The following is a 121,896-nucleotide window of genomic DNA, read 5'->3' on the forward strand; positions in this document are numbered from 1 at the left end:
TGGGAGGAATCCATTCTGAGTACAAATATTATTCAACAAAAGAAAATGGAAAATGAAATGAGGAAGGATTCAGCAGGGGGATAATTTCTCAGAGCTACAGGTGCATCTCAGTGAATTAGAATTTCACAGAAAAGTTTCTTTCTTTTAGTAATTCAGTTTGTAAATTGAAAGTCATGTTTTGCATAGATTCAATGCACACAGTGTATTTTACCTCTGCACCACCACAGCACCCGCTTCTGACTCTTTTCTGACTATCAGAACAACAGTCTATTGTCCCTGGAAGAACAGCGTCCATGAGGTTAAGCCTGGTACTGCATGAACCAGAGAAACTGTGTGTGTTGGGGGAACCCAAGTTTGACTCTGGTTCCTTGTGGTGCCTTCCTCCAGCTCTGTCGAGTAGCGAAGCCACTTCTTGACAGTTGAGGAAGGCACCGGTTTGGGATGGTTAGAAAGCTGATAAAAAATATTCGAAAAGTTTTGAAACATATTGAAGTATTAAGTAATGTACTGGTTATAGGTCTGAGAACAAACACACAAACCGTATGGTTCCACTTGTACACTCACAGTTAAATTAATAAGGACATGCCAATGAATCATGAATATTTATGTTAATGTTGTCTATTTATGTTAACATTTGTCTATCAAGCTGCAGCATAGACACAAAACGCTGTAGTTATTTAACAATAAACACAGTTAAGATAAAAGAAATATCAAAAGTGCTCAGAGTAAAATACAAATCAGAAGCAGGTTGCACCAAGTCAGCAGCAAAGAGGCTGAGTGCTTGAAATGAACTACCAGTGTAAAAAGAGGGGCTGAACCGCTCCACTGCTTGTAGTGGCTTTTAGATGTTTTTGTGTCAACACAATATGCAAGGTCAGTAATGACTTTTACAGACAAGTAATAAAATGCACAGAAAAGAATCACAATCCTGCATAATTTAAAATGTGATAAACCCCTGTCCAATAATAGAATTTTTCCTTAATCAAAAATCAACCTTTTTGATCATAGTTCAACATTGTACTACCATCTTTGGCTATCTGGGCTGAGACTGTAGAAAACACTTTTCCTTCTTGTTGTTTTATTTTCTTTATGTTAACTAAATCTTTATGTAAAATGCTCATTTATTTACTGACGGTAGACCACAGTATTCTGAATTTTAATAAAAGTGTAACCTGCTTCCCAGGTTTTTCTTTCTGATTATTAATGTTTAAAAATCTAGAAAAAAACAATAAAATCAAATAAATAAATAATAATAATAAAAATTACAATAATAATGTTATTCAATACAATATAATTAAAAAACACACATGGTTTCATAGTGGTTTGCATTGAAAAGGGTCAAATATTATTTTTATTTTTTTTGCATGATTTTCTTCACGCACGTGTGAATTCTCCCCAGGGACTCGAGTTTTCTCCCACAGTCTAAACGCACGTGCGTTAGCTTAATTGGCCGCTCTAAATTGTCCCGAGGCGTTAGCGTGTGCACGCGCTGCTGTCTGTCCTCGTGTGTCTCTGCATCATCTAACCGCGATAAATGTTTTTCCCTGAGCCTAGTAACTCAGAGTTACTGGTGTTATTTATGAAGGCACAGTGGCTTGAAATGGCTATTGAGAAAAAATATAAAATGAGGGCGGATAAAAATAAGGTTTGCTGAAAGTGCGGCGCCAACAACGACTGTGGAGTGAGAGCTGGGTGGCTCACAATATGGAGACAGTTTAAGGGTGAGTGCAGTTCTGTCTCTGTCGTCTGTTCGCTGCACGTTGGCAACAGGAGAAAGCAGAGCATATCTGAAGCCCGTTCTGGTGCTTCATTTGGACCTGGATACATATTGTGAAAAAAAGAGCAGCAGCCTTTTTTTATTTATTTATTTTTGGAAGCTTAACATGCTCGAGCTCGTTGATTTTGCTTTTTATTCGACAACCTCTGCGTTCAGTGCAACATCTGGAAAAGTGGCCAATATGTGCAGGGGTGTGAATGGCAATTTCTTTTTCCCTTGGAGAGGCGGGTGCCACGTTTGTAGGGGGGTCTGGCGGCAGATGGTGCGGGTGTGAGATTAGAGTAGGAATTGACACATGGCGGGAGGCTGAGCTGGTGTGAAGCCACAGTGGAGGAGAGCAGAGTTCAGAGATCTTCTCTATGGGGATGCATCACCAGCTCTGTAGTTTCTTTCAACTTTAGGGGAAACATATTAAATGCAACAACTATTTTTTAAATAGTGTGTTGATTTAAAATACAGAGTGAACACACTCTGTAGACAGTATGATTTTTTTAAAAAATGTTTAATTTTCCCCGCCGGCCTGAGCTGTGCCTGGGGTTTATATATAACAAAATGAATAACTAAGTAATCACTGGCCAGGACTACTTTGCATATGGCTGTGTTGTGGGAATAAAGTTCTTTATATTACTGCTGCCAAAAAACGGGATGATACTGCTGCCGGAGTTCATTAATAACAATTGTGGCCCATAATTTTTCAAAAAATATGATGTGTGCTTTTATGTGCAGGGCCATATCAGAACAACTCTATTTTCACTGGCGCAATTAAGGACAAGATGGTTGCTCAAGGGCATAAACATGGCTCTTTGATTCATCTCCCTGGTGCTAAATCACAAGGCTTTTGACCCTGTGTAATACCCACTGCTGACCCAGCAGAAAAAAAGACTAATTACAGAGCTGCAAAAAACTGTTGTGATACACTGGAGGCCAGGAAATAATTTTTAATAATAATAATAATGATAATAATGGTAATATGTTGTTGGTTTTTTACTTCTCTTCCTATAAACAGCCAGGAAAGACTAAAACATAAATTTAATCTTTACGCCTCTGATCAAACATGTTTAATGTTCTCATGATTTAGATATGTAGTAACCAGTATAGGCAGAAGAGGGCGACAGAGACTAAAAATTAAAAATAATGCATAGTTTAAAAAAAATTGTTTTGTCCAACAGAGGGAGGCAGAGGATTATGGGGGAAAACACCAGCATTTCTGCAATAGTCTAAACGGGTCTGATTCTAGGCTGGCTGGCTCTGTATACTTTATCCCTGAAGTTTTTTTTCTTTAGTTACCTTAGGTTCTGTTATTCTTGAATGTCCATGTCGAGCTTTCTTTAGTGATTATAGTTTATTTTTATTTAACCCTTCTAGTTATTCCTTATTTCAGCCTCCCTGTAGTGTTTCTAGTAATGTTTATTTCTTAGTTATTTTCATCACCCCAGGTTCAGTTATTCTTACATGTCTGAGTTTAGGTTTACCTTTCTTTAGTAGTTCTAGTTATTTCTTAAGTCCTTCTAGCTTTCCCCAGTAGTGTTTCTAGTTTTCTTATTTTGTCACTTTAGGTTTAGTTAGCCTTTTGTCTGATTCTATGTCCATCCTTCTTTAGCGATTCTAGTTAGGTTATTTTTTTGTTTAGTCCTTCTAGTCACCCTAGCTCTACGTCCCTTAGGTCTTATTATTGTTAGATCAGCCTTCTTCCTGTTTAGATTTATATTTTTTTCCCTCATGTCTTTTTGTCTTCTAGTTTATCAGGTTTTCTTTAGTATTGGTGTTTCTTTAGTATTAGAAGTATTTTCAGCTCCCTGGTGTTTCCCCTCTTTGTTTTCTGCAGTATATTTTCTTAGCCTCCCTGTTCCACCATCTCCCCTCCAGCTTCTGTGCCAACTACTCACACCTGCAGTCAGTTATCTCATCTAGTTAGGCCCATTGTTCCATTTACTACCTCCCAGTACTTAAGCTCCTCTATCTCAGTCACAACTCACCAGTCTGTCTTGTTACCCTGCTCGTCACTATACTTCTTTCTACCCATGTAACACTTCCTGGATGACCTGTTGTTCCCTGTTGTCTTTAGTTTGCTTTGTTTTTCTCTTTGGATTTCCCTGGATCATTAAATTTTTTGTCATTTGAATTTCTTTATTAAAACATCCACAACATTCAACTTCTTCTGCCTGCTGCTACTGGGTCCCAATCTACACACATCATGACAGCTTCATAACTAATTGTTTAGTTTGAAGTTACCACTTAGCTCGCTAACTAAATAGTTTAGGGCTAAATATTTAGTTTGTAAACTATTTAGCTAGCTGATTAAATATTTATGTAATTTTCAAATATTTATATTATTTTTTCTGCTATGACAGGCTAAATAACCAAAATTATTGCTCTTAATTTATTTCACTGTGTAACTTTGCAAGCAGCACCCCACATTATGATCAGAGTCAGTTTCAGCATCACTTTCCCAACAGACTACTTGCATGTTTGTGTGTTTCCCATACATGGTCAGTGTTTGTCTCATTTGACAAGAATGCTTTGTTTCACATGTTCTCCGTGTCCCTTATATGACCTGTGCCAAATTGCAGTGCAGATTGTTTCTATTCTTTTGAGCAGTCTTTTGTTTGTTTCCTTGTCTGGTCTTTTCTTCTGGTTCCCCAAAGACAAGATTTGTGGCGTACATGGCGGTCACTGCACTGAGCAGAGGAACTCTGCAGCTCATTTTATTACCCAACTCTGCTCCAAACATCTCCACAAGTTTTTCCTTGACAAACAAGTTATTTCAAATAGAATTTAGAAAATTAATTGGTTGCACTCGGTTTTATTTAGGGGGATCAGAGTTGGGGTGTGAATAAAAATGCACTTGACACTTGAAAATATGACAGGTCACACTTTTACAAAGTCGTGCATGATACAAAACCAGGACTGGGTTTTTTAACTCAAACATTGCCAAGCGAATTAACGATCTGCTGCTTGATGGTTTTCCAAGTCAGTCATGAAATGAGTAAAAGTGCCAGAGGCAGGCAATTGATCTTAGTCAAAGGGTTTTTTTTCTCGGGGATCAACATGAGAAGCTATGTTTGAGCCCATAAATGACACAAATGACAAAAATAATGAGTAAAAATGATTGTTATCCCAGGAGAGATGGCTGCCTGGTAGCTCAAGTGCATAATTGGGAGTTTGCAGCAGGGATCAGAGGTCGGTCAAAGCCATGGGTTTTAAACAGACCATGTTGGAATGGACTGAAAGAAGAATTTTGTTGTAAGGCTGATGCAGAGATTTTTAGGCGGTGTGTGATATCTGCTAAGAGTTTAAATGAGATGGAGAGAGAGAAAGGATACCATTCCTTCTCATAATTTCTTAGGCTGTGTGTTTTTTTTTACAAAGACCTGAAAAGCTTTAATAGTAACATTTATTATTCTTTGAAAATAATCCATGAAACATTTCTGACAATCTGCTCTATGTCTAACCACATGTCCAGGTTTACAGGTTGCAGCTAAAATGGTTTTAAGGAAATTGCTAGATATTCTGAAGGGATCTTAGTTCTCCAGAGAATGTTTAAATCATTCATTGTCTGTGTTACCTCAGTTATTCTTGGTTTTAATCAGACCTGCCTTGTTTCTGTTCTGCTTTAGTTCATTCTAAAACAGAACAGAGTTGTCTTAGTTAAAAATATGTATTCCTTGTGTTTAGTTATTCTTTATTTCACATTTCCATTGACATTATCGCAAAAATTTGAATTCCGAAAATAAATTTTGTTTAATGGAAACACGTCAATTTTGGAAGAAATTTCTGTTTTTGGATAAAATGTTTTTGTGTAAGAATGTGGTGGTTTTTCAGCTGTATCAAAATTGGTGTATTTCACAGAACTGCATTGGAAACACTTTTTTTGCATTACACAAGTCGTTTGATCAACCGACAGATGTTAGCACTGGCAGAAACCATGAAGAAGGTGACAGGAAGTGGTTGGAGAATGGTGGCATGGCAGGTTTTTCAATGACACGTTTTAGTGAAAACACTTATTTTAATTGTGTTTCTGATTTAATGGAAACACCTGAATTGTCAAATTATGTTTTGTCGACATTAGTGAAATATCGACAACATTTTCCAATTGTAATGGAAACACAGCTTTTGATCATTTACAGTAGTTGTTCCTCTTATGTTTTAAATAAAAACAGTTTGATCATGTTGTGCATTTTTGTTTCAAGTATTTACTGTATTATCGCAATACAGTGACACAAGGTTAGCATACATTGACATTGACATATGGAGAGAATCTGGTAAAAGTCCCAAGCCTAATCTTGACCTAAACAAACATGGAGAAAAGCAGATGACCTAGTAATTATTCAAAACTAATGATGTCTTTTCAGTCTTGTGACATGTTCTCATTATGTGCACTGGAGAGAGAAATAAGAAGACACAAACTGTTAGATGGGTGATATTCTAAGCAGGAAAGAAAAGGGGGCAGAGGTGGTGGGGGGGTTGACTTCATCAGGGCTTGGTGTGAGCACCAAGAGGCCAGACAGAAACTCGATTACTGGGAAATGGAAGTCTGTTGTTGTGTGACTCTGACAGTGTGTAGTGATGGGTGGGGGGGGTGAGGGGAGGCATGACTCCAAGATGATACCATCAAAGTCCTCCTTTATTTTGCCTGATGAGGAAGCGACGTCCCATCTCCCTGAGCTGCCAGAGGCCATGCTGATCTCATCTGGCTGTCAGACGCAATGATGGGAAGGCTTCTTGCTTCCCCCAGAGCCACAAGTAAATGAACGAATTAGTGAATGGACTCTGCATCAGGTCTCACAATGAAACTGGATTGAGTACATTAGCATTTTTTCAGTTAAACTGACTGGATATATCCTGCGCTTTGATAAGACGTGCTATCTTTGATGAATCCAAGTTGCGCTACGCCGCTTGGTGCTGGAAATTCAAAGCACTGTTATGAGACACTCCTCAGTGCATCTGGGGGTTGGTTTAGGGTGTTCTCCCCTCTTGTGCTCCACCCTTGATCCTCAGAGACACAATAGAAATGGCAAAACATAAAAGAAAGCAACTGCTTTGGAGTATTTTTAGAGGCAGATGCAAATCATTGCATTTATAAAAATGTATATAAAAAAAAGCTTGCTACATATTTGTTAAAACTGTCACCATGTTGTGACAGTTTGCTTTGAGACAGATATGAAAAAATCAGTCTCCTCCACCTCCTCTCTGAGCTACTATTGCCACCTGAAGAAATGCACCGCTCCCAACCAAAAACAACCAAACAGAGCCAGTAGGAGGGGCTTAGTGCTGTGAATCAATGTCATGTACTTGCTTCAAATTGTGCTAGAGGCAGAGAAACAACTTAATGTTACATGAAAACTGTTTAGCCACCATCATAGTCCAGTTAACACCAGGAGAAGGTAGAGCAGCTCAATCCTTTCACAGATGTTCTGTCTCATGCCATACTATCACAGCATAGTGACAGTTTCAACAAATATGTAAAAAAATATTTTTTATAAACGTTACATACTGCAGCTTTAAATAATTCAAACCTAAAATAACTAGATAATTTTTGTTTAGTTGTACATAAACTAAATAGCAAAGACATTGTAAGTTGCATTGGAATAAGCCATTTGGTCAAGACTTTTTCAGGGTAAGCTATATTCTTAAACTGATCTGAAAGTGTCATTTTTCATCATCAACAACAGCCTTATTGTGTTACATGAGGTTAAAGAATGCATGCATGTCGACATGCATGCATGCCTGCATGCATTACAGAATCATGATGTCATCAGAGCATCCATCTATCCATTATCTTACACCCTTGTCTCTAGTGGAGTCGGGAGGGATGCTGGTCCAGCAGGAGAGAGGCGGGGTCACCCCGGACAGGTCACCAGTCCATCGCAGGTCATCAGAGCATATTTCAGTTTTCAACAAGTTGTACACATGTTGAAAACTTTCTTTCATAGAAAAAGTTTTCTCTGCTCATTTGGTTTTTAAATGAGTAGAAAAGGAGTAGCTTCCTGACCCTTTACAATCCAAAATCCTCATCACTTTCAAACACTTCAGAGTTGATGAGAACTAAGCTATGTTCACTTGAAATCTTTTATTAAACAGAATGTTTTGTTGTACAATGTGGTTTGAGAATAACAGCCATGTAGGGGATGTTTAAATTGTGGGATTTCACGCCGACGGCAGGTCACAGATGCCTGGGTTGTAAACAGACTGCGCCCTGTTGAAGCTAGCAGCAGAGTCTGACACCCTTAAACGCTCCGAAGAGCAACACCGCCTGGTGAAATAAATCCAAACCTTGACTACTCCACTGCAGTCAGACAGTGCCTAATGAGATGCAGCCGAAATACTAATTGACTTCCCTGGATACCACGTTGCATACATCGCCATGGTAACTGAACCAGCCATAGCTTTTCATACTGAAACGAAATAAAATCCTTTTTTATCCATATCTCCATTTTTTCCAAGTCTAAATAAAACATTTCCTTTCCGTAATCATCCCAATCTGTTAACTGCTAATCTTATTAAAGAAATAATGAGGTTTAATAAATGTAAGACATGATTAAACAGATTATATCTGCTTGAGGAATTAGTTATAATGGCTCCAGCGTATGAGGCATGGAGAGTGAAGCGCTGTGGATAGAGGCCGTTAAAGGAGATGCTGTTAGTGCAGGGAGGAGGAGGAAGCGCCTGAATCCCCGCTGACACCAACACGGCCCGTTCTGTTCCCTGTCACAGTGACATAAAGCAGTCCTGAGTCACTGCTGAATCGCCTCCTGAATCCCTCTGCTTGGCTGACACCCTGACCCCCGCTACCCCACAACCCCCACCCCCTCCACACATCAGATCATGTATCCTAATCAGATGGATAACAAGATCCAGAATGTCTCCTCCTGGGGAACAGACACTTAGGCAATAAACTGGAGAGCAACATGTTAATTGCACAGAAACATGGTGAAAGCAGTGCAACGTTTCTGCAGGTTTCACCAACTCAAATTTAAGACGTTATGAGACCTTTTTAAGACCATTATGTATACAATTTAAGATCATATGATTATCATAGTTAACCAAAAATAACAAAATAACAAAAACTGAAATTGAGAAAATATTTTTAAGTTGCATTAATCAAAATCTTAATTAATAGTTAACAGAAACTATTTGGAATTATATTGTGCGTTTATAATACTATTTGCAACATGCTAAAAATATAGATACAATATCCTTTGTTTTTGTGTATATGAATCTTTTGAAATGATGTGCAATAGATTTTTTCCCCAACACAAGCAGCTGTCGGCACGATACCGAACTCCATTCTCCTCCTGGCGGCTCTTAAGCCAGTCCACAAAATGGTTACAACTAAAGTCCAGCCAACTGAGAAGACATTTGCACTTACCCAAAAAGCTACATATCTAGCTGGCAAGGGCATTGTAGTGTTTTCAACGTAGCTGTTGGTGACACCGAGTTAAACCACAAATGAAGACCCTGGAGTTCAGTTGCAGCTTGTTTAATTGTCTTCATGAACATGTGGTGAAAACTGAAATGACAGAAAATATACTCTATCTCAACATGTAGAGAGATATATGCCCAAATTAAGTGGTTCAAGTTCGCTAAAATAACATTACAGGAAAATCAACAATAACATCCAACTAAACAGTATAAACTGCCATATGATGTAACTTACGGCGTTCCTGCATGATAATTCAGAGTGGATGGCATCGGATAACATTTCCATGCTGCCTCTTGCATGTGAACCTTTGTTTTTAGCAAAAACGGAATACCGGAAGTACGTAACCGGAACCGGAAGTAGGTAACCGGAACCGGAAGTAGAATTTACCGATAAAGCATTCTTTATAAAAACTTATATAAAGCATAAATTGTTTGTCTAAACAACTTGCAATCATTTTAATTACAATGAAATACTTTTAGAATTATTTATTCAACCTTATGAACTTACTTATTTATAGGAATGTCTTAAGGACAACACACTCCCCGCCTGGCCACTACACTAATGAGGCCACTATACTAAACAATCCATTAAACATTCAGTCCTTTGGCATGAGAAGGATAACTTCTGTAACTGGTCGCATGAATGTCTTTACACAACCTTGACTCCATCCCTTTACCTCGATCTTTCTTACTCGACTGTCTTTGCCTGGGAATGTTGCATTAACCTTTGCCATGGGCCAGCTGTTGCGTGTAACTTGCGCGTCCTTTAGCAGAACTAGGTCACCAACTTGAAGGTTTCTACATGATACAGTCCATTTCTGTCTTTGTTGCAAAGTGGGCAAATACTCATGCCTCCAGCGTGTCCAAAACTGGTTGGAAAGAGCTTGAACTTGTCTCCATTGTTTGGTGTAAAGGTCTTTATCCAAGAAGTCTCCGGGTGGAGGTTGAAGGCAAGATTTCTGTGTAATGAGCATCGATGGGGATAGAACAAAGGGGTTCTCTGGATCCGACGACACTGGGACAAGTGGCCTTGCGTTTATGATGGCTGTTATTTCGGCCATGAGTGTGCATAGCACCTCATGAGTCAACTGTATCTTATTTCGCAGCAACATGGAGTCCAGGATTCTGCGGGCAACTCCGATCATGCGCTCCCAAGAACCTCCCATGTGAGACGCATGTGGAGGATTGAACTCCCAGCTGCAACCTTGCTCTGTTAGATACTTCTGCATTGATTTGTCCATTCCTAGTTCCTTGGAAGCCCCAACAAAATTGGTGCCCCGATCTGACAACAACTGTTTGGCGGGACCTCTTAGAGCAAAGAAGCGACGGAGGGCATTTACGCAGCTGGAGGTGTCTAGAGATTCGATTACCTCAATATGGACAGCCCTTGAACTCATGCAGGTAAACATAATGGCCCATCTCTTACTTTCAGCTAGTCCGCCCCTGGTGCGTCTGGCAGTAATAGTCCAGGGCCCGAAAACGTCGAGGCCAACATAAGTAAAAGGAGAACAAGTCTTTAGGCGTTCAGGTGGTAGAGCCGCCATGAGTTGTTGTTCTACTTTCCCACGCAATTTGCGGCAGGTTACACATTTGTGGATCACTGAGTTGACAAGTGTTTTGCACCCTAAAAGCCACAGTCCTGCAGCCCTGATGGCTCCTTCCGTCAGATGACGGCCTTGATGTTCCACTAGCTCGTGGTGATGACGAGTGAGCAGGAGAGAGATGTGACTGTGTTTAGGGAGAATTAATGGACTTTTTTCCAAGTTCTCAATTCCTGAGTGTTTGAGTCGGCCACCGACAGAGATGAGACCATCCTGCAGGATTGGACTGAGCTTTTGTAGAGGGCTCTGCTTTGAGATTGGCTTACCAGCATTAAGGGCAGAAAGTTCTTTTTCAAAGTGAGCCTTTTGTGTCTCTTTGAGGATGACAGTTTTTGCCTGAGCTATCTCCTCTGGAGTTCGCGGGAGGTGACATTTGTGCCAGCCTTTGCATTTGCTGTTTGGATTAGTCCCATTGAAAGATTTTGCGATGTGGATAAGGTTTGCTATAGCTCTGACTAAGGACTTGAAAGTAGAAAAGCGCTCGAAACGTTCACTGTTGAGTACTCGGAGGTGAGTAACATAAGTTCTGATTTCTGGCCTAATCTCTGAATCTTTGTCAGGTTCGATTAAATCAAAGATTTCACTCACGTGTGGTATCTCTGCAGGAGGATGGCGGATGAAGGATGGTCCGGTGAACCAAGTTGACCTTTTTAGCTGAGCTGCTGACAATGACCTCGACGCATGGTCTGCTGGGTTTTCCTCTGTACGCACATAGTGCCATTGTTCTGGCTTTGACGACTGGCGAATGCGCTGTGTTCTGTTGTGGACATATGTATAGAATCTTCTAGAGTCGTTGCAGATGTAGCCTAGCACCACCTTACTGTCGGTATAAAAGTGTATTGCATCAAAATGTAAGTCCAACTCGTCCTGAATGAGGTCAGCCATTTCCACTGCCAAGACTGCTGCACAGAGTTCAAGTCTTGGTATGGTTGGTTCTGACAGGGGAGTTAGCTTTGCCTTGCCCATTATGAATCCAACCTCAACCTTGCCATCTGCTTGGGTTGCCTTTAAATAGCTTACGGCCCCTATGGCCTTGGTTGATGCGTCTGAGAATAAACACAGTTCTTTATGCGTCGCTTGACTGAGAGAAGTAGATGTGAAAGTTCTAGGGACATGTAGTTCCTTTAGGTCCTGAAGGGAATTCTTCCATGTTTCCCAGTTACTTTGTTTGTCCTCTGGAAGGGGTGTGTCCCAATCTGAACATTCAGAAGTGAGTTCTCTGAGCAGAGCTCTTCCTTGGATTGTGACTGGTGCCAATAGGCCCAGGGGATCAAAGACACTGTTGACGGATGAGAGAACACCACGTCGGGTAAATGGTCTGTTTGTGTCGGCTACTGAGTAAGTGAATGTGTCAGTTGTCATTTCCCAAATAAGACCAAGGCTTCGCTGGGACTGTATTTCTTCCCCACTTAAATTTAAGTCTTTAACGACTGCTGCACAGTCTTCTGGGCAGAAGGCCTGCATAACTGCCTGTGAGTTAGAAACAAACTTATGCAGGCGCAAATTAGATTCAGCGAGTGAAGCTTGTGTTCTTTGAAGCAAGTCTATTGCCTCAGCTGAAGAAGGAAGAGAAACCAAGCCATCATCTACGTAAAAGTGCCTCTCCACAAACTTGACAGTATCAGCACCGTATTCCTTTGCACCTACTCTGATGGCCTTGCGAAGTCCGTAAACAGCAACAGCAGGAGATGGTGAGTTGCCAAATACATGGACTTTCATGCGATAATCGATAACTTCCTTGTTTAAATCATTGTCTTTATGCCAAAGAAAACGGAGGAAGTTACGGTGGTCCTCACGCACCATAAAACAGTGAAACATTTGCTGTATATCTGCCATGATTGCAATGCTGTCAGTCCGGAAGCGGAGAAGAACACCAAGGAGTGTGTTATTTAGATCAGGGCCAGTAAGGAGGACATTGTTAAGTGAGACACCCTGGTACTGAGCACTAGAGTCGAAAACAACTCTGATCTGATCTGGCTTTTGTGGGTGATAAACTCCGAATGTCGGAAGATACCAACATTCCTCATCCTTTTTCAGTGGGGGTGCCAACTCAGCATGACCATTAGAAAAGATCTTTCCCATGAAGGCCACATATTGGTCTTGCATTCTTGGTTTCCTGTTTAGGTTGCGTTTTAAGGATGAGAATCTTGTGAGTGCTTGTTCTCTGTTGTTTGGCAGCCGCTGGCGAGGTTCTTTAAACGGAAGTGGGGCGACCCAACTGTTGTCCTCGTCTCTGTACATAGCATTGTCCATTATTTTGATAAACATGGCGTCCTGTATTGAAGGAGCTGGTTTATTGTCATTTTCCGTCCGGTTAAAAACGGTTTGTCCCAAGGCTTGCTCAGGTGCTTTACTCAGTCTATTCGTGTGTGGCATTTCTTTGAGTTGCAGAAGACTGTTGCATGGCTCAAAAACTGTTGGGCGACCATTTTCTAAGACAACCGTTTTTAGAGTGCTGACGGTCGGCCTATGAAGATTACCCAGACAAACCTCCCCTACTACAACCCATCCTAGATCTAAACGCTGGGCAAATGGAGCATTATGAGGGCCATTAACCCTCTGCCTGACCTTGTGCACCCGTAAAACATCTCGCCCAAGTAACAAGAGTATTTCAGCCTTAGGGTCTAGTTCTGGGAGGTACTTTGCTACGGATTGAAGATGTGGCTGGTGAAGTACTGCGCTAGGGGTTGGGATTTCACTTCTGTTGTTGGGAATGTCCTGACACTCAATGAGCGGGGGTAGAGGAATAACTACCGACCCATCTAGTGACTCAATCTGGAAACCTTGAGCCGTTTTGCCCCATGTTTCTACCACACCAGAACATGTTCTGAGATTGTAGGAGAAAGGTTCAGTTTTAATGTCAAAAAGTTCAAAAAACTCTGGCCTGGCTAGGGAACGATTGCTCTGATCATCTAATATTACATAAGCTTTGACTGCTCTGTTCTTGCAACCTAAAGGGTACACCCACGCAAGACATATCTTAGAACATGAACGACCCCACTGACCTGGTCCGCACACATCTGTGCAGCTTGTTATGACATCAACTGTGTCAGGACTGTTTTCTCCCTCCCCGCCATTCTCTTGTGCCAGTGAGGGAGCCTTGTTGATCTGGGCTGGAGAACCAGGATGCATGATTGTATCGTGGCTTGTGCTATCACATTCAGAACATGTTACTGCAGATTTACAGTCCTTTGCAAGATGAGTGACTGAAGAGCAGCATTTAAAGCATATTCCTTTCTCTTTGAGGAAGGCCTTCCTTTCAGTGAGTGGTTTGTTCCGAAACGTCCTGCATTTTTTGAGTGGGTGTGGCTTATTATGCAGTGGGCAGTTCCTGTTAAAGTCGTTGTTGGGGACAGAGATATTGGTTTTGTGTACAGTAATAGGTTTACTAGAGAAAAAGTTCTTTGAATTCTTTTCTGGTCTTGAGTGTGTTTGGTCGTATTGTTGGTGGAAACTTGGATCATTGCGTCTCTTAGCCTCTTTGCACACAAATTGGCAGAAATACTTAAAGGGTGGGAAACAGCCTCGATTTTCCTCTTTATATTGAGATCCATGTGACATCCACCTTTCCTGAAGACCGTGTGGGAGCTTTTCAACAATAGGCCTAATTCCGCGAGAAGTGTCCAGATATTGTAGGCCAGGGAGGTAGCCATCTTCCTTGGCGCTTTCAATCTCTTGTAGTAGATCCCCTAGTTCACGCAGTTTGATGTTATCTTTGACCGTTATTCTTGGAAAACTGTCCAATCGTTGGAAGAGTGACTTTTCGATTATTTCAGGAGCCGCATAACATTCGTTTAGTCTCTCCCATGCTTTATGTAGAGCCAATGTAGGGTTGTTGACATGTACTGAGCGTATGCGTTTTACCTGATCACTCGACTCTTTCCCTAACCATTTTGTCATGAGATCTAGCTGTTGAATGGGACTTAGGTGAGCATCCGCTGTTGCACTACAAAATGAAGAGTACCATGCTCCATAATTCTCTGGCCTATCATCAAACTGGTAAAGGCCCGAAGTGATCAGATCTCGTCTTGCTATGTATTGTGCAAATGGCTCAACTGGGTATGAAATGCTGGCTGGGGTGTTGCGGTGAGGCGTGAACGGTGAGCAAGTTGGGTTGAAGTGAGCGTTTTGTTTCATATCACTTATAGTCTGACTGGGCATATTTAGGGCAGCAACATTGTCCTTAGTGAGCTTTTGTTCAGAGCTGATGGGTTGTGGCTCTACACTGTGTTCAACGTGAGGATGCCATGATACAAATGTATCGAGTGAGCTTACTCGTGGGCGAGAGGTGGTTGGTGCTTTTTCAGGACATGGAGATTGTATTATGCCCATTTGAGATTGTACGTATTCACTTGTACGTTCTAATATTGACTTTTCTGACAGAGCTTTTCTCCTGTCGGGCTCCTCTTGTGTTGCTTCAGCTTCCTCCAGCACTTGGGCTTCAGCCACAGCAGCATCAGCTTCCTTTTGTAATGTTATCACTTCCAATGTTGCCTCTATTTTAGCTTTTTCCAATTCGCTTTGTGCTCTTTCAACTTTTAACTGTGCTTCTTTGGTTGCATAAGATGCTCTCACCTTAGCAGCTTCTGCTTTAGCTCGAGCGTAAGTAGCACTTACTGCTGATCCAGAAGAACGGCTGCATGCAGAGTTGTTGCTGGATGCCATTTTGATCGTGGAGAATAATCAATTGCCGCCTTTTCACTGTAGTGTTTTCAACGTAGCTGTTGGTGACACCGAGTTAAACCACAAATGAAGACCCTGGAGTTCAGTTGCAGCTTGTTTAATTGTCTTCATGAACATGTGGTGAAAACTGAAATGACAGAAAATATACTCTATTTCAACATGTAGAGAGATATATGCCCAAATTAAGTGGTTCAAGTTCGCTAAAATAACATTACAGGAAAATCAACAATAACATCCAACTAAACAGTATAAACTGCCATATGATGTAACTTACGGCGTTCCTGCATGATAATTCAGAGTGGATGGCATCGGATAACATTTCCATGCTGCCTCTTGCATGTGAACCTTTGTTTTTAGCAAAAACGGAATACCGGAAGTACGTAACCGGAACCGGAAGTAGGTAACCGGAACCGGAAGTAGAATTTACCGATAAAGCATTCTTTATAAAAACTTATATAAAGCATAAATTGTTTGTCTAAACAACTTGCAATCATTTTAATTACAATGAAATACTTTTAGAATTATTTATTCAACCTTATGAACTTACTTATTTATAGGAATGTCTTAAGGACAACACAGGCATATTAGCAGCTAGTTAGCGGTAGCTGCAACTGCCGCGAGTCACAGAACATAATGCAGGTTTGCACACAGTTCAAAACCCCCCAAACGACTATTTAATATACAAGATTAAATAGTCCTGGCATGACAACATTTAAGACCTGTGATGTTTTTAAAGCCATCTTACTTTTTTTAATGAATAAGACATTTTAAGGCCTTAATTCTTACATTTAAAGATGCACGGACACCCTGTAGGGATTTGGCCCAGGCTTCACTAAGCTGGGCAGTTTACAACCTGCATATCATTTCCTCTGCTGAGGAAGAATGTTGTAAACTTGAGTCTTTATGGTTCTCTAATATTTCAAACTGACAGTTTGGGATTTCTGCATGTATCCAGGCCCCATGGCTCTATAAAACAGCTTGTTTTAGAGTGTTAATATTTTAATGCAGGGCAGCGCACTGTGCCCATCCATTGTTTAGATACATTAGATTAATAACAGCAGAAACTGGGCTGCCAGCATCATGTTTTAGTGGCTTTAAGTGCTTAATGTGAGACAGACTCCATTGTCACACTGGATTCTGTTCTCATGTTGTGAAATGAATACTGTTGTAACAAATATTCAGACACTTTGATCCAAAGTGTCTTAGATGTCAGGAACAAATTGGGACCAGTGTGGTTTACAGTATTTGACCAAAGGACAGTTTGACATGACATGGATGATAGGAATAATACCAGACTTCAAATTGTCTAATTATTACTCAGAATATAGTTTCTAACTGTACTAGAAAGTCAAACAAGTCAAGAAAATCATTAAAGCTTAAGGAAATAAACTTTGACTACAATTGTCTTACTGGATATTCAGATTTAATAGCTCTACAGCAGAGACCAAAACCTGCAGTTTCCCTTATCTCTGTGCAATAGCCAGTCAGTGCTATGGAAAATGAATGCCACTCCTGGATTGGCTTTGCAAATGCCAGCCAATAGCACATCGAGCCTATAGCTGCGTCAGGTTCCAAAGCGGCATTTTCTAGTAAATATTTTAGATTTATTCAATGAAGAATTTTATGCGAATAATTTGGAGTTACTGTTCACAGGAAAATACGTAAACAAGTGACTTAGCAAATATGCAAGGGTACGCAGATATTATTAAGCTGTTACTATTTTATTACAGTGTAAAATATAACGTTAATATTTCTGTGAAATAATTATACTTACCAAAATAATTCAATGCAAAACAAGAAAATGTTTTATTCTATAAAAAATTCAAATCAAGTGTAAGTTTGTGAAACATTTCTACAGCAGAAAAATGTCAATAGTATGAATTCCTTTAAAACTTTAACATAAGAAATTAATTCTAGAATCTGACATAAGATTCTTCAAGAGTTTTCAAGTTTCAGCCTAGAAAGGCTTTTCTGTCAGTTATTGAGAAGGTTATGAATAATGTTGGATATATGTATCCAAATAAACATTTGGATAAATATAAATTTTATAAAGCTAATGTTTTAAACAGTAATACTTATCTTTTGAGACGTACTTGTGTCATTTTCCAAACAACTTTTAGTAAATCAAAGTCCTCTTTAAGTGTAAATTTACCAGTCAACATAGAAATTACACAGGATTTCTATGTTATTTCCAAGGCTGTCCATGGCAAGTGTGCCATATATAACTGTATATATAACTGATTTGATACATGCAGCATAAAGTATTTAGTCAAACAAAGTGCAAAGTGGATTAATTTCTTCTACCCCTGCTGAACCTTCAGTGGGTGTCACAAATCAAAAGAGTGGAAGAAACTCCATCTGTCTTCCAGTAACTAAATTAATAACATTAGCTAAATGCCTCTTGTCAATCTTTAGAAGGTCATGATAAAATAGAGCTCAGCTTGTCATGTTCCGTGTAGGATTTGATTTGAGGCTTCCGAGTGTTGGTTGCTAAATAGCTGAAGACGAAAATGTGGCAGAGATCGATATGTATTCATACCAAATTCTTTGGTTTTTTTGTTTTTAATTATCTAACCAAACAATAAGGGGTGCAACTGCATAAACTTGTGATTTATCACTCCACCTAATGCTTCACATTAATGAGAACGTGAGAAGACAATGAAGCAAATGAAAGGGATTATTTCCATTGATTGCAGGTGTGTTTCTCTTTAATTCGCCTTAGGGCTAAAGACTTGGTTAGATGGGGTTGTAGATTTAAGCTTATTGATCTGTTGTTGGGCCCTGCTTTAAAGCCACTTCGCTGGTTATTACCTGTCCTCCCATTCCCCTGGGTGCAGCGTTTGCCCCTGCTACCAAGCATGCTGCCCCCCCCACCCCCCCCACCCCCACACACACACACACACGCCCCCATTTCAGATGGCTCCATAGGAGATTTAATTGAAACAGACAAAATAACACCGCTGTTATCCCGTGGGCTTGATTCTATTAGCATCTTACGTGGGGCTTAGGGAACGCAGCCGCAAGCGAAGGGGGTAACACGGACAAAACCATCCATATCTTTGGAACTCCTCTGGGGGATGATCGCATTGCCTACAGGGCTGAGATGGAATCTTTCCCCCATTCCACCAGAGCTGATGAAAGACATCCTGCTTATCAGGGTCCCGATGATGTTTGTCCAAAACATCTGTTTACACAGAAATGAATTCACATCCAAACACGGATGGCTGTAGATGGATTTGAGCTTCCACTCGTCTTCGAAGAGACATCGACCTTTTTGCCCTGGTACGAGCGGACAGGCAATTATTTGCATGATCACACAGTTATTGTGTTGCGTCCAACCACTGAGAAATTTAATTATCTCATGGCAAATTCTTTCGTAGAAGACAAGTAGCGAGCCAGGCCCGTCCTCATTTCCCGCAGTGGTTCATGTCCATCACTGTGTCTATGTGATTGGATTTTTACTCCGTAAGGATTCATGTGTGAAAAACGACGCCTGTTTGCTTGCTTTGACTAATGCACCACATATTAATTATAAGTGGCCACCTTCTGCTGCGTTGTCTGATTCACAGAAATAATGGTTGATAGAATTGGAGTATGGATTCTGCTGAGCAGTGGAATCAATTGTCTCACCTGAGCAGTCACATAAACAATAGGCTTCAACAGACAGTAATGCTGCTGCACGCCTGTAAGACCCACATACGCATCATTCAGTGACAGCACTCCACTTTATCAAGAGGGCCGCACTCATATTACTGAAGGAACAAGAGAGTAGAACCTTATTCCCCATTTCCTCCTTTGTTAAATGATTGACGGCCGCCTGGTACCATTCTAACTCAAATCTCATTGCAGCAATATTTGGATTGCTATGGAAACGGCTTTTCACCCAGACATGATGGTGTCTCCCAGCTTTTATTGGGTAACAGGATGCTCCTATACAGTCGCTCTCATAAAGAGGAAATGATTCCACGAAGACATACGATGAAGCTCCACCAACAGAGCAAAGCACGGTCCCTGGGGAACGAGTGCCTACGCAAAGAGCAACCTGCCACGGTAAAAAAAAAAACCTTCTCCCAGCCGGCTGCTGATATTAATTACCAATTGAAAGATGTGCCTCCAGCATTTCCTAAGTATGGCTGGGAGGGGAAGCTACCGATGTTCACACACACGCATGTACACCCCCACACACACCCCGACATGTCTTCTGGTAGAAAAATGGGAGATGCTCTTGCTTTATTCTCAGCTCCTTGCAGCACGTGTTCTGGTAAGAAGTGGGAGAAAGCCTTCTTGTAATAAATCACAGCTCCCTCCAGATAACACGCCATGCGCTCACTCTACCTCTGTGTCAACTCCCATAATGCTTCTGTGCAGTGTAGCCTACAGCGTGCAGAAAATCACAAATAACTCTGAATAATTTCCTTCCCGACTTGTTTTTGCAGGAAACCTTTCTGCAATAACTGTATTGCTTTTGACAAAAAATGTAACCAAATTCATTCCTAGCCTATGAATATATCACCAATTCACAACATGCCATCTGAAAGCCCTTTACAATACAAACAGATCCCATTTTAATACAGGGATACAGTGGTGGGCACTCTTCTGCTAATAGTGGAGCAAAGTTTTTGTTTAGCGCTTTAGTGTTTTGGCTAACTTTAAAAATGCTTAGTTGACTTAGTTTCCCCTAAATTAATTCTTCTAGATAAATTTTAAAGCTCAAATTTACTTGGCTGTTTTGTGAGCTTTTAATTGAAAAAGGTTTGACATCTCTGTTGAAGTTATTGACTGTTGAATGTTGACTGATGTTTACATTCATGCTCTTATTTTAAAGTGAGTGAAGACTGTTCAGTTTCCTCTCCAGTTTCTTTTTTCTCCCCAATAACTTTATTTTAATCAAGACATACAGGAACAAAATGGATACTAAAAGTCAATGTAAATACAATATCTAAGGGCTTAGTAGAACATGTAAAATATAATGTCAGCATTAATTTAGTTCTCCAGGTATATCTACCTTTTAAGGGTAGATATAATGTGAATTGAAGTTAGCACTTTAGCATTAGCTCTTAGAAATTATTTGTTTGTGAATACAGCAGATGTGTGCGCAACTTGACTGCATCAAGAGCCGGTTGGCCTTTGAACTCTCACTGGTTGCCATAGTTACCCACACTTATTTAGTTGTTTTAGCAATGTTGTCAACAATACAACTGTTTATCACAGCGTGATAAAATAAGTTATTCTACCAAATTAACATTAGTGGATGAGATGCAAATTAATAACCCATAAGCAGCTTTAGTGTTTTGGCTATCGGTGCCCACCACTGGAGAAATATATAATCAAATCAGCTAAATTATGTTGATGGAATACCATGCAAATACATACATTTTGTTGCATTCAGGTTATTAAGGAAATACAGTTAAAAAAGTAGTGCAGCATAAAATTTAGTGATTGTTTTTGCAATATACCATAATGCACAATATTATTTGTCTCCAATCTTAGATGGTTAGAGCCTCATTTGTTTTGGTTCTGTATTTCCTTTAATTAAATACAGACATGTTTCAGTTTTGGACTTAATCAGACTTTCAGTTTGACATATGACACTATTTAGGACACAGAGGACATATTTTCAAAATGTTTTACTTAATGATTTTAGCAGTCTCACCTTGCTGTACATAGTTGGCAGCCCTAAGGTCTGCACTATTTAGATTGAATGAAAAGAAAACCTGTCTTGTACCGAATAACATCCTTGGAAAACCCAACAAAATCAGTTTTATATTGACCTTGCATTGTGATTTATCAGTAAACCTAACAAATTTACAATCAGAAATGTTTGTACTGGGAGCAGACTAAAGTATTTTCATTGCAAGTTGCAATAAATCTATTAAATTTAGCCATATTTAAAGTGCCTCCACCTCTGTGTGTGTTTCCAGGGCTAAAAGTGCGGCATGCTCACCCACCACTAACTAAAGGTAGTCTTTGATAATGCATGCAATTAAAAATAAAATGTTCCGTCCATTTGGTGGGTCTGGGTTGAGCTGTGTGCTTCTTTTCATTTCTGCTTAACCAATTCATATTGACCTTGCAAGCAAAGCCACTTACTGAATGCTCTCCAGTTTATTTTTTTTGTTCTGAATTTCAATAAATCCTAAGTAATTTAATTATACATCTCCTTTTGCAGTGGCTTCTGGGGACCACTGCTGACTTAAGTGGCCCATATTGCAAATAATGAAACCACCAACTGAGCTACAAGAGGATGGGGGGGAGGAGCAGCTGAAGGAGTTTCGGGGCCCACTGCTGCGACACAAGGTACAAAAACCTTGTTCATGCCCCACTGTGTGGAAAGAAAAGCACATGTTGGCTGTTCTCTTTGTGTAGGTGTGAAATGACAGTACAAATGAAACCTAACTTATTGAATCATTGCCTTAGTATTCCCTTAATGCAAACACCGCAACAAGAGAAAACAAATGATCCAAACTGGAATGAATGAACAGGTTAAATCTTTTGTGAAGGCGTTGAATTCCACTTTAAATAAATAAAACACTGGTCAGCATTGTTATGAGCTCCTGACAACATAATCCATCTTCATTTTTGATGAAAGCCTATAGGCTGTCTCAAATAGAGCAGGCGAGGCAGCACACAGGCTGCATATTTACTTCCAGCTCATTTATTCTCATTATGCAGCTCTGAGGACGTCAATGAGGGGATTTCTGCCCCACAGTGATATTCACAGTGATATTTGAAGATGCAGTAGGAGAGAGAGGGAGAGCAGGGAGAGAGATAGTAGGGGTGGGGGTGATGCATCAGACGGAAGAGGAGCAACGGGGGGTGCATGCCGTCATGCTCTGCCCATGAACTTTGACACCTTTGACAGTGGTACCCTCTGTTTTCAGTCCCCTTGTTGACGGCACCAGCTCATTCTTTTCCCCCTTGTTCAGTCTCCGTTGGAAATGTCACCACCCCCCTCACATAATGAGACCCTGCCCAGTCTAGCTGAGACAGATTCACAAATTTGAAACTTTGTTTTACCTCTGTGCAGTAATTAGGGTTTCCAGCACTCTCAATACTTGAGAAATGCTCCTGAGTCAGTGTGAGGTATCACTGTAGATATTCTAAAAACAAAGCTGTCCTTGTCCATTTAATGGTACTAGACTTTTTCAAACTCAGATATTTTTTCTGATTGATTTAGGAGCTGCTTTTCCACTAACTATAAAAGAGTGCAAATTAAGATTGAAAAAGTAAATTTGTTTAAGGGAAACAGAACAATTTCAGAAAAATTCGTTTTTTGATAAAATGTGCATGTGCTAGGATGAGGTGGTTTCTCAGCCTTATTGAAATTGGTTTATTTTGCAAAACTGCAATGGAAACTCTTTTGACAGAATTACTGAATTACTAGGGGGACAGTTAGTTCCCCTCGTAATTGGTCGCAGTACAGGAAGTGTGGCCTAAAACTTCTGTTGTTCTAAGCCAAGAATCTGCTGACGGTAATGACCAGAGCGTTGTGGAGAGCCTGTGTCTTGTCAGTGTGTGGCGTACCGTTGGCACTCTCCAACTCTGTTGACATTTTTCAGGGTCACTGAGTGAAAGAGATCACTTGGATTGGCTGTGCACTATAACAAATTGGTGCAATAGAAGTGATGTGGCTGATATATACACAAACTTCCAAAACTTCTTGTACATTGCAATTTTCTTCTCCACAAAACAGGAACACAACAATAAGGAATTTAAATAACAGCTAATAACTGATTCATTGTCAAAGTATTTTATTTTATCAACAGTAGACTGACTCTAGAAAGGGGAAGAAAAGGCTTTGTTCCCTTAATCTTTTAATGATTAAGGGAAGAAAATGATCCAAAACAACTAAGATCCTTGTGAAGAATAATTCATGATCTTGTTCAATCTTGAATTAACTGTGATTTACTTGTTTATTGTTCACAATCTCTAAATACTCCCAGGTTTGGCATGTAGGATTAATACATCACTTAAATGAACCTTAAGTAAACCCATCTGACAACATGGAGCTGACTAATTGATCTTTAGAAAGAATACATCGGGCCCCAAATTAAAGACATTCAAGAACAGGTGAGGGAGGAAGTCACTGACACCTGTCGATCTGGAAAGGGTTACAAAGCCATTTCTAAAACTTTGAGATTCCTGTGAACCACACTAAAACATTATCCACAACTGCAGAACACATGGAATGGAGGAGAACTTTTGTAGAAGTGACTGACCAACTAAAACATTCTCCAGGACTGCACCGACGACTCATCGTGGAGGTCACAGAAAAGCTGGAACAACCTCTAAAGTACTGCGAGCCTCATGGTTCTGTCAAGAGCAGTGTTCAGTATTTAATACTAATGCCTCATTTCATAAAAAATTAAGTTCAATTTTATTAGACCACAACACATTCCCCTCAAAAGTCACAGGAGATTTTAGCTAGGATATAGCTCTGTCAAGAAAAAGGCTTCTACATGCAACCCTACTCCACTGCTTAGAGACATGGACAACAGATGACATTGTTAGTACATTAAATACTAATGGATAAATATGCAGGTTTAGTTATGTACCATATTTCCTCTAATTGTTGTTGGATGCCTCGATAATAGTATTGGGTGGTTTGCTATTTTATCCTGACTGATACCTTTGCTCAATGTATCCCTTGATTTGTGATCTTGTCAATAATTTCTTGCTTATGATAAGATGACCCCTTAAACTAATTCATTAGTTGTTTTTGCAATTGTAAGACACTGATCAATTTGAGTGAGAATGATTAATTTATGATAAATAAAACTAGCTGAGCCTAAAACTGATGGTGTTTTCCATAGATTGAAAATTATTCCCACACACAAATCTATGAAAGTATCCATGTGTTTTACAGATGATGCCACAGTGTTGTGAGAACTTAAAGACACAACTGAGAACTAGGACTAAGGGCTATAATAATGAAACAGGAGCAATGGGAAGGGTACACTTGTAAATACATGAGTAATTACAGAACATAAGCAAACTCAATAGATATTGACAGAAATGTTCACCATAAACAGTCTGAATTGGTTGCCTTGAGGTGTCGTTAGGTTTGCCTTTCAACTGCAACAAACCCCAACGCTTCTCACATTTTCATTTAAATTTGGTTCAATGTTTTCAAATCATAGCCTGTGTGTGACATGTGCTTTTTAATGCTGCTTTAAGCCTTTATATGCAAACAAAGACAGAATATTATGGTGACAGCAGGAAAATAGGAACCAGCCTAATCAGTTTACATATAAGTACACCTCTTTTAACCAGCCCTCCTACAGGTTAGCTGAGAACAAGACCTTAAGCCACTGTATCTCATTTAACACTTACAGCCGAGCCAGATTCACACTGAGTGTAGGAAAGAAGCAGATGTTCCACCAAATCTAATTAGATTTGATAAGAGCACCCGCTGCAGCACGGTGCACCTCGCAGAGGTATCGTATTCCATTCGTTGCTCTGTCTAACCATTGTGTAATCCACTCAGTGCAATTATGATGACCTAAATCAAGTTATTTGGATTCAGTTCAATCTGTTCATTTCCTTTCTTTGGGAACAGAGAGCTCTCAAGGCTTTTCTTTTTGGTAACACCCAGATGAAGATGATTCCAAGGGAGGAAGAAAACTGGGACGTTTCCAGTTAGCTTTTAACCAGAGCCCTGTTGTAGATTTACACCTTCTGAGACTATAGAGTGTACATATTAAATATGGTTTCCTGCCACGGAAGCATAACCCATTCATTTCAGACATTGGATCCATTACCACTGACCGCATAATTGTGCAATTTAACATTTAAAAAATAAATTAACTTAAAGGAAATACGCTGATTTTGAAAAACTAATTTTTTCATAAAGTTTTGGTGCTAGGATGAGGTGACTTTTTTGACTGTATCAAAATTGGTTTATTTTGTAAAGTTGCAATGGTAACACTTTAATCACATCACAAAGTCACATGATCAACAACCAGATTTTGCCCCTGGCACAAAATATGAAGAAGAAGAAAAAAGGAAGTAGTTTGAATTTTTTAATGACTTGATGTGTGAACAAACCTATTCACTTGCAATTTTAGTTGTATTTCTTATTTAATGGAATTGCAAAATTTTGTGTTTTGACATTAGTGTAATAAAGACAAAGTTTTGTGCACATTTGAAATGAAAACTGTTTTTATAAAAAGATAAATAAAGCTGTCTTTCTTGACTTAAAATAACATAAATACTTGGTTTAAAAAATAAAATAGGCTTACTGGTTTTGCATTAAAGTCAAGCTTTTGTTGTTTGGGTGGTAGGGAAACTCCTGCATTAGTCCTTTATACTTGAAGCTGCCTGTTGGAACTTTACCAAGTTGGACTGTGCTGCGGTACCACCACCGGTCATTACATCATCCACTCGAGGTTATGCACCAGCGTTGACTTATCTTGAATTTTCAAAACACATTTCTTCTCAATGTGGCCAAATATCCCAGTTCAAGTCTTGTCTGACCATCACCTTTAATTTTCCTGAAGGCTTTTGGTTTGTCCAAGTTGACAGATGGACATTCATGGTAAGCTGTAGGGTGCCAACTTTGGAACAGTGGCTTCTTTCTTGGACATTTCTGTAAATGTAAAACTGGGTTCTGTGTGATAACCATTGTGATCCTGGGTTAACCTGGTTTCTGGACTGTTATTAAACATTTTAACCATTTTCCTTATGCATTAGATTCTTGAAACCTAATGCATAAGGTTAGACTATGGGTTTTCCAACAGGACAATGAACCCAAAGAAATATCTTATAATATCTTATAGTAAAATATTCATTATATAATCTATCTCAAAGCCCTGATGGAAGCCATATTGTAAATTTGTGGACTATGCTAAAAGACATTCACTGCTCTCCCAATTCTGTCATAAAAATTAATGAAATGTGCAGTCAGACCAATACAAGAAACTTGAAGAAGTTAACTAAAGAGAGGTTTCATTTTCAACTTTTTATGGCGTATGCATCCATATGTACACATTTGAGCCTCTTCTGGCCCTATGTGAATTAGCACAAAATTAGCCTTAGCACTTAGCCACAGGATAATCAATTCTTTTATCAGTTGAAACCTTTTTCCATTTCCAAGCTCAAATCAGGAGACTTCCTGTCTTACATATATATCTCAAACGCCCCGATGAGTCAAAGATGACCGATAGCAAGCTCCTCAACATTCCTGGCACCAGCCAGGAAGCTCTTCCCATCTTGTCATTTCCCAGGTTGAAGATCGGCCCCATCTCTGCGTCTGAGCCTGAGGTTATTGGATAAATTGATTTCTTGCTGACCTTTCCTGCTCGCTCCGCTGATGCAAAGAGTTCCTAATGATCCCGAACTGTCAGAGGTGCTGAAATCACAGATCCCAACAGACACCATTAGAGTGCAATACTGGGACTGGCTGTGTGATCAAAGCAGTGGAGTTCCCTTGATATACACCAGGTTGACAGCACAAGAGCACCTGTTAATGTGCCGCAATCCGTCACTTGCAAAAAGCGAGACCACAGAGGTGAGGCAGATGATACAACTTTGTGCTAAGGTTTTAGACTTTAAAGTTTTAGATGTTTGATGACTTTTTCTTGCCCATTACCTAGTAAAACAAAAGAACAGTCCTATGAGTTAAAATGTACATTTTGCTCAACTTTTTTTTTATCACGTCTTACTGAAATGTTTTGTTGCATTTATGTTTTACAGAATGAAATCACTTTTAGACAGTAAGGTGACATTGTCAAAGGAACTGACATCTGAACGGGGATCAGTTCTAGTTCTGATTTTCGGTTTCTTCAGATTTTGAGATGTGAAACATTTTGAAAGGACAAAAAATGTCCGATTTTTGTTTTTCTACAGCTACCAATTTCCAAACAGACTTTATCCTCGCATTTTAGAAAATGTATGGGGACAAAAAAATCTATTAAAAATGTTTATTCAGGGAATATCTTAAGAGAGACTTAAGATAAAAAGAAGATGGCTTTTAATCAAAAACATGAAAATGTACTTAAATACTGTAACAAACAGAACAGTATTTAAGTACATGTCAGTTTCATGTATTATCTGACAAGATCAAGCCTGGCTTTATTTTATTTGGTTTTTATTTGACACATCAGGTTTAGAAAATGGATGGATAGTGTGTATTTATTATTTTTATGTTGTCTTGGTCAAACATATGAAAACCTTGCAAAATACATTCAATGGCACAATGTGGAAAAAGTTGCAGGGGTATAAATACTTTTATAAAGCACTATAATCAAAACCCATCATGTGGACATGTTAGTGTTACAGGAGCTGCTGTGACTCTAGTTTGAAACACGGAAATTCGTTAAATTCTGTGCAGGGAAACGCATTAAACTGCCTACTGATGTAGGAAATTGAAACGTTTTTGACTCTTCTCCATGTTTGAACAACATCCTCACCAGCAGAGTTTAGTCCCCGTCCCTCCTCTCCGCCTCCACCCTTTTTAACCTGCTCTCTGTGAAGCCTGGGAATAATGTCAGTCACAGTTGTTGGGGGGTCTGGACAGAAAGAGGTGGGGGCGCTTTAACCCGGTCACAACGCGGGGAAGTTGTGTTACTGCGTTGCCATGGGGTTTTGTGAAACCTATTGACTGCGATAGGGTCCCTGCTTTTCTTCTGAGTCTGTCTTTGTTGAAGGAGGAGGAAGAGAAGAGACCCCTATTACTTTTTTTCTTCCCCCACCAAGTCTGGCGGTGGCGCGTGAGGAGGCAAGAGGAGAGGAGGAGGAGAAACGAAAGGAGCAGCAGCATCCAGGAAAGGTGGAGAGGGAGGAGGAGGAGAAACGGAGCTGCTCCGGTTAAAACCAACAGCGAAACGAAGAGGCTCTACGTTTTTACCGGTTACACCTCCAACCTCTTTCTTCCGGCGGTGGATGCAAATCAACTTTGGAAAGAAGAGCTGCGGCATGAGTTGCACCTGAGGGTGAGTTTCTGGCTCTGTCTAAAATTCTCCTAGTTGAGAGTTGCTGGTTTTATAGCATGTGAACGTCGCTGGTTTGAACACGGAGGTATTTGGCATCACCACTAGAGTGGGCGAAGCACCTGCGTTTGTTTCATACTGGCAGGTGTCGGCTGTGTTCATGTTTTTTAAAAAAGGGGGAAACTGAGATAGTGAGTCGTGTTTTGGGTTAGGGTCTCTGGACTCCTTTTTAATATTTTCATGACTTGAGTGTAAAAGTGTGTAAAAAGTAGCGGGGAAGCTAGGTTAAGGTATATTTGATCATTTTCCCCGATAAGTAAAATGACAGTAACAATAAAACTCTAAAGCTGATTTTGAATTTTATATATTTTAGAAAAAAAATGTATGATTGGTATTTTTCTGACGTAAATGTATTTCATTTAATTTTTTTATGACAAGTAATGACCAGAAATCATCCCATGTTCTATTCCTCTAGAGTGATTTGAATTTCGTCTCTTTACTGAGATTCAGATCATTCGGCTAAGCAGGAGAAGAGTCGGCGGTTCTCTTCTCATAAACGGCTTCAGTGTTTCTAGACACAGTGGTTCATATCTGCCATCTTCATATTTATACTCTTGGGTGTATTTTTTCACAGTAGAAATGAACAGTATGAGGTTGCAAATCAAGAAGCAAGTTCTTCATTTGTTATTTGTTATTCTTCATTTGTTAATGATATAAATATTAAGACCATACTTAGAAATAATTTAAAAATAAAAAATAAATTAAATTCCACTTTATGTTGTCATTGTACCCCTGGTTCATTTATACTCTGGGTCACTTGTTACTTTGTAGTTTGGCAGATAAAATAATAAGTTCTTGCAGGAAGTATTCACCTTTTTGGTTATTTTATCCTTCTTACTGTTTTTCTGAATCAATAATGATAAAAAATAAAAATAAAAAATTGGCTTCTTTGACAAAAAATGCTGGTTTTTTTACCCCCCTTCAAGTCCGTATTAAGAAGACGTACTTTTGGTCATTTCAGTTTTTCTCCATTGATCTTTGCAAAGCTGTTCAGGTTCTGACAGGCTGCATGGAAATATTCTTTGAACAGCCCTATTAAAGTTTTGCCACAAATTCTATATTGAATTGAGGTGTCGGCTTTGACTAGGCCACTCCAGAACATTCACCTTATTGTCTTGAAACTATTTCTGTGTAGCTTTAGCTGGATGCTTCAGGTCGTTGTCTTGCTAGATAATAAATGTTCTTATGGGTGAATGGACCTTCCAGACACAATCACTCACTACACTCAGGTGAGCTCCAGGCGACCTGTGTTAATTGGGGTAAGTCACTTTAAAGGGGAATAATATTTTTCAGGCACTCATTTTTGGTTATATATTTATTTAATTGTCCTTATTTAGTAGAAATCAGTTTTACTATGACAATAAAGAATGTTTTTTGTCTTTTATTTTGTTCAAAAAAAGCCCAAATTGTTGATCATGATTAATTTATAAAGCAATAAAAGGAATAAAACATCCAACGGGGTGAGTACTTTCTATTGGGACTACACCTTTATCCCTTGATTCAATCCATTTAGATTTATACACCAACGCCAAGTCCCACACCTCTATTTTTATTGAAATTAGTAAAATCAATGTCATGTCTGTGCTTGAAAACATGATAGTGACAAAATAACACAATATTTCATCATTCGAAGGTTTCAGTCAACGATCAATTCTGTTCATATTTCTGCAGTATCTCCTCTGTATTTTGCTGTGAGTGATGTATTGTCCCAAAATTAGTCTTAAAATGCTGCTCTAACATAGGTGAACTCATGCCAATGTTGGCATGTTTTCTTTTTGTTTTGACATAAGTTGTTGAGAATGTGGCTAGTAACAGATTTATTGGTGTTCCTAGTTAAACATGTGGGAGCAAACCTTCCAGAAAAAAATGACTGTTACTCTACAAACTTAGTGCTCCACTTTGAAGGCTGATTAAAGCTGGCTGCAGAAAATGAAACTGCAAAGTCTGTATGCCATGCAACTGGCAAACTTAAGGACAGTACAGCAGCAGCAGGTAGCAGAGGTCAGGATTTGTTAGAGTGTCCACTACAGAGCATTAAAAAAAAAATCCTATATTGGAAGTCTGGCTTGATACTGTGGATCATTAACAGAACATTAGTATGAACTGAATCATAGTAAGGCTGTGTGGATGCAGTATAGAATTTGCAGGCTCTTTGTAAACAGTAATGGTCTGCAAAAACACAGCTAGGTGATTAGTACAGATGAATAAATATGACACAATTTATATAAATATACAAAGTGCAATGTTTACCTGTTAAACTAGTTAGAACAATCTGGAGAAAATCTGGTTACTTAATGTACATAAACACAAATGAATAAAAATACCAAAATAACTGTACAAAAATGATATGCTTGTTACACAAAAATGAATGTGACTAAAACCTACTTACATAAGAATTAATGGCCACACCTAACCTTTTCTGTTGTTTTATGCCCTCATAAGGAGTACACCACTGTGCTCTCCCTCTGACTATACTTTACTGTGATTGTCTAGGTTTCTCTTGTGTTGCTACAGTGTTTTTAACTTGATGAAATGATTCTGACCTGATGCTGGAGAAGTGTTAGTTTTGGTTCAGCGGTGAGTAAATATCAAGTCAGATTTGAATAACACAAATACAATATTTGAAGAATTGCATTTATTTATTTTAATCATTTATAATTTTTTATTAATTTTTTTATCTATATATTTTTTATTATTATTTTTGTTAATTTTTTATTAAATTTTTTTGTTAATTGAAGAGAGATGTTTGCTTTTCATTTACATGAGCAAGTCAGTAAATAGAAATGGTTTGGTCACTGCCCATAACACAGGCGTGTTCACTATTCACTCATATGATGAGAACTCACCAACACTGCAGGACGGATGAGATTAGGGCTGTTGTAAACGAATATTTTAGTAATCGAGTAATCTATCAATTATTCTTACAATTAATCGAGTAATCGGATAAAATAAGATAAAATAAAACATTGGTAAATCTAACATAACAGCAGCATTACTATTGCATATCAACGTCAGTCCAATTTTTTAAAATTTGAGCTAATAATAACTTTTCTGTAGTTTAGAAAATTAACCTGTAACAATAATAGCTCACTTTCATAGTTAAACTGCAGAAAAGTTGTACAAGAATCTGAAATTATATTCAGTGTAATAATAAAGAGGCAGGCTCACAAATACGCTTATAAAAAATGTCTATACTCCAGCTTTTGGTTTATGTATTTATCTTCATTGAGTTTAACAGATTAATTCTCACCTTGCCCAAACACTTATAGCTTTTGTGTTCATGTTAGCGACGGGATTTAACCCCTCGGTTCGTCACACACAGAAACTCGTCTACCAGCTACGTGCCGCCATGATGAGCTCCGCCACCCATTTGTTGAGACCAGGATGATATGAAATACATTTTCCTGTTCGTCCGTAAAGCTACACTCACGTTAATTATCTTATGCTCAGCCGCCCGCAGTGTTCAGTCTATCCGCTCACCTGTATAAATACATCTGCAGCTCTCTTCCCCACCGTTCGCTCTGAACCAGCCACCAGGCAGCAGCTCCAGGAGGAGAAAGGCTGCCGTACTCCAGGCATCACGCCATTATCATGAATCAATAAAATCTTCCCAAGCTGAACTTGAAAACTGGACGTTATGCTGCTAACACTTAGCTTTCGTTAACAACTCAGATGGAAGTGAGAGCGCTGTGCAACGCAAGTAATAACCCGGCTGGAACACGGTGCATTAAATAATAAAATATAACTTAACGAAACTTCAAGGCAGATAAATTTTCCTCAAGGAATTTTAATAATCCAGGTATTCGAATCACTCGAGGAATCGTTTCAGCCCTAGATGAGACATCTCTCTATCAGCAGTAAGAGCGTGCTTTTAGACCGGCCTGAGATAAGACACAATGTTGATATTCACTGCTTTGTGGTTAATCTGCACTGGATAGTGGTGTCCAGGTTTGCACACATGTAGTACAATTCCAGCAGATTTTCTGCTGTGCTGTAAATTTATCACAAATTTCATAGTGTGATACAAAATACCCTCAAAAGTCAAAATATGTTTACAGGCAAACTCAACCCTCCCTGCCCCCTAAGATGTTCCCATGATTAAATTACCTGAGCTCTCCTGAATCCCACTGCACACTTGAGGAAACAGCTCATCATTACAGGCGTCAACGACTGAGCGTAAACACGCCTGCCAACAGATTACGATGAGTGATGAGAGTTAAATCTGCATGATTAAAATCGCATTAGAGTGACATTTAAATCAGAGACCTGGTAGCGCTTATCAGTGGATTCTGTAATCGATGGGATGTGGATGGAAAACTTGTTAGCTATTTCTGTTGGGCTTTAACAAACACCCCCTCTTTCTCATATGGTTGATGGAGAGATTCCCCTTGTTATGAATATTAATAAGGTATGGAAATGCATGTATGGAGCTAAGTGTTTTGTTTCCTCGCTGCTGTTTTTCGGTGTCTCTGTGCAGTCATCTGCCTTTGAGGGAATCCCAGAAAACAGCAATTCTCTGTAGTTTACTCCTAATTCGGTATTTGTATTCTCTTTGATGCTTTTCTCGGTTTGCTTCAAAAGCAACTTTCAACTTGGCCTATATTGTCACAGAAGAAAGCAAAAAATCTCCTAGTAAACATGCCACCAAAAGAAAACTTCAGCTGGTGCTTTGGGTGCCTGGTGATGTTAAACACTAAGACCATGTGAAGTGGAGGACACCGTGAGTTCTTTTAATTGTCTTCCTTTTATGAGATGTCCGATTCAAACCAGCGGGTGGGGGGTGCCCAAAAGCACATAGGTCCTCCAAAGTTCATTATCACCCATCAGGTGAGCAGAGGAAGCCTAAATTTAATTTTTAGGCCAAAGACAACAACCTCTAATAGCACTTGTTATCACACGTGGACACCTGCCTCCCCCCTCTGAATTCAGGCCAGCAGCGCTTTGTGTCCAGAAGTAGGTCGAATGCTTCTCACCAAAGCACATTTGAACCAGAGCCAGTAATTGGACAAGCAATGTGTCGAGCATCTCTCAGCCCGTTCCATGTCAGGCAGTGCCACTTAATATGCAGCTCCAACCTGCCGCATTTCATGGACCCTTTTTCATCCCTTTTAATCATCCGTTTAATCATTTGGATTTCAACACAGCAGCAAACAGAACATCCGTTGTGGCCGAAGTCATACAGATTCTCAATCAGAATTCAGCTGACTGAGAGTTCCAACTTTAAGGGGACACCTGGACTTTCTCCTGCCCCTCACGTAGATGTTTAAGGAGTAAAATATACAAAACCAGTTGTCTTTTTAGAGACTGTAAGAGTGCCACGTCATAACACTCAAAGGGAACAAAGAATCTGTTCCTCAACAGCTACTTTGTACCTTCTAGGTTCAGCCCTTCTCCAACACACCAATCAGGTCTCTGCTGCACCTAACAACATCTGGAGGAGGTAATTCAGCCATTAAATTCATCTGTAAATGCAGCTATATTATGTGCTTTGTGTGTATTTCATTCCTATAAAATACATTCAAGTTTGTAACTGTAATGTGGCCGAATGTGACCAAATGGTTCTTGTCGACTGAAGTTGCAGACCCCAATTTAAAAGCATTCCATCGTAGCTGTGGGACTATCTAAGGGTGGTTGGCCGGCTGGAAGTGGAACCTACATCCCACTGTCTCAAGTGTTTTGTAACCTGTAACAGGTTTACTTCCAGGGTTGCCCTAGAAGTACACTCATCAGCTCTTCTGCTTCTATTGTAGAAAGAACTCCCACAATGTAGAAGTGTATTTTTACAGGACCCTGTTGTATATCTGCTTGCCCAGGTGTATGCTTGCCTTGCAGCGTCAGTGTTTAAGCCGATGGAGCGCGTTCTCTTTTACTGTCCCGGTTGCAGCATGTGGGGCTCGAGAGTTGGAAGCAAGAAAGAAACAAAGTGCTCTTTGTTGGTAGCCACAGGCAGCACAGGCAGACCTGATATGGAACACAGGAGACCCAAAGATGCACTCCGCCTCAGTCGAATTGAGAAATAAACACGTTCTCTGGTTGAATATTTGAAAGGTCTGCTGCTTTACTGTCTTCATACTGCAACAGATACATTTCTTATCAGCCGCAGGAATGTAATTTCAGGTTGTAATCCAGCTTGTCGGATAAAATCTGGAGTATCAGATGGGTTTTAGAGATTAGAGAATCCTCTCTTCCAACAGTGAGCGTCAACTTACCTGCACTATCAGACTAATTGTCTATCTAAGCAGCCACCCTATCAGGAGTGCTGGTGCTGTCTGTGAGGGAAGTCAACCTCGAAGGTGAGGCATGTATGTCTTGAAAGCATAGTGCCTAGCAATTGCCCGGGCCCTAATTCATGTTCAGCTCAGGCTCCAGCGCTAGAAGCAATTACAAGGAGGACCGGTGCTCCTGGTGCTGCAGGCGGAGTAGGGGGTTGCCGCACCTCAACCGTACTGGAGCCCTCCTCTTTCATGTCTGTCATCGATGACAGCTGGAAGGGGCACGATTTTACACAGCGTGTTTGGTTACATGAAATATTCATCCCGTTGCCTACTCTCTGGCAATATACATATATTAATTCACCAGATTTATTTTTAGCGTACCTGTGAGTGGTCCAGAGAGGAGCCGGATTCCTTCCACTAAAGAAAAAGATAAGAAGTGCTGATTACTAGAATCAAGGTTTATTTCTTATTTAACAGGTCAGTGCATCATCAAGGGAAAATGTAGCTGGCGTGATCTACGGCTCGGCGCTGTGGGTTAATTAACCTGGAGAGTCAGGACAGAAGGACAAACCTGTGGTGTGGTCAATGTTATCTGGTACGCTCAGCGCTTCTCCTAGCAGCTCAAGGGAGGAAGGAGCCAGGAGCCTGAGCTGACGGAGTGTTATGCATGCATCCCTGCACCTCTTAGGGTGTAGCTCTGCTTGTCATTGTTCTCTATTTTTGCTATCAGAGGTTGTTTTCTTGGAACATTTTTTACTGGTATTTTCTGCCAACTATTGAAGACATTTGGAACAATCAGCAGCTCAAATACGACAAGATGGTTTTGTTCTATAAATTTAATGTCTACAGCAATGATTCCCGAACTTTTTTTAGTGTACATGAATATCAACCAACAGTATATTCTTGTGCTCTTTTTTGAATTCAGTACAACTCAGATGGTTTTCAAGAAATATTAAAAATTAAATTGGGATAATTTGGTAAGTTCTTAATTTTCTCTTAAATTTTAAACCAACTGTATTAAAGAGCCTGCAACACATTTTTCTGTTTTATTTGCTAATTTCAGTTTCTATAAGTAATGGTAATAAATTGCATTCAGTTCAACTATATATTAACAAATTAGGCAACATTTTCAATTTAAAAAAACATTTTTGCTGCTAAATTATTGAATACATAGAAATATGATCTCAATAGTAGATATATTTATTGTTTTTAATCTGTTATTTGACCGTTGATGGCTCTATTATACTCACCTCCTGTAAGTAGAACTTGAACATAGCAATAGTCTTTTGCATCATCTTATCAGATTGTTTTGTGAAGCAAAATTTAACCCCCAGTAGGCCAAGAGAAGTGACTTTGTTGTATATTGCTGTTTCTTGTGGATGATGCTTGTGCACCACATTTACCGGTGTAAGAAAATCACCTGAATACAAAGATTCCTGGCGTAAGCTTTGTATGTAAACAAAAAAGCAATTAAATGCATAATTTTTTTAATGCATTAAAATTAATCAATCATAATTAACAAGTAAAAGTACTGGCCCTACTGATAATACTTGAAAACACTCAAAGTAGAAGCCAAGAAGATAAGAAACTCAGAACTAGAACCACCAACAGAAAAATCCAATCAGTAGATCTCCACTTCCAGTCATCCCATGTTGTTTGCCATTTCTTTGTGCTTAAATATCTCAAAACCAAAAAGAAGATAAAAAAGCAACAAAGAGAGTGCCTTGTTCTGATTATGTCCTAGTGACTGTGTTCCACTTGTTGTGTTCTAATCCCAGCCTCCAGGCTGCTTTTCAGAAGCGTTTCCCCTCCTTTGTGGCATTCACTGTGAAGGCTGTGATATGTGGTGCTATTTTGCTTCATCTGGCTTTGAAATTGTAGTCTTTATGTTTAATTAATCATCTGAGATTAGGCTTACATGAAAACCATAAGCAATAATGAGGACCAATGAAAGGAGCTTTTATGAGTGGGTAACCGCAATCCCATGATGAACTGCTGTCAGCTTCAAGCTCATTCTCCAAACTGGCTGTCCTGGTTTTGGCTAGTCAGCACAGAATTATAATACCTCTATTGGGCCAGTGTACATATCCTCTGCCTTCCCTGTTCATATATTAAAACATCGACACATGCATGAGATTCTCAAAGGAACAACAAGCTTGACATTTATACCTTAAAGAGGGAAGAGTTATTATCCTATAGTCGGTGTGTAACATGGGTGATTTCCATTTCTATTGAAGGCTTGGTTTGGAATAATTCATTCATCCAGAGGTGAAATGAGCAAAGATCACAAGCACAAAAGTGACAAATGCAGAGAATGGAACAGAGGAGCATGCTATCTCCGGCTTTGTGTCCAATGAAGGGTATTGTGCATGGCTGCATGGATAAGGTTACTGAAGGACCCTTGGGAGATCAAAGTGAAGGGCGCCAAGAGGAGCATTTTGACAGGCAGGGGACACAGAGGACAGCACAGTGAAGAAATGCAACATACCCAGTGCTGCAGAGCTGGGACATTTGCTAGTAAATGTGTCAAAATTGCTTCTTTCAATGCAACAACATCCACACATAGTTGTTATTTCAATAAATGGCCCAGGAAAATACAGGGGCAGATGACTGAGACCGACAAAAACAATGATGCAGACTTTAGTCAGTTTGACTGATGTTCCAGCAAGCATGCACTTTATTCTGATGAATAGCTTTTTCTAACCATGTGCCTGCAACCTGAAGTTACTTAATCAGTCCTGGTCAGAGGAGAGTCCAAGATCAAGTTGATTTTTATTTATTTATTTATTTTTACCATTCTCAATCAACTCTTATTCTCAAAATGTCATACCTTCTTCGCAGAAACCTGAAGGAAATAAAGACAAGACATTTTTTGCATATCCTTTACAGGCACATTAAGAAGCTGTTTGCCTAAGTCTGCCAGGGGAGATTTGTACCTAAACCACACCTCAAGATGGAATCCTGACTGACTGATTGACTTTATCAAGTAATAAAATCAGCAGCTTGTACTTTCTGATCAAGTCTAGTTATAGCTATAAATATCTGGACATCAAAGGTATATGCAACACTTGGAATTTTTTGTGCTTCCAGAACAAAATCACTAAAGTGTTACCATACTGATCTGTAATTGGTGTGTATGAGATAATCTCTGTCTGGACATAGGCGATGACGATGAGTTGTAGACCTGGGAATGTCATAATGGCAGTAATTCTCCGTGTTCCCCTGGGATCTCATTACGTCGTGTCGGGGGCCTGTTGGGTCCTGGAAGTGGACTGTTCACCTCCGTGTATGTTGATGTGGTGTGAACCTATGAGGCCAGTGTCTGATGTGCATACAAAGAGGCTGTTTACAGGCCCATCGCGCCTCAGAGTCAAGCACAGAGAGAGCAGATCAAGCATGATTAAAGCCCTGAAACAAAGAGGTAGAGTTGAGTGGTCAATTTGTTAAGTGGGCAAACACATGAACAGAATAATCTATGAGCATAATCACGGTGTTCTCACATCCTCTAAAGCTCTTAAAGTTATGCATCTAAAATCAAGGCCTTAAAATTGCTTTAGAAATGCAAGTTGGCCTTAAGATTGATAAAGTCTTAAACTTTTTGTTGTGGCAGGACTACTTAATCAAGTTATTGTAGTTTTTTTCACAGTAATCTTGTCAAACTTTTTTGCATCTATCACAGGGAAATGCAAAGTTATTACCAGATGGCTGGACGTCCTGCCTTGTCTAACCCACATGATGCTAACTGTACAGTGCTAACTTATATGATGCTACATTCACAGAAAGCTTGGCACTGTGGTGCCTATTGCTGTCAAACAGACACAAAACAGATCCTTCTACTACTAACGTAAAGAATGTGGCAAAACCTTTAGTTAATCTCACACTTATTTATGTTTTTTAAAATATATACAATACATACTTTTTTGCACATTTCAGTTGTAATATAGGGCTTATATTACATAAGGTCATAATGGTCTTCAAAAGTTTAAAATTTGAGTTGGTGAAAACAGCAGAAACCCCAATAATGTTACATATTTTATTTAAACCACAAGATAAGAGATAATACATAAACTTTTCTTTTCATGCAAACATATATTAAATACTCCACATTTGTACTGATTCTGGACCTTGTGTGTCGTTTTGCAACAAGAACAATTTCAATATTCTTCTCCATTCGCTTATTTTGAGAACTTTTCTCAGAACAAACTTCCCAGCAGCTTGTGAAGGTTATTTATCTCTGAAAGTCTTTGCAGTTGTCCTTCAGGGTCCTGCACAGTGAGCCAGATCTCAGCATGAATATTTCTTAATGTTCTCACCCCCAGACACAGCAAATGTTAGCGTAAAAGAATCTTGCCAAGCTGGTGCAGATCCAAATCAATTCATTGGCTTGAGGAAAGCTCCCATCTTCATTCTTTTTTCTTTTTCTTTTTTTTTTTTAACAAGCATGAACCACAGAGCTCCTTGACCTCATTATTATCACAGCTCCAGAAATCAAGACTTCTTGTTTTTACAGCTCTCTATTAAATTGGAATATTTAAATGGTTTACAGTGGAATTTTAACAAAAATTGGAGGGTCGCCTGTTAGTAAAGTTGCATGGCTGGGTGCCTGTTTGTGGGACCGCTGGTGTGTTTGGGGGGTTAAAAAAAATAGCTTGGTGCTAAATTACTTCACAGTTTAGTCACTAATGGACTCATTTAGAGACACAGCAGGTCAGTGGTAGGAATGTAAGTTTAATTGCTGGAGCTAATCAGTCTCATGTAGCCTTTGCTAAGCGCAGCTCCAGCACCAGAGTGAAGTGCTCACTATGAAATCTGAACCATATCAGTATTAATTGTAAAAAAGATTCATCATCTTACAGTAGAGCTTAATATACTGTACATTTAGTTCTTTTTGAAATATGACACAGACGTCGAACTTTTCCACATGTTGTCACAACTACAAACTGAATTGTCTTTTATTGGGATTTTTTGTACATGTGAAGTGGAAGAAAGAGTCCAGTCATTTTAATTTTTTTTTTTTTTTCTTGAATGAAGAAGAATCTGAAAAGTTTATATTTGGAATCCACCTATTCTTGGAATTACTGCTGCATGCATTCTTTGCTAAATAATTCAAGCTTAGTGGCATTAGAAAGAGAGCATCTGTGAACATCAGTTTTGTGATGTGAACATCACTGTATGCCTGGACTTTGATTAAGCCTCGTCAACATGGATCTCGGGCTGTTTAGGAACCTCTGACCTGGTGCCATATCTATTATGTCTTTTCCCTGGATTGCCCTGTATTTAACTGCATTCATCTTCCTATGAATTCTGATAAGCTTCCTTATACATGGTTAGAAGAAGAAGAAACATCTCCTTTTTTGGTTTTGTTGGCTTTAGTTGCCTTTGAGAGAGCTCAGACAGGAACCTGGGTAGTGAGAGAGGGGGAAGACATGCAGCAAAGGTCATCAGGCTGAGAATCGAACCTGCGACAGCCGCGTCGAGGACTAAGGCCTCCTTACGTGGGTTGTGCTTTACCTTTGCACCACCACAGCAACCCACTAATCATAATTTAATTGAAAACTGAATAGCAACATTTTCATTTCAAAATCCTTTTTTTACTGCTAAATTATTGAATAAATAGATATAAAAGCTCAACAACAAAGATATTGTCTGATATTGTTATTCACCCATCAGATTGGTTACTATTGTATTGCTGACATTAGCGTTGGGGCCATCTGTGCTGCTGCAGTATGTTTAGCATAGAGATGCTATTTTAGGCTTAAGAAGTTTCACTAAAATGGCTAACTCATTTTAGCACAACTTGAACACAATAGTGTTTTCGAGTGTCCGATCAGATTGTTTTTTGAAGCAAAAATCTAACTCCCGGTTGGCCAGGAGAAGCAGCTTTGTCCATTGCTTTTGCTTGCTGATGTCGCTTAGAAACACATGAATACAAAGGTCCCAGCTCTGGATTTTTGTATGTAAAAAAAAAATAAATTATGTTAAAATTTTTAACACATTGAAATCAATGTAATTGATGAATTAAAATGAATACATTACACGTCCAGCCCTAAATGTAGCATAACTTGATGTAAAAAAATAAAAAATCTAATAGGTTTGAATATTTCACAAGGCACTATGAGAAAATAGTTTTTGTCCCAGTGTAATTTTAGCTTTAAATTTCTTCTATCAAAGCTTTTAAGGTTCCTCTTTATGAAGCATTCACGCTTCGTTCAGCTACAGAAATACAGCTGCGGGCTGTTTCCATCACCCATGAACCCATGAGAGAGATAACATTGTGTCTGTGAGCTCTGAGTGGAGGGCGAACTGTGAATATTTCAAGCAGAAAGCAAAACACTGAATATCTATAATGACCTGCTTCAGTAAACTGAACAAAAGGCTCGGAATGAAAATATTGGCGACAGTTTTGTGTCATAAAAGCAGAACCTGATTAAGTGCCACTTGCTAATTAGCTGTGAGGGAAACCTGTGTGTACCTCTGGAGGGTGGACGGTTTGTTTCAAATAAATCATGTTGTTCTTAAAGGAAACATGTACGTTTATAGATAGAATAACACCCTGCAGCTATGGAATTAGTGCTTTTGTTTGTCTGCATTCATCAGTGAAGAGCTGTATTAGTCTACCGTGGCTAAGACAGAAAAAAAAACAACCAGGAAAAGAAAAGAGCAAATGGTAGAGCATTTCGCTGAGTGCCCCGCCCATATGAAGAGGCTTAAAGGCTTAAACCAGAGGCTTTGGGAAACAAAAGCAGATCAATAGTTGTGATCCGATCAAAATCCTGCTTTGATATCTTGGAATCACACTCAACAGTCTTCGCATGTAGTGCAACTCTGACTCGTTTCTCCATTGCCTGCCAGCCACACTCCAAGGCGAGTGTGTCATCTGTCACCGGTAAAACTTTGAGGCGCTCGTCTAGTCTTAGAATGCACCTTCTTCACCAGGGCTTTTCCAGACAGTGTTGTCTTAAGCGCTGGAATTTGCATTTAAATTGACTTTCACACATCGCCACTTATTTTCTCGAGACCGAGAGTTTTATCATTGACTCGGCTCCTAATTCTCTTGGATCTGCTACAAGTGTGATAACCAAGACAGGATTAATATTCGGGGAAATTGCAGTCCCAGGTTTGTTTCATGGTCTGCTGTAGATATTCTCCAACCGCCCCACTACCAGTGTGTGACAAACTCCACAAAAACTAGAGATTATGTTCACGTCATTCACACACAAGGAATTTCTTCAGGAATTATTCCACCTTTGAAATTTTTGTGGACCTTGTAAAATGTTACATTTTTTCCCAGTTTTTCAAAAAGTCATTTTTCCTTCTTAACTTATACCAAAGTTTCTCCATATTGTCAATCTAACCGTTACCCATTCTTTGTCATTAGTGTCAATCTTAAGCCTTCTTAAGACAGCTTAAGATTGCCCAGTCTCCACACGTTTTAAATGCTTACATTTGGATTTGGACTGTTCTAAAATATCTAATCAGGTTCTTCCTAGTTAATTCTCTGCATGTTGGTGATTATGTGATGCTTTGACATATTGTACCCGTAGAGAACCTATGCATGCACAGAGAGAACATGCAAACTCCATGCAGAAAGGAAATAAATTTGAGCCCAGGGCCTTCTTGTTGCAAAATAACTGCTCCACCATGCTACCCTAAAATAATCTTTCAAGTGTAACATTGTGAAAAGATTATTTGCAAGATTGCTTGCATTTTTAATATCTTCAGAACATTTTAGTCAACCTTGTTGATCATAATAGAGCTGTTAGGGTAGGGTAAGGGATAGGGTTAGGGTTACCCTACCCTAACCACATTCTCCCATCAATTATTTCTGATAATTAAATATTTATGATTATTAATGAGCTCATCAGCTTCTTTGCACCAGTAATACCTTTATATTTTTACATTTTTTTATAGTTTTTCAATATTTTCTCTGAATACTCTGGTAGCCAAGCAACATTTTGTTTTCGAAATTCACTGTTGTCTTTGTGCAATGACAGTAAAGTAAGTCTAAGCACATTTAAAACTGTAGTCTAATTCTCATGGTATTGTAACGTATGGGTTGTGTTCAGTGGTGGAGAGGAGACTCATCAGTACAGTGAAAAACTCCCAATCACTGTCTTAAAGAGACACTACATAATTATTACGGCTGTTACAGTATGACATTTTTATGATTCATTTTAAACTTCCTTATCCAGTGTTACTTGTTTAACTGGCAAGTGCCACACATTTAAAGTTAGTGATAGTATGAATATGCTGGTAAAAGCGTTAAATAGAGGAGCCATGTTGTGATGATTTCCTGCAGGCAGGGTTCTTGAAAGAGCGGGAGTTTTGAAAGAGTCTGAGGCCCAATTTCAAGGCATTGAATTACAATGTAAATTTTCTTTTAAGTCATATGTGATATATATAGCATTTTTATAATAACTGAAGGTAACATATTTACTAGAATATTCTACAAAATCCCACTATACCTGAAAAATATATTATTTTGTGTGGAGATTCCACCATATTTTCCCTAGTGTTAGTATTTAATTTAAATGTTTTCACATAATATAGTTAGAATTTTTCACACAATATATTCATAACTTCACATTTTTGTGGTGGTTATTGCATTAGGCTGTTTACTATTATGGGTGCGTTTAGTAAACACCTTATGTTTATTTGGATCGTTAACTGTTTTGTTTTGCTAAGTTTGAAGGACTGGCTTTGGGAGAGGACTGGTTGTAAGGCAAACCAGGAAGTGGAACAAACCATCAGGCTACTGGAAGCAGGGGACTTGATGATGAACAATCTCCCTCTCTCTGCTAATAGCACAACCGGTAAAATATTTTTGGTGTTAGGTTGTTTTGTTTTTACAGTTGTGTTGTAGTCAAAATGTCTTGGTTTGAATTAGTTATTTATGTTTATGCATTGTTTGTCTTTGTCTCATCTCCCACCCTTCCTCGTTTGTGTAGGCTAGCCTTTGTGTATAAATTCCCCTGTGTGTTCATGGTGTGAGATCAGTTTTTGGTTTGTTCTCCTGAGTTAGGTCTGCCTTAGATCAGTGGTCCCCAACCCCCGGGCCGCGGACCGGTACCGGGCCGCGCAAGAAATAATTAAATATTTCCTGTTATGCATTGAGCCTGGAGGATCTTTTATTTTGAAAATCCTTTAACCGGATTCTGTCGGTTACGTCTTGCGCGGCAACATTGAGCCCACAAGCAGCATCGGTTTCGGTCTCCTCACGCGCGCGTAGGAAGGAGACTTAACCGGTCCGCGGTACTAAAAATTTTGGGGACCACTGCCTTAGATGATTTATTTTGGGCCCATTTTGCTATATTCTTGAGATTGTTAAGAATTTTGAGAAAAATAAATAGAAGATATTTTTTTATATATGCCTTTGTCCTTGGGCCTTACTGGTTGGACCGTAACATTCTGCCCCATAAAAAAAATGGCAAATTTGACCTCAACTTTTTGAAACATTTTTAATTTTAGGCTGCATTAATCACAAACAAATATAGCAACATCCTGGAGGAATTGATTTATTTCTGTCCACTGCACAGCTATGCACCACATAATGTTGATCTAACATGAAACATACCCGTAAAATACACTGAAGTCATGCTGTAGTAATTTGCTAATATGTGAAAAAGTTCTGGCAGTATGAATACTTTCGTAAGACTCTGTAAAACAGAAGAGTCCAAGCCAAGAAACAAATCTACAGCTCTTTTGAGTCATGTCAATGTGACCTCTGTGATTAATCCACCTCGTAGAAATAGAGGAGCAAGAGTCACTCGTCTCTGCGGGGGGTCATGATAATTTAGGGGGCCGCGGTGCTTCTGGGCTGACAGTTTGACGTGGAGATCACCCCAGAAATCCTGTTTAATTGACACCATTACCCCCGAGGTGTGTCGGCTTTCTGACACGTGTGTGAGCTCACACATGTTTTTCTCTTGCCGTAAATAGTAAATCCATGCTTCATGTTTTTAAAGCATTGTACACCTCAGTAATCCTCTCTTTAACAGCTGCTAGTCCCAGCTGAGCCACAGTAGATGTCTTGTGTCAGCGGGGAATGGGGGGAGGTTTGCAATGACCCTTTTTATGATTGACTCAGAGACCAATATACTTTCACTAGACAGTCCGCAGGTCGTTTCCTCCCTCTGGGTTTGTTCTCCTAGCCCTGACGTTGAACCTGCGCATTAAAGTCCCCTTGCACTGTAACTCACCCGCTGTTTAAACATTTGGACCGCATACCCCAAGCCCCAAGCCATCCTCTGTCGGCTGTTCACGGGCATCGCCCAGCCACAGATGGCTCTCCTTCTTCCTGAGATGTGCTGGCAGAGGAGGCGTGAAGAGTGTGAAGGTTACTAGGTCTTTCTCTCTGGTTCCCTCTTCAATTGCTGTCGTTAACACCCGGAGACCTTTTGATACTTGAGCCACTCATATCCTCATCACTTGCGGTGTGAGGAGATTTTATTTTGGGCCAAAAGTTTGCCGAGAGCACCACTGTTAACCCCCCAGTTCTGTGTCTGCCGGTGAAGGGCAGACTCTTTGTCACTACATCAAAGAACAGAAATGACAAGAGAGCATTTAGAGTTCACTATTTTGCTACAGAGGATGCTCTTTTCCTCCTCCTTCCACAAACTTGAGGTAAACAATCAGAGGGTAAAACAATGTGTGTAGGAGTTTGTCCAAAAGAGTGATGCTTGTAAATTGACAGGGGAGGTTTTTCTAGCGTTGACGACAATCAATGCTTGATGTGCTGGATCAGGAGGATGACGATGCTGCTGTTATAGCAAAGAAGGAAGAATCTACATCTGAAATGGCTCATCTAAAATGCACCATGTGTCTGCTTACAATCCTCAGTATACGACCAAAAGTAGTCCCCTGCAGTCTTTTCACATTTACAATCCAAAACTTTGGGATTTATTGGGTAAACCATCAAATATTAGTGTGTAATCGCAACGTGGAAGAGAACTTCCACTCTGTTCAAAAACACTTCACTTATCCCATAGGAAAATGAAAATTCATTACTCATATCATCCAAGTCCAAAGAGTTGTTGTGGATGGTGAAGCTGTGGACAGCAATAGGCCTGCTGTCACAATAACACGTTTTGCTGGACAATAAATTGTCCAAGAAATTATTACAATAATATTGTCGTTTTGAGACCATTCTCAATATCAAGATGTTTGGTATATTTTCACCCTCACAAAGGCGAAGTAACTTTAATTTTATACAGGACACTCCACACTGGAAGACATTTTGAATTTCCAAAATAAAACAAGAAAGCCAAAAACAGAAACCAGACCACACATAAAATGGATTATGTAAACAAAATTGCCTTTTCAAAAAATATTAATCATCAAAACGGAAGTTGTCAATCTCATTTTCATTTATTATGGCATTCATTGATTAATTGCTATTTGCAACAGGCTTTGGCAGGAATGGTCTCCAGTAGCAGTCTGAGGCTTCTGACTAAAGACTGTTGCTGTTTGTCATTTTGGAAAGCTTAAGCTTAATCCGGTAGGATTGAGAGTACTTGTGAATATTTGTCACACTTCACCACAGATTTATAATTGTATTTAAGTTTGAACATTGACTAGGCCATCCTAACAAGCTACAGCAACTCTGGCAGGCAGGGAAAGACCTGGGGTACAGAGTTGGAGCAAGGCTGCCACTACCTGAGACCTACACCAATGGAACCACTCAAATGTTCGAGGAAAGGCCTCCACACCCTAACATATCTGGATACATTATTATTGAGAGTGGATCGTACTTTTTCAAGATGTAAACAAGAAACCATATTATTCAGCCAGCACTTAAAACAGGGTTTTTGAGGCAGACTTCCGCTCTATAAGAATGACACGTTTAGCCACAACCATCCCAAATAAATAATGGCAGCACCAGAACTGATGTCCAAGGGTAGCTTTAGGGTGTCCACACATGCTACAAACACTTGAAAGATTTGGGAATATTTTACTTAACCATGCTTTAGAATAGTGCAGGCGATGTACCACTTTAAACTGGATTAACTGCAGCCTAGCGTTAATAGAGTAGTCCTTTATTCCTATCAGAATGTGATCCCAAAGTGCAGTGGTAATTGTAACTCCTAGATCTTTGAACCATACACCCGTGAGACCGACTTTTCAGATCACTCAGTTTCACCTTCAGAATGCCCTAGCAGTCCACTTCCTGCTTTCGGAGCTGCCTCTGGTCCACTTGCATCTACATACATCTTTGAACTGAACCGAGACCTGGGATTTTAGGTGGAGTAGAGTTCGATTGCACATTCTCACCAAACGAACCGGACTTTCTGGACAAACAAACTGGAGTTTGATTAAAACGGACCAGATGGGGCTGGTGTGAAAGCACCTTATCATTTTTCTTCCATTTCACTATTTTGTTTAGGTCTATCACATAAAATCTCAACACAATAGAATAAGGTTTGCAGTTTTAATTTGATCAAATGTAAAACAAAAGAAGAAAAGCTCAGAGTAAGGCTACTTTTCAAGTCGCTGTTTTTTTGTAACTCAATCTCAGTTAATTACTCATTAATGATATTTGCCTGTAAACTGCACACACTGTAGCTGAGACCAAATAAGTCTCTAACTGTGGCGCTGTACTACAGATGGCAGAACAGCTGCCATCGAATTAGTAAATTAGGGGAAAAAAAGGATCAAATAATCTAGCAGGCCTAGACTCATCTGCATCGTTTTCTGATGGCCCTTGAGAATCGCAGCAGATATTCATCTAGTGTGGAGGCTGTATGAGCACCGGAGGAACATATTGCTACTAAGATTGTGTTGGTATTGCCAGTGGAGTCACGTCTGTCTTCCTCTTTTTTTTATTTGTTTTCTGAAAGCTGTGAAATGGGGACCAGTACTGATCAAGCCAACCATAAGCTAGCTCCATGCGGGGGACTCCATTACGGTGCTCAGAGCCCATAGTGGCTCCAAAAGGAACCAGAGGGGGGGATTTGATTTGTTTTGGTCAATAAGTTGTGAAAATGGCTGGAAATGCCCCCCTCCTCCTCCTTTTTCTCTACACAGTGGCTGATTTATAATCCTGCCTGTCTCCAGTTTCCTGCCGCTGTGTTAAAGTGGGAGGTGGGGCTATTAAACGGATGGTGTAGCATTGCATCTCTGTCACTGACAGCACGGAGCCCCCAGGTTGAGGGATGACGCTAGCCACTATTTGTGTAGAGCTTTTCTTCTTTTTCAGTGCAAACTGTTTTAAGTCGAACATTAGAGCCTTTAGATAAAAGAGACAGCAGCATACAGAAGCACAGGATTGATCAAAGCAGCGTGAGCTTCAGTGGATCAAAGGAACATTGTTTCCCAGACTCCCTTGCATTACCACTATTATTTCTGTAAACTGTTTTAGTAGGGGTGCACTGATTGTAGTTTTCTGGCCGATCTCTGATTATCAATCTTTAAAAAGCCTGACTGCCGATTCTGATTTTGGCCAATTTCTTTCATCTTAAATGTTGTTAACTATAGCAAGAAAGTCTTTCAGTTGGCAACAGTGAGGTGAGTATTGTTAAATGCAAATGTGCACATATGACCTAGTGGGCGGGAACAATCAAACTTTTCTCATGGGAGAGCAGAGACGACGATTATAATGATGATGATTTTTAGGCCTTTGCTGAGGTAGATAAGATCGGAGGATAAGATCAGCTTCAGATGTAAACATTGGCCAACACTAATCTCCTGGAATTAAGGAAATTGACTGATCGATAAATCGGTGCACTCCTAGTTTTTACTGTTGCTAAAAACTATCAGTCATTCATGGGTCACCAATTTGGGGTTTACCACATTTTGTTATGCTTGATTTGAGTATGGCCTACTTTCTGATGTGCTAAATACTTAGCTCATCCAAATGAAGTATTATGCTTGCTAACTAAATAGTTAGTTTCAAAGTAAATATTCACCTTGGTAAATGCGTAGCTTGCTACATAAATATTTACCGTAGTTGTAAAAAAAATATTTAGCACGGTGACTAAATATTTTATTTGATATTTAGCTTGCTAACTAAATATTTGCTTAGTTAGCAAATATTTAACTAATATTTTAGCTTTATACTTATAAAGCTAAATATTTGGCTTTATAACAATATTTAGCTTTCTCAGCTAAATATTTTTAAGTTAGTTATCTAGCTTGCTAACTAGATTTTTTGCGTGAAACTGAAAATCAAAAAATTAAATGAATGAGTAACATGGAGAAAATACGATTTTGGCTAAATAACCCAAATTGATGTTGATTTTTGATTGTGTAACTTTACAAATGGTGCCCCAGAGTGGAGCATCTTCAGATCCAACCTATAAAAATCCCAAATTCAAATGACATCATATTTCTTGTTTGTAATTTTTGTTAGCCATTTTGTCTTTGACATAGAGTTGGTGAAATTTGCTGTTATTTTTCTGGTTTAATTTTGTCCTCACGTTACCACCTCAAAGAAAAGCCCAGTTCTAAGCAGTGTGGTTCCAGTTGTAACTTTGTATAGGCAGATCTGGTATTATCTTCCATGTTGGGCAAATCCTCTTCCGTCTAGTCAGAGCCAAAATGCAGAGCACAGCAACTTCACAGCCATCATCATTAGAGCTGTGGGGCTTTGGACCCCTATGGCCGTCCCTGCACTGCTGCTGCAGCACATTCAGGAAACCCATACAAGACTCCAGGGTGTGAACACATGAACTGATTCAGATGGATGAATTCATAACTTCCATTTCTTGCTTTATAGCAGAGTTCAAAACACAAGAACCTCTGTAGCAAAGAGCCACAATGAGCACATTAGCTGTGCTGTCCTCTGTGTACCCTACTGAAACCATTAAAGGAGGCTAATTGGAAAGTTTGCCCCCATTTGTCTTCACTCTGAAGGCAGGAAGAGACGGTGCTGTTTACAAGTTGCAATATTGAGAGTGGGGACAGTCCCAGTGGTGACTGCCAGTGGTGACAGTTTTGGGTGGGGGAGGGCCTTGTAGAATCAATGCTGTTGGAATAAGCCGTCCCCAGACTCCTAATTTTCTTCTACAATTTCAAATAACCCAGAAAAGACTTTGCTCAGTGGATGCTTGCAGGTCAAGTGGCAAATCTGTATGCAGATTATAGCAGAAGAGAGATTTATTATGCACATTTATCAAGAAAGGGGCAAACCCCGTATTTGAAAATCAATACAAGATTATAACAAGGCTCATTAATCACGTTTATTTATTTTCACAGTCCTGGTAAAAAGCTCTCAGTGGTCATCTTTTACGAATTACATGTTGTTTTTAGTGGGCCAGTATGGATTTCTAGCCACCCAAATGAACTCGTTTAGAGCCTGGAGTCATTGTTCTCTGCTTTGCCTGTGGTTTCGGGCACCATTTCCCCTCCTCCTCCACATGTACTCTTTCCCAATCAATACATTTTCACAGTACTATAACTTCATGTGCCCCTGAGAGCTTGTGGTAAATTCACCAGCATACTACAGGTTGGAATTAAATCAGTGCATTTCCTCGTTGTCCTGTCTTCTGTTAGCCTTGTTACTTGATGTCAGGGCTATATACTGGACACTTTGTTGAAGTTACACACATTTATTTTTGTGCCATTTACCCAGCATTTTTCTACAGATGGTTCACAATTTATGTTTTCACCTCAGAGTCTGATTGGGGGATGGTGGAGTTGCAAAGTTTAACACTACTGATTCTCATTAGTTCAGTGACTGTGCTCAGCTCTTACCTGATGACAATCAATACTCATACTGCATCAAATCAATTCCCCTTATGGAGTGGAGGCTGGGGACCACAGTACTAATTTGTGTGTTGGAATCTACCCAAAATCTAATTTCTGATCATGAGTTTCAGCCAAAATAAAAGACAATCAGTTTTTCAAGTCATTAGATGATATTGTTGTGAATTATTCATAGTGTTCATGTTGCAGTCTTTTTAATGTGCAAAGATGTGGTATGCTGCTTTTCTGTCTCACGTGTACGCCGACACCAATCTGTCTTTGCTCAGACAAATTGCTTCACCAATAATGGGAATCTAATTTAGTTTTCTTCTGATCTATGGAGGCTTGGAAATGTCAAATCAAAACAGGGGTTATTTGGGAGTGAAATAGTACAAAATTTTATAGGATCAAATTAATACAAAACTAGAAAAATATTAAATATAAATAAGTCACCATGAGCCACAGCATTGTTTTTCAAATATGTTATCTAATTATTCAAATCCAACTTGTGGACACAAAAACTCCCTGCTCTCAAAACCAGGCATTACTACATATGGATTAGACGCAGCCTGATTAATACAGCTGTTTAATACAGAAAAGCATTTAATGCTTTATCTTCTGACTGTCAAAAACCTCTAGTGGTCTCTACAGATGGTATTATTATATTAAATCAATAAATAGTCTCCTCAAACGTTCTTTTCATTTCTATCCATGGTAATCTTCTGCAGCAGTCATTCGTTTTTTCTCAGTATTTGAGCAAAATAAAGCACAGTTTGGCCAGGCCAAGTTTATTAATAAAAACATATTCTTTAACACTGTGATGGACTGGCAACCTGTGCAGGGTGACCCCGCCTCTCGCCCAAAATGTCTTGCTGGAGGTAGCCACCAGCATCCGTCCTGACCTCACTAAGGACCAGGGTGTAAGAAAATGGATGGATGTTCTTAAACATTTTATCTAACAGAAATCCTTTGTCCGTTTGCAAGCCGTTTGCTTGGCTTGTTTGACACGATCAAACAAGCCAGTTAGCTTCACATTGTACTTTCTTGGAATTAGACTATAATTTGTAACTAAAGCCACAGGGGGTGGACAGAGCACAGGCCAAGAAAAACTAACTTCAAAAGCTCTGCTTGCTGCATTTTTGTTGTGGACATTTGTGTTATTACAACTTCAATACAATTTTGAATGTTAAGAGCGACTCATGCAACGCAAGGTTTGCAAGGTGACATTTGAAATTTTGGAAGTGCATTTGAAAAAGCCACAGCAAAAAGGCAAAAAAACGTCAGATCAGCAAAATGACTACATTCAGTAGGAATGTTGGTAACTTTAAATGGCTCATTTTTACCATAATTTTGGCTCGTGAAACCAAAAAGACAAATATTTCCTGTACTTGGTTCGTATTGAGGCTGGTCTGTATTCATACCGGAAGCAAACTGCACCAGAATTTGTTTGGAAGCGGACCGAGGCCAATTCCAAAAGTGGTCTGGGTCTGATTGTTCACTTGAGTGTGTTCACACTGGCACAAAAGGTCTGGACTAGGGTGGAAATAAACTGGCAGGTGTGAATAGACCCGAATGAAATAAATTCTAAAGGTGTATAGGCTAAATTAATATTTTAACTTCCCCTCCAGCCAGCATGTGTACCGTTTGATTATTTTTAAGACAAAATAACTTGTTTTGAGGACATTAACATTAAGTTTATAGGGTTAAAGTGGAATGGCAGACCGTGTCCTCAGAACACCATGTGATGTAATTTCATTCCAATTGAAACAAAGGAAAAGGTAATTTTATTTATATAGCACACTTTCAGCAACAAGGCAATACAAAGTGCTTAGCAAGTGAGACTGAATGTGAGTAGAAAAGTAAAACTTTCAGCTCCTTCTGTTCACTATTGCTGTTTTACAAACCCACTGTGTGGCTAGCTGATTTGAAAATAGTGTAATTAAAAAAAAAAAAAAAATTATTGTGTCTAGTGTGCGTAGTACTACAGAGAGGTATTCATTTCTAGGTTGGGTGCCGGTTTGATAGGCCTCCTATAGACCACCTTTCTCCTGACTCCTTCCTCCTTCACCATGGAAATCATCATGTCATTAACTAACGTTGAAGCTGAAGACTTTGCTCTCCCTCAGTCTTCCACGGATGACATAGCCAATTTCTGGCTACTTCTGACTGTATATTTTTTAAGAGTTCCTGACTTTTACAATAGAAAATATGCAATTATTTTGTGCAACAAGCCTGAAAACAATTGAAAAATAAATGTGCTATGTTATTAAAAACAGACTGAAACATGCTGTCCAAGAAGATAGTCTTTATCCTTTGATAGTAGCACATTCATTAATACTCCATACTGATCCAATTCTTATCCTTGTCATGATTTAGTTTTTCAAAATGTAAAACAAAAAACACATCACTATAACCTCCCACCACTTCCAGCCTGATTGTCCACGATCACAATGTTTCTCCATCCTCTGAATTTCAATCAGTCCTCTCAATAAGCTCGTTTGGGATTAGCAGCTGCTCACTTGATGGCCGCCTACAAGTGCTGATTGACTATCAGAGCTGTGCACTGAGGTGTACCCACGCTAAGGTACAGCTCACCCGCCATTGTTCCATCATCGGCCACAGCTGAGCAACATGCATTATGGATGAAACTCGCCCTCTGCATGCAACACGTGAACCGTCGAAAAGCTCAAAGATGAAAGCGAGAGACGTCAGACAGCGGAGAGTCTGCCTCGCGCTGATCGCGGTTCCTGCTGCGACCGCAGCATGAGGTGGAATCACAGATCAATCACAAGGCTTCGTTAATGGACTGAACAGCACTGACGGATTCTGCTCGGCCCGTTACCAGCTTCACATAAGAACATCATTGCTCAATCTTTTAAGCTCTTCTGTCTCTGCAAGACCTTCAATCTGTTTTTGTCTGAACAAAGACGGACAGCCAAATGATGTGTAAATATGAAGGCGCAGCAGCCTGTTTGAGTTGGCTTTTATCAGATGAAGGATGTAGAGAGGAATGTAGGGTTAAAAGGAGTGAAAATTGCAGAGAAACTAGTCAAAGTTGAAATAATTTTAGTGCTTCCTGTTTTAGAGGTGACGAAGCGTCTGTTTACGAAACATTTTGTTACATAATTGTTGAAGACTATTTTGTTTTCTTGGAAAATCTACTGTTAAATGTTCTCTCCATGCTCTCCCCAGTCCAAAACAGAGCAATTCCTAAACCTCCCTTTAATAGAGTCTTTCAGGGAGGCACAGGAAGAGGAACAAATGGCTCTATTCAGCAGCGTCCAAAATGCTAATGCCTCCAGCCCTTTATAACGTTTACACGTTTATAAGGGTTCCCATGTCACGACATGGCATGGTCCACTCCTAATGGTGGCTGTGGCCGGGGACAGCACGAAAACGGGCAGGCGCGACAGAATATGAGAAATATGACGAGATGGGAGGTTTCCCCTGGAGACAGAGCATCTGAATCTGCTTTTCCTCATCAAAGGTTCTGACTGCAAAAGTACAAAACCTTACCAAGTACTTTGGTCCAGTTTCTAGTTTCTAGTGAAAACATATGAGTACACATGAACTTTTGAGTAAGACGTAGGGGCTTGTTTTTGGTCAGAAAGATAAAAAGTACAACTTCCTCTGGCAGATTAGTTCACTTATAACAGGACAATTTTCCCTTGTCACAAGTGAACAAATATGCCAGTAGCAGTAGTTCTTTTTCATCATTACTAAGAAATTATTGACTTAAAACATTCACTTACTGTATGTGTTTCTTAAAGTTGCTTCTAAGTTAGTTTTGTCCTATTTCAAGTATACTAAAATGTTTCCACTAGAACACTGACCAAAAATTTGGTGTGTGAGAAATTAGAGGGTTTTTTTTTCTCTTTGTTGTTTCTTCAGTCACTGAAGTTTGTGTTTTGAACACTTTCTTAGCCCCGGTGTTTGATCTAACACCACTGAGTGTTCTTCTTCTAATTTTCTGGTTTTACCAGAAAATTAGGCAGCAATGTGACTGATAACAGTTTCAGTTGGGCGTACCATTATAGCAAATTCCAGTAACGCAATAAGTTCCTAAATTGAAGAAGTTTTCTGGAGTCAAACACATGAAGGGCCAGGCAGAGGTTAGTGATTGCTTGGGAAAGTAATTATGCCTTATCTGTATGGCTGCTGGAAGGCAGTTTATAGACCTGTGGCTCCAGCCTCTGCAAGGCTGTTTTTGAATTGAGACTACGTCAAATGCTCCGAAGCCGTCGAACAGTTCCAGTGCGGTATCGACCTGTTGGAATGATTGGATCAGAGTCCATCAAAGTTTTCTGCTAACTTCTAATTCCATTTATGATACCACAGAGTTTATTCCCTGATTCAAAGCGTGCTCAGGTGTTTGGATTGACGTTAGTGAACTGCTTTAGGTAATACTACTGATGTTTGAGTTAAGACTATGCCATAAACAAAGGTGAAACAGAGAGAAAGCAATGGGGGGATGACTGGTGATGACTGCTATCAGTGTCATTTTTAATAAGTCTCCAGTCCTCCATATGTGGACTATACTATGACAGAAAGTTTGTTGCAGTTTATTTTTACATGTTTGACCAAGGTAGTTCAACCCATTGTTTTAGTCAGTCTCAATTTATTTATTATTCATTTTACATTGGTAAATACATTTATAAATAAGTACATTTATGTCTGCGTTGAAAAAAAGGAACGTCTTAAGTCAATTAAGCTGTTTTTCTGTATTGCATCGGAATCAGGCAATAATAAACCTCCGATATCTGTATCGATATCAGAAGTCAAAAAAGGGGAGTGATGCATCCTTAGTCATGTATTATCACATTAGGAAGTTTTTCAGACAAAACACATCAGGCTTTTTTAAAGATCGGACAAAAAACTGCAATAATGCACTGCTGATTACAATTGCACACCTTAATTTATTGGAATTTTATGTGCTAGACGAACACAAAGTACATAGTGAAAATGAAAATGTGTGACAGTTTTAAAAGTCTTTGACAAATTCAAATGTGTCATTTTCATTCATCTTCCCGTCAGTTCTTATTAGCTTCCCTGTTGAAGAAAATCATCCCTACAGCGAGGCCATTGTGTTTAGGGTGTTAGGTTTTCTTTTAACATAGGACTTTGAATGAAAATAACAATAATAAAAAGTTTCATTTTGATCTCATCTGACCAAAACACCTTCTTTCCTGTTTGCAGTGTATTCATCTGGACTTGTGGCAAAAGAAAGACAAGGTTTTCTTTTCATTCTTCTTTGATCGCCAAACTTTGGAATCACACGATCAAACAATCCCAGCTGAGTTTGGGATCTTTGTCACTTCTCCAGAGTTCCTGTGGTCCTCTAGATTGCTTTTTTGAAAAATATTCAGCATTCTTAGATAATGGATGGTGGATATTCAAGCTTTTTAACCAAACCCTCATTTCAACATCTTCCCGATGTTCTCTTTGACCTCCCTGCTGTGTTTTTATCTTCATAATGCTGTGTTTTCCCCTAATGTTTGCAAGTGTGGTGGGCATTTAATACTGGGATTAAATGCCCACCACACTTTTAAGATTTTTCTCTGTAAAAAAATATTTAGAAAATGATGCATTCATTTCTTTCTACTCCACAACTTTTTCACTACTCTGTTAGTTTTGCAGCTTAAAAGCATCTAAAGTCTAAAGTTGCAACATGATGCAAGAATGTAAGATATAATTTTGAAATGATTTTTTGAATGTTTATGGCATAGAGAGTCACACCAAAACCAAATGAGTGTTAAATTATTCCTCTTCATCACAGTTTTATAAAGCTGTGATGATGAGTTTGATGGCATGGATCAGATTTCTTCCTACCACGTTGAAAGGCTTCTATTCAGGATGAAATATTTGTGCACTGTGGAGTGAATGAAAGCTCAACAATTGTGCCAAAGGAAATCACTTTACCCATCATGCGGCTCTGCAAAGTGAGTCATTTCTTTTCTCTTTTTTTGTCTACCCCCTTTTGTTGCAGTTCTGTTCTTTTGTCCCTTCAGTTTGCTGTCACGTTTTGTCTCCATACCAAAAAGCAGAGGCACTACTTTTAAAACCATCAAAGTAACATATTGAGACTGAGGTTGCTGCTGGTTTCCCAGTAAACATCAGCTCTTTGCTTCGGTTTCAGTTGCCTTTTGTGGACAAAATAAAGTTGCTTGATGAGTCACTGGTTGACTCTTGTATCCAACCAATGCATGGAGGTTGTAGATCAGCTGAGCTGCGTTGTGTTCTGGAAACTGCCAAACCAACCCACATTGTGGGGGTTTCTGCAGCAGTAATCGATGGCAGAGTGCACAGCTACAGATGGCACACCAGCATTAATGATTTTTATCTTTATTTCCTCCCCTCGCCGTGTCCTGTTGGAGGTTCGATTTTATGATTAAGCAAATTGGATTTGATCCCACTCAGCGCCGAGCGCAGCAACAACAGTTAAATGATGCTGCTCCATCAGCACTTTAATAACCCACTCTCCACCTGAGGAGGCCCAGCTCTTTTTTGCTCCAGCCACTCAGGGCCTCTTGAGACCTGAATGAACTCCCCCCTATCCCCCCAACCTCTCTTGCTCATTTGGAAACATCCAGCTTTTATTGCTGTTATTTCTTTAGCGTTCTACAGCCTAAAATGTTGAGCACCATGCAGCAGTGAATGCTAAGTGAATGCTTTGCAAACTTAACACTATGTAGGGTCGAAATTGTGAAAACCAGGAGCCGGAATGAACATTCAGAAAACGGAACTGGGACATTCATGTTGCCAGGATATGTGACACGAATGTTATTGATTGCCCTGCACAGATTACTGTAACAGCCTCCAACAAAGCTCGATGTGACTGTATCAGTTTATGAAGCTGCAACATGTGACTAAACTAATTGCTACATTTTGGGACAATTTTAATAGCATAATTCCTACACATTTTATTGTTCTGCAAAGATTTTTTGTTGTTGCTGCTTTTTTTATTTGAAGAACAATCTTGGAAACTCTCTAAAGAACACTTAAAAAACCAAAAGTAATCTTTTTGCACAACTTTTTCATTGCTTCCAAATTCTAATTCTAACAGCAGGATGTGGAATTGTTGAAGTGGAGGGGTCTGGAATTAGAATAAAGTTTAGTTTTGAATGAAACATAGACCTTATATTAACGAGATACTAAACATAGGACGAAACATAACATGATCACAAGAAGGAAGTCAGACATATTTAACAATATTTTGTGGATAACTAAGAATTCCTGTTTTGTTGTTGCCACAAGTAAAGTAAAAATTTCTCAAAGGTCAAATATGTTTTTAAAATGTGTGATCAATGTAGGATATTAAAGTCAAATTAGTTTCTCAATTTAAGATAGTATTGTCAAAAAGCTAAGCCTAAATCTCAAGCTTTGTTTTAAAAAATAGCTCAGAATGAAGAAAAAAATAACTGTGAATAGTCCTTTACATTAGTGCTGATAAGAAGTAGACCAAAACTTTAGCATCATTAGCATCTAACTGTTAGCCAATTGTAATCAATTATTGTCGAGCAGAACAACAAACAGACTTTGTTAGTCTACTTGGTCCACACAGTGGGACAGCGAAAGTCCAACTTCCTGTTTTTTTCCTTCACAATAAAAGTCTCAAACAGAAACATTTATCCACATGACAGGATGCAGCACCACTAAAAACACGGTAGCAGATATTCCAAACCAATTGGCAGTGCTGTCATACCAGCACAACACCCGCACAACGCCATGTTTGTTATTGGCCAGAGTGAGGTCAGGCAGAGAGAGAAATGGAGCTACAATATTATTGTTTCAAAAATGTTGTGGCTCACATGAACACACAGAAAAATGTACCCACTCTGGGACACGGTTTCAAAAATAATCATCTTTATGTTTTCCAAAATACAGAATCTGTGTGGACATACAGTCTAAATGACAAAAATTATTTTGTGGGTAGCTACACCTGAAATCATTTCAGTGTGGACAGGGACTTATGGTGTAGACTTGGTTTGATTTGGGGACCAAAGTTAAAACATTTGTTACATTTTCAGCTGCTGCAGTTTGCTTTTACTGTGTCCAGTGATCCAAACCCTTTGAAAAGCCTGCTCCCCTCCTCACCTGTGGGGGCGCTGCATCAAGAACTACTGAAGGAAATGACATGAAAACCTCTGAAGAAGATGAAAGTGAATTGTAGCCGTTGTAGGATTTTCCTTTTGTCGTTGTCAAAAGACTACGACCCATTTCACCTCTGGTGAGTTTGTTTTGGTTGTATTTACCCAGAATACCATGCGCTATAGTCTGCTTCCTGGTTCTGGAGCAGTCTCCAGTCTGCTTGGCATTCACATATGAATTCAAATCATTCCAGAGTTTACTTCAACCGAACCAAAGCTTTGGTTTTTAGGTGGACCAGAGTTCATTTTTCTCGTTCGCATCAGAGTTCCATTCCACATTCACATCTCTCTAAATGAAACAGACTTTCTAGGCAAACAAATTGACATTTGATTAAAGTGACTTAGCAGGGCTGATCAGAATGCAGCCTTTGTGTATTTTACCGTAAAGACTGTCAGCATCTGGACAGAGCATCACAAAGCAGATTGTGTCACCTCCCAGACTTTTCTTCACAATGTCTGTGAGCTTTAGTGAATCAGCCACTGTAGACATACATCAGGTGTGGGGATTAAGGACAACCGCATAGATTCATTTTTGCTTTGCAGAGCATGACTGAATGACTCTTGATGTTTCCAAGTCTTATGTCCAAACAGTATTTAGCAATTTTACACACTGACATTTCAATGATAATTGTGATGTGATAAATTATGCTGCTTTTCATCACACTCCTTCTAATTAGTGGATAGACTAACAGTTCTCAGTCTTCTGTGATAACAGAGGACTGTTATCACGGTGGCTATCTAGTGAATTATTGTGATGATAAATGACAATAAGTGGAAGATTAATCTGCTTCAGTGTGACTTGAGTTCAGCAAACAGCTGCCCTCCACCTACTCAGAGAAAAGTCAAGTGATTATCTGTCTGCAGGTGAAGCGTTTGATGTTACCCTGTCAAAGGCACACACTCCATAAGTCCTTTCACTGGATTTTTTACCCCCCTGTCGGGGGATGTACTTCCTATTCCCTTTTTAAGTGATGAAAAAATAACTTTCAGGGTGTGCCTTGTTTTGCAGTTCGAAACAGACATTTGTTTCATTTGTTCAAGCTCCCTTTCATGTGGCAGCAACTCTTGAGAGCCTTGAGTTCTTGATCTGGCATCCAGCTTTATTTTACTGGAGACACCCATGATGAAATCAGAGGACACCCATAATCCTCTGATTTCATCTCCTGTCTGTTGGTCGCATTCATTCTACTGTACATTTACAGTCATAAACTAAACACGCACTAGAATATTGTGGATAATTCTACACAAATGATAAGTTTGTTGCATTCTTATATTGTTAAGATATCATCGGTGTTACGTGTCATCTTGTCTTGTTAGTCAAATTTGTCGAATCAAAATAAAACGCTCCCATTTTTTCAGTCTGTAAACACATTGCTCAAGGATTTTGAGATTGTATTTGGGATATTTTTAAAATCAAAATTACAGATTTTTTTAAAACTACTTTAGAAATATTTGCAATATCTTTTCTCCAGTAAACCCTTTCCAAAATCTACATAATCCACAAACAAAAAATGTGGGGAATTTGAGGGAATTTGGCAATTGTGAAATCACGAAAAAGGAAATGACTTTTTATTAGTAATAATCCTTTGATGCTTTGGTTTTTTGGTGTTATTTCAAATCCACTTCAAGGAACAAGCGCTTTTTTATTCAGAAAGTCTAGAACGTGAACTTGAATGAAATCATATTAAAAGAAAATTCCAAATTGGTATTGGCCTGATTAGTGCAAATCTGCTGCTCTAACAAGGAGACAGTTTTTCCCTCCAAGTCACCAGGTGCTGCTTTATGCACGGCTCAAACTTTTCCAGGCAGCGATGTTATTTATGAAGCTGCCTGTGTCATTCACTGGCCTGTAGGAAAATGTCACTTCCTCAACAAGCCCTCCAAGGCGCAGTGAATAATTTCAAATGATTTTAGCTGTAATAAGTCATTACTGCCCCAGGATCTCAAACATATTTCATTTTCTAGAACACATGGAGTATAAATGATCCAATCAAACCCTGAGAACTAATAACTCTACTGTTGCTGTGGTCCTGGGCCCACACACGCAGTGAAGAGCTCTTTTTATGCGCTCGCTGAATGGATATGACGATGAGGTTTAAAAAGTTATGCAGCCAGCCTTTTGATGAGTTTGTCTGGATAAAAAAACACACACATACACATTCACCCATCTTTTAATTTGTCTCAAATATTGCGCCTGCCTCTCCGTTTCTATCCCAGGTTGTCCAAGTGAGACAAAGCCCTCCATGGTTTTTCCACAGCAGGATTAGTGGTGTGCTGCAGCAGTCTGATGCGCCTCAGTGGGCCTGAAGGGCTGACCCCTGTAGGGCTGACCCTGAGGTGAGGCGCCCAGCAGGACGCTCCTTAAAAGGTTTTTAGATCCATGTGGCTTATTATGACGTTTCCCGCTCAACCTTTTCAGTTAAATATAGACTGGAAAAAAGACAGTTTCCCGGAAATAATTAATCCCAATTGTTGCCGTTGTGTTATGCAGGTGAAAACATGTCTGCTGCTTTGGATTCCTTTATGAACCTTTTAACAACGGTCATGGAGCAGTATTATGTGTTTTCCAGCCACATAGTGTAGTTTTATAGGACAATCAAGTAACTATATTATCTTCAGTTGTTATATAAATCAAATATGACTTAAAGGAGAAGTAAATCAACTTATTTGAGTTTCACTTGATGTTATTCCCTCATCAAAAACATACCTGGCACATGCCTAGATTCTTTCATGCACATTTGAGAACAAACAGCTCCCCCACTCAGCTCCTTCAGACTAGCCAGCAGCCATTAGCAAACACCTGAAACTGCTGAGCTCATTATAGGAGCTACTTCTCAAAGCACTTCTGGTAAAAATGTTGTTAAAGGGTTAATTGAGGAGCCATGTTGGGATGACCTGATGAAAGTGGAGTTTCAGGAAGAGCAGGAGGAAGACAAATTGGCAACCATTCAGCTGTGCAAAAACATACCTCCAGGTATACGGAATAACATTATAACAAGAAGTAAAACAAACAAAAAAAATTATTTCACATAGTACTGTCCCTTTAAATTTGGAAAAATCAAGCTTCACTTGTGTGTTCATCAGTGGAGGTCTGAGCACACTGTGTTGGAATGGATGTGCACCCCTGCTTATCCCTCCACTCGTTTGGAAGGTGTGTGTCCAGGGTGTATCTTAGAGCAGAGCCAAGCACCAAGCCCGGTTACCATGCCGACACGTCTCACTGAGTCACCACGTTTATCTTAATGAATTCATTTTCAAGCTCATGTTTGCCTCTCTATTCTCTGTCAGCTGTGTACACACACTTAATGGTGGTGGACTGTTGTTAGTGACCTGGGGGAAATACCTTATTGATTCTGGGTGGGTGGGGTACGGGGCGGATTATTGCATTTTCTTCTTAGCTGACGCTTCTTATGAACTTATCCACAGAGGAGGGAGGAAAGATGAAGTGCTAATCTACTTGAATAGTTGAGAATTTAGGCATTTCTTTTTACCAGTCACCCGATATGTTGAAATTTCAGAATCTTTCCAGAATTCTCGTGCTCTCTGTGTACAGAAATACACAAAGAGCACATTTAGTGTTTGCTAAATGTGTTTACTCACCTCTCTGAGGTGTTGTACACACAACATACAACACCCAGGGAGACGGAGCAGACGGTGTTGTGCTCATTGTGTTCAGTTGGTGTGCTAATCGGGACCAGGGATCCCCCGATCGCTGCCACAATTGCTGAGCTCACCATCTGTGGTGCTCTGACGGCCGGCAGCCTCGCTGAGCGAGCAGCAGAACCGTCTGGCCCAACTTTACCTCAGTCTTCACACGTCCTTACAACCCTACTGTCAGTCTGAAGATGCTTCTTAACAATACTCATTTCAATTTTGTCACTCTGCCAACACAAATGTTTTTGTATTTTATTGGGGTCTTGTGCAATAGACCAGCAGAAAGATTCTACATTTTTTAATGGAAGGAAAACGATACAATAATAATCATAACAGAATAAATACTTTAGAAGCTTTTGTAGCTTAGGGTTTTCTTCCATAATTGCTATGTTGGTCCATCCATCTTCCTGTCATCTCTGCTGAGGAAAGCAACTTCACAGCATGTTGTTACCACCATGTTGAGGATGGTATGTCCATGCCAGAATGATTTTAAGTATAGATATGTGCCAGATATATAATTTGTGTGTAGTTTAATTTGGTTTCCTCTGACCAGGACGCCTTCATCTACATATTTATAAGCATGTCTCTAAATATTATGGCTTTGTTTTAAAAATGGCTTTCCAATAATCAGAGATGCACTGATATAAAATTTGGGCCAATATCTGATATTTATGTCTCGTTTTTTGATAACTGATATTTATCTATATCGCTTATGTTATATTTCTATTACTCTACCCTTTCAACACCATTAAAAAAACACTGCTGACATTGCATGATCACTATCACATGACCAAACAAATACGACATGACCAACTATCTTTCTACTCCTCGTAATGAAAAACAAATGTGAACGACAACAGGATGGAAATAAACAACAGTTATTGGTATCGGGCCGATACCGATAAATTAAAAAGTGAACAGCAAGTTACTGGTACACAGAAAAAAAAAGAATAAGAGATTGTACAATAAGGCAAGTTTTAGGGGTGCACTGATTGCAGTTTTCTGGCTGGTCACCAATTATGATCTTTATAAACCCTGACCTACCCATTCTGATTTTGGCTGATGCCATTTTTTTCTGAATTGTTGCTAAATATAGCAAGAAAGTCTCTGAGTTGGTAATAGTGGGGTGAGTATTCTTAACTGCAAATGTGCTGACTTGACCTGGTGGGTGGGGCGAACAGTCAGATCTCTCTCAGGGGAGCAGAAGAGGACAGCGGTTGATTTTTAGGCTTTTGCTTAAGTAGAGAAGATCAACTTCACATGTCGGCATCAGCCGATCACAGATCTGACAAAATAAAGGAAATCAAAGCTGGTGAATGGGCTGGGCAATGAATCTGTGTGATGCTGTGAGAGCTTGATGGAGCCAGCTGTACATTGTCTAAGGAGGCCGGAGCCTACAAATAAGGGTGATGCAAACTGGTGTGACTTGTGTGTCACAAAAAAAAAAGTTTCCGTTACAGTTTTGCAAAATACACTGATTTTGATACGGTTTAATTTTTTTTATCCAAAGATTTTTTGAAATTGGAGTGTTTCCATTACGCAAATTTATTTTCAGAATTTCAATTTTATGGTCAATAGAAATGCAGCTAATGATGTAAAAGTAGGATAAAATGAGACATGACAATTCAGAAAACTATCAGATATGCATTTGATGTTGTGTGACATAATTCAGATTTTCTGCTGTGAAAAGTTGGATTTAGGTTGCATCTGCCTGACTAACAGCTTAATTGTTGTCTGGTCTACAGATTCTCCTGGAGAAGCTGGAGAAGTTCTCTTTTTGCTCAGCTGATGAGGTTTTTGTAGTAGCATAAGGATAGTGGGTTGATGTGAAGCTTTGAACATTGCTTGTAACCTAATCCTGCATGTGACATGACATGATGTTTCAGAGTGATGTGGGACTTCCTATTCAGATTAAACAGCTTCAGATTGTGACTGCTGCAGAATGCTGCAACCCTGTGAAACTTTTAAAACCGCGATAAGAATAAAGATAGGGGCACCTGTTACCATGGTAACTCCAAGTAAAACCGCACAGCAAACCATAGTGGTTTTCATATTGATTCAGAATACAGAATGAAGACCTTGGTATCAGTCAAAAGCAGGTTGCCCAGCTTCTATCTTTCCAGTGCCAGGTTAGAGGCTTATTGACCGTTTTTTTTGACAGACTGACTAACAGACGAGTTTTTCAGTGAAATGGGCCGCGAGCCCGAAGTTCAATTAAAAGCCCCGCTCTGCATGAGAGCAGCATATTTGCCAAACTGGGAGAAAAGTGTAAATCAGTCTTCATGCTTCCTCAGCAACCTGCTTGTCCTTGGGGAGTATTGATGGTTCTGGCTCAACTCATTTTTTAAAAACACCCATCAAAGCTGCTACATTTATCTTATCCTGACAGGTTGAGGGGGATTTTTATGCGGCACATGAGTGCTTTGGAAACACATGGCTTCATTTTAACGTGCTAGCAAGGCTGAAAGCTGCACATGAAAACCACCTGCCTTTTTTTCTGTCCCAAGCAGCAGGAAAGCAACCTGGCTTTAGCTCGAAGCATGCTTTTGTTTTCTCATTCAGCTTTCTCTTGCTTAACAGACTCAGCAGGTCAACAGAGCATTAGTCTAATTCCATGCTCACGATACGGCTGCAGACTTTCATTTTGTAGTGGTCAGATAAGGTTGTGTGAATCCTGCCGAAGGAAGATAAGAGACATGTCATAAATTAAGACTCTTGTGGGGAACCGTGAATTTTTTGATATTATATCGTCACCTTCCTAAAATAATGGTCTAAGTAAGTTTTTGCCAAAAGGAATTTTGTGAAAAAAATATCACCCCTATTTTAGAGGAATTAGACAGAAACAATCACTATGGCAATAAATAACCATTATTTAAGGAATGTGACAATATTGATTACTGAAGTACTGTACATCTGACAGTTGCTGAGTGTCCAAAACAAATGTGCGCCAAACTTTGTCGCTATTCTGCTAATGTTGAAAAATGTGCCAGTTTAACACTATGAAGCTTACTGGAAATTTGCCTGCACTGTAAACAACTGTCCTCCACTGAGAAGAGAGAAGTGCCAAGCCGAATGAGATAGCTGTTGATGTTATCTCAACATTTAGAAGTGTGACCAACATGGACTGAATGGCTTCCTTGACTTCCTTCCTTACATTGCTAAACCTACAGGTACACTACAATTCTAAAAAGAGCATAAAATTGATGTCATTATTTACAACTTCTTCTGTTCGCTGACTGACCCGGTAGAAATTGACCAGAGACAATCTGAGTTAAGGGGAGTGTGCTGGAAGTAAACATTTATTTCAAGCGGAATTGCACAGGAAGGCAATGGACAGGCTAGTGTTTCCAACAAGCAAATTTATTTTCGGATTTCCAATTTGCACAATTTTAAGGTCAATGAAAATACTTTTAGTATGAGGTATGACAAATATCCCCAAATACAATGAAAATAGAAACTAGTCCTTCACAGGATGTTGCTGGTTGGTTCCTGGTGTGAATAAATGTTTGCCTTCTCACCCGTGTTTGTCGTGTCCGGATGGTTTAATCAGCAGGGCTCAGAGTGTGAATGAGCCGCGGCGGCGGACAGAAAGGGGAAGAGGCTTTTCCCGGGGCAGTGCCCGGGACAATGTCAGGTTTGTCTGGCCCGAGTGCACCAACACTAAGCGTCTCGGAACTGGCAGCCCGCCTCGGGACCTACCCATCCCGTCCGGCTTCCAGGGCCGTCCAGCCCCGGAGCACTAAGCAAAGTTCATAAGGCTTCCTTCTGTTTGTGCGGCTACAAAGGAGGCTCCATCCTGTTGTAGCTCAAAGAGGAGCTTATGGGCTCGCAGATTCTGGCACTGGCTGTGCAGAGGAGTGAGAGTGTTCTCAGTTACTGACTCTTGCTGACTGCTTTCAGTCATTGATGAAGATATTCCCGCAGCCTCATCACCCCAGCCACCGCCATACCCCCTCATGAGATCCAGATCTGGGCCTTCACTAACAACACTTAATTTGTTCTCAAGTTATTCACCTTAATCTCCAGGTGAATTAGCATCCATCCATCCATCAGTCCATTCATCCATCGTCCATCCATCATTCATCCAACATCCATCCAATATATTCGTTCGCCAATCCATCCATCCATCTATCCATCATGCATCCAACATCGATCCATCTATCCATCCAATATGTCTGTCTAGCTATCCACCTTCCATCCTTTCTCACTCCTTTTTCTAAGAGTAACTGCAATATTTAAAGTCTAACCACTGAAGAAATTTCTTCATTCATAAAATGCAGCAGAAAAGGACAAAGAACATGGAAATCTTGATTTCTGGAAATATATTAACTCTTGACATAGGAAATGTGTAAAAACTCTGAGTATTGGGATTCTGTCTCATTAGGACTGTCAGCTTTTTCCGATTCTCCCCGTCTGCCCTCCATAACCTCCCACCGAGGTAACAACCTTGTCATCTCAGGCTGTAAGTCTGCTCCAAGCAGCCGTGCTTTGGTTGCTGTTTTTCCACCATGGTTACGACCCACATCAGCATAATTCAAGCATGACCCTCCTCCCTTCCTTTCATTTTCTGCCTTTTCTCTCTCATTTAAACCCAAGCCTCTGTCCTGAGTCCACATCGTACATCATCCAGCACCGAGGTTTGCCCTCTCTCTCCACCTCCCCTGCATGTCGTGGGAGAATTTCCTCCCCCCGGTCCTTTTCATCAACAGCACAAGCCCTCACTCCACAATGTCGGATATTCTAGGCCAGGTAACAGACATGGTTCCCTTTCTGACGTAGACCACGCTCCTGCAAACTTCTTAAGACATTTGAACATTTTCTTACATTAAGGAAGGGGGAGAATAAAACAAAAGGTCATCCAACAAAGTGCAGCGCTAATGCTGGCTGACAATCTTAAGCAATTTGATGTGAGTCTCCAGCAGCATTAGCAGAGAATTAAGCAGATTGTCAGTGGCTGACAGAACGAGCTTGCAGCAGAAGCAAAACTCAACAGATTTCCAGTCAGTGGGGAATCTGGCTTCCCATTCTGCTTTCCATCGGTTCTCCCAGCCGATTATTGCAAATAAACACTTTGCTGAGCCTACAGGTGCATCAAACGTCTTTCATTATGCAAATATAGGAAGCAGGAGATGGGGCTGGGGTGCAAGATGAAACTCACATTCCTCAACTCTGGTTTGTTCACACCCGCTGAATAGCCCTTAGATCAGCCTTTGTGGGAGTGATTGTCAGCAGCTTAATGAGCTTCTTTGCCAAGCTAAAGGCTTTGGCAACATATGTGACTACAGTGCCTCTTCGCCTCCGTCTCCAACCTGCATGATACAACATAGAGCAAGCTCAGCGTTCTTCCTCCCTGTAGACTTCTGAACTCCCATAACTCATCATTTTCCTGTTTACTCTGGATTTGTGCAACCCGGAAAAAAGGAATTGCTACTCCTCTCATGGGGACCAGGACTGAGAATGAGAAAGTCCGATTTTGTAGGTAACTATATGCTACATCTGACGATACCTTCTAGGGAATGTTCTGGTTCCTCCAGGTTCACTTCAGCCAACACTAATAATCCTACACTGTCTCAATAGGATTTTATGTAATATGGAATACAAGGATGCATAAGTAATAATTTCAGCGATATTTTCATTATATCATTGATTGTAGTTCTTACTGTCACTCTTTCCTCTTAGTGGTTGTCTTTATAAGCCTTAGATTAATTTTAGTTGATCTTAATGCAGCCAAAAAAACTGTCTTAGAGATGTAGATGTTACTTGATGTTTTGGAAAAAGACACTGATAGCAGGTATTTTTTGATGAAATACCTTCTATAGGAAATTTTTAAAATTATTTTTATTTTATTTCAATTTGTCTTTATTTTATTTCGCTTTCTTGCTTTCAAAATAGGAAAAACATAAAACTATTCCAAAAGCAAAATGGATATGTTTTCTATTATATATTGTGAAAAATGATGTTAAAAAAAGGCAGTTTCCAACCCGTTGAAAAAAAGGAAAACCTTTTGGAAATTTAGTGCAATTATTCCATTAAAAATGTAAAATAAAATCTTGCTCTTGTTACTATGTCTATTTCTAAAAATAGTTGGTCCTTATTCTTTTTAGCCTGATAGTAAGAGTCATTGAGGAAGATTAAAACGTTTGTTGTAGACAAATCAGCAACACAAATCATCCCCCGCCTCATCCAGCCTCTCTTGCATCTAGTTATGTTTGGATTAATGGTGAATTTCATGCAGATCAAAACCATCTGTACTAGATCTGCACTGATCAGGGTTCTGGTTTTTTATTAAGTCTTTGTTCTGCCATCTCTAATTTTATCTGGTTTGACAGTGACAGTCAACAGTGATCAAATAATTATTACCAGCCTTGCCGCATTTAATGAGTGGTCATTAACCAATTATATGAGGAGCAGAGGTGATGTCACACTACGTGTTATGAGAGCAGAGTTTTGCTAGTTAAAATACACAGATGACTGTTAAGTTGACATTTTAAGCTGTCTGTGAAGTTCCCCTCAGGCCGCAGGGTTTGTTATGCACATGCAACAAAAACAATGGTGAATAACATCGGGCTGTGTGTGCTGCTTAACCTGTTCAATTTAACACAACTTCTGATATGGCGCATTATGTGTGATATGAACATGTGGCTTATGGCAGATTATTGTTCTCTAAATAAATTGAAAGCAAATTAATTGGTAGCTGAGTGTCAAAAACACATGGTGTTTTGATGACATGCTAAAATCACAACATCATCCAGTGCCCTGGCATGACAACTAGAGTGGATTCAAGGTGTCTTGGTGGTGTCATGTAAATGTGATATCTTAGCTCAGTCAACATCTGAAAATACTAAGGGTACATTTAGCCTTAGTGATTAGCAGAATTAGCATAGTAGCTGTAAATACGTATTTTCTGTTAGCATGCTTCCACAGACTGATTAGTTGTTATGGAATAGGTTCAGATTGCGTGCCTTTGACCATCGATGTTTTGTCTAGAGTTGGTGCCTATATCTATCCTTTCTAGGAACTAATCATGTATCATTAGCAGGGGGCAAGATGGTGAATGCCCTGTGTCACTGCCACGCTTTTTATTTGTCTTCAGTCTGACCAAGGGTGACGTCACGATTCGTACTGAAAAACAACGCATTCCACAGTGTGTAGCTGAAACCAGATTTGGCATTCTGGAGCTTCGCTTGGTCACCCAGTGGAAACGTGACACTGGTTCAAAACCATTGAATGGACTATGAATCATGTTGGTAGCAAAGCCTTATGTCAGTTGCCTTGGTTTCCAGTATATTCTAAGATTTGCTGAATTCTCAAATATAAAATCCCAAAGTTTCTTGAAATACTTCTTGTTTTCTTTAAACATGGATTTGCTTTGAGTCTTCATTGATTAAAAATGAAAGGATAATTCAACAGAGTCATAAAAGTGAAATGAAAAGCAGTTTGGGCCGTGTCAGGATGATGAATCATCTCCTCCTGAGGGATCAGGGTCACCTTTAAGTCACATTTTCAGCTTTCACAGTCTGCCGCTTTGACCTCAGAAAGCCTGAATCTTGACTTGTTTAAAGCGGCAGCAGTCTAGAGACACAATAGAGAGAGGGCGGACGAGTTCCAGAGCACTCACTGAACAAATACAGACTGTATCCACATGCAGCTAAAGGTCTGTCTGTGCTGAGCTTCCTGCCAAGGCAAATTTACATCAGGGAGGAAAGGGAACTGTTTCATTAATGACTTTAAATAGACTTCCAGGACCATCACTTTGATTTTCTTAATTAGGATTATTTACCAGGATGGTCATCCTTTGAGAATCTGACCTTAACTGACTGTAAAAATCATGTAACTCTACATGGATACATTTTATTTTGGCCTACATTCTGATGTCTTTCTCTTACATCAAACTGAAATATTCATCAGAATGTAAAATTCTCCAATGCTTTACTTAAAAACTAAACCTTTTAGCCTTAAATCTTTCTATTTGATGTGTTTGAACGCAGGCCGTTAGGCAGCAGAGAGCCACAGGAACTGGGCCACATATCCGGCAGCTGTGTCAAACAGCTTACCCCGAGTAACACTGTCCAGATGTCCTGCTGCTGCACAGGACAGGATTTTCAAATGATACATTTTGGGGCGAGGGAACATTTCATTTTATTTCACAGGCTGAAATCCTCGCTTTAATTGCGTGTTTGAGACGCCAGGAGGGAGTACAATGTGGACCGAGCAGCAGACATTTCCGTCGTTTCTCGTTGGTATAAATAAATTGCTTGGAGGGCCGACAGAGGTAAGGATTGGGAATATAAGAGCCATCGATCATGTCTTGCTGCAGCATGGTTTCGTCGGGGTTGGTAGACATTGCCGGCATTAGTCAGTCAGAAGAGCGAGAGGAGCATGCTGCATTAGTTCACTCAAAATATTATTCCTGTCCTCAAAGTCCAGCTCATGAATTCATCTCTCTGCCTGTTCCTCTGAGGGGATCACACATTAATGTGATTATTGTCCTGAGCAAGAGGCACTCCTGGGAGACTTCAAAGAGAGCAGATGAGAGGGAGAGGCAATGAAAACCTGGGACAGGTGCAGTCCACTTTCTGAAACACCTTCTTTCACCTCTGACTTCAGGATGATCAGAACATCTGTGTTGCTTTTCAGACACAGCTTGTACAACCTGTGTGGCTTAGAACCATTCTCTGTCCTGCTCTGTTCAGCTCGTCAGGTTTGTTAATTGAACTCATGACTTTGATTGGAAATAATTCAGAAAGAAATTTTGTCATCTTATTGTTATTTGTCCTGCATATTACAGCACCGCAGTGAAGCAAATTCTTCTATACAAGATATTAGTCATGCTTTTTGCCTCTAGAAAAATGACTGAAATGTCTAATTCACTTTTGGTTTGAAACCTTTCAAGCTGTTTGTTTTTTGTCAAACCAGTTCATACCTGTTTTACTGGAACCAGCTGGTGACATGATTGTCCAGTTGCTGCACTGCTCGTAGTTAGACCAGGGGCTGCAGGATGGATGCCCCCTTTCACAGGGGACTCGGTTCACCCAGGGTCAGAAAGGTTCTGGATCATTAGTTCATTCAGAACATAGTGGGCAGAAATGGTGCAGTCCATCAGTGGATCCCTGAGTGTTTGTGGCGAACTAGCACTTGCTCCCTTGCACCTGAGACACTTCCTCTCTTCTCCTGCCTTGTGTTAGTGGTAGGGTCAGGCTGCATCCTCCATACTGGTCCTGTTTGTCTTTATCCCCTGACACCCCAAAATATGAATGGCATTGTAAAGGAATTACATTGAGTGAGTTTTTCACAAGGTTTCCTGTGGAATTTGAATTGGATGATTTCTGGGTATGCACTATGAAGATAAAGTATTGAAAAACAGTTTTATTTCCAGACTTTATGCTCTGTCTACATGTCCATTCCCTTCCTCCATTCATATTTCTATTCTTTCATCTAATCTGTCCATCCATCTTTACAATCTGTCTATCATTCGTCCATCAATCCCCGCCTCCATCCAGTCTCTTCGTCCATTATTCCATCCGTCCATCTAGCTAATCTGTCTATCCTTTCTTAAAATATATCTGTCTATTCCTCCATTTCTCTATCATTGAAATATATTTGTGAATGTACCTTTTTCTTGTTTACTGCTATGGGTTAAATTTCATTCTGGAAAAGTATGAATATTTGGTAAAAAAAAATAAATGTGTTGGAAAAAAGACATACATGACCTTGACATTATGCTTTACCAAGAGATGTGTTTTTCAGTCCATTAAACTTATCAAGGTTGGAAAAGCATTTCCTTTCAGATTTCAGAGATGAAAACTTTATGCTCTGTCGGTCCATTCCCTTCCTCCATTCATCCATCCATCCTTCCATCCTTTCATCTAATCTGTCAGAGATGAAATCTGAAAGAAAACGAAAGCTGAAAGAAGAAAATCAGGCTGATTCTTTGGTTTCACACTCTACAGCCATTGTTGTCCTCTTTCCAGACTGCTTTTGAAATCTTTAAGTCAACTGAGAAACCGGCCTCTTGAAAACTTTTGTGGTCTTTCTAAATGAACAAGAAGCAACTCAAGTCCTCTCAGAGTTAATCAGCTCAGCTGCTGTTCTAATTGTTCTCCAATGATCAAATGGGAATGAATGCGGAGGGATTCTGGACCATGAGAGGGAAACGTGGAGCTGCTGTCTACCCGTTGCAGGTCTTTAGCAAAGTGAATATATTAATCCAGCCTGACAAGACGAGGATCTGCTTAATCCTATTAAGGGTCTGCACATTAAACTACAGTAGGTCCGCACTTCTCCTTCTGTTGTCTTTGTGTGAGAAAGGAGCAGATGGTGCCAAATTAACAGCCTAGTCTACTGTAGTGAACTTTGAATGGCTGAGCTCGGACTGGCACCCTGTTACTAAACAACACGATCACAAGAGGAGGGAATTCTCCAGATTTTTTCTCTTGGTGGGAGTACATTGTCTTTGACTTTATATCAGTTTATATTAGGTGGGTGGTCTTCTCAATTTTGAGTAGTATATTTGGATGTTTTCAGCAAAATAAAACACTCTCATTTAATTTACTTTACCATTAGTTTTTGAAGTATATTCTTCTTTTTCATTAGTAAATACAACAAAGACAACTTTTTTACTTTTACAAGGTGTTCTAAATAAATAATATTTTCCTTTAATTCTGCAAATATATGCTGTAAATATTGCTATAGATGACAGTTTGACAGGCATAACAAATCTTTAGTATAATAAGGTGATATCTATAAAGCTATTAGGCAACATACACAAGCCGGTGTGTGTTTGTTGTGTGTCTGAAAAACTGGATTAAAGTAGTCAAGTTGAGGTGAAAAGAATTGTGTCAAAACCTATTCCCCATATAAAAGATATTAAATAGATGTTGTGTTTAATAAATATGGAAAAAGCATAATGCCTGTCTCTTTCTCAACCAATGGCTGTTTAAGAATCATTGTGCTGAAGCTAAAACTGCCACTTCAGATGTTTTGAGTAGAATAGATTTACATACAAAGGGTTTTTTTTATTCCTAAATTCAAATTGTATATTTGCTTAATATACAATTTTAAGCTTAATTATGGCTTTGAGTACACTGTTCTTTTAGCAAATGACCTTTTCTTTGGTCTGTACACTCCAGTTAACGATTAATTGAATTCTAAAGTAGCTGACTATTATTTCATCATGATTAATCAAGCAGCCCTACAAAAAACTTACATTTCTCACTGGAGGTAAGGGAATGTAAGGTTACAGACACCAACAACTTAACTGTTGTTTTTGAACCATTGCCTGTCAATGTAAGAAGTAATGGAAACATTGTTTTCACGGAGTTGGGCTCCTCCACACTTGTACCAGTGTTATCTGAAAATGGTTGTACCTTTGGTCAGGTAGTTAATAGTCAACGGTGTTTTTAAACTGCCAGGCAGAACGAAGACCGTCTTTTCTTGGCTCACATTGCTTTATTGCCCCTCCAGCACTGAGCTGGTTGGGCTTCACGCTGGCCTTCCCACAGCGAGCAGCATTTAACCCCCCACCGTCTCCCTCAATCTCAGGATGGTGTGATGGCTCTAGAGAGGCAGGGATTAGGAACAGCCTGTGGTCAGTAAATCAGACATGAGTTCAGGGCTGGGCCTCAATGATATAGGCACCATACCCTCGGAGTTCAACATACACATTATTGCTCACAGCAGTTTGGTTTTGACCGGGCCTCTCTCTCAGCCAGATGGCCGGGTCAGGCCTCAGCAAATCATTGGGCAGGAGGAGAACAAATTAAATCACCAGGCCCAGTTTGAACTAACTGTAATCCATCTAAGCCGGTGTTAGGAAGGTAGAAGATTTTGGCCAGAACCATAAGATAATGGGAAACACTCTCTTGTGAGGATTGAATGGCCCGCTTTGCTTAACCCGGCCAATCTCACCGATAAAGCACAAACCAATTAGAGTGAAGGGCTCACCGTTTCCATTTTAATTTGTTTTCAACTACATAAATCACACACTGTCTGGGAAAGATTAAACAAAGGAACGAGTGCCCTGGGCTGCTCTTTGAGATCACTTAAATCTTAAGCATGAACTAAAATCAATGGGTAAGAACTGTGATTATATCGGGTTCATTGGGATCACGTGCAGTACCTTTCCAGAGCATTCATTCCATTTGAGATTTTTCACACAAACCAAGAACTTTCATCTAGTTTTCACAGATTTTATGTGATTGACCAACACTATGTTGTGCCTAATTGTGAGATTAAAGCAAAAATGTTCTTCACTCTTATTTTGGAATGTATTTAAATGTATTCAGCTCCCTTCACACAGATACACCAAATTATAAATCAGCCACAATATGTATGTCATGTGGTGGAAAATCCACAGTTTTTAGCATGACTTGAAAATTGATGTTCACAGAAGCTTTGAATTCAAACTGCCTGAGTTTGATCTGTGTTGATGGTGAATTACTTAGAATTTCAGGCACCAGGGAGATCAGGTGTATTCCACAAAGGTTTTTTTTTTTTTTTTAGGTTTAGGCTCTGCATCCACACAGATCCGACATTTTGGGAGACCTGAAACAGTAATTGTTTGAAAACGGGTCCCAGTATGGAATAATTTCAAATACTTGTTTCATGTTTCAGCATATAATTGCAGGCCATGTTTTTCTAATAACAAACATGTTGCCGTTTGGTGTTTTTTGCGTCGTTCTGCAGCAATCTCACAGTACCACCAATTGGCCCAGCATACCTACTACCGTATTTTCTGTGGTGGATGAACATTTTCTCTTAATTGTTTGCAAAGATTGATGTCTCCATGTGGACGAGGCTCCAGGTGTGCAAACTTTACAAACTTTACACTTTACACTACTTTTTTCAGTATAACACTTATAATCCTTATTAAATAAATAGAATAAAAGGTCAAAGGGCAATGAGTATTTATCATATCATTGATTGATATCATGAATCATCATTAGAAATTGGGGAAAATGTTTTGTAAAAACAATAAATTCCAGTTGAAGTTTGAAAACTCCAAAACCTGGCTGTATTGACATAATTGTTACTTTTACTATTTTTCCACAGGATTTTGCATTTACTGTTTGGGTTAGTGATAAAAATCACTTTGTTAAGTAATTGTTGTCCTGAAGAAGCACATTCTGAATGGAAAAGTTTTTCAAGAGCATTATTTGTGTTGTGCCATGCAGTCACAGCCATAGTGTTATCTAAACAAGATGGCAAAGAAGCAATAAAAATTTCATATCTTAATTTTTGTCATAATATTATTACAAAATAATGTGAAAAATCTTATGTTCTTACCCACCACCCCTACTAAGAACATGTTTCCAAGACTACTTTAGTTTGTACGATGAACACGTCGGTCAAAGGCCTATTCAGAATCGTTGTAGTACAGTCAGTCATCACCACCTACGACAACTCTTTGAAAATTGTGGAATATGAGTTAAAACATTTAGCTTCACCCTGGGGGGAATAAAGCACTGAATTGAAACCTGAGCACTGCTGTAGGCTGGTAGCTAGAGGTCCCTGTTAGTTTAGGAAGGCTCTTGTTGGGTCACGGTTAATATTATTAAGTGTGGATGAGAAGTTCAGAGTTCATGTTCATATAAAAAGAGGCTCAATGGAGCCAAATGAAGTGTGCTGTTCAGCGGTCGGTTATTCAATTCCAGCTCTTGACCAGGAGGCTGACCTCAGCGCTGCCTATTGATTCTACTGAGGCAGAAGGAAGATTAGACCAGAGCACCAAGAACATTGGAGACATTCCAGTCTCCTAATGTCTCTTAGTTGAATATCTCCACATAAAGAAGGTCTGCACCCATGCACACCCACTTTGAGATTATATAGACTTAGAGTTTAGATTGGACCTAAAAAGTCCAACCCAAACCAAACCTGTAGGCATTATCTTAACCCGATCCGACCAGGCTAATTAACTTTAATCATAGTCCTGAGGACGAAGTAAATCTAACATTATTTTAATTATGACTTTACTGCTTTGATTTTTAGACCATAGTTTAAGTAAGGTTTAAGTTTAAATTTTTAGCTTTTGGTTAACCTCTTCCAGCTCCGTTTTGTCACTTGTTGTAACCGCAGGGTGAGTCATGTACAAATTTTATGGGATGTGTGATGCAGTGCACTTGTTACAGTCTGATTAACTTCTACTTAGTTACTTTATTCCTTCAACAAGTTCAACTACCTACTCCTCTAGTTACACTATAAGTAGATTAACACAACTGTATTGTACATTTTTATTTGGTTTTCTCTGTGCTGTATAATAAATCAATAACAGTATTGTGATATATTTAAAATTTAATAATTTTACTGAACTTTGATTCAGAACAGGACAGTGTTCTGGGGGATGTAGGCAGAGAAAAGGTTTTAGCTGCTCAACCTCTCACAGCCAGCTAAGTAAAAGGAGTGGCATCAACTAGCTCTTTGGTTACTTAGCAACAACCTGTTGAGCAACTTGTGGGTATCTAGCAATAACCTGTTGAGTAAAGTATGGTTACCTAGCAACAACCTGTTGAATAACTTATGGTTACCTAGTACCAACCTGTTGAGTAACGTATGGTTACCTAGTAACAACCTGTTGAATAACTTATGGTTACCTAGTACCAACCTGTTGAGTAACTTATGGTTACCTAGTAACAACCTGTTGAGTAACGTATGGTTACCTAGTAACAACCTGTTGAGTAACTTATGGTTACCTAGCAATAACTTGTTGAGTAACTTGCACAGCAGCAGTTTCAATCAATAATTATCAACATCGACTGATAGGAAATGTCCAGCCGTACCGTCCAGCTTAAACTGTATGTACTTCAGGCTTATTAAACGTGTCACAGAAGATCAAGCTGACCCTGTCTTCACGTGAATTTCAGGTCAGGCTCAGGCTATAAATCTAAACTCTAATTGGACTCCCTATCTCAGCTGCAATAAGTGTAATTTCTGGACTTTTGCCATTTTATTTGCAGCCTGAAGTCCTTCTAATGGAATTCCAACATCTTCATGACATCATGTTTCTCTGTTCCCCTATAATCACTCTATTCCGTTATTAGGGTGAGCTAGCTATTGTGCTAATTACTCCACTGTGACCTGCTAAGCCAGGTCAGAGCTAATATAAGGAAGAGTAATGAAGGGACACTCTAGAGATTTCCTAGAGAGAGCATCATTCCCGGCATTGGCGTTCCCATAGCTACCTTCCTGTCCTCCTCTGGTTCAGCAGCCTGGACCTCTCACACTTCTGTTCTGTTAGCTGCTGAACGAAGCGCCGCTGTGTTCTTCTTCTGTCTGACTCCAAACTTCGCTTTGCTTTTTTGTCTCCCCTAAGGCGAGCCTGCAGTATCTGCAGTAATAGATAAAATTGCGGCCGCATTCTTGAAGTCTTTCAGTCAACGTTATCCAAAATCTGCATCTCCAGATGAAAACAACACAATGATTAAATCAGCCGAGCTTTGATGTTAATGCGGCTTCAGTTTTTCCTCTCTTCGCAGCAAGGCTGAACATCTGCCATGCATTATTAAACCCACAAGCTCCTGGTGTTTTATTTTTTATTTCTTTTTATTGTTGCATTAGAAAAGTACTCTGGGAAGCTCACCTCAGCAGACAATAAAATATCTAAAGAGGGGGAAAAGCAGAACTTGAATGAGTTCACAGTGTGGACTTGTGTCTGGGTGGAAAACGAAAACGTGTGACTCTGAGCAGAGAACAGTTGTGTTCCCAGTCAGGGAGGCGGGGGATTTATTATGTGTGGGTTTTGCCGGAACGTGGGTTGGATTCATGGGGGCTTCTCCATCTGTGCTGCCTCCACAGGTACGGCATCTTCAGCCCGTCCCGGAAATGAACTGAGCTCACCGAGGAGAGCGCTGGTTGGTCGATGAAGTCCTGAATCCTGCAGTGAAACCATGAGGTCACAACGAAACTCCGGATTGGCTGGCAGGCTGACGCTGCTGGTGGTCACCTGCCTCTGTGCCTTTCACACAACCACAGCCATCGATATTCCTCTTGAGGGTGAGTTCAGATCAGACAGGAAAATATGGCTTCGTTTGTGACGGGTAGCGTCATAAAAGGCATCCCTGTCTTTTTAGGTTATATATTAATATGAGGGGTCGCTTTAACGGAATATTTTCCATATTTGATCGGCTTTGTTTTTAAACGACGGAAAAATGTCACCGAAGTTGTAAAATAGTCCACTTACATGTAAGTTAGCTCTAAATTACTGGGCATTACTCTGTTATATACTGGATAAGTTTATAGCAGAGTTGTTATAAAATAATTAGGTTTATCCAAGTAAATTTATTAAGTGTATTAAGTTGTCATGCTAAACAAATTTTAAAAAAGTACATTTAACAAACTTAATTCGATTATATGTGACAAATTAACACAATTGTTTTTAAGTTGGAGCTCCATTCTTTTTTTCCAGTGTACAAATAAATGCTGTTGCAGCTTTTAAACCCAAATGACTCCGCTCAAACTGTAGCTTCAAACAAGTGCAGGTTAACTTGGAGTCAAATCATGTCTGATTTCAACCAAACAAGCAGCTTTTCATTTCACTTCCAACAGAAAAAACAGACTTTTCATTTGAAAAGCTGTCATTAAACTATCAGCTTGCATTACTCATCATCCCTCTCCTTTTTTTTATTCTTTTCTTTTCTAACGCAATGCCTGGACTGTAAAAACAGCGTGAATAACATCCTTTATGGCAACCTGAGCACCACAGTGGTGACATTGTGATAGAAAACATTATGGAAACTCTACCAGCTCAGCCTGACTCATTATGAGTGCAATAGATGATAGGAAATGAAGAAAAAATAATTTTTTAACTAGTCAGAATCACAGATGTAGAGGATAAAGAAATGCTTTGGCACTGATTTTGCTTTGCATGCATATTTTAACCTTGGATGGGTTAAATAAAGAAGTATTTAGTAATAAATCACCCCACAGAGATCTGTTACGGCTGTAATGCATCATGTGGACCGAACACATTCACAGACATTATCATGTTTGAATCAGGTTTTTGCTTCATTCTGTGTTAGATCTGCGTGTCTCTCCCTGTTCCCTTGGAAACGCATCTCAAACACGTCCTTGTAAATTATTCAAATATTTCTTAAGCCTTGAGGAAAAAGAAGAGTTCTAACAGGTTATCTAAAAAGGCTAATGCATTGTGGGATCACTGTCAGACAATTTCTCTTGATTGTTGTTCTTGTGTGTGTGCTTCAAGCCTTTCGTGTCGAGAGATTACTTATGACAGGCGGGGATTATTCCCAAACCGCTGACTGTTTTTTGTTTTGTTTATTTCCCCCCTTGCTGCCATGGATTATGTAGTTTTGGGTCACGTAAACAGTAAGTTCACTCTGCATTACTGTTGTTGTATTAAAGGGTTCTCGTTTTCCCTCTGTGGCATCTTTACTGACGGTCATGTTCTGAAAGTCATCGGCAACCGTCATTAATCCATACAACTTTTTTTGTCTCTTTGACCCTAATCTCAGTTTATGGGTAAATGTTTCATCAGATTGAGTTGAGCATGTTTCATTTCACCAAACATCATCATCACATTTGTGACAATTCTTCCAGTAAAAGGTGGATTTTATTGCATTTATTTAATAATTTATTTTTTAAGTTTTGGGTACACCCATAAATCTGATGCACAAGTAACATCCTCAAGCAGCAGCAACAGATGTTTTAAATGTGCTACAGGAAATGCATAAGGACCACTGAAGTTTACACTAGTGCATCACACAATACACTATCAACTACTGGCCATCCACTGTAAGAGCAAGATTTTTTTTCTTAAATCCAAAACAGGCGAAAAAACATGAAGACTAACTTAGGAATATCCAGTCCCTCTGTCTACTGTACAGGTCTCTTGCAGATAAAAAAAAATATTGTGAAATCAAGTAACCCCTAAAGACGGATACTATGGATGTATTTTCCAAAAAACAACTTTGTATTTAGAGAAAATTACAACTGATCACCTAGAAAAAAAAGATCCTATAATTTTTTTTTTACAAAAATCTTTCCATCTTTTTTTATGCCTTAAAAAAATAAAAACACTTTTGAAAAAAATCCTGACATAAAGGATCATAATTCATGCATCAAGAGTTAATAGGTTTTAAGTACAAACAACACCTCCCACATTTACGTTTCATCCCAGTAAATATGGGAAAAGAGCCTGTAAATGAATATAAATTTTATAATATTTTATGCATAATCCATCTTTGAAAAAGTAGAAAAATCCAATCAATAATTTATTCACTGCAGATCTCATAAAATTCAGAAAAATAAACTCATGTTAAAGGAATGAGTCATTTATCAACATCCTTGGTGATGAATCAGTGACTCCCTCTAACAATACCTGTGAGATCAAAGGAACTGAGGCATTTCTGTTGATAAAAGTTTACTTTTTTCATCTTAGCAAAGGCTTGGGAAATTTTTAAAAGGTTACCCATGATTCCATGTTTCCCTGGGGCAACAATATGATGCAACACAGTGGTTCATTTCTTTTAGTCACAACAAACAAAATGAAGTAACTTTCCATTTAAGCAGATGTCTGTTCATTTTCCATTAAATTTCAACATTAAAACAAGTTCATCTCAGCGAGTTACAGAACCGCAATTCTGACTGACACCTCAGGGTCAATAAATCTCCATAGTAACACCATTTTAAGACTTTTGTGCATCTTTGACATGAGTAAAAATAATTGCGGAGGATGCTATATTTCTATAGGTGCATAACCATGATGCTAGATAAAAATGTGCAGCTTTCAGATGTGCATCACTCAATAACCTCCCATAGTGACCATCATCTGTAGCATTAAACATTAGATCCACTGTGCATTAAGCTTAATTAGTTATTTTTAAATGTGGAAAAACCAAGCAGAAAGCCATTAAGCAAAATAAATAAATAAAAACATTTCCAATACACTAGAGAAGATGAGGATCTTCCCTGACCCCTGCACCGTGTAACTGCTGTGAAAAGAATCCATTAAGGGATTAAAGTGAACACTGGCACAGAAACGGAGCTCGTGTAATTAACTCACGCAGTGAGTGTAAACAGGAACCATCAGCATTCACAGAGACAAGACAAACTTTTAACAATCAAAGCTTTTAGGACCTCAATTCGCCCTCTGCTTCATCACAACACACTGGCAGGATGACAATAAAATAGAATTATTCTTCCGCAGCATCAGGTATAAAGGTTTTTACAAAACGCGTTTTTATAGGGACAATATTATGCAAAATCAACTTTTTTGAGCTTTGCATCATGTTATAATGTTATTTTATCAAAACATACATGGATTGTTTATGTAGATTCTTTAATGCATGTTTTCGAAATCCTTTAATCTCGCTTACAACCATTCAGCTGTGATAAACAAGCTGCCTTCAAGCTGCAGTTTCCAAGCTTCAACACTTGGCTCCTTCAGACTAGCCAGCAGCAATCAGCAAACACCTGGTGGAACTGAACATCTGCTGAGCTCATTATAGAGAAATATTAGTGAAAACGTTTTAAAGGGTTAATGGAGGAGCCATGTTGTAATGACTTTATGAAGGCGGAGTTCCAGAAAGAGCAGAAGCTTCTTAAAGAGGCATGTATCCTATATACAGTATTTATAACAACTGACGTTACTTTGTGTTATAAAATGGCACTCTATGTCTTGGAAATACTGCCCTATTAAGTGTTAAAAGCAATATATAAAAAACAATATTAACAATAGTAACGGAAAATACTGTGCAGTTTTTGCAAATAAAAATATAGGATTTGCGAGTTAGACCACGTTTCCAAAAATGTACATAATGTGCGTCTGCATTGTACATTAAAAACTGTTTACAACATGCTGTAGCATCACCAAAACGGCCATTTGTCAGTCTGTGTCATATGTGTGCATTCATCATCTGCATTTAATGCTTTTTATTATATTAATACAAGGACAGGCATGGTAGTGTACTGCTTCCCAACCTGTGTGTTCAAATGCCTCAGATTAAACCAAGTTAAATGACCTGGCCTTTTTACTTCTTCGGTAAGCAGATGAAACACAAAGCCCCTGTTGCAGAGAGTTTCCTCTGAACAGCAGAATAAGTGTTGAGTTTTGTTTGATGAACCAGGTTTGGAAGCAGCGCTGTAGCAGATAAAACGTTCTTTGACGGGATGAAGGGCCTGCGCCGGGTCTTTGATTTCAATGTGTGCTCTACTGTTCACTTCCCAGTTGAGCAGCTGCCCACCATCATAGATCAGGCTCCCAGCTCCCTCATCGCCTTTCCTTTCGATGAGAGCTTCCCCATGACGTGCGAGGCCAAAGGGAATCCCGAACCAAAGTAAGTGACTCTTCCAATGCTTTTCACATAAGAGTACCATCACATTCCAAACAACAACAGCTCACCATCAGAGTGTTGCGTTCCAGGGTTCCTGGTTTGGGCTTTGACATTTTCACACTTCCTTTATGCAGATTCCAGTGGGAAAAAAACGGGGAAGATTTTGACCCTTATCTAGATCCTCGACTGATGAAAGAGGAGAATTCTGGGACTTTTGTGATTCCCAACAACGGGAACCTCACAGAGTACCAGGGAACCTACCGCTGTTATGCTTCAAACAAACTGGGGACGGCCATATCCAAGGAGATTGAGTTCATCGTACCAAGTAAGCTACATTTGTGTGTGTGTGTGTGTGTGTGTGTGTGTGCGAGCTGCATGAATGTGTGTGTTTATATGGGGTGCCATGTTACAGTGTTCTGGAAATTATTCCAAACCTCTTCATTATGAGAAGTGACTGAATATCAATGTAAAACAATGTTACATAGAGTTCAGAAAACGTTGTACAAGAAATTAGCGGTGCACCGATTTCTGTTTTCTTGCCAATCATTAGACTTTAAAAAAATCTGACCTGCTGATATCAATTTATTCTTGCTGGAAAGTTGCTAATTTGGCAACAATGATGTGACAACTTTTACTACTGCAGAGTTAAAAGATCTTATCTTCAGATCTTTGCGGAGAAGGATAATATTGGTTTCTAGTGCAAGTATTGTCTGATTGCCAATTTCCCAAATTGAAGGATTCGGGTCCCATTTATTGGCGCACCCCTACTAAAAGTGTTTATAGTGTTGCAGTGTATTCTTAATTTGCAAAACACGGTTCCTTGCAAAAATATTCACACGATTCTGATCCTTTTTTTTTTTTTTTTTTACATTTTCTTATGTTACAACCATAAAATTCTATGTATTTTGTTGGGATTTAATGTAAAAAAAACAGTAATGTGTCTTTTTTTAAGTGAAAGAAAAGTGATGGTTTTCATCAATTTATGCAAATTAAAATTTTTAATTCTTGGTAAGAGGATCTCTTACCAGCCCAGCAGTGTATTGGGACATGTCTCTACTAGCTTTGGACGTACGGATACTAATATTTATGACCATCTCTTTTTTTTCCAAGCTCTAAGCCAGGAATTAAAATACCTTTTCAGTATATCTCTGGTATGTTTGTCGTAATGGAAGATGAACCTCCATCCCAGTTTTACATCTTCTACTTCCTCTAACAGGTTTTCCTTCCTGTTTTTAGGAAGTGTGATGGTGAAAAGCATTGTCACCGCCATGCTTCATGGCTGTGTTGTCCCTGACCTGTCTGCTGTGTTCCTTTGTTTTCATGCTGCTGTTGGTTCTCTGAGGCCAGAAACAGCAGCTGGATTTTTACTGAGGTTCAGTTACACACAGATGGACTCTGTTTACTCATTAGACCTGTTACCAAGGCAAATGGGTGAAATAGATTTTACTTAGGGGATATCAGAGAAAAGTGGTGGTTGATTACAAATGGACACCACAATGTTGGATTTGTGGTTATGAAAAAAAAAATAACACAGTGCATAATTGTTTCAACTTCACAGTGCTCTTTTGTTGGCCAGTCACATAAAATGTTAATAAAATACATCAAAGTTTGTAGTTATGTGACAAAATGTGAAAATGTGTTACATAGAAGTACAGTTCTTGCAATATGGGTCTCTGTTTGATTTTCAGAATTATCTTACTGCCCTCTTCTGGAACAGAACTGAACTGCAGTGTGATTTCAGTTCATTTCCTCCACCAACTCATCAGTTTGTTCTGCTGTTTTTTTCTCCCAGATGTTCCAAAATTCCCTAAAGAGAAGCTGGACCCTGTGGAGGTGGAAGAGGGCCAGCCTTTCATTCTGAAATGTGACCCCCCCACCGGCATCCCGCCCCTGCAGATCTACTGGATGACTATCAGTAAGTGACGCCTCATTTCTTTCTCCGTCTTCTTTATTAATAGACGAGGTGAATATTTTTGACTTCTGAATCATGTTATGAGAGGTGTATATAGGCTTTTAAACAGCCCTAAGCTGCAGTAATCCATTTAAACATCCCTGATCTGAATATATGTCAGTACTCACAATCTCAAACATTTGACTTTTAATCCAATTTTGGAGCTTCACATTGCCAAAGGCAGTAAATGTGTCAAGAGAAATTCTGCCAAAAAAAGAGAAAAAAACATACGTTTTAACACACCACATGTGAATGTAGCATAAAGTGATTTTCCCTTCTTTAAATACATGTTTAAGCGGCAGAATTATGTAAACTAAAAATTTGAATATACCTCATGTTATGATGTTATTCCCTCATCAAAACATACATGAAGTGTTGCCTTGATTCTTTCATGTTTGAGAAATCCTTTAATCTCCATGGCAACCATTGAGCCATGCAAAACGCCTGGGTGGACCTAGCACCGTCTTCAAGGTAGAAGCTCCTCTTCCTGTGGTTTCCAAAGTCCCGCCTCACAGAGCAGTCTTCACCCACTCAGTTCCTTCAGACTAGCCAGAGAAAATTAGCAAACACCTGTTGTAAATGGACATCAGCTGAGCTCATTATAGGAGCTACTTCTCAGAGCTACTTCTCGCTGGTAAAAACATTGTGAAAGGGTTAATAGAGGAGCCGTTTTGTGATGACTACCTGAAGGCGGGGTTTCAGAAAGAGCAGGAGTTTCTTAAAGAGACAGAGGCCCAATTTCAAGACGTCAATTGAAATCAAATTTCTTTTTAGTTATATGTGATATATGTAGCATTTCTATAAAAACTGAAGGTAACAGTTACTTGATTGTGCTATAAAATGGCACTATGTGCATAAAATGATTTAGTACTGCCCCTTTAAATGTGTAAGAAATCACTTTCTATCAGCTTTATTTCTGCTGCCTTGTTGCTCTCAGACCTCCAGCACATCGAGCAGGATGAGCGGGTGTCCACCGGCCTCAACGGAGACCTCTACTTCTCACACGCCGTGGAGAAGGACAGCCGGAGGGACTACTGCTGCTTCGCTGCCTTCCACAGGATACGCACCATCGTTCAGAAGACCGCCATGTCTGTCAACGTCAAGACAAGTAGGTCACCGAGCCACATGCCATGACGTAAACTTTGATTTTCCATCTCCAACAATCACAAAAATCCATTTTGATGTCACCTTGTCTGATTTATTTGCATGTTTTTAGTTGTTTGGGTTATTTTTTTATCTTTTCATGATTCACCCATATTGTCCTCGATGTGTGTGTGCATTGGTGTGTCATCCAACTTCCATGTCAGGAGGAGGTGACAGGTCTGAGAGTGGTAAGTTAGAAGAGGGAATTTCAGTCTTTTTGTCTTTACAGTTCTATGATATTGTCATATTCTCTCTTGTTCACCAGCCAATGCAATCCTGGAGAGGAAACCCTCACTTCTGACGCCCCCTGGTGGCAGTTCAGAGAAACAGCTGGTCAAAGGAGAGGACTTGGAATTGGAGTGTATTCCAGAAGGAATGTGAGTAACACCACATAAAGTGATGACGTTTGAAATGCGGTTTTATGGTTCAACTCGACCTCTGTTTTTTTGCAGTCCAACTCCACAGGTGGAGTGGATAAAAATTGGTGACCAGCTTCCTGTTAAAGCAAAGCTGGAGAATCACAGGAAGCTGCTGATCATTCCCAGAGCCCAACAGGAGGACAGCGGGAAGTACATGTGCAGAGCAAGGAACCCACTGGGAGAAGTTGTCCATTACTTCACAGTGACAGTTGAAGGTAAAACAAAAAGTCAATAATTAGGTTAAATCACTTTACCTTTCCTCATCAAATCCACAACATGTAGGTCTCCTCTGACCCTGCATTGCTGTAAGTTAGGATTACAAACCTGTCCTGCCTTTCCTTAGGCCTCAATTATTGAATTAACATTCAGTAATTACCTTTCAAACTTTAATATTTACTAACAGTTATCTTTCAATCATTTAAACTTTCTGTTTGCTACCCAAAAATGTGCTGAAGGCTGCTTTATTGACATATGAATAAGCATTTATTCTAAAAAAAAAAAATAGAAAAAGATTAATCAAAGTATTTTTTGGCATAGTAATGTTTCAGAATCAGAACTGGTTTTGGAACATACAAAGTAAGCTAAGATTCAGCTGGTTTAATGGTTCTGATCTCAAACCAACCTAAGCTTTCTGACTGTATTGTCTCTGGGCCCTTTGTCCAATTAGTAGTGGGGTTGATCTTATTCACTGATCTTATCTACTTCAGCAAAGATCTAAGAATCACCCACTGTCCTCTTCTCTGTGCAGTGAGAGAGGTTTGACTGTTAGTCCCGCCCACCAGGTCCTGTCTGCATGTTGGCAGTTAACAATATTCACCCCACTGTTACCAACTCTGCAACTTTCTTGCTATATTTAGCAACAGTTCAGACAAAAAGAATTGGTATCGGCCAAAATCAGAATCTGCAGCTCAGGCTTTTGAAAGATCGATAATCAGCCAGAAATGTGCAATTGGTGCACCCCTAGTTGTGTGTTTATATTTGAGTCTGTATGTATAATAATGACACTACATTAAGTAGAAAAATCTTCCCTAAGATGTCAAATTGACTTGAACTGTTGTTGACATGTTTTCATGGTCACCTCATTTGTTTATGTTCTAGGTTTTCTGCCCTTTGATGACATTTTATTTAGTTTTCTTTGTTTAATACATTTGTGATTTTATAGATATTTTTGCACTTTGAATCAAAAAACTTTTTGTGGATGGACAGATTAGCTTAAATTCTACAGGCTGCTGTAGAGTAGGTTCTTAACGCCATCAGTCATTCTTGTGTATGTGCTGCTAAATGTGCTAATGGTGGAGACGCAACTTATCATTACAGGAAATCTGTTCATTTACTGTCATCACTGTCATGCTATAAAGATATTTGCACTATTTACCCTTCTGACAACTTTTAAGTTAGATTTGGCTTATTCTAAGACATTTGCACTAAAAATTAGACCAAAAAACATGTTAGGATTTTATGTTTTTTGTGTGTAAAGCCCACTTTATACAGTTTATCTGCAAAAAAAAAAGATGATTTGATGTTTAGTTACTCTGTAATTCATCCAGTCAATCTACAGAGGGCGACAATAACATTGTTGTCCCTTTAACTGCAGGTCATGGAAACCATCAGGTATAAAAATGATGGTAATGAATTATAATGCTTGATCACTTTGCACCACTTATGACACAGAAGACAGAAAAGGCACAATTACGATAGATTCACTATAGCTGCTCAGATTTTGTTTAAAGAGGACATCTACAGCGACGTCCTTGTGAGTGACCCTGAGCAGGTGTTATTGTTCAAGTGTTGGGTTTATGTAAGAATTACACCTGATTCTATCATGAGCAGACTCACTCAAGGGAGAAATGTTCCTTTGTTGGTCCATGTCTGCAGGCCTTGGATAAAAAAAACACAGCATTACTTTATACTACATAGCACGCAGTGAAGAAGCGACTGTCTCTCTGTGCGGTGTCTCTATGGCAGTGATAACATGGAGCTGACTGTGTGTTCCCAGGGCCTCCAGAGTGGGAGTCGGAGCCACAGAGCCAGCTCAGTATGATCGGCTCCCATGTCCACATCAAGTGCTCGGCCCGCGGCGTCCCGGAGCCCACCATCACATGGAGGGTGAATGGCCAGCTGCTGCAGGGTCAGTCCCACAACACTGATCATTAAACACTGCAAAAACCCTGGATCTTACCAAGAATCTTTGCTCTAGTTTCTAGTACAAATAAATTTAAACATTTGATTGTAATTGTTATTTTACTATCATTATCAACATTTGACATTTGTTTTTTTTTTTTATTATTATTTTAGTTGGTATACTATATAGATTATGAAGAATAGGGTGTATCAACCAATTAATTAGGAGTTAGAAGTGTCAGTTTGTAATCATTTGTTTTAGGTAATATTATTTATTTGTAGTGTCTTTAGCACAGTAAATTGCTTGTTTTTAATTACACATTTCTGATCATTATTGAGTTGGTGAGTGATGATTTTTACTAACTTCTGGCAGATTATCTCACTTATAACATAGGAAAATATTATGCCGGTGGAAGTAGTACTTTTTCATCAATATTAAGAAATTATTGACAAGCTCCTACATTTTGCTGAAAAGTTACTTTTAAGTTAGTTTGTCGTATTTCAAGTGCACTAATATATTTGTACCAGAACTAGACCAAAATTACTTGGGAAGATTTTGTGGTTTTGCAGTGAAAAAGAAAACTTTTTCTGCTTTTGGCTTTAAAACAAAAGAAAAACAAATTGTTGGAAAGTCAAGAAATTAAAATGGAATCAACTGTGCTTTTCTGCAATGTCTGGTTTATTTTAAGGGAGAAGGATTGTGTTATCTGAGACCGAACTGACCGGTTTCACTTATTTCATTTCTCATTTTCTTATGAAGCTGAAATGTCTCAGTTTTTAATTTTCTTGTTCTTGAGAGTTGTGCTGCTGTTTCACAAGGAACAGAATTTTGGAAGGTTTACTTGCCAGACCTGGTTGGTTAAATTAGCTGCAGCTAAACTGTTAAACAAAGCTAATATTCAGATCATTGTGGCAAATGAGCACTAAGAGCTCATATTTCTCTAAGCTTGCATTTTAATGTAGCTGGAAGAGGTTTGCTGGCATAAAAGTAATAAAGAATTCTCAATTTGTTTTGTAGATTTCTTCAGCCAACGTCTCTAAGAATCCTTACAAATTCCAACAATGTGAAATAAACACTAAAAAAGCATCTGATAGCCTCAAAAATCATCGTTCATGAATTCATTTGACTTTAGATGAGACGAATGATTCAGTATGAGATTCTCACATTGAAATACCACAGCATTCATTTTATACAGTATTAGAAATGCTTAAAAAAACACAAATAAACAAACCAATTCTGTTTTTAGAAATAGGCGTGCTGTGGTGGCGTAGGGGATAGCGCGACCCACGTTTGGAGGCCTTGAGTCCTCGTCGCGGGTTCGATTCCCGGACCCGGCAATATTTGCCGCATGTCTTCCCCCTTTCCTGTCAGCCTACTTTCATATAAGGGACACTAGAGCCCACAAAAAGACCCCCTGGAGGGGAGGGAAAAAAACTAAATGAGAAAATAAACATTTAATTGCCTATAATGCAGTAGCATCATTCCTTTAGTGAACATTTGATCATTTGTGGCAAAGGATGCATCTGCTGATAAAGAATACACCTAACATCAACATGTGAAAAGTTCAGCACTTCAAATCAATTAATCAGTTGTTAATTTAGTTGATGATCATTTCAATAATCAACTCACTACAGTTAATCCGATTAATTGTTTCAGCCCTGTTCCAAATAGTAATAATGTAAAACATTTGCATTTGCCCCATTGCAGACTCCCCAGCGGCCAACAGGAAGATTCTCGGCGATGCCGTCTTCTTACAGAACGCCAAAGCCTCTGACAGCGCCGTCTATCAGTGTGAGGCCTCCAACAGACATGGGACCCTTCTGTCCAACGCCAACATCATGATCATGAGTGAGTAAAACAACCTCTACTGAAGAGAATGAGAAAAACATAAAATCTCTGCAAAGCCTTTGTGAGGATGTGTTACCGCCGGAGAGCCGACATGCGCCCATAGAGCGGTGAGGAGCCCAGGGAAGAACGCTGTCTGCTGGCTGTTTCACTCAGCCTGGCTGCTCCCCCAACAAGATGCAACAACATTCTGTTCTCTGCCATTTATATGCTAACAAGTTCGCCCTACATTCTGCGCACATTTCAACGCTATAAGACCAGCACAGGAGTGTAGATAAAAAAGAAACATACCAAACACAGTCCAGCGCTTTCTGTCTCCGTGTGGAGTTTCCGCTCAGCGACACAGGAGTTAATAAAGCCGGACAGCTTCTGAATGCTAAGTCCTGCTTGCTGCTGCTTCGCCAAACAAAAAGGAGAGACGGAGCATTTTAATGGGGACGCTGTGGCTCAAACTGATAAGGTGCATGTGCTCCACTAACTCATTATTGCATTGTTTTCTGCTGTCGTTTCATGTTCGCATTCCTGATAACCAGACTGCCGAGTTATTTATTTCACTTACACAAAGGAATTTGTAGTTAATACACACATACGACAACTGTCAAATGCTGCCACCTCATTTAACCTGCAGTTGCCTTTGCTGTTTTTTTTCATGTGTCTGCTTCCTTAAAAAGTATCAAATTCATGTCTAAAATTAAGACCAGAAATGTCTTAAATTCATAAAATTGTCAATTGACCTTGAAAACATTAATCACAGATCTTAAAATTTGTCATGGCAGAACAATTTAATATAGTTTTGTTTTCTATGAGCGACTTTCCTGTCAGGGAAACATTTCAGTTGCACACAAACATGTTTGTTGCATTCCTCGCTGAAAATCAGGACAAAAATCTATATTCCTTATTTGCCAGCTAATCAGCTAGCTATATTTTTTACCTCTATCATGGGCACAAAGCCCAGCCATCGTCCAACCATCAATCCCCAATATGTTTCTTTTCTGTCTTAAATTTCATGTAAGGTGACATTAAAAAGGTCTTTAAAACCTTAAATTCATGTGTCTAAAATTGAGGCCTTAAAAATGTCTTAAATTTATTTGGGAAAAATATTTCACCTTAAATATGTTAATTACAGTTCATAAATTTTGTAATGGCAGTACTGTTTGAGTGACACACAAACAACAAAGTCAGGTTGACCATTTTTGTTATGCTTTATTGTTATACAACTAGCTCTTACTATCCTTTATATTTATAGTTTTTTCAGTCTTAAATTTCTTTCAAGCGGTGATTATAAAAGGTGTTAAAAAGTCTTAAATTTGAGTTACTGAACCCTGCAGACACCCTGGGTTAGAAAGACTCTAATCTCACAACCTGCCAGGTTTAAAAGTCTAAAAAAAAAGCAACCTCTTGATTTGTACACACTTTTTGCTTTTTTAAAGAAGTTAAATTTTGTTGTTTTGTTCTTTTCAGATTTGCAGCCTATGATTCTGACAAATAACGGGGAGGATTACTCTGCAGTGGAGGGAAAGGGAGTGATGATGCACTGTAAGGTCTTCAGTTCCCCTCCTTCAGCAATCACTTGGTAAGCCCAACACACCAGCAGGGAGCAGTAGAGTCTCAGTAGGTTCATCTGTGTTGTGCCCTACTAGTCAGATTCAAGCCATTGCTTCAAAACATGCCACTTGCAGTGCATTGTAAAAAGTACTGGCTCCCCTTAAACATGTCGATGTTCTGTCACATGACAGCTGCAAACTTGAATGTATTTATTTGACAGACCAGGGTCTGCAACCTGAACCTTACACAACAGCTCTTAGTAACACTGACTTAAAAGGACTGAGTCAACTAATATTTTGAAAAGAAATTTAATAAAAAAGTGCTGGTTAAAGCACTTTTTTCTTATAATAAATTGATATTCTTTGACTGAATCACACTAATAAAACAGTGGTATTGTTTTAGATCTGTTTTAGACAGAAGCAGACAACAACCACAACCATTACAACAAGAGCTCCAACGTAAAGGTTTCCTTGTTCATGTGTGTGATTTTATACTATTATCATGTTCAAAATAAATGAATAAAATAAATAAAGCATATGTCTGTGCTAGAGCGGCCCAGAATTTGTGCCCAATCACAAATTCTCAGACTTAAATCTGAGAATTTGACAGATCCTCTGTCTAATCTAACTAAACTATTTTGCAAAGATGAATGGACAAAAGGTGGGTAGAGAAACACCCACCTTTTGGTACTTTATATGGACATAAAGTTTTACCATCATATTTTGAGATAGTATTGTGATAATAAAAGTGAAAGCTGCTTATTACTGTTTTTGTTAACTGTATGGTTGTAAAATAAACTCAAGCATTGGTTAAGGCACAGCAATAAAACCCCACAAATATAAACGCTGCTCTTAAAAAAACAGAGAGTTTTAGGGAATTTTGAAAATTATTTATTAGAATTTATTGTGACAGAGATAAAATTATCATGAGAAATTGATCACAATAAATGGTAAAAAATATGATAAATGCCCACTACTAGAAACACCCGAAAGATTCACTGCTGCAAACGTAGTATTGACTCAGATGTACCAAATACAAATACATTCTACACTATTCAGGTTTGTATTGATAAAAAATATTAAAAACCATCATTCCACTTCACACACTGCTTTGCGTGGATCTATGACAGCAAATAACATAAAAATACATAGAATTTTACTGTGATAACAGGACGAAAAGTGTCATGTAAAAGTGTTCCACTTTTGCAGGTATGTGTGTATATTTTCTTACAGTTGCCTTTCTTCATATGTATTTGTACTGAAGTTACCTCAGACTGAAACCTTTTTGTTTTTCCTCCTGTCCTCAGGAGCAGGGATGACTCCTCTGAGTCGGTGGCAGGACCCCGGTTTACGTTTCATGACAACGGTTCGCTGGAGATCCACTCGGCAGAGAAAGGCGACGCGGGACAGTACACCTGTTTGGCTAAAAACACGGAGGGATCATCCGCCATCGACGCCGTTCTCTACATAAAAGGTAAACACTCGTTCCTTTGCAAACATGTGGCAGCAGCGGTGTGTGTGCTCTGCAGCTAACTCGTCCTTCCTGTGGAAGATCCCACCAGAATAGTGGTGGCCCCAAAGGACCTGCAGATCTTAAAAGGCAGAGCAGCCCAGCTCTCCTGCCTGGCAGAGTACGACGAGTCCTTCAACAACGACTTTGAGCTCCTGTGGGAGAAAGATAACACACAGATAGTGCTCAACTACACAGAGAATCCCAGGTAAGGCACAGAATTTTGTTTATTTTTAAAACATGGCTGATTTGGTCTCAGCTCAAGTAGTAGTTTTCCTTCTCACAGTACTTGGCAAAAAAATATTTCCACCTTTTGAAGGTTTTTCACATTTCATACCCAAACTTTAAGGTATTTCATGGGGAGTTTTTTGGGGGAATAGCACAATGTTAAAGGAAAGGAAAGAAAACAATACATATAAAAATCTGAAAAGTGTGGCATGAATGTTTACTTACATGATTTACTTACTTTAATCTTTCTGTTTATCGACTCTTTTTTTCTTCCTCTTGTCTGGATTTAATTGATTCTGTGTGCTCTGTTACTACTTCTTATACTAAAGCTGTGAAGAGTTGAAATTATTTGTAATGACCATATAAGCTTCAGTCTTCAACACATGAATTATTTTTATTTGACTTCGTTTTGAATTTCTTTGATTTGCAGTTAGAATGTTGATTATTATTATGTGTGCAATTGAGTGTTTTGGACCGAATAAACTATTTGGTCCAAATACACATTTTAAAGCTAAAATGTGTATTTTTTCCTCCTTAATGTTTCTACACTGTGTGTATAACCACATTTTGCCTTTTGTTTTCCTCCATTCAGAACTAACTACCACATTCCCTCAGCATGATGCTGCCACCAACATCTTTCACAGTTTCTAACATGTTCAGAGTAATGTTCAGTGGACTTTCTACCATACACTGTAAAAGCACAAAATCTTACAAAGTTTTTTTGGTCTGATTTTCAGTGCAAACAAAATGAAGTTACAAGTAACTTTTCAGCAAGATATAGGATTTTGTTTTAAGTCAATAATTTCTTAATATTAATAAAAAAAACAGTACTAGTTTTACTGGCACTGGCACTAGTTTCACTTTTAACAATATATTCTTCCATGTTATAAGTGAAATAATCTGCCAGTGAAACAAATACTTTACATCAGTACTAAGGAGTTGTTGGCTTAAAACAAGCTCCTGTATCTTGCTGGAAAGTTACTTTAAGTTAGTTTTGTTTAACTAACCAGAAACTAGAAAAAAAAAAAAACTCTTGGTAAACATTTTCAGTGTAGTGTTCTATTTGTAGAGCAAAAAGTTCAGTTTTGGTCTGTTTTCATAATTGAGACTTCTTGAGGCTTTTTTACCACTGGCTCTTTACTTGCCACTCAGTAGTAATAGCCATTTCAGTCATAAACTTAATCATGTGATTTACTAGTTGCTCTGGATTTTATTTAAGGGTTCAGAGTTCAGAGGGTGAATAAATAAGCATGGCTCACTTTTCAAATTTTTAGTGGTAAAATAATTAAACATCCATCTTATTTTGTTTCATTTCACAATAAAATCATTTGAATGTGGAAACGTTGAAAGGGTTTGAATACTGGTTCATTGTTGATTTTGTGTCTGGATGTCTCTGTGAACAGATACATCATGGAGGATGGCTATCTTAACATCAGCGACGTTAGCCATGGAGATCAGGGTGTGTACAGTTGTGTGGCGAAGACTCCGCTGGACAGAGACACAGCTTCGGCCTTCCTCATGGTGTTAGGTGAGCACATGCCACAGCATCAGCAAACCCCACAGCTCTGGATTATTGTTTGTGAAGAGATCAGAATGTCAGAAAACACAGAGCAGCAGCGTATCTGACAAGACACGGCTGACACCTCTCGACCGAAAACACACAGTGCCGGCGATTCAGCTCGTTCCACATCCTCTGACTCTTGGGACGACTTGATCGAACATTTGCTGCTTTGGCCTTTCCTTGCTAGCAGAGATTGATGCCCCTTTGTGTGATTTTGTTTTGTTCTGTTGGGTTGATTTCCAGATGTCCCCGTCGCTCCAGAGAACTTGGTTTTATCTGAGCACAAGAGTAAAAGCGTAAAGCTGGAGTGGATACCCGGGGACGACCACAACAGCTCCCCTACAGGTACGTAGGTGTAAATGCACATCAAAGCAGCAAGGTGTGAATGGCATTAGGACTGTTTTTTGCTCATCATGCTGTATACATAATAAAATTGTTGGATAAAATCTCAAATTCATTATTACTTCATGCAAACATGAATTGTGGTTTGTGCCCCAGAGGAAGATAGAAGCCAGGAGCGCTCTGCTCAGCGGAGGGTCACAGAAGTGATCTTTGGAAACAGGACACTTTGATTATGTTTCTGTTTCTCACCAGAGTTCATCATCGAGTTTGAGGAAAACAAGTGGGAGCCAGGAAACTGGAAGGAGCTGCTCCGAGTCCCTGGGAACCACAACTCTGCCATCCTCAGGCTCCATGGTCACGTTGAGTATCGCTTCCGTGTTTACGCCATCAGCGCCATCGGAGCGGGGCTGCCTAGCGAACCCACGGAGAGATACAAGACCCCCCCGTCAGGTGGGACACGCCCTCCTCTGTTATTCCACAATGTGATACGTTCCCCGACAACACCACAGTTCAGGAAACTTTAAACATCCTTAAAAAGTCTTAAATTAATTTGGCTAAAATTAAGGTCTTAAAATGTCTTCAATTAGTAAAAATCAGGGTCCATACACACAAAAGTTTTCAAACTTTTGCTGCACTAACTTTGGAGATAAAAACAATTCAAATGAACTACAGAAGACAGTCTCAAATGAGATGGTTGAAGCTACTGCTAACTAGTAGCTAATATACTTTTGCTAGCTAGTTGGCTAGATTTTTTGCTTCTATCATTGGCACAAACCCGGGTTCACAGTGTTGGTTGTGCTTTATTTTTATGCAGTGAAGTTCCCCCAACCATCCCCAATATTTATAGTTTTTTCTGTCTTAAATTTAATTCAAGGTGGCATTAAAAAGGTCTTAAAACATCTGAAATGTGACTTGTTGAAACCTGCAGATACCTTGTTAAAGGGAGCCACTCCTGCCACTGTTGTTGAAAATCTGCTCTCTTTCACTGCTGATGTCTCCCACTAACAATGCTGACAAAAATCTATATCCTTTCTTTTTTACAGCCCCTGACAAGAACCCAGAAAATATCAAAATCGAAGGTCATTTGCCACATGAAATGAATATCAACTGGGAGGTAAGAAGCAGAGCCTGGCCTTTTATTACCCTGTTATTTCCATATTCTGCAATTCGTCCTACCTTTGCATAGCGAACTCCCGCCCACCCCCACGCCTCCTTCTGCTTCAGTTCATAGAATTCCTCTCAGTGATCACAGATGAAGTTTTATCAATGTTTCATTTGCAAGCAGCAATAATTTAAGAAGCAGAAACGGTCCATTTCTGATATTTTCACGTTCCGTGGAGATCTGAAGAAAAACCTTCTTATCAGGGATCACTGTGAATATGTTTCTATTGAACGCGGCTCCTTTTCTTTGATTAGAAAGCAAACGAGAAGGCTGTGAAAAGAAAACCTTTTAACATTGGCAGTCATCCATTTGCCTTCTATTGTAGAAAGATGGGGGCTGCACAGTGGCGCAGTTGGTAGCACTGTTGCCTTGCAGCAAGAAGGTCCTGGGTTCGATTCCCGGCCGGGGTCTTTCTGCATGGAGTTTGCATGTTCTCCCTGTGCATGCGTGGGTTCTCTCCGGGTACTCCGGCTTCCTCCCACAGTCCAAAAACATGACTGTTAGGTTAATTGGTCTATCTAAATTCTCCCTAGGTGCGAGTGTGTGTGAATGGTTGTTTGTCCTGTATGTCTTTGTGTTGCCCTGCGACAGACTGGCGACCTGTCCAGGGTGAACCCCGCCTCTCGCCTGGAACGTAGCTGGAGATGGGCACCAGCAACCCTCCCGACCCCATTAGGGACGAAGGGTGAACAGAAAATGGATGGATGGATGGATGTAGAAAGATGAATCTCCTCTTCACTTATTATCTGCTTGCCCTGTCTTGGTAATGCAGCCCCTGATTTGTGGATTCCAGCTCTCCCACTGTTAATGATTTGCTTTTGTGGATAATGGCATCTTATTCTATTTCTCACACTTTTGATTCCTATGAGGAGAGGAATCTTTTCATCTGCGGCGTATGTATTAAACAAAACTGACCACGTCAGCGGCTCCGTTGTTTTATTACACATTGTGATGAAATTCTCCCACAGAGCCGTGTGCAGCTCACCACACACTCTGGGATTTGACACCAACTGGTGACAAAACATCAATGAAACTTTTCTATTCTTCCTGTCTCCGCCGTCCAGCCGCTGCTGCCCATCGAGCACAACGGCCCCGGCCTGGAGTACAAGGTGAGCTACAGGCGGCAGGATGGGCAGGAGGAGTGGACGGAGCACACCGTGAAGAGGCACTCGTTTGTGGTGCGGAACACTCCCACCTTCGTTCCCTACGAGGTGAAGATCCAGGCCAGGAACAACCAGGGCTGGGGGCCCGAGCCCAGGATTGTGAGCGGATACTCAGGAGAGGACTGTGAGTTTTGATGGAAGCTACCGTCGTTCATGTTTCAGTCTTAGGTGACTTTATGGCACAGGAAGAAGCTAGTTGACGAGGATGCATTTCAGAGATTCTTTCTCTTTCCTTTTTAAAGGGACATTATTATGCAAAATCCACTTTTTTAGCTTTATATCATATCATATCATATCACAATCTCTCATCAAAAAGAAGCACTGTTGTGATGACCAGGAAGTGTCGTAAAGAGACACTTAAAAAGACAGAGACCAGTTTCAAGGCATCAAGTCAAACTTCTTTTAAGTCACTTGTGGTTACTTGGTTGTGCTATATAGTGCCTTTAAAAAAGATGAAAAGACATACAAAAAAAACATAATTTATCATTTATTCAACAGGAAAATAAAATTGATGCTAAAAAAAATAATTAGAGATTAGAATTTAACAATAAATAATCTAGAATAAAATGAAGAAAATCATCCTCACCACCATTGCCATGTTTCACTTGGAGATATGATAAATGAATAGATAAATAGATACCAGAGCAGAGTCATCTAAAACTAAACTCTGCTCAAAGATTAATCACATCATGATGAAGATGCTGCTTAGACTATCTGCTCATGTATCACTCACTGTTTTAAATCTCATTTCACACATTTTTTCCATTAACAAGACACCAAATTAAAGAAAAAAAAAACATCCCAACACTTAGCTGAGAAATGGTAGCTTTCATGAAAAAATTATATGGTGTGAGAATTGAGTTTGTACAGTTTGGAATAGAGAGGAAAATGGAGGAAAAAACTATAATTAAGTCTCAAGCTAGTTACTTAAAGCTGAATGTCTTACTCCTATTTTTTAATTATACAATCTGATATTTTAGATGAACAGACTTCACAGATTCAGACATGAAACATAAAAATCCAGCCCATCTTATTTATTACTTCCATTTTTGCAGTGCAAGTGCAGTATGTTGGAGTTTGAAGGGAGCATCTTCTCATTTCTGTGTGCATTGTCTGCTGCGGTGTTGTAGTCCAAAAGAAAAATAAACTCAGGCATTGGTTGAAAGCAAACTAGTTATGTACTATAAAAAATGACTTCCACTGCTTATAGCAGAGGGTCATACCCCGTTTTTATCCTACTTCTGTCTGGTGGTTTGTTATTTTTTGTGTGAATGTCGAGTTTTACTTCTTTTAATAGAACTATGTGAACTGTGCTCTGTCCTGTGAATTCCATGGTGACACTTTTGGTTTTTTCTGCTTACTTATCTTAGGACAAAGGGTGAAGTTTAGCTATTGCGCTAATTTCTGCATATTGACACTGCCATGAATTATGGTAATGTAGATTAATGTGCACTGTCCTAATGAAGTAAAATAAAAATGAGTTAAATAAGTGGACATTATTAACCTGAACACATCATCCCCACTGTGAAACATAGTGGTGGAGATGCTTCTCTTCTTCATGTTTTGTGATGTTGTGGATAGTTCAGCTCATTATAGAGAAGAGGCAAATTGTTTTGGTTTTGGACCTAATCTTGTTTTGATGTTCAGGTACAGCTTGGCTCTAGCTGGGTCTGGGGTAGGAAGTGGGGGTAAGTTGTGGAGGGGGGCCGGGGGTAAGGAGGAGGTGTGAATTGTATGACTTCCTCTGAAGCTTAAAACTAGGAGTCACACAAACCTGTACTTCCTGTGTTCAGCCTTCTTCTGGACTTGTCCTGTGGAGGTCACCTCAGGTCATGACTCCTCTTTAGTGTCGTGTGCTGTCATTAATGTAGCGCTAGCTCATTAGCCCAACCCTGTAAGTCCGTTTTTTTATAGATATCCATGAGAGAAGATTTGTGAATCATAAGTGTGTTTTGTTTTTGTAGATTATTAGGTTTTCTTAGAAAAGCTGCAGTTCCTCTAACTGTTACTGATTCTGACGTGTGTGTTTGCCTCTGCAGTTCCCTCTGCTGCACCTGACGACGTAGCTGTGGAGGTGATGAACAGCTCAGCGGTCAGAGTGACCTGGACACGCGTCCACAAGGACAAGCTCCATGGACATCTGGGAGGCTACAGGGTAATGCCTCAGAAAACATGGCTTTGCTTTCAGACGCAGCTTAAGAGGAGTGGCCACAAACATATGTATAAGGTAGAAACTGTCTGTCCTCTGCTTCAGATAAACTGGTGGCGCCTGCGCAGCCTGGTGGACTCCAAGAAAAGCCACGGAGACAAACACTCTCTGGCGTTCCCCGGGGATAGGACCCACGGCACCGTGCCGGGCCTGACGCCCTTCTCTGAGTACAGTCTCATCGTCATGACCTTCAACGGGAGAGGCAACGGTCCGGGCAGCCATCCGGTCAACTTCAAAACCCCAGAGGGAGGTAGGGTTGTAGAAAAGCAGCGTGAGGCGCATTGATTCACAGCCTCTGAAGGAAACATCCAATAATAACCAAGAAAGTAGGTTACTGCTGCCGACAGTGCTTATTGTGTGTGTTTGTTCTTCGCACCACAGTCCCAGAGAAAAACCCAGTTTTGAGGGTCACGGATGTAAAGAGGAACTCAGTGTCTCTGGCCTGGGCCCCTCCTTTGGAGCCCAATGGGATTCTAACAGGATATTTACTGGAGTACCAGCTCAGTATGTATCGCTCAGGAAAATGACATGCTTTCTTTTTATGCTTCCACCACAAAGTTTATAAATATGAGTGCATAAATATTTAAGTATTTACAGTTTGGGAACAGTAACAATATTATGAGCTTAGTTTAAAACAAATGAAATGTTTATGCTTAGTTTATACTTCCTTTGTTACATTGGACTAAGTTTAGGCCAGTATGAGATTCTCACTGGCTGCGTTTCCATTGACTACCTTGACATTTCCAATTTAAACTTGCTTAATGACAACATGCCAGTTTCAAAAAAACTTGTCTTTTGATCAAAAGTTTTTGGTGCTAGGATGAGGTGGCTTGTTCGACCGTTTCAAAATTGGTTTGTTTCCCAAAACTGTAAAGGAAACACTTTTTTAAAACACATGTTCAACAATCGCATGTTACCACTGGCATAAACCACGAAGAAGAAGATGACAGGAAATACGTGAACAAACTTGTTCATGTGTGTTTTTAATTGTTTCTTATTTAATGGAAACACCTCAATTTCAAATTGTGTTGTTTTTTTTACATTAGCGGAGTATAGACAGGGTCTTGTGCACATTTGTAATGGAAATGCAGCTATTGTGTGATATCATTTAGTAAAACTACTGTTTTAAGTAAGCATAGTGTTTGCACAAAAATTTCAAAACAAAAATGTATATTATGATGTAATACATGAACAGATGATGCTCATGTTCAATTCAATTTCTTTATATTGCACCAATTCACAATGAATGACGTCTAGAAGCAATTTACAAAAACATTACTTCAATTCAGTCACACATACATCCCAAATGATCCTAGTTATCAAACGTTGCAATAAGCTGATTAATTACTGACTTGCAGCTTTCACTCCTCCCAGACGAACATTCAGAGACGATATGTTGTTAAATTTACATTAGTCCCTCACACAGAGCATGCATGTAGAGACAGTAGAGAGGGAAAAAAACCCTTTCAACAGGAAGAAACATCCATCAGAACCAGAACCGTTTTCAATAGGAAGACTGATACTGAAGAAGAAAGGTCAGATGCACAGGGGTACTTTCTATGTTAATGAAAAGTAAAAAGTTAACAGCAGAAGAGGCAGAACGGTTAGTTGTTGGTAGCATTATCTCAGCCAGGAAGGCACCACCACTCAGCAGTACGCTAGACCACGTGTAGCTTCAATGGAGAAAAAAATAACAGAGAAAACATAAACCTAACAGCAAATAATGTAAATTGGGGAGTAGTAGAAGAAGAACGTGATGAAAAATGGTCAGTGTGTCCTCCAGAAGCCTACTGCAGCATCAGTACAGAAATGGGTCAGGATAATTTAAGCCAGCCTACTGTAACTAAAAGCTTTACAAAAAATCAAACTTTTAGATCGACTTTTAAAAGTTGACATCATTTTGACTTAACATCACTTTTGCTTTATTTTCAGGATCACAAATTGGCTTTTTTCCACATTTTTCAAACTTTGCTAGATACAAAAAGTATTTTCAAAGAAAGAGTTTATCCATATGCTATTGCCATCACTAATAATACATAATACATAAAAAACAATTAAACACTTAGGGAATTAGAAACCTTTGTTTTGTTCAAGATAACAAACGAGAGAGCATTTTAAATGGTTCAGAATCTGGTTCTTTTTTAGAAAATACAAAATAAATAAATAGAAGTTTTGAAACCAGAACCTTTAAAATGTTGGTATACCATGAGACCAAAACTCGATCCAGCCTAAATTAGACTATAGATGTGTAGTTTTTGACATTGGCTTTAAGAAGGATGTCTGAAAAGACAGAAGGTGAGTTTCTGGCCTGTTGTTGATGATTGTGCATGCAGCCCTTGGTTTTTAACAGAGAAACATATTCATCCTGGTATAAGGATATGTTGGGCAGGATAGGTGTTTTGCATCACAATCATGAGCAGTTCTGGCTCAGTCCATTAGAATCTAATTGTCCTGACTCAAATACATCCCTATTTGGATATCCTTAGCTTGCAGTTCCTGAGGACATTATCCAGACACATCACATGTCCAAATGCTGTGCTGATCTTATGCAGAAGTCATAAGAAAGGTAATGACCAACTTCTAATAATGTCGTAGTGCAACATTTCCCCGGCTAATTGGGTCTGATTTGGTCACTGCGCAGGAGGGCCAGGCATCAGGCGGCATTCAGGAAAGGACTTTTCTGGTTGTGCGCCACAGCAATTAGGCTGATAGGCTCTCTGAAGTGTGACTTTTTGTTGAAGTCCCCTTGATGGAAGTCATGTGCGAAACGTTGAGGATAATGCAGCCAGCTGTTGGGAGTATCATCAATGACACAAGTGGAGTCTCAAGCTCCAGCGCATCTGTTCAGCAATAATATCAGATCCTACAGGTTTCTGATGAACGTCTGCTGTGACACTTTTCAGAGTTTGCAACAGGATTTGAATCCCTGGCAAATTTCCTTGAAGTAGTTTATTTTTTAAAGTTGTCATCAGAACAGACCAGCAACATTCCAGACACTGAACTGCTGACAGAAATGCTCATTAAACTACAATGAAATTAATTTATTGTTATTTCATTATTTAATCTATCATATAAGTAAATACACCCCTCAATTTTCTGCAGATATTCCATTATTTCTTTGATTCGGTACAATTACTGCTAGCAGTTTATTTTTGTTGGGAAGAATCACGGTTTCTGTACTTAAACAAACATTAGACAGGGGCATTTTACTGTGTGCACATTTTTAATTATTCTTTGTCACAAAACAAACAGCTGTCTGGCATTATATATGCTTTAAATGTTTTCCCAATGACATTTACTAGCCAAACTAAAATCTTCAATTTAGCAGAGAGCTAACATATCACAAAACACAGTCATCATTTTAACTTAGTCACAATATTCAAGAATACCTAAACACCTAAACACAAAACAGCAAGTCTAAATACAATAAATCTTCCTGCAGCTGGGTGCATAAGCATTAATATAGAATGTGACAGAAACAACTCAGGATACACTAGCTGACTGCTAAATTATCAGGGTAACTAGCATGCTAGCACCAAATTGCTACCACTATCTCATCATTTCCGTCTCAAAACAGAGTCTACATAAGACCAGTTAATTTTATATCAAATAGTATTTGTTTAAAACTATGTGATAATTTTATCTGTGGTGCTTAATAAACTTTACCAACATGTAATTAAACAATGTGTAATTACAAAATTAGGGCTAGCCAAGTAGACCAAGAGACTTCAGGGAAGCACTGCCACCTTGTGGTGTGCCTCGGTACAACACGGCCACGCCACATTCTTTACCCATCTATTGCTTGTTGCACTTTCACTGTACAAGCCATATGGCATAGAAAATACAGTTATCTTTTATCTAACAAGGTCCTTTTACTGGCAAACTTCTACAGATACCAGTACAGTTTAAGGAGTCCCTTATTCAGAATTCCACTGAAAGCACAATTTTTGCTTAATTCTTTGTTTCAAAGTATCATTTGGATTTAAAATTCAAAACTGCTGAACGTATCATTCCTCTTTTATTTGCAGCTTTTGTGTTTGTGCAGATGGGGTTGAGGCACAATACGGACACTTCCAACCAGTCTAGTGTAGCTTGCACTGTTCTGAACTGAAATATTGTTCTAAGTGGGAGTCGAAAACAACGTTGGCTTTGGTTCATTCTGTGTAGCAAAATCCTGGCTTGTTTCACACTTCATAAAGCCAACCGTGTTTGGCGCCGGCTGAAGAATATTTGGACTTGTTGTTGTTTGTCGCGAGTGTGCGAGCCAGAGACTGCAGCCTTTCGCCAGTTCACTGTACAAGATAGAGAACACAAGCTGGCAGGCCACAGGGTTTCTGGGAAAGTTACAACATAAAGCATTAGCAAGATGGAAACATCCTGCTGGTGGCCTTTTTTCTCTCTCTCTCTGCTCCAGTGTGGATTGCATAATTTGCCAAAAAGACAATTTCATCCCTTGAAAGAAAACTGAACAAGAATCAAAATTTTTACTGAAGAGGAGAGGAGTCCCTGGGTGGAAGGAATTCACACTGAAGCATTCATGTCAGCATTTCTGTTGCTCTTAATGTGAGGAAAAACATTGCACCTCTTCCGCAGCAAAGGTCACCTTAACACCTGCTGGGTTTGTTTTTGTTACTAAGAACATAAATGTCATCTTTATACCTAGCTGGCTGCCTTACAGTCTGAAAAATGAGATGCAATCAGAAAGCAGACATCAAAAACACAAAGACGATTGAGTTTTAAATGGACAGTAGGTAACATACTGAGTTCACTTTTTAAAAAGAAAGAGGAGGTGCATTATCTACCTGTTTCTTTGTGAGTTTTTATCAACTGAAGAACATTAAGTTAAATCCAAATTATTTATACTCTCTGAAAATCTTGGTTTAAAGTTTTTCTTACCAGCACATTTTCTACTTACTGTTTTCCTGCAAGTGATAAATGAAGCAAAACCTTCCAAGTTTTTGTCAGTTGGCAACTAGATAGTTATAACTGAATGTTCTACCAGAATTAAAGCTGTATTTTCCTTAATTTCTTTAGTTAATGACACAGAGGAAGTTGGGCCTCTGCAGGCTGTGAACATCAGCAACCCTGACACCATGAAGTGGATCCTGCACGAATTAGAGCCTCTGAGCAAATACAAGTTGTATCTTCGCTCCTGCACTGCGGTTGGCTGCGGGCCCGTTGTCAGCGAGGAGAGCACCACCGCCCTGGAAACAAGTGAGTGACTGTTTAGACTGTAGCTGCATTTCCATTACAAATGTGGGCAAAACTTTGTTGATATTCTGCAAATGTTGAAAAGACACAATTTTGCATGCGTGGTGTTTCTATTCAAAAGGAAACACAATTAAAATCACACATGAATAAGTTTGTGATAAGTCATTAAAAACATGCCACGCCACCATGCGCCTTCCATTTTCTCTTGACCATGTGACTCTTGATGCAAAAAAAGTTTCCATTGCAGTTTTGCGAGAAACACCACCTCATTCTAGAGCAAAAGCTTTTTATTGAAAGATGTGTGTTTTTTTAAATTTCCATGTTTCCATTAAGCAAATTTATTTTCAGAATTCCAAGTTGCGCAATTTTCAATTTAATGGCCAATAGAACTGCAGGTAATGTCCACTAAGAGGGAGGCAGAAATTAGTGCATTCTCCTCTGCGAGGCCTTCACAGGCCACCTGTTCATGAAAATATCTTTCCCTTTGTCACCATGACAACGCAGGATAAGAAATAAAACAATGAAATGATCATCTGAAAGAGGGCTTTACATTTAGTAGCGTAAAATAAACTATCACAAAGAGCTGATGTGTTGAAATTAATTACCAGCTAGTTTGTAGCTTCTAATCTTTTCAAATGCATACTTGACTTCAGTGACGTGCGGTGAGGTTCATAGCTGGTGAGGCACTGACGTCATCAGAATCAGATTTGCAAATAGATGCATAGACTGACAGCAGTTTACAGGTTATGTTTCACTTCTGCATCCTTACACATACAAACTGTAGCTCACAAAACACACATTTTCTTAAAAAACAAAACAAAATAAATGTTATTACTGTCTTACCTTTACTTATAAAGGTTATTATCTCCTGCTTCGATTGAAAGTCCACTTGAGAAAACTTTTTTAGTGTTGTAATGTAGTCATTCATGTCGAAAGTCGGGATGAGCGAGAGGAAAAAAATCACTATCTCTATTATAATCTATCGCTGCACTTGACTTGCTTCCCGAATCGTTTAGCCTAGCTCGCTGTCACTTACTCGGCAGTTGAGGAGTGAACAAGACGAACGTCTGGGATCTTGAGCGCCCCCTGCCATGAGGCAAGAGAACTGCCTGCCTCACCTCGAACCTGTTCTCTGCCGTTTATAATCGCTCATTACACGAAACACGTTACACAAACACAGTTGGTGACAAAAAGCACTGTACATTATATACATAAGCTAAATTAATGGAAATAAGTTCACATATTAAATTTGTTTAAACCATTTTATTGACGCCGTACAGCAACATGCTCTCTCCGCTTAGCAGCCAGCGCAGAGCCAGGGGTTGCGCAATCCAAGGTGAGGCAGAGCTCGCTGCTGCCTCACCGGCATCGCTTCCAAGCATTTGAATGGGAAAATAAGAAAATTCAGCGATTTTGAACAAATAAAAATCGAAATTGGTGAAGCTACGTGAAAAATAAATATTTTTTAGTACAAACCACCGGATGAATATAACAATTTAAATTACTTTATGATTATATATTTTCTTTCTTTCCATGATGGCTGGTGAGGCACTGCCTCACCTGCCTCCCCTGACCGCACGTCACTGCTTGACTTCAGAAAGCCATTTTTATTTACCTGTGTATCTGTTAACACCAATAATTGCTGGATGGCTTTTTTTTTTCTTTATCCAAGAAATTGGCAGCACAGGGGCTCATTATGCAAAAAAATCCTCAGTGTTTACAGACAGAATCTTCATAATCACAGAAATACACTTAATTGGCTTTTGTTTATTTGTAAGCTGAAAAGCCAGTGGAAATGATTACAGGGAGGATGACTCACTTTTGTCATGTCGCTACTTGTAATTTTGCCGGGTGGCTTTGTGCATGTTGGAGGGAGAATGAAAACCTTTTGTGGCAGCAATGCTTTCAGTCTGAGCTCCGAACATGTCGGTGTTGTTTCTGCTAATGGTCCTCTGTCTGCACTCTCATACGCCACTAAATAGTGCATTGCTTTCTGATTTTGCTTTGATCATGACAGTGTGTGTGGTGAATTTGTATGTGAAGGTGTGTGTCTACTTGGTCATGCAATGTCTGTCTTCTCTTCCTTTCATTTTTGTTCTTTGGTTGTGTTTTCTTGCAGCTTCTTCTTTGGCTCCTACTGTTGGCATCAGTATGTTGATCTATGTTTATGCAGAAAGCGGGGCGTCATACCAACACACACTCTGTTTGTAACTTTATGCAGTTTACAATGGTATTCATGTGTTGTCATTTTACAACCACAGACTTCAACATATTTTATTGGATTTTAACTTATAGGCCAAAACATATTAGAGCAAAATTGAATCTGTGATTTTCAAACTTTTTTGTTGGTAAAATTTTGAAAAGTGTACATTTCTCAGTCCCTCCAGTTTTTCACAATTCTGCAACACAAAGATATTCATGTGAAGGCAACAGAGCCCCACATTTTTTCATCCTCCCGATCAACATCAAAACTCTGAAACATTCGGTTATGCACAAGGGGAGGATAATTAACATCAATTTACTCTGTTTCCTTCTTGCAGACTTTGGAGAGGGTTTAATGAGGAAAAGGTGTCGCAAAATTCCTTGCAAATATCTGTAAAATAGCACAGTAAAATCAGTGATTTTGACTGAAATAAAACAGCAAAAAATCTGAGTGATTAACTTCTATCCAGTCTCACTAATGTCAACATTGTAAATCAGTCATTTGCTGCGATTCCAACTGTAAATCATTTGGGGTCTGTCTGTCTCTACATCTAAAGACAGATTTGTTTTAGATATTCTTCTATTCTTGTTTTTTAATTGCTGTGGTTCTCTGACTGGGTGGAGAGCAATGACTGTGGCCATTAATTTTTTAGACTTGCTACAAATTCTCAGTTGGATCTGAACTGGGCCATTCCAACACAGGTTTTGATCTAATTATTTACATGGTAGCTGCATCTTTGGAGTTGTTCTCCTGCAGCAAGATTAACCTTCACCTCACTGTCATGTCTTTACAGTCACTAAAAAGGTTTGCTTCAAGAACTGCCTTGAAGTTAGCTTCAACCATTTCATCATCAACTTTGTGTGGCTTTCCTGTTCCTACAGAAAAATTGCATCCCCACAGCATGATGCAGCCGCCACCATTTGTCACACATAGGAATTTGTACCATGCACCTGTCTGCTGTGTTGCTTGGTCTTCATGATGTGTTTTGTTCTTTAATGTTCTCTAACAAATCTCTGAGATTTATACTTTTCATATAATTGTTCAGGTGATTTCTGAAGGCAGTTTAGATAATATTTGATTAAGTGACAGTAGGCTGAACAGGTCCAAATATAAATGTATAGCAGACTTTCTCAGAAATGTATGTGTTAAAATTTATTATTTCCGTTTTCTTCTTCATGTTCTACTTAAATGTTCACAAAATTCCCATTAAAATTGTTTGAAGTTTGTGGGTGTAATGTGGTGCAACACTTGAATACCTCCCCCAGGTTCTGTCTGAATTTTAAAATGGTGTTTGTTGGTATGAGTCGTCCTGTGATGTACATAGCAGTTGCATGTTTTAGCCGTAGCAGGGCAGACATCAGTGCATGCTGTACGCCTCAGTTCCAACCAACAGGAAGCGTTTTATTTGTCTGATGTTCCAGCTCGCCCTCAGATGATTGACCCCCTCTGTTGTTTGCAGAGAGCACTTGGTGCCTCTTTTCATTAGAAAAATGTCAACTTCCTCACACTAAAAGTTCGTGGCTTCCTCTCTAATAACAGTGCTAATGAGTAAGCTAATTATAAACTCCTATTAATCGTCCCCTATTAGCACCTGTAAATGAATGTTGACTTTTTATCCTAGCAACAGCAGCCTCAGTGCTTCATGTCAAAACTCTAGCTAAGGTAATAAATTATGCTTCGTATAATTTATACTGTCTTGTGTTTGGAAACTAGTGGAGCTCTTTTGTAGATTTGTAGTCACTAATTTTAGCCCAGGATAGCGCTATGCTAACAATAGAATGTAGCTCCTGCTAGCTTTGCTTCTGGTAACCACAAGATGTGTTTTTCTTTTAGGAAAGTCTCTCTCAACTCCGACCACTCCAAAGTCACATGTGACCAAACCCACTCGTCCCAACATAGGTATAGCAGCAGTTCTGATACGAACAGCAAGAAAACACGTAAAAATGCTGACAAAGCTTTTTGTAAAATCAACCCAACTCACTAAAGAATATGTGACAAATTATTTTTCTTTCTTTCTTTGGGTTTATTTCAAATGTAATGGACAGAGATGACAAGAAAGGGAGAAAGGTGGGGAAAAAGTTTCAAAAGAAAGAAAGCAGAGGATAGAAGCTTAGAGAAAGCACAAGTCAACACACTAGAAGTCAGCCTCTAAACCAGCAGAAAGAGAACAAAGTATTCACAAGAAAACTTAACTAACTACTAATAAATGCCTTTATTATGGAGGCACTGCAGGATTAATATGCAGCCAATTCAAACATGTCAACACATGTGAAAGTACATTTATTTGAGCATTTTCAAACATTTACACACAGTAAGTAGAATAGCTAATTAGAGTGTTATTACGCATGTATAGACATTGAGTATGTTGTTTTTGGTAGTAGTTAGTCATTATGGGGAAAGCATTAATAAATGTGTTCATTTATAGCTTGTTAAATATGAATCATCCTTAATTAATTAATGTTTTGTAGGTTAATTAACTATTAATGGTTAAAAAAGGCTACATCAAGATTGACTTGATGTACATTATAAAGTGCTACCCATTTTCCTAGAATGGCCACAGGACCCGTTTGGTCTGCAGAGCAACATGAAGCAGAAACCACCAACTGTTTCTCTTACTGTTGCCGTAGTTTAATATCTTGGCAACACTGTAAGGAAATCTAGGACAGCAGATCTATATTGTGAGCCGGCAGTGCGACTGCAGAGAGTCACTTGAACGGGACAAATACGTCTAATTGTAAGTGATTGATTTGTTGGGCCTCGGCGCTGCCTGTACACGGCAACAGATTGACCCGAGAGCCACCGGAGATTTCCATGAAATCTTCAAGTCAGTAAACAGCCACACAGCTCTAATGAGTAGAAGAAGAAGAAAGAAAAGAGAGAGGAAAGCTCATATTGATGTTTGAACAACCATAAGTGGAAGCTGATGAAAGCACCTATATTAGAATATTTCACAGCTTTGCCTTTGTGACTTTGAAGGGCCGTCTTCTCTTCTGGGCTCCCTGCTGGCTGAGCAGCTGCTCTGTGCTCCGTTTAATAGCAGGCTGAGCAAAGAGGTGACAAAAACATGGCTGTATTTTTAGTCATCTGCCCGTTTCAGCAGTTTGAATTACCGTGGTTGCACACTAATCCATCTGCATTAGCCAGAGAGACAGAGTGTCAGGCCGTGGTTAGGGGACGGACCGGCCCAGGTGTGTTTGTGAACTGAATTATCACCTGGAAATTAAAAAAACCCCCAAAAAAACCAGAAGTGAGGCACCTGAGCTGGAGATGGAGAGGAAGATTTGCATGTTTGCCTTGTTGGGGGGGAGAGAGGCGGATGGTGCCTTGTTCACCTGAAGGCTTAGAAAGATCCTGTTTGTCAAACTGATGATGCAAATCACACCCAACATGAGAAAACTGCAGAGAAAAGTTTAAATATTAATACATCAGCTTTGACATCACTTTTTAAATGTGACCATTTAGACAAGAAAATAAACTGTATACAGTCTGATGGAAGTACACATGGATGACACTAACTTTCAGTCATCTTTCGTAAATGTGTGTATTTTCAGGATTATTTTTCAAGGATATTTTCATCAAACTGCTCCTTTTCATTCAAAACCTTTGTTTATGCTAACATGTGACATGTTCATTTTCAACTGTAAATGAATGAATACATAACATTGAGGTAATTAGAATGGAACTGAATTCAGTTAAATAATCCTCACCACTCTCAGGATGGAAAAAACAAATCCATTAGCAAAGAAAGCACATGTTTAATGTCATGAAATGAACATAGACAGGAACAAGATGAGTCCATCTGTAATATTTACATTGTATCAATTCAATTCAAAAATACTTTTTTGTACTCCCAAAGGGAAATGAAATCTTGTAACCCATATTATGTAACTTTCTTCAGAGTTGCTGTAGAGGCTTTAGGTTGTGGGATCACATCTGTTAACAACAGTCACCAACTCAGTGACTTTGTTACTAAATTCATCAACTTTTCAGACTGAAAAAATCTGTATCAGTCAAAACCAGAATTGGCAGGTCAGGCCTTTTAAAGATCTGTGATCTTCCAGAAAAGTGTAATAGGTACACCTCTAGAACAACATTCATCACCTGGAGTTTACATTGTTTGGGAAAAATGAATATAATAGAGATAAGCAGATGATTAAATGACCTTTTTTGTATTTTGGTTCTGTTTATTTTCCATCTTGTAAAAGGTTAAAACAACACAGATTACAGATGTACAGTATTAAACATCAATAAGGTGTTTATATGGTCTTCATAGTCCACCTTTGATTCAATCTCAATATTATCATTTTTAATGAGGCATATCATACTAATACTGCTGTGAGTAGAACCAGACACTTCCTACTGAACACTCTGCTACATCCTCTGTTTCCTTTCCCCTTCACCAATGCTTCCTCTCCTCTCTCTCTCACTCTGTCTCATCACTCCATCATCCCCGGTCCTGTTGAATGTCAGCTCAGCTGTTAGCAGCGGTTCTGTTAATATCAGCTGGATTCCTGCAGGTTTTCTGCAACATGTATGAACAGCTGCAGGTTCTTCTCTCCTCAGCTCCTGGTTCCTGTAAGTGGCAGCAGTAACATCTGCAGTGCCTTGAAAAAGTATAAATGTCCACATGCCTGTTCACTTTTTTTCCCTGACAGATAAAATCTGATAAGTGTGGCATGCACTTGTTTTTCTAATTTAGTGCAGCCAAATGCCTTCAAAAATGAAAATGTATTTTTTTTTATATTAAATCCAGTGAGTTATTCAGAACAAATTGTTACTTAATAAACAAAATAAATCTGTGAATTATTCAATCTGAGTATAAAGCAGTCCCTCAAAGACTTCCTAATTGTTTGTTTGATTTGTTTTAATCAAAATCATTTTGAATGTGATGCTACTTTGGTGAGCAGTTTAGTGATGTTTTTCCTCATTAAATCCTTTTCTAAATTCTGCATTTAGAAGATTAAAGATGAGAAAAATAGTCAGTAAGTTACTGTTACTTCCTGATTATTTTCACAAACATTTTCATTCTTACATACACAGCTCCATTTTGCTAATTGTCACATCAATCACAGACTATAAATGCAGATGTATGAAATCCTGCCACCTGCAGTTGGGAGTTATTTAAATTAGTAATTTAAATGTAATGTTTTAATCATTTTTATGGCAAAAATTTGGCAATAAACTCACAATTATGCAAATTAAGCACAGCAGTAAAGTGTTCAAAGTAGAGGGTAGAAGCATAAACCTATTTTTACACCCACCTCTCTTACAACAATAGCATCACCCAATAAATGACTATTCAGGTTAACTTAGTTATAACAATCTTTTTTAGTTAGTATAAATCCATATCTATGACTGGTACAATGCATTCATATTTGCATGCCTTTATGAGCAAGCATCACTCATTTTGAAAATTGAAATTGAAATCAAAATTATTTCTGTAGAACACTGGAAACTGGAGTTTCTCCTTCCAGCAGGACACACATATAGCCTGAGCTCCAGTAGGATGAGTTGGATGAAAAGGTTTAATCAAAGTCCAAATGTAAATGTAATGAATTTATTGCAAAAACTGAAAACTAGATTTCTATCAATTTAATTCATGCCACAGTTTTTCGGTTTTCATTTAGAAAACATTTTGGAAAACCACTTTGTTGGGGTTTTGAACTCTTCAAAGGACTGCAGCATCCGTAGCCTTGTGCTGTTTTTTAAAATTATTTCTTCATCACTAGGTGTGTGTTTTCAAGACACCTTACAACCCCTCCCCCCGGAGTACAGGTGAAGGTCACTGGAGGACATCAGAGCTTTAAACTCTTCTCTCACTTTTCATTGATGGACCCAAACCTGAGACTGAATTCACTGTGTGCCTGATTTCTAACAGCCGGATTGATAAAGCTAGTATGTTTGAAGAGGTTATCACAAGCAGGGCTAAAGGTGAGGAGGGGAAAAAAGTAATTGACCTCTTGATGAGGAGAGCTCAGCCGCGTCCTTGAAGCGACATGGCGACGTGGCGGTCCTTCACGCCGTCACTAGAATTCCATTTAGCTCACTAAGAGGAATTACATTTGTTCAGCGTTCCCCGCTTGATTAATTAGACAAGCAGGATTAGCTGTTTAATATTAATACTGGAGCGTTTCCATCAGCGCCTCGGCCCGAGCATCAGATTAGCTTGGTCGATGTAAACATTCAATCAAGTGTCCAATGCAAAGGCCAAGGCCAGTCAAAGTCACGGCATCTTGTCCTCCACAGGCCTGGCCAGCGTCCACGGAGGAATCTCCACCCAGGGCTGGTTCATCGGCCTCATGTCTGCCATCGCTCTGCTCACACTCATCGTGTTGATTGCTTGCTTTGTCAACAGAAATAAAGGAGGAAAGTATTCCGGTAGGCACACACACAACACACACACACACACACCCCTATTCCCTTGTTTGAATACTAATTGTTGCCTAAAGCATCATTTTAATTCCATATTGTTGTTTGTTCATGCGAGAGAGGTGATCAATCATCAGACGGTGTACACCACACCACACAGTCATTTACTGCAGCAGTAGACAGAACAGGCTGCTGCTGTGTTTGCTCCAGAATGCCTCACAGTTACATTTTTTACGTTGTTGGTGTGGCGGGTTTATCTAATTCTGTGCATGAGGTCACTTCATAAAGAGTGATGGCCTGAGCTGGGCCTGCCTGACAGTTTGTTGTTCTCCTCATCAGAGGAAGCAGAGACATCATTGGCGTCATTATTCACAGCTAATGACCATGAAGGGCGGGGAGAACAACCACACACAGATCTGTGTTTCCTCATTTAACTCTCACTACCACTGACAGCTAGTGGCTGCTTTTCATAGGGTTCAGGTGGCTCACCACCCCGGGCGTCATGGCCTGGGGGACGCCACAGGTTCACACGTGTCCCTCCCTGTTCTACTCAGTGTAAAAGATTGGGGTTGAGAACTAAAACTGACATCTGATGTCAGGGGTTGTGTTGCTCCTTAGTGCTAAATTAAAGGAATATTACACAGTTTTCACAGAATCCAATATGTATACTAATGAGAAGCTCAAATTGGTGCTAAACCTTATGTTGTACAAAAACATCTTTCCTTTTATTATATAGATAGATAGATAGATAGATAGATAGATAGATAGATAGATCATGCAAAAATTAGCATTCTTCCTGTTGACATTAACAAAGAGCATACAAACTATTCACAATCCAGAGTTTTCTTTTCCTTAAGCTCTGAATTGTGAAGTGATTGAAATCTTTTCCTAAATGCTGTCATTGATGTTTGAAGTGGGAAAATGACTGCATATAATTGGGAGCAGTCAGGCGACTTGTCCAGCTGTCCATCTGTCTGTCTGTCTCCTGTGGAAATCTCTCAGCTCTTTTCATCACTTTGTGTGCAGTGAAAGAAAAAGAAGACCTTCATCCAGACGTGGAGTCCCAGGGCATTAATGATGACACATTCTGTGAATACAGGTAAGCTCTCCCTCTACCATCCCCATGAGGACAGCGTCTCACCACGTCACTGCATCCCCGTGAATGTTTGCCCCTCTTCTTTTTCTCCATCTTCTCCTCGCTAAATTCTCTCTGCCTTTTTTTGCTCTCGCCGAAAAGACGGCCCAGATTCCATGAGGCTCCCGCAGAGCCTCGCTCCTCTCCTGCCGGAGACGTTAGACGGGCCGAGTAACCGTGAAGTATGTGATAACCGGTTTACATGTGGGCGTGGTCAGAGTAGCTGCTTTTAGACTTGGTGTTGTGTGTGGTGAACAGTTCTGCTCTGATGTCACAGTTTTCTGCTCCCTGCTGGAGCCTCAAACCAGTCAGTCATTGAATGCGCCTCATCTCCTGGGCAGTAATATCAGGGCATGTGTCATTGGTCCTTCAGTGGTTCTGTTCATTACCGTCTGCCACAGCATGAGTCCCAGTCTAATTCTCCAATCAGTGGGATCCTCACTGCTAAACAAATGCTGATGTGATGAGGTTAAAGTGGCTCAGTGTGGCAGCAGTTAGATTTCATCATGTTCACTTCAGGAGCCTGTTGCCCTCAATGTTTAAAAAGGTTTCTACCAAATACTATCAAGTTCAAATTATTGACTAATAATCATCATTTACAGCTGTTAAATTCAGTCAAAAAATGCATAATTTCACCAAAAAAAGAGCTGAATTTTTAAAAATGTCTTGCAGTGAGGCTCTTTGAAGGTATTACAAGTTATAGTTTTCCTATTGAAGCTTTAACAGAAGTAGGATTTTTAACATTTGTTAAAAGTGTCACCATGTTGTGGCAGAATAATATGAGACAGATAATCTGTGAAAAGATTCATCTCCTTCACCTCCTGCCTGAGCTGCTATTGCCATCTGAAGAAATGCTCACATTCAAAAACAACCAATCAGAGTCAGCAGGAGTAGCTTAGCACTGTCACTCTCCCTCATATATACACTTCCAAATATGTTAATGGCAAAGAAACAACTTACCATTGCAGAAAAACTGTTTATCCACCATCACTAGATAGACAGTTGGTAAGCTAGTTAGCATTAACTAACTCTAGCTAAAACTAACTAGTCTCACATTCATGGCATCTGTTAGGAAGGAGCTGTGGCAGAGCAGAGAACGCAAGGAAGGTGGGGGTGTCAGTAGTGAATACATGAGGATGATTGACAGCGTTTAGACCCTCCTACTGGCTCTGATTGGTTGTTTCTGACGTAGCAGTGTATTTGTTCAGATGACATCGTTTTTTCACAGATAATGTGTCTTATATTATACTGTCACGACATAATAATTTTAACAAAAATGCAAAAAACCTTTTCTATAAAAGTAAGATATTGCAGTTTTATGTCATATGGCAGAGAGTCTGTAGGAAAGTGAAGGAATCCTCATGAGCAAAAAGCTGACAGCCAATAAGATGAACTGCAGTCTTAACCATTTAAAGCAACACTGAACATCTCTGTACATGGAATACAACGCTATATTAGCAAATATTAAACTTCTACAATTACAGGTTGCATTTATCACACTAGATGTTAGTCATAGCCGCCTGGATTAATTTACAAACTCACTGTGGTATAATATATTTCTGCTACAGGTAAGAAAACTGCTACTGATAACAATACCAAAAAATCTGAAATGAAAGCAGACCAGGTTCAAAAAGTTTGGCATCATTTTTGCTGGAAGCCAAATAAGATTAATATTACTCTGTAAGGAAATGGCAGCAGTCAGCTAGCTTAGCATAGCATAGCGTTTTTGACTGTAAGTCATAGTTGTGAATGTAGCTCTGTGTTTAGATTCACTAGCACTGTTTGCCTTGTTGGTTTAGAGTTTGCAGCTGTATTTGCTGTGACTCCTGAGGTAAAAACCACCAGCTGTTCCTGACAGAACACAACTCCAACTACCTGGGCCATGTGTATTTTCATATTTTTGCTATTTTGTGCTGTAGTCCATATTAACAATCACATATTACCTCTTGATGTGATATAATGTTCCTTTAGGAATGGGCCAGAATGAGATTCTGTGGCATTATACCAAGAACCAAAGTCTCTGTTTTACATGCATACAACTTACTCTGACTATTCACAGATTCACCAGTTTGCAGATATTTTTGTGGAACATTTTTTCTATGTTCCACAGAACATAGAAACCACTTCAAATTGTTCATGGAAAATTCACCTGTTTATGAATTTGTCTGTAGCTTGAGAAGCTGAAATAGCTGGGCACAATGCTACTGGGCGAACCAATGAGCAGCGTTAGCCAAACAGTAAGCAGTGTTTCTTCAGCATTTATTTTCAATGCCACTGATTGTCTGCCAGGCTGATTGATTGGCTGATAGGCTGTACTCCCAACAACTATAATAAGGAAGACTGTAGATGTCTTCTGTTATAGTGCCAGTTTTCACTGTGCGTATCGATGCACTTTAAAGTATATTTGATGTCTGAACTAATGAAATAGGCAGTTCTAAATGTGTTTAGAGGGAGTCTCAAGTATTCCCAGATTTTAGTTATTTATGGATTTTAGTTATTTATTAGTTATTATATAAACATAAAAAGCTACAAATATAACTCCTGCTCCTTATGTAAGATCAGTACTGTCTACAGATACTTTCTGTGTAAGATCAAAGTTAATTGTGCAGCTTCCAACATTCAGTAAACTCACCACTTCTGCCTATTTTGTCAAAGCTTCTGCAATTGGCTCCTGAATAAGCGGCTCTTGCATAATGCTACATGGAGTATTCTATGTAACACTTTGCATTACAGGATGACAGCATGAGCATCACCATCACCAGCCTCGACCCAATGCACCCGCCCCTCTTTATGGCTCATCTGTCTTCCTTTGTAAAAAAAAATACATCGTTGCATGTTGAGTCCAACCTGTTACTTTGAGAATCTATGGAAGCATCTGTGACAACGATCCATCGGTCAGCCTGAGGTAGAAGCCGGTGTCCCTCACTAAAACCTGGGTGGAGGCAGCGATAGCGCCGGCCTGCACCTCCATCTCTCCCCTGTGACCCACAGAGCGGAGCTCCGTGTGGAATGCTGGGAAATCTAAACCCACTGTGCCTCTCCCACAGCGACAACGACGAGAAGCCGCTGAAGGGCAGCCAGCGCTCCCTCAGCAGGGAGATCAAAACGGCGGACAGCGGGGACAGCCTGGTGGACTACGGCGACGTTCAGTTCAACGAAGACGGCTCGTTCATCGGCGAGTACGGGAGCCGCAAGGAGAAGAGGGCGTCGGCCGAGGTCAAAGCCTCCACTCAGACCCCAGCGTGAGGAACAGAACGCCCAGCCAGCATCACTCTACCCACATGGAACCAACAAACCCAGGAGGACAGAGACGTTATCGAAGACTGCCGAACATTTTGTGTCAAAACGTAATGAGTCATTGCCAACTGCACACTGCCATACTCATTCTCTAAAGCTCTGTTCCTTCACACTGCAACACAAGCGTTACTAAATACCATGTATATATAGTGTATATTGTATGTGTTGAGTGTTCCTTTTTTATAATTATTATCACAAAAACTTTAGAGGTGGTGATTTGTTTTGTATTGTTTGCTCTTCATGTTGGTGTTTTCAGCTGCACTCTGGTTTGTATAAATGGTGAACTCTTACATGGCGCTCTGTCATTACATGAACCACTGATGTCACTGTGTTGCAGGTCACAGGCGAGTAGGGAGAAGTTGATATTTTTCCAGTCGAGCAATTATTACTGACCTTTTTATATCTGAAACAATTCATTAAATTTGATGTAATTTGTGTATGAAAGTTTGCCTATTAACTTATTTTTTCTCAGTGGTTTATACCTGACAAAATAATGAGGAAATCTACATATCACTTCTCCACCATAACTATCCTGAGACATGAGTGTCCCTGTTATCTGCCTCAGCAGCTTCAGTCTTTGGTTAATGTGAAGCTCCTTCTCCATGGGCGTCCTCTGGCCACATTCCTCTCAGTTTGCAGATCCTTCCTGATTCCTCTCAGTTTGTTGGCACCACTGCAGGTTTCGGTAAGCGTTGGTGTTTTCACATCTGATAGTCCAGTAGACTCGGTTCGATTGGGAACCAAAACTCCAACATTTGTTCCATTTTCAGCTGCTGTGGTTCACTTTCACACTGAACTGAGTGAAACAAACCAAACCCTCTGAGTGACCCAAGAACAACAGAAGAAAACACAAAAACTTCTGAAGAAGACTCCTAGTGCAGATTCCTTCTTCACAAATTGTGAACAAAATTTTACTGGTTGTAATTTTTTTTTTGTCTTTGGTAAAAGACTACAACCATTGTTCCCCCAAGCGCTAGACTAGCATGTTTGTTTTGGTTGTATTTACCCAGAATGCTCTGCACTGCAGTCTGCTTCCTGCTCTTGGAGTGGTCGCTGGTCTGCTTGCATTCACATGTGCATTCAAAGCACACTAGAGTTCACTTCAGTCCAACTTAGACCAGAATTAGTATTTTGGTCTGAGTTTGATTGCACATTCACACCTCCCTAAACAAACTGGACTGTCTCTAGGCAAACAGACTGGAGTTCAGTTAAAGTGGACTATAGAAGGATGATGTGAATGCATCCCCTATCAACTTTGCTAGAAGAGAACATACAACGTCAACTGGACAGGGAAATATGTAACAAATATAGCGAGAAATTTCTTAAATCTGTTCGCCCACAAAATGACATTATTGGAGCACCAACGGCCCTTCCACATTTTTGCCCATGTGGGCAACCCTACACCCAACCTACACCCACATGGTGAGGATCACACACCCAGGTTGGCTAAAACTGAACCAGACATTGACCGTCTGGACACTTGACAATGGAGAAAGGGTTTTATTTTTCCACATATTCTCAAATTCCTGAAATAATGGCCTAGGTGATTTTTTTGCCAAAATATTTTTTTATAGCCCAAGTTTCTTTTATGAAGAAAAATATGTTCTTTTTTTCTGCAAAAAATACTTAGATCATTATTTTAGTAAAGTAACAATATATCAGTGCCAGGTTTGGAACATGTGGTTCATTCCAGATGATCAATGATTATTTATTTCATAAAACATTCCAGACACTGATGTTTAAATGAGAAACCTTTGGCTGAGACAAGAAAGCTCAGGAGTTTTTAGCAGCTGTTTCCCACTCCAGCAAATCTGAAGTTCAAATCTACAGTCAGCGGTTATTTAGCTTAGAAATAATCTTTATCGTCCCTCAGTGGGGAAATTCAGGCAAACCTGCAGCAAAGTGACAGGCAGGTTGAAACGTAAACTCACACCAAGATTTAAACAATGTACCAAGTAAAACCATGTTAAAAAGGCTGGATACTCTGATGATTCAGCCTAGTAACAGTCAAATGAAGCGGTTTGATCTGATTCAGTAGGTCAAGATATTACAGCTGGATGTCACATCTCAGGTGTGTGTGTGTGTTTGCCACATTCCTCATTGATCTGAAAGAACCAAGTACTTAACCTGAAAACTGCTATCTTAACATGAATATTTTAATTTCCATCTAAAGTGCCTTGTAAAAGTATTCCTAGCCCTTGAAATTTTTACATTTTGTGACATAACAACCACAAGCTTTAGTGTAATTTAATGGGATTTTTATGTGACAGACCAAAGTTCTATCTGATTTTCAAAAATAAAAATGCAGCATGTAGATACATTGGTGCCTTTATTTAAACAGGAAGAGGAAAAACTCATTGAGATTTAAAGTCTCATTTATTAAAGTGTCCTGAGCTATTCAGCAGCAAAACCAGCTAAAACGAGACAATTGCAATTTTCTTAAAATGATAAACAGCCTGAAGAATTACTATCTTAAATAAGAGTTGTCAAAAAGTGCCATTTCCATTTAATTTAAAATAATTTAAGGAGGCTTCTACTTTTTAACCTCTACAAGAGAATTTAACTACAGCTTAAATTAATGTGACCAGGCCAAGAAACCTGAAAGACATCTGCATAGAAGTGAAAAGAGACTATGCTGTGAAATAAATTGACATTACAGCAGCAAGAACAATGCAAACAAGGCTGGTCTCAAAACTGAGCCCTGGAGGATCCACAAATTAAGAGGGGTTAGTTTTGATTTGCTATCTCCATCAATCAAGGGGCCAGAAGCCGAGGTCCACTCTGGAGATTTCATCAGTTCATCACAGTGGAACACAAACACAGTTACACCAACGGGCAATTTAGATCCCAACAGACACAGAAAAACATGCAAAATAATTCTGATAATATTCAAAGTAAATTTTAATGAGAGGACGTCTGGCTGTGGAAATTAAAGTGCTATTAGAACAAAGGATGTCGAATACAAACACACAGCCTACTTTTAAGATTTGTTTTTAAATGTAAATACAGCGTATAATTTTCCTTCCACTTAATAACTATACACCATTGTGTTGCTCTGTCACATGAAGTACTTTAAAGTTTCATGGTTGGAAGGTAAACAGAGCGATTAGAGAGGTTAGGATACTTTTACAAGATATTGTAACCTCAAAGATTCAGGATTTTTATTGCACACACACACCTGTTGGCTGACACGCTGAACAGTTTCACCTGGTAGTCATCACAGAGCCTGTAGGTGGCGCAGAAAACTTCAAACTGCCAGTAAGAATTGTATTAATGTGGGACCAGCAATGATCATTTCCATCTAATGCCTGAAATGAAAATGTGAAACTATCCCTTTAAAGGGTTTTTCTTTTTTAAAGCAAAATAGAACGTGCCTCAGACTGATCAATAACATGATCACCAATATGATCACCAACATGTTCGGACCGTTAAAAAGAAAAACCAGAGTCTTAGTTTCTTACTTCTCTGAGTCAGACGATTAAAACCACAGAATTCAACTGAGTTTCTTTTATTAACATTTCCCTGTTAAGTTCAACCCAACCTGGACCAAAAAGCCTTTCTGTAATCAGATTACTTTATCTGGCTGCAGATGCTTATCATTCACCTGTTTCAGTCATTCAGTAGTTTTTCAGTGAAATGTCTTAAAATGCCTTGTTATCTCCACACTGTCAAGCAAAACACACTTCTGTATTCACATTGCAAATATCCAACATGGGTGTGTTCTGTAAAGATTCACCCATTGCATGTTATGAATGTTAATCTGTATTCTTTTTTATGCCATTAAATTGCATTACTTTCCTATATTTGTGGTCTCCTCTGTCTGTCTGACCGGAGGTCATGAATGCTCCTTCATCACTATTTGCACGTTCCAGATATTAAACCCTCCTTGAATAAATCTTTTGACCTTTAACCTGCAGGTCGGAATGGAGAGGAAGAGGTCAGTAAAAGCCACTTCGCTCCCTCTGAATAAACTGCAGGGTGTTTGATCAGCTCATCCAGTTTGGAGGATGATTTTCACCACCGTCACT

The 121,896-nt window shown here is 39.4% G+C and overlaps 2 protein-coding genes across 10 annotated transcripts; one reads left to right on the forward strand and one right to left on the reverse strand.

The window, feature by feature from the left end:
- Positions 1-9,178: 9,178 nt before the first annotated feature.
- On the reverse strand, positions 9,179-14,713 carry LOC114147646 (uncharacterized). The gene is made up of 2 exons (XM_028022156.1): positions 9,435-14,713; positions 9,179-9,287 (listed from the first exon to the last, which is right to left on the reverse strand). Exon 1 carries the CDS (start codon positions 14,698-14,700, stop codon positions 9,796-9,798), a length of 4,905 nt encoding a protein of 1,634 aa, XP_027877957.1. The 5' UTR covers positions 14,701-14,713; the 3' UTR covers positions 9,179-9,287; positions 9,435-9,795.
- Positions 14,714-28,017: 13,304 nt separating this feature from the next.
- On the forward strand, positions 28,018-121,671 carry chl1b (cell adhesion molecule L1-like b). Of its 9 annotated transcripts, none has more exons than XM_028023079.1 (30): positions 28,018-28,415; positions 77,959-78,156; positions 79,471-79,488; positions 82,349-82,457; positions 82,589-82,779; positions 84,247-84,369; positions 85,343-85,513; positions 85,713-85,736; positions 85,814-85,925; positions 86,001-86,182; positions 87,964-88,095; positions 89,797-89,937; positions 91,396-91,507; positions 92,786-92,952; positions 93,031-93,196; positions 94,620-94,744; positions 95,021-95,122; positions 95,372-95,569; positions 96,163-96,233; positions 97,346-97,568; positions 99,484-99,599; positions 99,699-99,903; positions 100,035-100,157; positions 104,688-104,867; positions 106,984-107,013; positions 108,901-108,966; positions 113,314-113,445; positions 114,463-114,535; positions 114,674-114,753; positions 117,619-117,736. In XM_028023079.1, exons 2-29 carry the CDS (start codon positions 78,051-78,053, stop codon positions 114,744-114,746), a joined length of 3,471 nt encoding a protein of 1,156 aa, XP_027878880.1. In that variant the 5' UTR covers positions 28,018-28,415; positions 77,959-78,050; the 3' UTR covers positions 114,747-114,753; positions 117,619-117,736. The 9 variants fall into 9 exon arrangements, with proteins under 9 accessions (XP_027878880.1, XP_027878873.1, XP_027878872.1 ...); XM_028023072.1 differs by lacking the exon at positions 114,674-114,753 and adding an exon at positions 33,852-33,912 and having other exon boundaries at positions 28,020-28,415; positions 117,619-121,671; XM_028023071.1 differs by lacking the exon at positions 114,674-114,753 and having other exon boundaries at positions 28,020-28,415; positions 117,619-121,671.
- Positions 121,672-121,896: the final 225 nt, after the last annotated feature.

The sequence above is a fragment of the Xiphophorus couchianus genome, chromosome 7 (assembly GCF_001444195.1).
Source record: "Xiphophorus couchianus chromosome 7, X_couchianus-1.0, whole genome shotgun sequence".
In the NCBI taxonomy this organism is placed as follows: Eukaryota; Metazoa; Chordata; class Actinopteri; order Cyprinodontiformes; family Poeciliidae; genus Xiphophorus; species Xiphophorus couchianus.

Coding starts and splice junctions, on each gene's coding strand:
- chl1b (XM_028023072.1), top strand. CDS start 78,051: ATGAGGTCACAACGAAACTCCGGATTGGCTGGCAGGCTGACGCTGCTG. Junction 88,096..89,796: donor GAATGGCCAGCTGCTGCAGG/GTCAGTCCCACA, acceptor GCCCCATTGCAG/ACTCCCCAGCGGCCAACAGG. Junction 114,536..117,618: donor GACACATTCTGTGAATACAG/GTAAGCTCTCCC, acceptor CCTCTCCCACAG/CGACAACGACGAGAAGCCGC.
- LOC114147646 (XM_028022156.1), bottom strand. CDS start 14,700: ATGACAAAATGGTTAGGGAAAGAGTCGAGTGATCAGGTAAAACGCATA.